The following is a 105,515-nucleotide window of genomic DNA, read 5'->3' as shown; positions in this document are numbered from 1 at the left end:
AATCTAGGTGCTCTGAGACTGACATATACGAGCGTCAATTTTGACATAAATTTGAGTCATAACAGACGTGAAATATAGCTCAATCAAACGTACTTTTCGTCGAGCAACGAACTTTTTAGTCTCGGAGCATTTAATATTACATGACATGTTTGTTTACGTCTCATCTTTTATGTCAAAGAATCCGATCCGCACGTGTAAAATTAGTTATTTCTAAGTGTGTAGATTGAGTCCTGCAGGACATTTTGCTATGATAAGTGCTCCATTGGGTCAGTACAACCGCCCCCTAAAATTCCTCACAGGATGGTATCCCATCTAAATTTTGAGAAAATTTTTGAGGAAGTACCGTTTACTGAAGGTAAAAGGCAGGATTTGATTTCAGCCCTTTCAGTCAGACGTTTGGTGTAGTTTTTGTCACTTTCGTTTCAAGTTGACCAAACGATCTTTGAGTGAGTCACTTCTATTTCGCCTCGACTACTGACTTATTTGACCTAACGAATATACGTTGTATCTGGGGGAACATGAACTCGTCGAATTTTGCAGTTCAAATGCTATTTTAAATTAGACGAAGTATATTTGTAACCGGAGCCCGCGGGCATAACGTTTATTCGTTATAAGTCAGGTAACACAGCAAACTTGTTGAAAGACGTCGGTCGGTTAGGACGTGAGTTTTCAGAGCGCTGTGAAGATATTCTAGGCCGTGATCTGGTTCAATCACATTTCTGTTCTTGATTCGTGTCGAGCTGGTGTTGCTTTTCATCTTATCAGATTGGTCATCCGTTGTGAAATGTGATTAATCTTGCTTCAATTGTGTGAGCATTTCATGAACCATCGATTTATTTATCGAAGATCTATTTTAATAATGAAACAACTTACTGTTTCTTTTTTCTCAAGATATTTTTCCAGGTCCATACCGAGATCAATGCACAGTCCAGCGGTGAATTGTGAGTAATCCTGAGAAGAAAAAAATCCTCAATAGATCTTTATATATATACTTGAACTTTATAATTACAAAACCTAAAAAACTATTGTGATAAAGGGTGATACGGTTAAAATTTGGTCAATATCAACTTGACGTATTTCTTTCAATTTTGCATTTAAAAAACCTGAACACCCCTCATTTTGAAGGTGTGTGTGTGTAGAATGTTGCTCCTATTTTGATTTTGGAATTCACTCTTCAGTTGTCAAAATGCCGTCCAAGCAAGAAGAGCAGCGTATCAAAATTTTGCTCGCGCATCGCGAAAATCCGAGCTACTCGCACGCAAAGTTGGCAAAATCGCTAAAAGTTGCCAAATCAACCGTTACAAATGTAATTAAAGTGTTTGGGGAACGTTTGTCGACAGCCAGGAAGTCTGGATCGGGGGGAAATCGAAAACCGGAAGCCGCTGAGACGACAAAGAGAGTTGCCGGTAGTTTCAAGCGAAACCCTAACCTCTCTCTCCGAGATGCCGCAAATAAGCTGGGTGTATCGTCTACAACCGTGCATCGAGCCAAAAAACGAACCGGACTATCGACTTACAAGAAGGTAGTGACTCCAAATCGCGATGATAAACAAAATACGATGGCCAAAGCGCGATCCCGGAGGCTGTACACGACGATGCTGACGAACTTTGACTGCGTGGTAATGGACGACGAAACCTACGTCAAAGCCGACTACAAGCAGCTTCCGGGACAGGAGTTTTATACGGCAAAAGGAAGGGGAAAGGTAGCAGATGTTTTCAAGCACATGAAACTGTCAAAGTTCGCAAAGAAATATCTGGTTTGGCAAGCCATCTGTACCTGTGGCTTGAAAAGCAGCATTTTCATAGCTTCCGGGACTGTCAACCAAGAAATTTACGGGAAAGAGTGTTTGAATAAACGTCTGCTGCCTTTCCTGAAGAAACACGGTTGTTCCGTACTGTTTTGGCCGGATTTGGCATCTTGCCATTACGGTAAAAAGGCCATGGAGTGGTACGCCGCCAACAACGTGCAGGTGGTTCCCAAGGACAAGAACCCTCCCAACACGCCAGAGCTCCGCCCAATTGAGAAATACTGGGCTATTGTCAAGCGGAACCTAAAGAAGACCAAAAAACTGCTAAGGGCGAGCAGCAGTTCAAGGCAAACTGGCTTTCTGCGGCGAAGAAGGTGGACAAGGTGGCTGTACAAAATCTGATGGCAGGGGTCAAGCGTAAGGCCCGGCAATTCGGATTTGGAAAAGCGGAAGCCTAACTGAATATTTTTCCTGAATTTTATACTAATTGAACTTGAAAAAGAAATTTAATTTGATTTTTTAAATAAACGATTTCACCGATTTACACGCGTTTTCCCTTGACCAAATTTTGACCGTATCACCCTTTATGCGCCTATCCTAAAATAAAAATTACTGGTTTTCAAATAAAATTGAAAAAACATGCTAAGGTTACGAATCGATTAATGTTGATATGGTAACGCCCTAGTAAAAATGTTATGGTTAATTTGCTTAACTACGTGTTCAAGGTATCATCCAAACAATTTGTGAAATAGTTCAATGATTTGTGTTATCGTTCGTTTATGGTAATTTTTATTAGGGCGTGACCAACCAAATTAATTAAAAATAGAAGAGCCCCTTTGTAGAATGTATTCCAATGCAGGCACCCGATGCTGGTTGTTGGTTTAATATGGTAGGATTGTATTCGAATACGATTTGCAACCATCGATCGAAGCATGCAGGGATTTAGTTGGTTTTATCATGTTTGCTCTACGATTTTTTTTTTATTTCAATGGTATTTCAATAATTTAGCACTTAAATATCTAATTCTACTACCAGAGAGATTCTATTTATGCCAGAGAAGAAAGGGTTTCCGTTCGGCTATATTCCTTCAGCTATAGGAAAGATGATGTTCCTGCGGATGGAACAATATATTGTTTTGATTGCTTCAATATGTAAAATTGTTCTAACAACTCACCTCAAACAGCAAAACTAATTGATTTAATTCAATCTCCGATGAAATGATCCTGCAGGCTTGCATTCTCAGTTTGAATCCTGTAAAAATATTGTTATCATTATTTGTTGATGTTTTGCTGAGAGCAACAAATTTTTCATTTCGAAGAAATCTCAATAATTTTGCATTTAAAAATTTAGGTCCACCAGCCGACATATAAAAGTTTTTGGAATATCATATGCTATAAAATCCAGGTATGAAAATTTCGAGCATTTGAACACCCCTCTTTTCGCGATTAGAGCCATATTTACGGAGATAAATCGATTTAAAGATTTGGAAGGTCCACCAGCCGAAAAATAAAAGTTTTTTGACCAGCCGACGAATAAAAGGTTTTGGGATATTATATACTGGAAAATCCAGGTATGAAAATTTCGAGCATCTGAACACCCCTCTTTTCGCGATTAGAGCCATATTTACGGAGATAAATCGATTTAAAGGATTGGAAGGTCCACCAGTCGACGAATAAAAGATTTTGGGATATTATATACTGAGGAATCCAGGTATGAAAATTTCGAGCATCTGAACACCCCTCTTTTCACGATTAGAGCCATATTAACGGAGATAAATCGATTTAAAGGTTTGGAAGGTCCACCAGCCGAAAAACAAAAGTTTTTGGAATATTATATACTGAGGAATCCAGGTATGAACATTTCGAGCATCTGAACACCCCTCTTTTCGCGATTAGAGCCATATTTATGGAGATAAATCGATTTAAAGGTTCGGAAGGTCCACCAGCCGACGAATAAAAGATTTTGGAATAATATATACTAGAAAATCTAGGTATGAAAATTTCGAGCATCTGAACACCCCTCTTTTCGCGATTAGAGCCATATTTATGTAGATAAATCGATTTAAAGGTTCAGAAAGTCCACCAGCCGACGAATAAAAGATTTTGGGATAATATATACTAAGGAATCCAGGTATGAAAATTTCGAGCATCTGAACACCCCTCTTTTCGCGATTAGAGCCATATTTACGGAGATAAATCGATTTAAAGGTTTGGAAGGTCCACCAGCCGACGAATAAAATATTTGGGATATTATATACTGAGGAATCCAGGTATGAAAATTTCGAGCATCTGAACACCCCTCTTTTCGCGATTAGAGCCATATTAACGGAGATAAATCGATTTAAAGGTTTGGAAGGTCCACCAGCCAAAAAATAAAAGGTTTTGGGATATTATATACTGGAAAATCCAGGTATGAAAATTTCGAGCATCTGAACACCCCTCTTTTCGCGATTAGAGCCATATTTATGTAGATAAATCGATTTGAAGGTTCAGAAGGTCCACCAGCCGACGAATAAAAGATTTTGGGATAATATATACTAAGGAATCCAGGTATGAAAATTTCGAGCATCTGAACACCCCTCTTTTTGCGATTAGAGCCATATTTACGGAGATAAATCGATTTAAAGGTTTGGAAGGTGCACCAGTCGACGAATAAAAGGTTTAGGGATATTTTGTACTGGAAAATCCAGGTGTGAAAATTTCGAGCATCTGAACACCCCTCTTTTCGCGATTAGAGCCATATTTACGGAGATAAATTGATTTAAAGGTTAGAAGGTCCACCAGCCTGAGGAATCCAGGTATGAAAATTTAGAGCATCTGAACACCCCTCTTTTCGCGATTAGAGCCATATTTATGGAGATAAATCGATTTAAAGGTTCGGAAGGTCCACCAGCCGACGAATAAAAGATTTTGGAATAATATATACTAGAAAATCTAGGTATGAAAATTTCGAGCATCTGAACACCCCTCTTTTCGCGATTAGAGCCATATTTACGGAGATAAATCAATTTAAAAGTTTGGAAGGTCCACCAGCCGACAAATAAAAGGTTTTGGAATAATATATACTAGAAAATCTAAGTATGAAAATTTCGAGCATCTGAACACCACTCTTTTCACGATTAGAGCCATATTAACGGAGATAAATCGATTTAAAGGTTTGGAAGGTCCACCAGCCGAAAAATATAAGTTTTTGGAATATTATATACTGAGGAATCCAGGTATGAACATTTCGAGCATCTGAACACCCCTCTTTTCGCGATTAGAGCCATATTTACGGAGATTAATCGATTTAAAGGTTTGGAAGGTCCACCAGCCGACGAATAAAAGGTTTTGGGATATTATATACTGAGGAATCCAGGTATGAAAATTTCGAGCATCTGAACACCCCTCTTTTCGCGATTAGAGCCATATTTACGGAGATAAATCGATTTAAAGGTTCGGAAGGTCCACCAGCCGAAAAACAAAAGTTTTTGGAATATTATATACTGAGGAATCCAGGTATGAAAATTTCGAGCATCTGAACACCCCTCTTTTCGCGATTAGAGCCATATTTACGGAGATAAATCGATTTAATGGTTTGGAATGTCCACCAGCCGACGAATAAAAGGTTTTGGGATATTATATACTGAGAAATCCAGGTATGAAAATTTCGAGCATCTGAACACCCCTCTTTTCGAGATTAGAGCCATATTTACGGAGATAAATCGATTTAAAGGTTTGGAAGGTCCACCAGCCGATCAATTAAAGTTTTTGGGATATTATATACTGAGAAATACAGGTATGAAAATTTCGAGCATCTGAACACCCCTCTTTTCACGATTAGAGCCATATTTACGGAGATAAATCGATTTAAAGGTTTGGAAGGTCCACCAGCCGACGAATAAAAGATTTTGGGATATTATATACTGAGGAATCCAGGTATGAAAATTTCGAGCATCTGAACACCCCTCTTTTCACGATTAGAGCCATATTTACGGAGATAAATCGATTTAAAGGTTTGGAAGGTCCACCAGCCGACGAATAAAAGATTTTGGGATATTATATACTGAGGAATCCAGGTATGAAAATTTCGAGCATCTGAACACCCCTCTTTTCACGATTAGAGCCATATTTACGGAGATAAATCGATTTAAAGGTTTTGAAGGTCCACCAGCCGACGAATAAAAGATTTTGGGATATTATATACTGAGGAATCCAGGTATGAAAATTTCGAGCATCTGAACACCCCTCTTTTCGCGATTAGAGCCATATTTACGGAGATAAATCGATTTAAAGGTTTGGAAGGTCCACCAGCCGACGAATAAAAGGTTTTGGGATATTATATACTGAGGAATCCAGGTATGAAAATTTCGAGCATCTGAACACCCCTCTTTTCGCGATTAGAGCCATATTTACGGAGATAAATCGATTTAATGGTTTCTAAGGTCCACCAGCCGAAAAACAAAAGTTTTTGGAATATTATATACTGAGGAATCCAGGTATAAAAATTTCGAGCATCTGAACACCCCTCTTTTCGCGATGAGAGCCATATTTACGGAGATAAATCGATTTAAAGGTTTGGAAGGTCCACCAGCCGACGAATAAAAGATTTTGGGATAATATATACTAAGGAATCCAGGTATGAAAATTTCGAGCATCTGAACACCCCTCTTTTCACGATTAGAGCCATATTAACGGAGATAAATCGATTTAAAGGTTTGGAAGGTCCACCAGCCAAAAAATAAAAGGTTTTGGAAAATTATATTCTGAGGAATCCAGGTATGAAAATTTCTAGCATCTGAACACCCCTCTTTTCGCGATTAGAGCCATATTTATGTAGATAAATCGATTTAAAGGTTCAGAAGGTCCACCAGCCGACGAACAAAAGGTTTTGGGATATTATATACTGAGAAATCCAGCTATGAAAATTTCGAGCATCTGAACACCCTTCTTTTCGCGATTAGAGCCATATTTACGGAGATAAATCGATTTAAAGGTTTGGAAGGTCCACGGGTCGATCAATAAAAGGTTTTGGGATATTATATACTGAAAAATCCAGGTATGAAAATTTCGAGCATCTGAACACCCCTCTTTTCGCGATTAGAGCCATATTTACGGAGATAAATCGATTTAAAGGTTTGGAAGGTCCACGGGTCGATCAATAAAAGGTTTTGGGATATTGTATACTGAGAAATCCAGGTATGAAAATTTCGAGCATCTGAACACTCCTATTTTCGTGATTAGAGCCATATTTACAGAGATAAATCGATTTAAAGGTTTGGAAGGTCCACCAGCCGACGAATAAAAAGTTTTGGGATATTATATACTGAGGAATCCAGGTATGAAAATTTCGAGCATCTGAACACCCCTCTTTTCGCGATTAGAGCCATATTTACGGAGATAAATCGATTTAAAGGTTTGGAAGGTCCACCAGCCGACGAATAAAAGGTTTTGGGATATTGTATACTGAGAAATCCAGGTATGAAAATTTCGAGCATCTGAACACTCCTATTTTCGTGATTAGAGCCATATTTACAGAGATAAATCGATTTAAAGGTTTGGAAGGTCCACCAGCCGACGAATAAAAAGTTTTGGGATATTATATACTGAGGAATCCAGGTATGAAAATTTCGAGCATCTGAACACCCCTCTTTTCGCGATTAGAGCCATATTTACGGAGATAAATCGATTTAAAGGTTTGGAAGGTCCACCAGCCGACGAATTAAAGGTTTTGGGATATTATATACTGGAAAATGCAGGTATGAAAATTTCGAGCATCTGAACACCCCTCTTTTCACGATTAGAGCCATATTTACGGAGATAAATCGATTTAAAGGTTTGAAAGGTCCACCAGCCGACGAATAAAAGGTTTTGGGATATTATATACTGAGGAATCCAGGCATGAAAAAAACCGAGCATCTGAACACCCCTCTTTTCGCGATTAGAGCCATATTTACGGAGATAAATCGATTTAAAGGTTTGGAAGGTCCACCAGCCGACGAATAAAAGGTTTTGGGATATTGTATACTGAGAATGAAAATTTCGAGCATCTGAACACTCCTATTTTCGCGATTAGAGCCATATTTACAGAGATAAATCGATTTAAAGGTTTGGAAGGTCCACCAGCCGACGAATTAAAGGTTTTGGGATATTATATACTGAGGAATCCAGGCATGAAAAAAACCGAGCATCTGAACACCCCTCTTTTCGCGATTAGAGCCATATTTACGGAGATAAATCGATTTAAAGGTTTGGAAGGTCCACCAGCCGACGAATAAAAGGTTTTGGGATATTGTATACTGAGAATGAAAATTTCGAGCATCTGAACACTCCTATTTTCGCGATTAGAGCCATATTTACAGAGATAAATCGATTTAAAGGTTTGGAAGGTCCACCAGCCGACGAATTAAAGGTTTTGGGATATTATATACTAAGAAATCCAGGTATGAAAAAACCAAGCATCTGAACACCCCTCTTTTCGCGATTAGAGCCATATTTACGGAGATAAATCGATTTAAAGGTTTGAAAGGTCCACCAGCCGACGAATAAAAGGTTTTGGGATATTGTATACTGAGAATGAAAATTTCGAGCATCTGAACACCCCTCTTTTCGCGATTAGAGCCATATTTACGGAGATAAATCGATTTAAAGGTTTGGAAGGTCCACCAGCCGACGAATAAAAGGTTTTGGGATATTGTATACTGAGAAATCCAGGTATGAAAATTTCGAGCATCTGAACACTCCTATTTTCGTGATTAGAGCCATATTTACAGAGATAAATCGATTTAAAGGTTTGGAAGGTCCACCAGCCGACGAATAAAAAGTTTTGGGATATTATATACTGAGGAATCCAGGTATGAAAATTTCGAGCATCTGAACACCCCTCTTTTCGCGATTAGAGCCATATTTACGGAGATAAATCGATTTAAAGGTTTGGAAGGTCCACCAGCCGACGAATTAAAGGTTTTGGGATATTATATACTAAGAAATCCAGGTATGAAAAAACCAAGCATCTGAACACCCCTCTTTTCGCGATTAGAGCCATATTTACGGAGATAAATCGATTTAAAGGTTTGGAAGGTCCACCAGCCGACGAATAAAAGGTTTTGGGATATTATATACTGGAAAATGCAGGTATGAAAATTTCGAGCATCTGAACACCCCTCTTTTCACGATTAGAGCCATATTTACGGAGATAAATCGATTTAAAGGTTTGAAAGGTCCACCAGCCGACGAATAAAAGGTTTTGGGATATTATATACTGAGGAATCCAGGCATGAAAAAAACCGAGCATCTGAACACCCCTCTTTTCGCGATTAGAGCCATATTTACGGAGATAAATCGATTTAAAGGTTTGGAAGGTCCACCAGCCGACGAATAAAAGGTTTTGGGATATTAAATACTAAGGAATCCAGGTATGAAAATTTCGAGCATCTGAACACCCCTCTTTTCGCGATTAGAGCCATATTTACGGAGATAAATCGATTTAAAGGTTTGGAAGGTCCACCAGCCGACTAATAAAAGGTTTTGGGATATTATATACTAAGGAATCCAGGTATGAAAATTTCGAGCATCTGAACACCCCTCTTTTCGCGATTAGAGCCATATTTACGGAGATAAATCGATTTAAAGGTTTGGAAGGTCCACCAGCCGACGAATAAAAGGTTTTGGCATATTATATACTGAGGAATCCAGGTATGAAAATTTCGAGCATCTGAAAAATTATTAAAAAAAATTATCTAATGCAGTTAATTTTTACCTATACCGTAGAACCAACCGGTGGAAACTAACGATTTTTAATTGGTTCACAGTTGACTAGCCTATTGATCCCAAGTATATCGATAAACATACCCTATTGTAGTCGAAACTCCAGTACTACACTATGTTTGTTATTTTTATACGCTGTGAAAGTTTGACAGATAACATGAGGGGTTTGTAGATTTTCCTATGTTTCGAGGGGTGCATCGATTAGCTTGATACCGAAGAGAGTACCGGCTGTTGTTGAGCTGGTCTTATATTTACCTCTATGGTTCTACCACGACATCAGCGCTGTTATATATCTTTTCAGGTTCAAGAAGAACGATGTGCTACCAAGTGGTACTCGATTATGACGACTGGATTTGGGGAAAACGTTTATTTCATGAAAACTGCGATAAAATTATCATTTGTCCATTTTTCAAAAGTTTTTCTATGAAAAATTGGAAAAGTACTTATTTCAGCAGTAATATCAACAATCAATACGAAACTAACGATTTTAAATTGGCTTACCACTTGACTAGCCTATTGGTCCCAAGCAAACGATTAACGTATCCCATTCTAGTCAAAATTCTAGTACTACGCAATGTTTGTTTTGATTCGCTATGAAAGTTTGACAGATAAAATGAGGGGTTATTGGTTTTTCCTATGTTTCGAGGGGTGAATCGATTAGCTTGGGACCGAAGAGAGTACCAGAGCTGAGCCAAAAAGTTGAGCACGTTATTTCGGAACCTTCAAGTCTTAGAGTTACCTCTATGGTAATATCCTATCGATTGGCGTATTTTGATTTTAATTTCATCTATGAAAGACAAAGTTACAAGCGTTTAAAACCTAACACTATTTCAACACACTTTTTTTTTATTTGCACCCCAGTATAGTCGACAAAGACGTAGTTCTACGTCAAAAAATACTAAAACAATGACTCACATTCGTAAAACAAAATTCCGCAAATTCCGATTTCCGAACAGCATTTAGCAGCTTTTATCCTAGATAAATCTTGCCCTGCACAAGAGACGAACACTGTAAGGCTGTTGTGTTTCATAACCCACGCTCGCAACTCCATTATAGAGCAGTTCCACGCCACGCCAAATGATAAGTCAATCAGACACGACCTTCTGTGATGTGCTTGAAACTTTGCATTATTGTGTATTATAGGAAATCATTCTCATTTGAGCTAAAGTTCGTGCATTTTAAATCTTGCACAAAATTACTGGTGCAAACGATATTTATCAACAAACCATTGTACGGAACCATCACCTCTAATATAAATTACGTCAGAGACAAGGTTGTTGTAGAAAATAAAAACACATTTTAAATACACAACAAAAAGTTATTTTGAGTAAAAAATAAAAAAATAAATGTTTAAAATTTTAATAACAAAAAATGGTCCTCTTCAATATTATGACTTTTAAAGCCAAAAAATAGAATAATTTACTCAAATTATTCATCATCAATTTTAGCTGCTTAAAAACTCAATAAGCATCTTTTAGGTCAATGAGAATATGTTTGGAAGAATATGCTATTATTAAAAAAATTGATGGATAATGAATAGAAAATGATAATTTTCAAAACTGCAATTAGCGTAAAATCGAATATGATTCATGTATGGATATTTTTGTTAGGATCCTCTGTACAGACGTTGGCCGTTGGGCGAAGATACGATTTCAAATGCTTTATGATCCATTACTAGCATATCCACTAGAGTGATGCAAAATTTGAATTTGTTTGGTAAAAAACTGACTGTGCACAAACTAATTGAAGTTTGACTGAGAATTACTGTGGGAAATCCAAACTTTTTGTCAACGCTACCTACGGGAAAGAACGATTTCCAGCATAACGGTTTAACGGATTTCAACAAAATTTTAGGTACATTGCATTTCGGTACAAATGGCTGCTTAGGTACAATTGAATCTCACATATAAAGCCTTTGCTCGCACATTGAATTCACCACACATCGAATCCAGTTCAACGGACAACAGACGATCAGCAACTACTACTACCAAAATGGAACAGCTGGCATGCGGTGCTCGTGGATGTTTGCCGATATTGGTATCGACGACTACTGAACTATCAACAACAGCAGCAGCCTCGACGGAGGATCTGGTCGGAAAATTCATATCAGTTCAAACGGACGTCATAGACATTGTGGTGACCGTTGTGCTGATCGTGGAAATGCTCATCTTTATTGGATTGCTGATTTTGCTGAAGAGCCAGGAGAACAAAGCGGACGAAGGATACATGTCATCTTGGATGATGGGCATCAACGACATACTGGAGAAAGATTCCAAAAAACGGGCCGATGAAACTCTGGAGAAATTGGTACAGTGGGATGACGGTGACACTTGTAAGGCAAATGTGAACTATTTGACGTATGAAAATGAAAAGTAAATTGTAAATTGAAAGTAGCATTAGGAAAATGGTGTAGAAAAATCAATAAATAATTCTAAAACATAAAAGCTTTAAAGTTTTTTTTTATGGTACCTCCAGCTTCCGCTCCCAACGACACACTTTACCACGTGTAATGAAATTCAACTTTGGCGTTCCTCTTCTCACCCCCACCAAAGTCACATATCATCTTCTACCAACGCTTGAAACGACTTTGCAAAGAAATAAAAAAAGCAGTAAGGAAACTGAGGAGAACTACAATCTACACGACAACAACCGAACCGACAGCACAGCAACCGCCAAACAATGTTTTGCATATCGCACGCACGACTTCCCAAACCCTCCATCGGAAAACTTAATTCAAATACTGGCAACCGACGCGATACGCCACACGCTGAGGCATGATCAGCAACAGCATTTGCACTGTTCTTGGCAAGATGCATTCGTTAACTCTTTTGCTGTAGCTGCTACATGTGGCAAGGGAGGGGCACTATATAGGAAAAAGATATATGCATTATTATGCGAATACGTTTTTCCCACATCCACATGTATGAACGCTGGCTGCTGTATTCTGCTGTGTATCCCCATATCGAGCTCGTCAAGTTTTGTGCTTCCTTGCAGCGATTTTCCGAATCCATTGCAGAAAATTGCATTTTCCGGCTACCTACATTTCGCTTCCGTGCTGCTTGCAATGGGATAGGGTGTCCAGATTTGAAAGATGAAAAAAAGGATTAATCTACCTAATGGGAGATCCCAACATTGGGACAGTTGCACCACAGATAACCAGACATATCTCTTAGAAGAAAATTCTTCAAAATATTTCGTTAACCGTACTAGCACCCTCTATCATGCACATTCCGAAGCATTGTTTAGCAACCGGAGCATTCCTCGCCGGGTAAAGCAGGTGCATAAGAACGCCTATCAATGGTTGTTGGGTTCTGACCGGCGATTTGCGACCTCTGTGCACCTGAACTCCGATTCTTACCTCCACTTTGAGCAATCTTAAATAATGCGTTGAAAAAGCTGCTTTTGAATTTTTCGAAAATGCATCAAAGTAAATTGAACCTTAAAAGGACGTTAATAAATGGAAGCACAGAAGCGGAGCATCCCTCGTTCATGCAATTTTTTCACTAGTTTCTTTTCCCTCGTTCTGTCAACGCGTCAGCTGTGTTGAGTAAAAACAAAACAGATGGAAGTCAGTGATGTTGGTTCTACGAAATTTTCTGTAGATCTATAGAATTGATTGAATTTTACTGATATACGGATCCGTAGGTAAAATTCACAGAAGCTCCATCTTTTTTAGGAATTTGTTTTGATTGTAAAGTGTGATTTTTTAGGAGAATTTTTTTGCTGGAAACAAGTTTTTAAACGTGGTAATCCATCACTAATGAGTGCCCTTTCTACCACCTCTCATCACTGTTAATGTGTGTGTACAAAGCAAACAATATGTATCAATCAATGTTATTCATGATGTATTGAACACCAGTTACTAAAATAAGATACAATATTACACCCATTAAAATGATTTGTTAACAAATTCTGGGTACATCGTACAGCGTAATATTACACAACAAGCGGAGTGACCAATCGACTGTTTGGGTATAATATACAACATTTTTTTTCTGTATTCGTCAGATTAGTATGTGGTATCTTTAAAAAATTTCATAAAATCGTAATTCCAAATCATTCTCATGCATCTTAAAGATGGGTGTTTAAGGTATTCTTTGGTCCAATAAGACCACTGAAAAAGCGCATGGGTTACGTAGAATATTAGAAAAGATTTTCAAAAAAGGGGCTGGCGAAATTGGTTCATTGCTATATGTAAAGGGTGTCCACGATGAAATTGCCACACTATGAAATTGCTCTAACTTTTTAACCATTGGGTAGAATTTAATGAAAATTTGGGTGGATTTAGTTCATAGTGCATTATTTACATCCTGCAAGTTTTAAAGTCCTGTGATCAAAACTCGCGGAAATGGAGTCGAAAGAACAGCTCGTGCGTGATAAAATCTTGCGCATTCATCACGAGAACAAGGATCTTTCGCATCGTTCCATCGCTAAAACGTTGGGAATCGCGAATTCCACGGTGTCGCGAGTGATTAAGCGGTTCGAGGAACGGTTGACCACCGATCGGAAGCCCAAAAGTGAAGGAAAAAGTATTCCGTACAACACCAAAAATCACAACCGCGTAGTTGGGGCCTTCAACCGAAATCCGAACGCCTCCGTTAGGGATGTGGCTAAGAAGCTGCACCTAAGCCGAAGTTTTGTCCAGAAGGCCAAAACTAAGGCTGGGCTTCGAACGTTCAAGTTACAAAAGGCCCCTAATCACGACGAGAAGCAGAAAAAGTCCGCCAAAACCCGTGCCAGGAAGTTGTACCTCAACATGCTGACGAAAGTTGAATGCTGCATCATGGACGACGAAACATATGTGAAGGCCGACTTCAAACAGATCCCCGGCAACCTGTTTTTCATGGCCAAGGATAAGTTCAGCGTTCCGGAGCATGTCCGCACTCAGAAGATGTCCAAATTTGCGAAGAAATTCCTGGTTTGGCAAGCCATCTGCACGTGCGGGAAGCGGAGTGCACCTTTCGTGACCCAGGACACGATGAACGGACAGGTGTACATAAAAGAGTGCCTCCAGAAGCGGCTGCTTCCTCTCCTGAAGGCCCACAACGTCCCAACAATCTTCTGGCCGGATTTGGCCTCATGCCACTACTCCAAGGACGTGCTGAAGTGGTATGCGGACAATAAGGTCAATTTCGTGCCGAAAATGTTCAACCCTCCCAACACTCCGGAGCTCCGCCCCATCGAGAAGTACTGGGCGATTATGAAGCAGCACCTTCTTAAACGACCTAAGGTAGTGAAGACAGTCGAGGAACTGAAGAAAGTATGGGTTTACATGCAAAAAACGGTTGATTCACAGGTTGTGCAGAATCTTATGGCCGGGGTTAAGGCCAAGGTGCGGGCATTTGCGTATGGACTGTAAATAAAATACGAGTAAAATGGTAAAATGAAGTATAATAGTTATTTCTCAATCCCTGAAAATTTGATGGCAATCGGATGAAAACTCGAATTTTGCGAATCAATTTTGTGTGTGGCAATTTCATCGTGGACACCCTTTATATGTCTCCAGTGGGATCTTTTGGTCCCCTAATCATTATCAAGAGCTGCCATATACTAAATTGAGCTGAAAGAGAACTGATCACTTATCACTGATAAGCTAGAAATGCAATGGCTTGATTAACACTTCAGTGGCGCCACCATGACAAATGTAAGCACATGCCCAAAACAAGGGGTAACTCACTCTGCCACTTTGTGTTTAACACTCCAAAACACAGTTCGACATGTTTGTCGGTGCTTTAAACACACTTCCACCAAAATTTTGTAATAACCACTTTCATGACTGTTTAGGCGAGGAGGTCTCGGGGGGGGGGGGGGGAAAGTGCGGTTTTAGAGCAAATTGTAAACAAACTCGGTCGCTGTCCCATACAAAAATCCAACATGGCTGAATCATGAATTTGACACATTAGAACACCTATATGTAGTTACCTTGCATTGGATTTTTTGTTTCTAGCAGTAGTTTAGCGTCTACGACGAATGTGTTACTCTTTACTCTTATTGGCAAGTCATATAAGCAACTGATACGCGTAAATCATAATAGATTGTTCCTTACCTTTTCACTCTAGTGAAAAGACTATAAGCTATTTTTCTGCTCCAGACTCTGTGCATGAACATTTTAGCTTTCTTAATTTGCTATATAATTAAAAACCTACGGACTGAATTATTCTACACCAGCAGAACCTTGAATAGAACTAAACCCGTCCGTCTGCATCCGTCAATCCACCTTGATTTTTTTTTAATGGATGAGTTAAGCTTTGATTCAGGTATATTTTATACATATGTGAGGACCTGCGGAAAAGGACACGGTGTTTACTACGGTCGAAAATGTGGATCGTGCATTCAGCAGAGAAGAAGCCACGGAGCTAATGAATCACCACGTTCCTGACGGTACTCCTTGCACCTTCCGCCTACAACTAAATGGAACATTGCTTAATACCAGAAAATCATACATCCTCTGGTTGCTGTCATCGGGTCGACTAAAACGATCCTAAACGATCTAGTGATCGGCTAAAGCCAGCATCTTGGGAATTTTCGGTGCAGTGAAAGGATAGTATAAAGTACGCCATGTATCACGCACAGTCTGACGTTTGCTAATGGATTTTATCATTTGTGATGTCCGATTACTACTCGATTTATCGAGCTAATCGATTATCTGTTAAAATAATCGATTTATTTTTAATCGATCATTCAATGCCTCGATTATCTGCTAATCGATTAATTGGCTTCGATTATTGTACGATCATTTAAATTTTCATTGGAAAAGTTGAATTTATTTTAGTATGTATAGACCACCAAGCCGACAGAGCATCGATTAAACTGTGCTCCATCCCAACTCAGTGCTGGTAGCGAGTCACGTTTTAGTTACTTGGTCACTTTTTCAAACCAGTCTCTAAAAAGTCTATTTTTTAAGGCTAAGTCACTTTTTCTTGTAATAAGTCACTATTTTAAACGTGAATTTATTTCAAGATTGATCATTCTTCTGGATAGAATTTGTACTATTTTTTTTAACAATTCGGAGATACCTTGTAGGGAGTTTTTTTTAGGTTAATCGTTCTTCTTTATTTACCGGGTGTCCACTCATTTGGCTAAATAAAGTTTCCTGAGTTTTCCAGGTTTTTCAATAACTTTTTTAGGTTTATAATAAGAATGCTATTTATGAAATGCGTTAAAAATATGTTTTTAACGCAAACGTTTTTAAGACATGACAATCAGTTTTAAAGAAACAGCTTTACTACACGGCGAATGAGAACGACCCAAATTTGAGTTTAGTTCACTCATAATCGCCAAAAGTGCAGGAACTCAGCGATGAGTAAATTTGCCTCATGTTTTCCCAGGTTTTTCCAGGGAAAAATTCCCGAATTTGAGAAAAGTAAAGATTGGATTCACTCCGTCTATTGGTCCTACTCCGAGACTGAATAAAATTTTCTTCAATTTCCTCATATTCTGGCAGATTTTTTAGGTTTTCCACAGGAAACCATGAGACAAATTTTACTCATCGCTGCACTTTTGGGGATTATGAGTGAACTAAACTCAAATTTGGGTCGTTTTCATTCGCGGTGTATCAAATCCATTAAATGTTTTAGTCATCATATTTAATGTCTTCACGTTTCGTACTAACAAAAATGTGGAACTTTTAATTAAGTTCTATTGATCTCAGAAAAGCTAAATCTAGAGATCTTTGGGGAATTCCGGAGATCTTAAGGGGAAATCCCCCCGAGACTATTGAATTGCTTTAAAAATCTTTAACCGTAAGTAAAGACAAATTCAGGATAGTTCCATGATGTACTGAATTAAAATCGAGAACCCATAAGATGTTCCAAAAGATTCAGTACAGAGACCTTCAAAAAATTTATGAAAACTTCAGAAATATTTCAGGAACTTCACAGAAATCCAGTGAATTCCAGGAAGTTTAAAGGTGTTTACGAGAATTCCATTTATTTTAAAGCAGAACCTAGATCTTCATTAGAGTTGAGAATTTTAGGGAAGCTCCGAGAACATCAAGACAGATCAGAGAATTAAAGGGCAGTTCTAAAAATTTCAAGGAAATTGTAGAAACCGGAATTTCCGGAAACTTCGGTTTGCTCAGCGAAAATTTCTTGAACGCAATAAAAGTTATATTATCATCCGGAAAATGTGAGAGTATTTCGAGGAAATTTCATTTTCATTTTGCAGCGTTTGGTGGGGCAATGGGAGCGCAAGTCAATCCAAAGCCGAGGATAAAGGACGGGTAATGGCTGAATAGTCTATGCGGACCACTTGAACGCCATGGGAAAAGGAAGGGATTGAAGAGGCCGGTTATTGGGGGGTTTTGAGGAAATGACACATAGTGATGCTAAATGTAAAGAAACCGAAAATCTATCTCCCACTGATTCATCCTTTCACATATATACCAAATTGATATTTTAGAGGAATAATCACAATAGACAGACAATACATGAAAAGGCTAGTTGCCAGTTGCTTTAAAGGCTAGTTGCCTCCCTAAGCGGACCCTCCGCATCCTAACTCTTCTGTTAATCCACTTAATGCTACTAGGCTGTCTAAATTTTCTTATTTAAGTTCGTTTGATGATTATGATATCTCTAGTTTAATTTAATAAATAATTGAAATCTCTAATCTACCTACCATGCTTCATTAAGTGTTTCAAGTTGTTTTTGACTTTGACCTATATTTAATATATATTAGTTCGTCCCAGGTGACACCTTTGAGTGACTAAAATGCTTCACTTTGAAGTTAGTTTCCTAGCTGATTTTTAAATTACATAGGGTATATGCTTCAACTACGCTCACACGTTTCCACTATGTCGCACCACAAAAATACGTATGGTTATGTCACAATAGAAGCACGCCACAGTGGAAATCCCGAGCCATAGTTCAAACACTTATCCCAAATCAAAATGAAGCACATATAAGATTAGTTGCAATACCATGTACAAAAATGGTGTTTAACATTGTTCCCTGAGTAATACTTCAATGAAAACAAAAACGAAAGCTTGTCACGCAAGTAGAAGGAGCACTGTTGGGCTTCTGAAATTTTCAATAGTATAATTTCCTTGCAAACCCAAATAAATCTATCTGCGTAAAAATAAATAAAATAAGAGTGATTTGCGGCAAAACCCGCCAGTATCGCACCCAACGTCAGTGCCTATACGTAAGCGTACTACAACGCGGCTTTCAAATAAAGGAGTAACAGGTGTGATACTATCACTTCAGGCTAGAACTTTGGTTCTCTTATGCAATGGGTTCATCAGAGAGGGGAAGCTCAGTAATCCTCATCGCATGCTCATGACGCTATTCTGTCACGGCATGAGCCAGCGATGCCGGACCTAAACCAACCGTCTCCAACGCTCCACTATGAAGCATAAGATTAGGCCCGCCCACCAACGTGCAGGTTAAAAAACTAGCCAAGGGGAGGGAGAGTATTTCGAGGAAATTTCAAGATCAAAAAAATTCGATAATTTAGCTAAGTTGATTAGAGAACATCAACGAAGTTCCATCAGTAAAAAAAGGCGAGAACTTTTAGCAAGCACCGATATTTTCAAGAACTTCCAGAGAACTTCTAAGAAATTTGGATATTTTTAGATTGTTTCATTATATTCAGTGAAGTTCCGAGTAGTTCTAGGACGATCAGATAACATCAGAAAAATCACATTAACTTAAGGAAATTTGCAGTGACTCACAAGGAGTTCCTTAGAATAATGGGATATTCCGAGAATTCTATGATTGATCCGAAAACTTTAGAAGCTCCAGGGAATTATAAATATATATCAGAAAATTTGCCGGAACATTTGATGAATTTAGAGAAATTAAGTTAAGCATAGAAAACTTCTGGGATGTTCAGGCTTTCCAGGGAAAACTTGTGATTTAAGACAAAGTTCCGTCAATGTTTATACACTTTATAAAACTTAAGGAAAATTGTAGAACTTAAAGGCAATTGAATCATTCCCAGTAAAATGGTGGTTCTTTTTCAAAAATACTAAGATATTCAGGGCGGTCTAGAGAATTTTAAGGAAATTGAGAAATATTTTGGGCAGTTTTAAAAACATCAGGAAACTCTAGACTATTGAAGAAGTTATGAATTAGTTTCGATAATTTGAACTTCAGACAAATGTTGAGAACTTCAATGAAAATCGTAGAACTATATTAATTATTTCGCTGCGGAAGCTTAAACAAGTTGCTGAAATTTCAGAATAACTTCAAAACCTTCACAGAAGTACAGAGATCTTCAGAAACATTTCGAGAACTTCATAAAAGTTTATGGAGCTTAAAGAAAGATCCGAGAACTTCAGGAACTTTTCGGGAGCAACTCAAATAAGTTTAGTAAAGCTCCAAAAACAAAGAGAATTTCAGGGGAGTTCAGCTCCATTAGTTTCACTAAATTAGCGGGAAATTTTAAGAAGTCCCCAGATTTTCAGAGAACTTTAGAGATGTTAAGCAAATTATTGAGGTTTTAACATATGTAAGTTCTGAAGTTCACACAAGCTTAACAATTTTTAGAACAGTACAATTAAATTAACGGTAGTACAACAAGCTTCATGAGAACTGCAAACACTTAAGAGAACTTCGAGAAAGATATTGATCTAGCTAATAAAGCTCTAAACAAAAAAAAAAACTTCAAGTAAGAACAGATATCCTCAGAGCAGAGATATTCCAGAGCAGGGAAATTACATACATTTTAAAAAAGTTTCGGAAATTCAGTTAATTTTTAACACTTTAGAGAAGATTCATGATCGTTAGTAAAATTGTGGAAACTTTAGGAAGTCCGAAAAAGTTTAAAGAAGTATTGCGAGCATCAGGCTAGTTTCTCAAACTACAATAGAACTTCAAGGTAGTCTAATTAACTTCAGGAATATTTTGCAAACTTTCAAGTAGTTCTGAAGACCTCAGAATAGTCCATTCCACATAAAGAGAGAGAGAGAGAGAAAGATTAGTAATTTCCATTTAATTCCACTACCTTATTTGCTTATCCTTGTCAGATACGCGTATTTCGTCTACAATGTGCCGACTTCTTCAGTGTCTTGTACTAATACTCGACTACAAGACACTAAAGAAGTCTGCACATTGTAGACGAAATACGCGTATCTGACAAGGATAATCAAATAAGGTAGTGGAATTAAATGGAAATTACTAATCTTTTTCTCTCTATTTATACAGGTATTCCACCACTTACGCTTAGGCTTCACATGAATTCTAAAATCCCTCAGAACTACCATGAAAGCAGATTGCAGTTGATGTTTTTCTCATAGATTTTTTTCCCAGAACTCCCGTGGAATGAGGTCCTTAGAAATTATAATAAAATTCCATGAACCTTAAAACTGTGCAAGGAATTTGACACCAGTTTCTTGAAAATTTCATGAAGTATTGTAACTTTTCAGTTCAGAATTTATAAAATTTGTGGGAAATATGCATATTCTAGAACAAAAAAAAAATCATTTGAAGCCTCTGAATTTTAAAAATGTATCTTTTAATGAAGATTAATCCATTCTGGATCTATGTGTGAATGAAAATAATAGGAATAGGAATATTAAATGTTTTTATTTTAAAATGCATTCTTAGCAAGATAATTATTAAATATCCTGAATAATGATAAGATTACCTGAGACTTCTGGGTATTTTAAGGAAAAATAAAAATTCCCTGAGAATTCTCGGGTTTTCATGTTTTTCAAGGTAGTAGAAGCTTGGAGGGTTAGTCATAAACTTTCTATTCCTACGATGTTCCTATCGTACATATTTAAGTGGTAATGAGAATCTAATTGAATAAGTCTAAAACATCAAACATTTATTTGGTATGCCATCAGAACGACTAATTTTCTTCAGTTAGGTCACTTTTTAGTCACTTTTTTACAACTATAAGTCACTATCTGGTCACTTATTTCTACAATTTCTAGCAGGTCAGGCAATAACAAAGCTACTCAAATATGGACCAACAGGTCTGTGTCATAAAAAGGGAGAATAACAAAACCGAGAAACCGTTTGTCTGGCTCTCATCTTAACATGATACTATTGCTACAATCTGTTGGAGAAGTGTTTGGTTCGAGTAAATGTTTTTTGTTTTCAGGCAATGGAAATTGCAGTCCAAAGTCAAAATCAATTCGTCAGTTATTAAATTGTTATATCATGAAACAATAATTTACACATGATCCAAGGATGACTTTCGACCAATTTGGCACTAGTATTGATAAATTTTCTGTTGAAAATTGTCACTTGGCGCCTTGCTTGGCGCTACCAGCACTTAGTGTCTAGTGTAAATTGTGCAACGCCAGTGCCATCAGGTTTTCAAATAGGGTTTTTAAGTGGGGAATCGTAGTCGTACCCAAGCACAACCACCCTCGAAATTCGCCGGAGCTGCACCCACTTGAAAAATTTAGGGAAATCGTTAACTGGAACCTCAAGAAAACTCATAAACCGTTGGAAATGAGAAACAGTTCAAAGAAAATTGACGTTCAGCATCACATAAGGTTGATACAACAGCGGTACAAAATCTGATGGAAGGTGTGAAACGTAAAGCACTATAGTTTGCATTTGGAAAATCGGATGCCTAATCAAATAATTTTCCTGTATGTTATAGTCATTGGACTTCAAAAAGATACATAGCTGGATCATTTATTCAATAACATAATAAATGTGAATTTTATTATAATTGACCAATTTTTTACCGTTCCACCCTTTAGCATAGAGGTAACTCTAAAGGCCCACGCACATTAGATCCGGATCGGACGCGTTGCGGCAAAGTGACAGCTAAATCTATTGTCTAACTGTCAAATTTACGACAACGCAACGCAAACGGATCTAATGTGGGTGGCCCTTAAGACCGGAAGGTCCCGAAGAAAAGTTCTCAACTTTTTGGCTCAGCTCTGGTACTCTCTTCGGCCCAAGCTAATCGATGCACCCCTCGAAACATAGAAAAATCCACGAACCCCTCATTTTATCTGACAAATTTTCATAGCAAATCAAAACAAACATAGTGTAGTAGTAGAATTTCGACTAGAATGGGGTACGTTATACGATTTACTCGGAACCAAAAGGCTAGTCAAGTAGTGAGCCAATTTAAAATTGTTAGTTTCCACCGGTTGATACTAGTCACCCTATCGCATAACACCAGGCCGCCCCCGCAGGCCAAAAACCACATGCTGGTTGGGTGGTGCGAACGAAAGTTTTCGCTTCTTGGCTGTTCGAGGGCTCATCACCATCATCATCATCATCTTCTGCATTTCAGCGTTTTTTTATGCTTCTTTCGTTTCCTCCGAACAAAGTTGATAGCAGCAACAACAGAGCAGAAAGTTTTCCTTTGCATAAGAAAATGGGAGTGATTGCTCCTGGTCGGGCACACCATGCAGCGAAGAACGGTCGGTGCAGCGCAGCATACAATCATCTCACATATCATCATGTAATCAAAAAAAAAATTATGCGCGATATGCTGTTTCCTTCGCATTAGCTGCTATCCGTATTACTTACGTGTGCTTGCTTGCGACTTGCGACTTCAGAGAAAATCCGTAGCTATGTACTGTGAGATGTGTGTTTCTCAAGCTTGGAGAAAATTGCATCTTCATCTCTCAAACGGCAGCTTCTGTATCTTTGTTACAGTTTTGCTGTTTATGTTCACAACATTTGACTCGGTAACAAGAATTTGTTGGATTAAAAAATGCCGGGTCGACTTTGCTTTGTTTACAATACTCTATGTGTATGTAGGAACCTAAATACTAGGCATTGTTTTGCTTCAATTTATCGAAAACGACACCGCGAAAGCAAGAACAAAAGGAGGGGAGATAGTTGTGATCGGCGTGAATTGATTAACTAATCATTGCTACCTACGGGATTGATGTCACAAATTGTGACAGCTGTAAGACACTATAGTCTTATCGATAGTGCGCTCGTCAAGCATGTGAGGGGAAGTAGGTTCAACTCTCGTCGACATTGTTTTTTTTTCACATAATCAATTTTTTTTCATTTACTAGACAAATAAGTCGTGAATCAATAGTGCACCATGCTTGCATTGGAGTATGGTCGAGCTCTTGCTTCTAGGTTGTCAAATATTAGAGACGCTTTATTTCTAGCAACAAATTTAATAGAAATTACAGTGGTTGGTCTTTCCGGCGGTACTCGGCGGAAAAAGGACCTACCACTAAAAAACAAATCAATCAAATAAACAGTAAAGTATTGTGAAATATTGAATGAACAATACTAAAAATATACAAATCTTGAAATGCATCAACGGTTTAGTGTATTCTTACTACCATCCATCCATATTTTCGTAATACGAATTCAGCGTTAAAACGAACGATATGGAAGTTTGTTTTAATTTAAATCTATCTATATAGGGGAAATGGATGTAATATCAGCCTAAATGCCCTTAATTTGGGCCTATACATAAATTCAACAATCCACCAAATTTTAAATAGCGACCAAAAATATCCAATAGTACCGTACCAATGACGCGTTCATCTAGAAAAAATTGATAAATAGCAAATTTTTAGATATGGGCCCAATCTTAGATCCATAGGCCAACATTAGAGCCATTTCCCCTATTAACTGAATAAATAAATAATCTCTTTCTGTGTTTAATGTAAAAGTATTCTGGAACTCCTGGACCGTTTTCCACCAAACTTGGCCTTGCTATAAGGAGGGGGTAGCCCTTTAGATAAGAGCGGGGGTTGGAGGGGCTACGTACAATATATCATGCTTTTTTTAAACTCAAGCTAGTATTGAATCCCAAAGCAAGGCCGGGCACACTCAGCTAGTAACATATATTTTCAAATTCTATTTTCCTACTTTACGTGATTACATTACACATTTCACATTTGATACGTCAAACATTGGTCACACTTCAATAAAATGTCTCGTCCGATTGTACAATTTCGGCCCATTCCTCCTCCTCCGCCTCCTCTAGCACTGCCTCCACGTCGTCATTTTCGTCAATTCCCTTCAACCATCTTGCTTCTTCCGAGGCTTCTTCGACCGCAGATTCCTCCGACCATTTCATCAGTATCAGCATCGCAAGAACAATGAGCACTTCCACGATCACAACTATGATCATCAATGCGTCCACTATGTTCGCAGGAAAAGATTCTTGGTCCCCAGTCAGGTCCTCCGTTACTGTTGTTTCTGCTGCTGCTACGGTTGTTGTTGAGATCCCGGCGATCGGCCAGCATCCACGAACACCGCAAGCCAATTGTTCCATACTGGTTTTGCGTCACGATATCACAAGCACTTGCCGCCGTAAAAAAACGGCTCACGTCCGCGTCAAAATACTATACACGAATTAAAAATGTACTTAATTTATTATAAAATTGCGGCAAACAACACCAAACAAGCTATTGCAACAAGCTTTGATGATCGTGACTTTACGAGTGAATTGTAATTGTTATAATTGAAAGCTGATCGTAGATTGTCATGTGCATTGAGTGATCTAGATCATCATCAACTAGATGACAGGTCAAGCCAGTGGCGTCATAGGAATATGAACCCGTTATGGACAGTCGACTCATGGTTACTCCGGGGGTTACTCCAAGAGTAACCCGCTCTAAAAACCGGTTATTATTATTATTATACTATAATCAATATTTACTGGGAGCAAACATATCGATGTTGAGCCTGGTTCACCTTTTTTGCAATTCAAGTGAGTTGATCAAGTCAGTTGAATGGCATGGTTTAAACGTACAATTCGCGTTCAAGTCAGTTGAACTCAACAGGCTTGATCAATTGACTTGCTCTGTCTAAACCCAGCTTTATAAAAGTTACGAACCAAAATGCATAAAGCTGGGTTTAGACAGAGCAAGTCAACTGACTTGAACGCGAAATGAACGTGTAAACCATGCCATTCAACTGACTTAATCAACTCACTTGAATTGACAAAAGTTGAACCAGGCTCAACTTTTCAAGCCAATTGAATTCTACTGAGTTGATCATTTGACTTGCCTAATCTAAACTAAGCCCTGCTTCCAAGTTTGGTTACAAGATAACAACTCCGAAGAGCATTTTGTGTGGTCGTTGGGGGGCGTGTGGGTCTGAATATAAACAAACAGGCGCAAATAAATTCTATTCCAACTCTTTACTGTAATAAGCTTGTTGGCCCTGAAAAGGGCCGTTTTGTTGCCAAAGTTGGTGATTATTTAACCTCCGAAACCGTACAGAGTGTGTCTCTGTCGCTTCAAAGCGTAGATGACATCCATGGCCACTTAAGGCCGGCGCACAATGGATAAGTTTTCTGGTTTTTTGACAGTTAGCGCATGCATTATCTGTCAAAAAACCCGGAAACTTATGCATTCTGCGCCAGCCTTTACGCTTTGCGTGTTCAGAGTAGGTCACAGCATCACGGATCTCATTTTCCAGGAGATCTGTACACCTCGTAGATAAGACCGGAGATACGTTTGACACCGCCACGGCGAACCAGGCGATGGATGGCGCTCTAGGCGGGTAATACAAAGGTGACACAGTAGGAAGAAGTGTTAGTGTGTTTACTAAAATGAACTAGGGTTACGGTATGTAATGTGGGTCTAGTCCTTTCATTCGGCCTATCACGCAAATAAATAATTAATTAAGGAATATTACACAAAAAATAAGGAAAATATTGATCACTGATGATTGATAAATGTGTACCACACACAAATCAATTTATATCACAACATTTCAATACATTTTCAGCTCTCGTAAGTAATAAAACTGGTTGAGAATATCACTCTGTTCGGAGTTTTTAGCCGCCATGACTTCTAAGGTTAAGATGGGAAGGTTGCACTGACGATCATCAAATGGCCTGATTATGGCATTTATTGAATGGAATTACCTGATAATACACACTAGACGTAAAACTCACAGTTACTGTTTGAATATTTTATGTTTATTTTAATTGTTTAACAACGTTTTCACAAGTAAATCATGGACCCAACTTTAGGGACACATTTCTTTTCTATGTTCCTAACTTTGGCCCATGAAATTCATTTGACAGCATATAGCAATAAGAGTAACGTCAACAATGTGGTTTGCATTTGGATGATAAGGAACGAACAGGAAGGGAGATTTTTTCTGCCAAATCTGTATAATGAACATCACAATGTTTTGATTTAGATATTCTGCGGTCGAAAGACGATAAGCGAAATTTTTAATTTTTAATTTTTAACTTGAGTGATTTAATGTAGTTTTCGTAAAATTTTCTCTAAGAAATGTTTTGAGGAATGAAGAGTATTAAGTTAACAGTGATAGTGATAAAAAAAAATACATAAGAAAACGTTACCAAGAGCGTTTTTTTTGAGAATCAAACAGGATAGGACGAAGTTGCATCCATAAATAGACCCAATTTGGGGACAATAGACCGATATTACATACATTTCCCTGGTGAGTTTTTGTCTTAAAAAAAGTAAGTTTTTCAACTTTTTGCGGTTCCTGATAGCAAACGACATGATAAGCATATCTAAGCATACCATTTAGCAGTAGAATATCGTTTGCAGGTAAATTAATTGATGAGTTATGATTAAAAACGTAATCTATGGCTGCATATTAGACCGAGGTTAGGGACGTATACCCTATGTCCATTTTGTTATGGCAAGTTTTGCTATAAGAAATGCTCCTCGTGTTTATTAGCGAAATTCACATCAAATGTTGATTAATTGCGTAGGAAATCAGTTTGGCACGGCATTTGTGACCAGCATACACCTTCCGGTCGTATGAAGCAGGTCAAAAACTGTCCAAATCCGCCCATATTTTTGTTTTGTGTTGAATTTCTGTATGGCAAAATAGTGAACTTTTCGTGAACATTAACCGAAAACAACTCACCAACACTGGGAGACCGTGAGCTTCTGCCCACCTGTGATATTACCCGCCTTGGATGGGGCTTATTACGAAGAACCGTGCGATGACGCTTGGCGCCTTCTCTACCAAGACCATTTCCTCCTTTGTCACGACTATATATACTGTAGATTCCATAGATAAGCGGAGGCACAAAAAGTTGTATTGGCAACCATGAAAAATAAATGATCTTACGCATCCGGGAAAAAAGTTCGTGCCATCATAGAACTCTTTGTTGTGCAGTTTTGTTTTGTTTCGTGCGTAAAAGTTCAAAATAAAGTGCAAAGCAACCCTTCACGCTCTTTCAATGTTACTCAAAAGTGAGTAAAAATCTACTCTCTTTCCGTAAAAGTGGAACTACTCTAAAGTGAGTAAACCTATAGTTACTCACTTTTGAGTAATGCTAGCATTTGTCAAAATCAGAGTAACTTGTACTCAGTTCTGATTTGCGGTAAAAAAGCATATCTGAGTAAATGTTACTCAGTTCATATCAAATTGAGCGGTTTTCGAAATGAGTAATTAATTAATTTTATATTGAAAAAATATGAAAAATTAAAACGATAGAACAAACAATTTTATTAAAATATAAAAGAGGAGACGTACATTTATATTTAAAAAACAATGTTTTCGGTGTCTTATGAGGCTTCTCTAAATGCAACGACGAGGCTGGTGACCGACGCTCTTCAGCGATGTCTAAAAATGTTGTATGGCATTATCATGGCAATATGAGTGAACACAGGGATCCCAATGTCCTTCAGAAAACGCTGATGTTCCATCTGCATTTCTATGCTGTCCACTACGTCCGATGTAACATCCCACAACAACATTTCCTAGATAGGCCTATTGATTTTGTTCAATCTCAATCTTTCACTCAACTAAACATTGATGAACAAAATTTACCCTGAGAATTTAGTAAATATATTTTGTATTTATTGTTAATTTAGTTTTCTCTAGAATCAATTGCATGTATGATTTGTGCTTAATTGATAGCAGACTTAAGCAGTGCCGACGCGTAACTACTTTGAAGTACCTGTTCAACATGTTCAATAAAAAAGTTCTATTTCTAAAAACTTCAGATAAGGCCTTCGAACTTCATGCAAGTTCTACAAAATTCGGGAAAGTCTTACAAGTTTCAGCAAAATCCTGTGAACTACTGTGATGACCTACGACGGTCAGTTAATCTCTCCGAACCTTCAGAGAAGTTCTACAAATTTCAGAGAAGTCTTACGAACTTCAGGGAAGTCCTTTAATCTTTGGGGAACAACTACGAATTTTACAGAATTTTCTACAGATTAAATGTAACTTCTACGACATTTAGGCATTGCTTAAAACTTAAGGATAATTCTATGACACTTATGGATTTTTTCCGAGCTTCAGAGAAGTCTTCAATACTCTTGGGAAGTCCTCTGAACTTCACATAGTTCTCTAAGCTCAAAAAAGTTCCTAGATCTTCCAAGAAGTCGAAATTCATGGGAGCTCTCCAAACTTCAGGGAATTTCCAAGAAATTAAGGAAAGACCCGCAAACTTTTGGGAAACCCTTCGATATTTAAAGCCTTATGAACTTCATTTCTACGAACTTCGTGGTACTTCTACGATATTTAAGAAATTCCTATGATTTCAAAAAACTCCGAACTTCAGGGAAGTCCTTAGATCTTAAAAAAAAAGTCCTTCGAACTTCGGGAAAGTCCCATGAAATTCAGGCAATACAAACTTCAATTAACCCTTCAGGAAAGACCTTAACGCTTCAGGGAAGTTCTACGAACTTTAGGGAGTTTCTATGACCTTCAGCAGTCAGTCTTTTTAATAATAAGAGTTATTAAACCAGCGTTGTTTATGAAATATTTTAATCATATGATTTTTAAATCATGTTGTGATCAAAATTCCGCTAAATAAGATCCTTAATCGTTGACAATTTGCGGAAAATTGAAACAAACTGGAAATCCGTAAAATTGCTAGAAGCAAAGGTTTGTTTAAAGAGTCCTCATCTAGGTCCTCGTTATATAACAGTTCGCAATTTCACCTTGAGATAAACTAGCCCGTTCAATAATAAAGTTTAAAAAATCGCAGTTTCGAAAACAGAAATCTCAAAATTAAGGGGCTTATAGATCTCCAAATTTCAGACATTAGATAGGGCTCCACGCTAGTCCGTCGTATTTCAGCGTTTCTTCGTCATACACCCCTAAAATCGGTCATTTTACGGGTTATCGCAAATGTTTCAGTGTCAATCGTAATTAATCTTGCAAGCAAAGATGTTTTTGCAAAAACATGAGTGAAAACGCTTTGCTATTATATTTTAGCACATAGAACGGAAATAGGCGCCATGATACGACGAAGTAGCGCGACTCCCTACTAGCTTATTTACAGCAAATAATCAGATAAAGATTTCACGGGCATTCACAAGAACCTTAATACCTATTTTGGTTTGTGAAATTCCGCATTACGCAAAGAATGATGGTACAAGGATTCACTTAATTTTTTTTTATTAAAAATTGTTTTTTGAATAGGTACATGGTTTTTAAAACCAGGAAATTTTCAAATCATTGACCAGGAAAACCAGGAAAAAACCAGGAATTTCAAAATGGAAATTCACTTGCCACCCTGGTTGTGTTTGAATTGAAAAAAGTGATATCCTACTAGTATAACTTATCCTAACGTGCTAGATCACGTATGATCTGATGAGTTGATCTCAGACAGGTGTCTCTGGACCTAAACTCTCTGTTCTTCTAATGTCTGAATTCCTGAGGTGGATCGCAGAATTTCTAGTTCGCGGGGGACTGTTTAGGATCATCCTAAGGATCTTGTTTTGGATCCTTTGGAGTTTGAAGTGATGGCATTTGGCGAAACTCTCCCAGATTGGCATACCGTACTCGATTACGGGAAGGATGATTTGTTTGTAGACAGCAAGCTTATTTTTCAGGGACAGGGTAGACCTCCTGTTGATGAGTGGATACAGGGATCTTATCAGGATGTTACACTTGGTTTTCGTTTTATCAACGTGCTCTCTGTAAATCAGCTTGATGTCTAGTGCTAAGCCGAGGTAGACTTCCTCTTTCGACCATTCCACCACTGTGCCGTTCAGGCAGATCTTATTATTCTCCGACGGAACACGTCTGGAAGATTTAGAGTGTGGAAAGATGATGACCTGGGTCCTTGCCGCGTTGATACAGATCTTCCAGCTGTTGAAATATTCAGACAGGACATTCAGGCCATACCCTTGTAGACGATGGATGTGTCATCTGCAAACAGAGACTACGATCCACCATCAGGGAGAGCCGGCATATCGGAGGTAAACAGGTTGAATAGAATGGAGCCAAGGATGCTTCCTTGTGGAACCCCAGCACCGATGTTGAAAGCATCCGATGTGATGCCATTCAGAGAGACTCGGAACGTCCTGGAAAATTGGAAGACCGTGCTGCTGCAATTTGAACACCAACGCTTTTTCAACGTCCAACAACGCCATGGCAGATGTTTTCGACATAGACTTGTTCCATAGAGGTAACTCTAAGACTAGCAGCTCCCGAAGAAACGAGCTCTACTTTTTGGCTCAGCTTTGGTACTATCTTCGGTCCCAAGCTAATCGATTCACCCCTCGAAGTATAGGAATGTCCACTAACCTCTCATTTTATCCGTCAAACTTTCATAGCGAATCAAAACAAACATTGTGTAGAACTAGAATTTTGACTAGAATGGGGTACGTTAATCGATTTGCTTGGGACCAATAGGCTAGTCAAGTAGTGAGCCAATTTCAAATCAATAGTTTCGTATTGATTGTTGCTTGTTCCGGATGAGAATGTTTGTTACTCGAGTCAGCTGGTGGATGGCCGAACGACCTTTCCGAAAACCAAACTGTTCCTCGAGTAACAAGTTGTTTTCTTCGGCACATGTTAGGAGCCGGTGATAGTCTGCTCTTTCGAACAGTTTTGATAACCCTGAGAGAAGGCTGATTTGTCGATTACTTGAAGGAGAGGACGGATCCTTACCAGGTTTCCGGATGGCTTCCAACACGAGGGGAAGTAGCCAAGTCGGAGGCACAGGTTAAAAATCAGTGCCAGATGGTTGTAGAATGTGGAACTCAAGTGTTTGAGTTCCAGATTCAGGATGTTGTCGAAACCTGGGGCCTTCATGTTTTTAGATGATTGTCAGTTCGTCAGCCGTAATCTCGGATTCCTCGGGAAAAATATTAGGAATCTGATGGAGGTTGGTTGCGTTTTCAGCAACATCAGCTTCGTGAAGGCTGACGATGTTTTGTCCGAGATTATGGGAGCTGACGAAGTGTTGACCTATCGCGGCAGCCTTCTCTTCAGGAGTTAAAAGATGAACCACTGGGTCGCCGGGACTATCCAGTGGGGTCAGTGGTGGAATGGGTCTTGGTTTTTTTCCTTGGTTTGTTTTTCGTCGATCTTGTTTTCCAGGGAAGCAGCTCCCACACCTGGACCCTACCTATCGTCTCCGGAAGGACACCGTAGTCGACAGTAGAGTCGACACAGTGTTGGAACTGATCCCAGCTGACGCGATGGTAGTTGCGTCGGGAAGCTTGGAATCGGTTGACGGATGAGCCCACATCGGCCATCACCGGATAGTGGTCCGAACTCAGCTCCTGGTGGGTCACAGGTTGCGAGATGTTGTCCCGCATGTTGCTGACGAAGATGTCGATGGTGAAGTGTACGCCAGACCGGCTCAAGCGGGTAGGAGAGTCCGGCTCTATTATGGTGTAGTGAGCCTCTTGCAGGTTATCGTTCAGGATTGTGCCGTTTTGGTTGCGTCGACTGTTGCCCCAAGCCTGGTGTTTGGTGTTCAGATCGACAGCGATGATGTGCTTCTCACGGCGTCGAGTTAGTCTGATGATGTCTCTCCGCAGGTCTGCTGCCGACCCGTCCCTGATGGTGACTTGTTTGGGACAGTAGGCCGCAATGATGGTAATAGGGCCGACAGGAGTGGAGACTTCCACACTAGAGGTGGGCAAAATAGCTCATCTGGCTGAGTGGATAAAACCCATCCAGCTCACTAAAGAGAGTCGATTCTTTTGAACAGCTCTTCAGCTCACATTGAAATTATAGAAATTATGACACAAATTCAAAATCGGAAAATTAATTAATGGTTTTATTGCTCAAAACTGCATAAAATCGTAAAAGTTGCCTAAATCAATAAATCCGTACCTTACAACATGGCTTTACTTTTCAATGGAAAACGCTACTAACGCAACAATTGATCAACCATCGCGTAATCCAAAATGCGCGCAAAATGTGCCACTCGTTCTCCGCAGGAGCTGGTCCGGTCTAGCCTTACGAGCCGAAAATCAGGGAGGTGAACATTTATCTCCGGCTTCAGGTGTGTTTCGGTGATGACGGCGATGTCAATGCGAGGGGGGCGACTCTATCTACGATGCAGGAAAAATTGTGCTTTGCTGTCGTTAGCTGCACGCACGCTGAGTAGATAGAAAAAAGATTGATGACGATTCTGAAGATTTCCTGCAAAAAGATGATGCGCGATGCAAGTAGATGCGAGAAATGAAAGAAGATTTTTCGAAGATTGATTCGCTAGTGTGAGATTTGTTGAGCATCTAGACTTGAGATTTAAATTCATTGAGGAAATCAACGAACTCAATGAATTTGCTCTTGAGCGAGCAAGCGTTCCAGTTGACTATTTTGATGGCTTCATGGTCCATACTTTTGCACGAGGGTCATAACTGCACGAAGCTGTTCAGGTAGTGTCTTGGTGGTGATTATGATATGAAGATTATGATCATCTCAGTCAAGAGGATCACTAGTTCGTCGCTTGTGAGTGGAGAATTGTCTTCTGACCCACCTGACACAGCACAGGCGTACGATAATCCCGGGGCAGTAGAGCCATGGCGGTGGCTGGGACCCGCTTGATCTGATGTTGGATTCGCAACGGGGGGCACTGGATTAGTGGAAGCGGTGCAAGGTTCGGGACCATACGACAAGCCTGAAGTACTGGAAACGTGTTCATGTTGACAATAGGAGCACGATTATTGCGGTGTCGACCAGGTTGGTTCCTCGGGGAAGCCTGGTTGTCGGATCTGGATGAAGGCCGCTCGCTTGTAACATCTCCAATCGCTGCACAGATGGTTGGAATCACAGTTCACGCACTTAGGTTCAGCTTCTTCTTCCTTCTTGCAGGCGGTAGTAATGTGAGCCCCAGCACATTTGCCACAACGAGCCTTCATGTGACAATTCTTCGTACCGTGCCCAAATTCCAGACAATTAGTGCACTGTGTCACGTCAGTGGTGGAATCCTTATCGAAGTACAACCAACAATCAATACGAAACTAACGATTTTAAATTGGCTCACCACTTTAGTAGCCTATTGATCCCAAGCAAACGATTAACGTACCCTATTCTAGTTGAAATTCTATTACTACACTATGTTTATTTTGATTCGCTATGAAAGTTTGACAGATAACATCAGGGGTGTGTGGATTCATGCAGAACATGCAGGGTGAGTGAAATAGCTTGGGACTGCTTGGGACCGTTGTTCTGGTACTGAGTGAGCCAAAAATAATAATGATTTTCTTCGGGACCCAGTGGTCTTAGAGTTACCTCTATGGTACAACTGGTCCCGGAATGCACTGGTTTCATCACGTCTCGCAATCGAAAAAATGTTGAATGGTTGCAGATGAAGGTGCTCCAATTCCGCTTTAATTTCCGCAACAGGGAGATTTGGAAAATCACGGATCACCATTTTCAGTGGTTTGCTTCCAGGGACGTCGTGAGTGTAGAACTCAAACCGGTTCAGCTGAAGAAAAGTGTCAACAGTGTTGTAATCCGCCAGCGTCGAGCACAAGATTTTGATCCCCGTGCTGCACAGCGGATGGATTTGATTTTTAGCCAGCTTATTCCTGAGCAACGTGAGTTCCTTCGTCGAGGTGAACAATGGGGGCACTTTTTCCCGTTTCTCAACTAGATCTATATCTGCTTCTTCAGGGAGTGCCGAGAACGGATTACTCTGAAGCAACCTTTCCGTGTGGTTGCTGGTATCAGCTTTCTTGCGAGGCTTTTTCGGGGCATCTTGAATGGATGCGGTTGCATCCAAACTTTGGCGATGGGTCGACCCATCACCATTTGTTTCTTCATCGGATGAATGGAGGCATTCAATTGTTGCTCCACTACCACCGATTTAGCGACTGCCACAAGAGAGACGAGAACTGACGACACGTTGCTAGCCAAAGCGAAAACTCGCGACGGATACCACGACCAAAACACCGAACGACTCGAGAGAGCGAGCGAAAAGAAAATCGGACTGTACAGTTTGATGGTCAAGCAGAGAATGCCATGAGTTTCAACTAGACAGCAGCCCTCTTTTATATATTTTCAGGTTAAAGCAGAATGATGTGCAACCAAGTGGTACTCGATTATGACGACTGGGTTTGGGAAGAACGTTTATTTCATGAAAACAGTGATAAAATTATCACTTTTTATTTGTACACAGGACAATGCTTGACATTACCACGTTTCAATAGTTTCTTGTTGAAAATCAGTCGGAAGCATTGCTATTGATGCGTAGAAATATTTCTGATCGATTGGTGATAAAATAATTGAAATTGTTCCAGGGACAGCTGAGTTATTAACGTTCAAAATCTTTCATAATTTTGTTACCTGTTCCATTTTCGGTTTTCACAAAGTGTACCCCATATAGAAATCACAGAAGTAGTCCTACCATAGAGGTAACTCTAAGACCACTGGGTCCCGAAGAAAATCATTATTATTTTTGGCTCACTCAGTACCAGAACAACGGTCCCAAGCAGTCCCAAGCTATTTCACTCACCCCTGCATGTTCTGCATGAATCCACACACCCCTGATGTTATCTGTCAAACTTTCATAGCGAATCAAAACAAACATAGTGTAGTAAAAGAATTTCAACGAGAATAGGGTACGTTAATCGTTTGCTGGGGACCAATAGGCTACTAAAGTGGTGAGCCAATTTAAAATCGTTAGTTTCGTATTGATTGTTGGTCCTACGTAAAAAAGGTGGAATGAAAAAATATTCCGAAATCAAAACAAACGCAATATACAATTTGACCCCATCCCCCCTTCCCCCCCCCCCCCCTTAATGTACAAATATTTTTTGTTTTGGGCCGCCCTAGTGCATATGCGCTTAAATTTAGAAGGCTAAACGTTCTAGAAGTGCTTCAAATTTTATAGAAATTCAGCTAACTCTGTGAAAGCTCAGAAAACTTTGTAGCTTCAACTGTACTTCATAGAATTTCAGATAATTTTGTAGAACCTCAGCAAGTTTCGTAAAAGTTCAGAGAGCTTTGTAGACCTTCTTCAAACAATGTTGAATATAAGAAAACTTTAGAGAAATTTCGTTAGCCTTCAGAGTTATTCTTTCTTAAACGACATTAGATTTTTCAGGAACTATTTAGATAGTTAGAGGAAATCAAAGAAATTCATGGGTGCTATGTAAAAATTCCGGAAAATTATGTTGAACTGGGAATCTTATACAAGTTTGATAAACTTCGTTGAACTTTTGTTTATTCTAAAAAACTCAACAAAGTTCAGACACTCTTTAAAACTTAAAATAACTTCTTAAGACTTAAAATAGACCAGGGAATTCCGCAGAAATTCAGGAAACTTTGTATAACTTCAGGTAACTTCGCAGAAAATCAATGGAATTCAATAAACATTCAGGGAATTTGGTAGTAGGGCAGCAAACTTCATAGGTATTCCGAGAACTTTGAAGAAGTCAAGCGAATTACGTAGCAATTCGAGGAACTTCGTAAAATTTCATTTAAGTGCACCGACGGTGGGTTGATGGAGACGCATTATAATTCATAATTCCTCTCATGCTTGTGAGACGACTCCCTCTACGAAGACGTTCTTAATCCTAGCATAATCGCTATGGAAGGACATTTCTTTCCTGTAAATAGCTCCCCCCATTTCAGCTGCGATCGTTTTTACTTACAATCGTTTTTTTACTCTTCTTTGGTGATAGGTACCGAAACTCGAACAACATTCAAATACACTCACTTCTGCAGCATCGGTTCCTTCAGTGCTTCTTCTTCTTCTTCTTCTTCTTTGTGTTGCACCTTCCTGTCGTCACCGATCGAAGTTTTCGTAACAAACATCAAAAACCACAGTAAGGTCCACGAGGGCACAAACACCAGCGCCACCAGGTCGAACAACCAGTTCCCGTAGATCTGAATTGAAAGGAGAAAACTATTTACGTTGGAGTAGAGCAAATGCGCCAATGAACGTACCATCGAATCGACCACGGAATAGGTGATGCCATCCATCGTACCGGTGATGGCTTTCTTCATTTGATCCCTGACCGCCAGCTCCGGGAAAAGGTTGCATGTAACGCCAAACAGGACTAGATATACCACCCCCAGCGGATGAATGACTAAGCAGAGCATACGGGAAAATCTGAAACAAGATACTCAACCTTAGTTGACTTTCCACCAATCCAACAATCACGCAGCAAATTACCCCCTGGCGAATCCCCTCTTCAGTGGTTTCAATATCAGGACAACGGGTACAATCCCAACGGAGAGCAGCCATCCTAGGGAGAAATTGAGCATTCCGACTGTCAGCAGAGCGGTTCCCAGTTCCAGCAAAACAGCGATCTGCAGGATTTCCGCATTCAGCGCATCCAGTGTGATGAAACCCGGCAATATCAGCACCATAACCGATATGCAAGCCATGATGGCAAACAGACCGAACTGAGTCGAAAGATTCGCTTCGTGAAGGTAGTTGTTCAGCAGAGGGTTGAAGGGCAAAACCGTTGTTAGGGCTCCGATCCCGTGCGCTAGCAACAGGACAATTCCAACCGCAATGTAGGAATGTTTAGGCGTTTCGTTCGAATCATTATCGCCATCATCTCCCCTCTCCTGCTCCTGCTCGTCATCTTCCGAATAGTACAAGCCTAAGTAGTGAATAAACGACTTGATAAGCAAAGTCCCTGCCATCAGAGCCAAACTGGGCATATAGTCCCCAATGGACACGAACCGATCGTGCGTCACCAGCAAATAAAAGAAGTAACTCTGATGGAACCGTTCCAACAGATTGTTCAAACTTCGACTGATTCCTTCGATAATCTTCAGCAGTGCTCCCACGCCGACAGTGTTCCTTGAATTACCAGCTCGTTTCACACATTCCAGCGTCAAAGCTTCGATCCCGTAGCGATGGAACAGGCCATGATTACCATTTGGAACTCCCGAAGATTGACTCAGAACCATCGCCAGCAGATTCTGCAGCTTCTCGTGGTATGTAACCGGTTTCCTCTGATTCGTAGCCGACAGCCTATAGGCCGCAGGAATTCCATTTTTCTGCGAAAGCTTCTGTGCCAAATTGTGCAGATCCAAATTCGGTAGTTGACCATTCAATCCCTCCACCTTCAAGTTTATATGATCCACATCGAAGCTTTGCACTTCCAAATTGATCGCCGCCTGAATCGCTCCAGCTCTCCCATTCAAAGATCCCGCATTCAGCACCCGACTGTCCTCGGATCCATGATAAGCTTCCAACCAAGCTTGCATCCCGAGCTGTTCCTGTTCGGTTATCAGAAATATAATGTCCTTGGCCCAATACTTCTGCTTCCTAGCAAAATCAGCAAACGCCAAAATCAATGGCACTCCTGCCGACACGTCCATGTGCACCGACTCCGGGGGCCTGTATGGCACCGAAATGACAAACGCTTCCGTAGATCCAATTCTCGGTGCTCGCAAAATTCCATACACATTCTTCCCGGTGAAGGTCTTTCCCCCACCAAGCGGATAATTCAGTGTAAAATTGTGCGTATGAGTTTCCAGTCCAATCTTACGCATTTTGGCCAACAACCATGCGTACGGCATCCCGGTTCGATGATTCTCCCGCTCCCGATCCAACTCACCGGCATAGTTTTTCGCTAGACTTACGGTTTCCGTTTTCAGCTCCGAGTACACCAAGCCGGGAAGCAGCGCATTTTCGGAAAAGTACGTTCCGGAATTGAAGTTCGGATCCGGCAGCAGACCGAAATAGCCAACACCCAGCAGGTAGAACGAGAAGCAAATCAGCGTGTTGTGCCGGATCAGCGCTTTGCAGTATTTGGCTTTCTGCGAAATGGATGGGTTCGTGAGGAGGCCCATGTCGAACGGAACTCCGGGACTAGATTTTCACTTAAAAATCGATGGAAACATGAATATTTTCCGAATCACTGGAGCAAAATTCTCGAGTTTGTTTACAAATATGCGGAGAAACGTCAAACGAGGGGCGGTATGATTGTGAATTATTTTATTGAGCTCAATTTGGCTGCATGCTGATTACAGAACGGACATGGTTAATCCGAAAATGAAACAGTTTCAAAAGCCGCGCGTCCACAAACAACATTTCAGGCATCAGGCAAACAACATTTGATAACGGCACAAAAGCATTTGTAAACAAACTTTCTAAAGCCCTTTACACGCGAACCAAAGTACGCCCACGCAAACCAATACCACTTTCGGAACGGTGATAGTTGCCCCTAACCGATGATGTAGTTGGTTTGCGTGGGCGTACTTTGGTTCGCGTGTAAAGGGCCTTAGAAAGTTTGTTTACAAATGCTTTTGTGCCGTTATCAAATGTTATGCCTGATTTTACGAGACGTTACCTTTATAAAACATACCATGCCCGAACGATAAACCAAATGGTAGAACTATTTTACAAATGGTTTGGATGATACCCTGAACACGTCATTAAGGAAAATAACCATACACTAATAAAATTTCAAATATTGTTTTTATGTGTCCCACACATGAACTTTTACAATGTGATCAACAAAATGGTCTGATAGAAGGTCCCGAAAAACTCAACTTTTTGGTTCAGCTCTGGTACCATAGAGGTTACTCTAACACCAGAAGGTCTCGAAGAAACGAGCTCAACTTTTTGGCTCAGCTCTGGTACTCTCTTCGGTCCCAAGCTATTCGATGCACCCCTCGAAACATAGAAAAATTAGAAATACTCAGAGGGAGGGATGGGCGGAGCGAATGTTTTGAGCCAAAGGGCAAATGTCGCAAGCGTAAACAAACTGAGGTTAATACATCACGTTATTCTACTATTAAAATGCTACAAAACGATACTAAAAAAATTTGTACGAATAAATGAAAATTCTTTAAAAAACGCAAAAAACATAAGGGCGAAACCAACTTTTTTTTATTACAAATTGAGTTGGCTCTTACGACCGCTGGGGGAGGATACATAATAGGGCGAAACATACATATTTTCTCAATACAAGGCGAAAGATATAATATTTTGAATCTTTTCACTACTCCTTGCAATTAACGGTTGGTAATCAAAATAAAACATTGTTAATCTGATCGAAAGAAGCGAAAACACCCCAACACATGAATTTATCTAGAATTTAACAAACTGCAAAAGGTCGATAGTAACAAACCATCAGGAAAAAGAACGTAAACATTGAGGCGAAATAGACAATGTCAAAAACTAGCAGGCGAAACATAGGGGCGAAATCTGGGGGGGGGCGTGCTGTCAAATCAGCCTACTGATCATCTTGTATGAAACTGGTTCAAACGTAAACAAACGCTGTAGGTTTCTTATGGCTTGTTTACGTTTGGAACCAGTTATGCGAGGTAGGCGACGATTGTTCGTATTTGACAGCCACCTCCCCCCCTTGGGCGAAATAGCTTCTGTGAACGCAGCCGGGCGAATAACCTCAGGGCGATACAAGATACTATAAATCAAAAGGGCGCATGCAACATTTTCATTTTTTTTCAAGCTGTAAATAAAAATAATAATATTTTTATTTATCTCACCATAATGCTAACCAATAATGTAATAATTAGGAACAGTTCATTTCTAGGAATGGGCTTATAGTTTAAATTATATTTAATTATTTTTGTTCAAAACTTCAGATTCATTTTTCTCAGTTCAGTTGCGACATTGGCCCTAATTCCAGCTCTATCTAGAACTGTCAAAATCTGAGCCAATCGAACATTCAGAATTTGTCAGAGGATTTCTTATTCTTACTAGAATCAATTTGAGAGTATTTCAATCGAACAGAAATTCAATCACCTTTATGTTTTTTGTGCTTCACAAATTCAACTAGTTTTTGAAATCAGAAACAATATTCTAACTCTATTGATTAATTGATCTTCGTTGGTTAATGAATGGCACCAAGAAATGTGCAAAATATTGCGATGCAATCAATTATTATTTTGCACGTAAATCGAATCAAAAATACAAGTCATTTGAAATGCTAGCTTCTAGCAAGGGTTGCAAGATAATTTAGCAACAAATCCCTGCTGCCGAATTGTATTTTGTTTTCTCCGCCTATCTCTCCCTCTGAGTTTTTCTTAGAAAAATCAACGAACTCCTCATTTTATCAGTCAAACTTTCATAGCGAATCAAAACAAACATAGTGTAGTACTAGAATGTCATTTAGAATAGACAACAATCAATACGAAACTAACGATTTTAAATTGGCTCACTACTTGTCTACCCTATTGGTCCCAAGCAAACAATTAACGTACCCCATTCTAGTCGAAATTCTACTACTGCACAATGTTTGTTTTGATTCACTATGAAAATTTGACAGATAAAATGAGGGATTAGTGGATTTTCTTATGTTTCGAGGGGTGAATCGATGAACTTGGGACCGAAGAGAGTACCAGAGCTGAGCCAAAAAGTTGAGCACGTTATTTCAGGACCTTCTAGTCTTAGAGTTACCTCTATGGAATAGACCTCTTTGACGTTTAATCGTTTTTCTCTATCTAGCACACATGAATGAATGGACAGTTTGTTTTCCCACTAATCTGTTTCCCTCTTGCTCGCACTCGTTTGATTTAAATGGTGCAATAGTGTGCGCCGATTAAACGTCAAAAAGCTCTATGGAGTAAGTTAATCAATTTACTTGGGACCGATAAGCTAGTCTAGAGTGAGCTAATTTAAAATCGCTAGTTTCCGCCGGTTAATAAAACGGTTTGCTGGATCAAGATCAGCAACAAAAATGCTGTACTGAAAAACCGCAAAGGACTTGGTAAAGGATATTTTTACCGAAAAAATCAGCTAACATAACGGTTTGCTGTACACCCAGTAAAGAGCTGTCAAACTGTTAGCGTCACAGTCGCAAGTATTCCCATTCGTACACACGACTCGACCAGGAGGAGAAGGTAAGTAAAACTACAAATATATAAAATTATTTTGGTAAGAGCACTGGTTATATTAAATTTTAATAGATTATGCACGAACCCTGGCGATTTTGTCTTTATTATTTGTGTATTTGTATCAAAAATCTTTAACAGAAGCTGCCAGCGAGGCTGCCAGCCCAAAGTGAAAATAAATTCGATTTACTAAATTTATTCAGCAAAATGCTGTCAGAATTTTTTATTACTGAAAAATCAGTGAAAATTTTTGCTGAAATGATTGCTGATTATCAGTAAAATGTTTTCATTTCGACAGAAGTTGTAATTGCCTATAGCAGGGCTGATAGCGGGTCACTTTTTAGTGACTTTGTCACTTTTTTGAAGGTGGTCACTAAAAAGTCCCTATTTTCGACAAAAAGTCACTAAAGTCACTTTTTGCGCCATTCCCGCTTGAATTGCAATGTAAAATTCGTTAAAAAAAAATTAAAATTGTAACAGTGCTACACTGCTTAGTTCTTAGTTGGAAGTACGCAGAAGAAACCTGGACGATACATAATCAAAGCACACTTTTATTTGCGATTTCACACCTTTGAGGAATCCAGATTCAACTGCAAAATTAAATAATCAGGGTGACCGGGACTAGATTTTCAGGATACAGTTACTTTGAAGAACTATTAAAAGAACTTTTTCCAAGTAGGCCTGTGAACAATTTCTTGGGTACAAATTGGACTAGGAACTACTTGGAAAGCAGCTCCAGATAATTTTAAGGAGAAATCCATGTGAATTTTCAGTAGAACTTAGAGGAGAACTCCAAGACAATTCAGATTAAAAATTTATGAGAACTCAGAGGTGAACAGTATGGGAATTTCTAAGGGGGTGAATTTTTTAAAAAAGTTTATAATTCAAAGAGAATCTAAGGACGAATTTGATGATTGTTTTAGTGTTCTGCAGAGAATTTCTGCACTGTTATAAAAAAATTCAAGGCACTCCCAGAGATAAACTCGAATTTATTTTAGATGAACTCTATAAAAATAAATTCTTTTAAAGAAATACTTCAACTTAAATATAATCCTGTTAAGCTCTGTAAAGCTCTGGAACTTCAAATACGGCAAGTTGGAATTTAAATAACTGAACAGTCTCAAATACTCATGTTAAATATTTATTTCGTTACAATATATAAGAACCTTATGGTAACTAAAATCAAACACTTCATCAATAAGTAGCTTTTGGTTTTATATATAATTAATCTACTGATTGGTTTAAGCTTGGGTTTAAGTTAAATTTGAATCCATGTCTCTAAAATTTCACCTTTCACCAAGTTCATGTACCTGTTGAGTTTAAATTTTTATTCTTGTCAATGTGTATAAAATTTAACCCTTGGATCATTTTCAATGTCCTAGAACTCTAGTTTTGTAGGCAATTCCAAAGCAACATTGAATAGGATTCAATACAAATTTTAATGAAAATTCATAACAGCTTTTGACTCTTATTCTTAAGGAATTATGAGAAAATTTGAACGAGAAGGAGGATTACACCATGATCATTCTGAGGAGAACTTCAAAATAATACAAAAGAGGACATTCTGAGGATAATTTAAAGAAGATTCTGAGACAAAAGAATCCGAAGCATATTTCTATGTGAGTTTTTGGAGAAATCATAGGATTACAATTGAATATGAGTATAATTTCTATAGAACCTCAAATGAATTCGGTTAAAAATTTCAAGAGGGTTCTGACAAATTTTGTGGAGAAATTTAAGCAAAACTGAAAGTAATTGTACAGGTGAGAATTGCATAGTTCCTAGTAACAATTATTAATAATGTAATGAGCTTTGCAGAGTGAATTAAAATAGTTTTCTAAAGATGTTGTAATATTTTTTAAACTCATTTTTTTTTTCTTTACACTAGTCAATAATACCTATCAAATTTCTGGCTCCATTTAAAATGTTTCCATTATACATTTGGATTGTATTTTTGAAAAATGGGTGAAATTAGGATCATAGGTTAATGAAACTATGGTACTTTATGGTAGAAACATTCGGAAAAACCTGTCCCAAGACGACCTAATGACACATTCAGCCTTTGTTCGATCCAGTAGATGTTCGGCCCAGTAGAATGAATAGCAACTCCTGTTGTAGAAGAATTCTGCTTTTTTTCAGTAATTCAAAAACTAGATCTGGGTATCTATGTCATTTAATATTTTAAAACGCTATCTCGCTTCCTCATTTCCCTGTCTTCTTATTAGGTAACTAAGCAAACGCGGAGCACCTTCGTGAAGCAAATTCGCAGATCGCATAAAGATTATCATAGTTCATAACTAAAACGCGTAACGTGTTAGAGAATAGATTTATTCTAAACTTGAATTCAGGAGACCATAATAATTTCAAATATGGTAAAATATCTCTGTTATTGAAAGTCGTGTTACACGGTGTTGTTAGTTTTTAATCTAGTTGTGCAAGATCTTGCAATATAAACTTTTGACGAATGCGTACAGATAGGAAATCAATGTCTACCTTTTTTGGATGACTAACAAATCAATTTGCATGATTCTATTTCTGGAAGTTTTCTGATCATGTTTAAGTCACATTTTGGTAACTTTTTAAAATGATTTTGGTCACTTTTTAGTCACTTTTTTAAATGCTTTTAGTCACTAATTCACTATTTTTATTGCTTAACACTTCTATCAGCCCTGCTATAGGGAATTGCTGGAAAATTCAACAGCACTATTTTGCTGGAAAGTTCGCTGATCTTTCATCAAGTCTAAAATCGACAAAGTTCTGCTGAGTTTCAGCGATTTGAATTTGGTGTGTATACAGGCCTTACCTAATAAAAATACCATAAAGGAACGATGACCTAAATGTTTGAATTATTCCACAAATGGTTTGGATGATACTCCGAACACAACACGCAGAAAAAACTATCGTCGTAACAAAAATATTTGAGGTAATTTTAAACGTAAACTCAGTTTGTTCTGGCCACAAACATAAAATATATTGATTTCAAACGTATTCCATGTTTGAAGTCATGTGAAATCAACGTTTAAAATAAAAATTATGTTACGTTTATTTCAAAAATATTCGTGTTGAAAATAAACGTATTTATTTTTGTTTGGTTTGACAGCTATGCGAACAATAATAAATATGTGTATTTTAAACATGCTTCTCATGTTTAAAATAAACATACATATTTTGGAATTATTTGAGTAGTTGAGTGCAGGGTAAAGCAAAATAAAAGTTTCTTTCGCGTGTTCGATATCGGAGGAGGATCCGGAATGGATTCGGAATGGATGACCGTTTTCTGTTGAGGTTGAGCATAGCTGGGGCAACTCTTTCCGAATATAACAAGAAGGAAATAAAAAGACATGACACGCTAAAAACCGTTTACCCAAATCCTATATTGTTGAAATAAACATGTTTTTGAATTTAATTCAAACATAAATATTTTAGTTTTAAACATGCTTTCAATTTACTTTGAATAATTCATATGTTTAGAGTATAAACATTTATATTTTTGTTTTAAATGAACAAAATTCGTATCCGTGAACGATAAGCAAATTACCCATACAATTTTTACTAGGATTATCATGCAACGGTCAATAAATACCTACACTAAGAAAAATTTGAAGTTTATTTTTATGTGTTCCACACATAATGTTTTGCAATGTGATCAACAAATCATATCTACGTGTCAGACACATACTTTAATATATGTACTCATAAAAACCATATCTTACCACACATACTATTCATTTGACACATAAATGTCATGTGTAATTCTGAATGAATTCTGTTTGTGTGGCAACATGAAAATCATGTGAAATTTCACATGGAAATTCGTCAATAAAAATGTGTGTAATTTTTTGAGTGCACACAGCAAAAAAAATGTTATATCGATCAACTTAATTCAAGCTGATGTATGAAATAATGATGTAATAGCACAAAGCAGATACAATATTACATCAATGGCGTAATTTTGTTCGCAAAATCGATGTACATCGTACAATGTGATATTACACAACCGATGGATTGACCTGGTTGCAGCAGTTTGGATGTAATATTCAACAACTTTTTTGCGGTGTATAACGTATTATATTCGAAAAATAGTTCTGGCAACTCTGACCATGTGGAACGCAACCCAGCCCGGCAGCTGTCAAAAAACGCAAACCTTTCGCTTCAACTTCCGCCGATCTGTCGAGCCAGCACATCTGTCAAACTTTGCTCCTTTCTCGCTCTTTTTCCGGGCATCTTTGATGTGCGAGTGAACACATTTCACTGTGAACGTAAATTATTTTCGCTGTAAGTGGTGTTTTTTCAATAGAAATTGTGCTAAAATGTAGGGAATAGATTTGGGAACCGGCACCCGTTGGAATGGCGTCGAGAGATTGGATAGATTTCGAGAAATTTTCGTTGAAAATGGACCAAGTTTGAGCTGCCAAATCCCAGTGGTTGATGGGTTTAGTGTAGATGATGGCAGGGGAGGAAGTGTTGACGGCTCCGCTAACCTGACAAGGGTTTTGTGTACTGTGGAGGGAAAATGATTGCCGTTGTTCCCGAGGAATGGCCGTCCCGAATTTAGAATCCCGAAACTAGCAATTTACTCGAGTGATTGGGCGTTTGCACAATTGTTTACGTGGTTTGTTTCTTCCTGCAGATGGTTTTCGGATCAAAGGTGATCAAGGCCGGTGGTGCCGAGCCTGATGCGTTTGAGGGTCAGATCGGCCAGGCTATCCTGGAGCTGGAGATGAACTCGGACTTGAAGCCACAGCTGCGTGATCTGCACATCACCCGCGCTCGAGAGATCGAGTTCAACAGCAAGAAGGTAAACAACAGTCTTCGAGTTATGCTATTTTTAAATGCCGGAACATTTAACTGACTGTTGACTATCGTTGTAGGCTATCGTGATCTATGTCCCGGTGCCCAAGCAGAAGGCCTTCCAGAAGGTCCAGACCCGTCTGGTTCGTGAGCTGGAGAAGAAGTTCTCCGGCAAGCACGTCGTGTTCATCGGCGAGCGCCGTATCCTGCCCAAGCCTCAGCGTGGCCGTCGTGACCCCAACAAGCAGAAGCGCCCACGATCCCGTACCCTGACTGCCGTGTACGATGCCATCCTGGAGGATCTGGTCTTCCCGGCTGAGGTCGTCGGCAAGCGGATGCGCGTCAAGTTGGACGGCTCGCAGCTGATCAAGGTTCATCTGGACAAGAACCAGCAGACCACCATTGAACACAAGGTGAGTTCCAAGGATTGCTTAGTTCTGACTGATTGAAAGTTTAGCATCATCTACATTCGGAGTGACTCGTCTGTAATCTTGGAATCATTTCGTCTATACGATGCTTACAGCAAAACCCAGTATTTCTTAACCCGTTGCTCTACTGTATTGCAAAAGTTGAAGTGGCTGAAAGAGGAATGTACACTTTTTTTTGGCAGAAAAATTCAAGAAATTCAAAATTGTTCAAAGCTAATGCTAATTTTAATGCATTTCTTTCCCGCAGGTCGACACTTTCACGTCGGTGTACAAGAAGCTGACCGGACGTGACGTTACGTTCGAATTCCCGGAGCCCTACCTATAAACTATACAACCAATAGTTGCTAGAATTAAACAAAAAATCTAATAAGTGAGCGCGCGCGAAAGGAGTTGGTGAAGTCAGTGGAAAGACGGAATATTCGCCAATAAAGACCCTTACTGAAAGGAGAAGAACAGTTTACAGGTGTATGGAAATTTTGAACCGATGCAGTTTGCTGTTTCCGTGATTTGTGTGATTTGAGAAATGCCGTGCCTTTTTTTATGGTGAGGATCTCCTGTGGGTGTAGGTGTTCGATATGCGATGCTCTTCTGTTGACTTGTGAAACATTGACTGGCTTCCAGGAGTAAGTAGGATTTGTTAGTGAAGGATCTGCGTACCTTGTCATGAATGAGGACAAATTTCATCGAAAATGAACAACACGCTTAGTGTGAAAGCACCATAGGTTGGACAGTGCCTAATGTTGGATAGTTTAATGCTTTATGTGTATTGTCAGATAATACTGTATTTCTTTACTTATATGTATATTCTCCATAGTCTGATCTAGCAGATGGCTAATCATATTCCTGATCAAATGAGCAATTCGGATATATTTTTTTCCTTTTGTTTTCCGTACTGAATACCAATGTTACCGACGCCAGGGAGGCAGCTCCCACACCTATCGACCCATCAACTCATAGACCGGGGACGAACAGCGTTATTTCCCTTCCAAAGGAAGGCGTGATCAGAGATTTTATGTGTAAATCGGATGATAAGGCACGGTTCTACGATTCTCGTATGTGCTGAGCATCCGCATAACAGTCCCATTTGAATAGGAGATCAAGCAAAGATGTAACTGTTATGCTTTTATGTACAACGTGAAACATTTTAAAAATTATACAGGTATTCCACTAAGACACCGACATTCATCAGGATTTAGCTCAAATTTCCGTTGCGTTTAGGTCTGTCTCGACACTTATGTTCTGAAATGTCTGTTATTATCGGATTTTGATGCCATCCACGATGTAGCTCAGCATTCGAGATCGTTGTGAACCCTAGCACGAATTTTATACCACAGGCATCTGTTGATCGGCAGCGTTTATGTACTATCATCAGAACAGTATGTATCGCTATAGTTACAGAACAGATTTCACCTGTAATTTGAAAATTCAGATTTGTGTGATTTGACTGATCTTGTTTTCTCTATTTAATTTCATAAACTCGTTCCTTGATTCTCGTAGTCGAGTTGATCAAATGTTTTTTCATAGTCAATGAATACCGAATACAGGTATGCCTATGCTGCGCGGCGTGTGAAGTGAGGTGACAGTGTAATATAGGCTGTGTTGCAATGAGCACTCATACATCAAGTTTTCACTGGAAATCCTATGTAAGAGTGCTCATTGCAAGACAGCCTATATTATATGATATAAGCCATAGTCTGTACGGGGTATAAGACTAGAAGGTCCCGAAATAACGTGCTCTACTTTTTGGCTCAGCTCTGGTACTATCTTCGGTCCCAAGCTAATCGAGTCACCCCTCGAAACATAGGAAAATCCCCCTCATTTTATCTGTCCAACTTTCATAGCGAATCAAAACAAACATTGCGTAGTACTAGAATTTCGACTAGAATGGCGTACGTTAATAGCAACAATCAATACGAAACTAACGATTTTAAATTGGCTCACCACTTTAGTAGCCTATTGGTCCCAAGCAAACGATTAACGTACCCTATTCTAGTTGACATTCTATTACTACACTATGTTTGTTTTGATTCGCTATGAAAGTTTGACAGATAACATCAGGGGTGTGTGGATTCATGCAGAACATGCAGGGGTGAGTGAAATAGCTTATGACTGCTTGGGACCGTTGTTCTGGTACTGAGTGAGCCAAAAATAATAATGATTTTCTTCGGGACCCAGTGGTCTTAGAGTTACCTCTATGTTAATAGTTTGCTTGGGACCAATAGGCTAGTCAAGTAGTGAGCCAATTTAAAATCGTTACTTTCGTATTGATTGTTGGTATAAGTTCGAATTGACAATTGTCACTTTAGGGTCAATGGTCCATTCAAGATCTTCCAGGCACGGATGAATTCCAACATAGATGATTATTGCTTAGCGGTTTCAGATCATTGCTTCGACGTCATCGCTCTCACTGAGACTCGATACTCGCACATTGTCAAATCAACTGTTTGGTTTTGAATACGAGGTTTTTCGATGCGATCGGAATCCGCACAACAGCCGCAAATCAACTGGTGGAGGCGTTCTCATAGCGGTCGGCTCTGGATTGAAGGCAAAATTTATCGAAAACGATTCATGGAATTGCGTGGAACAAGTTTGGATTGCCATCAGTGAAGTGTCGGTTGCATTCGGGTGTAAAGCAAAAATCTTTAAACGCAATCTCACCACAGTTTGGTGAGTTTGTTTGCTTGATATTTCGAACTGCGATATCACAGCTTGCAAAATCAACCGCACATGTTTGCTTGTTGATTTTTGTCTACGAAAATCAAGCATGATCTTGAGCATTCGTGAGATTTGATTTTTTGATATTTCCGGAGTGATTTGAGATTTGGGCGTAATTGCATTTGTAAACAAACACGTCAATCACCGATTTCTCGCGTAAGCCTTTTGGATCATTACAGTATCGCCACTCTGAAGCAAATCAGCCACGTGGTTAATGAGAACAATCGTAGCTTAGACCTTTGCTTCGTCACCGCTCAGGATACTGCCATAGAGGTAACTCTAAGACTAGTAGGTCCCGAAGAAACGTGCTCAGCTTTTTGGCTCAGCTCTGGTACTATCATCGGTCCCAAGCTAATCGATGCACCCCTCGAAACATAGGAAAATCCACGAACCCCTCATTTTATTTGTCAATCTTTCATAGCGAATCAAAACAAACATTGTCTAGTACTAGAATTTTGACTCTCTGCCTTCTGTTCGAAATGTCCCTCACCAATGGGGTGTTTCCTTCCTGCTGGAAATCAGCTGAGATGTTTCCAGTGCATAAGAAGGAAGGCAAAAGAAACATCGACAACTATCGCGGCATCACATGTGTCATATCTAAACTGTTCAAGTTGGCCGTTATGGAACCATTAGTCTTTCACTTCAAGCAGCACTTGAGCGAAGACCAGCATGGGTTCATGGCAGGGCGGTCACAGGACTGACATCAAAAATATTTCCACTATGGGATTTCGCAAATTTGACAGTACCCTCTTAACTGGTCTATAAATTTATGGCCCATAACAAACTTGAACAACACATACGAACTTTGCGGCTGTATTGCATATTTTACAGCTGCCGCTTACATCGCATGTGTTTGTTTTGCGTTGGTTGTAAGTGTGTGAGTGAAAAATAGCAGACAACAGAAAAATGCTGGCTTAGCAGCCCCTTGATGGCGGTCAACTACTTCCAACCTTCTGTGTCTCACCTCGTACATCACGGAGAGTATGACAGACCATATGCAAACAGATGTCATGTACACTGACCTATCAGCCGCCTTCGACAAGTTGAACCATCCTATAGCGATCGCCAAACTGGATGGGCTCGGTATAAACGGCAGTCTCCTACGATGGTTCGCATCCTATCTATCTGATCGCCTGAACGTTTTATTACGATTTAACGTTTATAAAAAAAATTAAAAAATATAACGTTTGGAAAGTATCACCACAAAGATTCTGCACTCGGTCTAAAGCTTGTGGGCGGGAAGCGCTGTTTGAGTCACTTCTTAGAAATACGAAGCGAAAGACAAATCAAGAATTAAGCACAAGACCTTCAAGAAAACTAACAACACGAAGTCTGGAAATGGCAATGTTTCATTCAAAACGTCAAGTATTTCAAGAATATCGGGTGAGACCAATCTAATTGTAGGGTTTTTGATCTAATTTCCGTCGTACTAAGCACAACCCACGCTTTATCTCTCTTTTCTGAACGAGTTTAAATAAAAAGGGGAATATTTCTGTCAAATATGACTTCTAAATTTATTCACCTTTCCAGACGTACCATTGAATTTGATAAAGAGTCACAAGTTATTGAGATATTGCTTAAAATATAACACTGCTTCTTGATTCTAAATTTGTCCTACGAGTTTCAATTCCGTCCAAACGCATTGAAACGCCATTAGATTTACTTCGTCCTACGGATAAACGTAGAAAAAGGGGATTCGCAAGGAGCGCTCCTTTTGTTTTGAGAACAATGAGCGTAAATATTCATGCAATGCGCTGTAACAGGATTTATGTTGTAGCAAATGAACTAACGCATCGGAACAAACGTAATATTGCTTTGTGCACGGTGAAATCATTGATATTATTGATCTTTTCTGATCGATAGAACGGAAATGGGCGATTACGACGAAGTAGTGCTCTACCCTATCCAGCTTCGATGTGCGGTATAAGAGGTGAGGAGAAAGGAAACTAGTGGACTCTTTCATTCTGACGGTGTTCTTATGCAACAGCAGACGTGACGTCACGTCTGTTGCTGGCGTAAGAAGACGCGAGAACGAAAGAGTCCACTAGTTTCCTTTCTCCTCACCTCTTATACCGCACATCGATCCAGCTTTCCATGCTCGGTAATGGCGGCCTGTTTGTATGAATAAATGTATCCTTCACTGTGCTTTTTGACACTAACTGGAGGGCGTATGGAAGCTGGATATAATCTTATTTTTGTGTAGTAGGATATTCAATTGAACCGCTCCGGGATATTTAGGCCTATTCTGCGCGGCGTGTGAGGTGAGGTGACAGTGAAGTAATGGTGAAGTGACAATTGTCACCTCGGGTGAGGTGAGTCTCCGTGCAAATCAAATGGAGAGTCACCTCACACGAGGTGACGATTGTCACTTCAGAAGTGACAGCGTGTCACCTCACCTCACACGCCGCGCAGAATAGGCCTAATTATGATGCTGTATGATCTTTTAAGCTTTTTTCCTAATTTTTGGGATACAATTATTCTGTGTTGCCAAATCTTTACCTCTACCCTTGTGCTGTTGGACAGTGATGTTTTACTGGAGACCTGGCCCTATGACCCACTTCTGTACTTGAAAATGAAAATGGCATTAAATCTGGTTTTGAAAGTTGGTGCACAGGTAAAAAGTGAGGTTATGGGACGCCACTGGTTATATCCTAGAAGGCGTTGACGTACATCGTGTGAATCACATTAAGGATCTGGGAGTCATCTTAGAGCAACCGTACCAATGAGTAAATAAGGCACATTTACCAACCTCTACCATAACGCTACTTGCGTACCGGGGGTTGCTATTCAGGTTGAGAAAATAGCAATCCGCTCCTTAGGAAGGCAACTAGGCCTTAAATATGTAGAATAATTCTCCCCATTTTGTTTATTTGTAGTTATAGGCAATAGTGGAAGTTATTTCAAAGAATACAAATAGTCATCAGATGTCCGAATTAAGTGTTAACAAGTGAATTTTAGAGAAGAAAGAAAATTCAATAAGTAATTATACACGGCGAATGAGAACGACCAAAATTTGAGTTTAGTCAACTCAATCGCCAAAAGTGCAGGAACTCAGCGATGAGTAAATTTGCCTCATGTTTTCCCAGGGAAAAATTCCCGAATTTGAGAAAAGTAAAGATTGGATTCACTCAGTCTATTGGTACTACTCCGAGACTGAATAAAATTTTCGTCAATTTCCTCATTTTCCGGCAAATTTTTTAGGTTTTCCACCGGAAACCATGAGACAAATTTACTCATCACTGAGTTCCTGCACTTTTGGCGATTATGAGTGAACTAAACTCAAATTTGGGTCGTTCTCATTCGCCGTGTATCATTTTTTTTATTCGTAAGAAAAATACGATTCTAACGGAAACGATTATTTAAGACCGCATGCTTTCTTTCAATCCTTAACCTGTCGAAGAAGAATGTTTTGTTTTCCTTTTTTGAAGCATTTTATATTTTTTGAAACTTTTTAATATAAAAAGTTTATACCGACTGGACGCGAGCTGTTACGCGTTATGCCAATGCACAGAAGGAATGAAGACAGGTGTCGGCTCTTTCATTGAACAATGATTTTTGTTTTGATTTTCTGATGTTACTTATGCTCAGCAACGATTCTGTACTGCGGAATCCATCGAGTCCCATGATCAAGCCGCTTTCGCCGTCTTACCTCCCCCGCTTTTCGAACAGGTCGAATTGCTTAAGGGTCGGCGATGGTGACCTCAACCTCTACACCGGGTTCGATGTTGATCGAGGTGATCTGCTTGACGATCTCCGATGGCGAGTGCAGATCGATGATACGCTTGTGCAGGCGCATCTGGAAGGGAAGGGAAAATGGTATCGTTACAATTTGCATTTCAAAACATGTTAACTCAATTGGCTGTTGGTGGAGCAGTTGTCTGAACCATTAGAGACTTGAAAAGAATTCAAGGCATCAATCAAGCACTATGACGAGGAACAGTTTGCTGTCGGCGCGACTTTCATAAATGATATCAATGCAATTAGACGTTCACTTTGGTTTATAGTCTGCCTGAGTGTTTTTCCCTTATTGAACGATCAGTAGTGGAATAATTACCTGGAAGCGATCCCAAGTCTTGGAACCCTCACCGCAAGGGGTCTTACGGGTGGTGATACGCAGGATCTTGGTCGGCATACGGACTGGGCCCTGTGGAATGAAAAGATGTTATTAATCCAAATGTCTCACACCATGGTAACCGCAACGAATCGTGGCAATGAAAAATTTGTCAAATTCCCTCAATCTTACTGCGGCTGAGAAAAGGCCAGCAATAATTCAGTCAAAGAAATTTATTTTACTATTGCATCTACTTAACTAGGGCAATGAACAGTTGTATTTACATTCGAAGCCCCCCAGGTAAATGCAAATTATACGTTCCGGTTCTTGCTAAGCGGGTGACTCACCTTGACGCGCAGCTTCTGCTTCTTGGCTCCGCTGATCAGATCAGCGCAAACCTTCTCCAGGCTGCGGACATTGCGCGAGGTCAACGTGATGCGGATACGGTGCACGGTCGCGGCCTCGGCTACGGGCTTCTCGACATCCTTTCCAGTGGCGGCCTGCAATGCGGGAAAACGGGATAATTAGTATTGAGATTCCGATTCTATACACGTGTAAACATTGACGAAGGAACATAACCTAAAATTGTTAGGTCGCGACTTTCGAACAGGACAAAATCGATATAAGACCAACAAAATTAAACTTACGTTTTACGAACAATGAAAAGAACTTTATTATTTACCATTTTGGCGTATTCAAACGGTTGTAATTGTAATCCTGGTCGAGGTAATCAAGTATTCTTGACCAGCGCTGAACCAGTCAAAACCTTTCACTTGTGGAGCAGTAAACGAAATGGACGAGTCGAGAGTCGAAATGTCAAATAAAGAGCCGAGAAGAAACGCACACTTTACGAAGCAAGAGAGGAACGCAAATTTGTGTTTCTCTAGCGTTTTCTCTAGCACGGATTCTGTTCCGCACATTAGGGTGATTCCTTTGCAATCAACGGTAGTGAACGCAGCCATTTATTTAAAAAAAAACAGATTTTACTGAATTTTATTTACTTTAACTAATTATGCTTTTATTACTTCATACTTCATACTTAAAGTGAAATTTTTTTCGATAGATGAGGAGATGAAAGTATAGAATTGATAGTTCCGTTATAGTATTATCGTTTCAGTTGAAAACCGGAACATCCCACACGCGCCAATTGAATTTACTCTCGTTCTGTACGTTAAACATAACGTCGGACATAGTGCGCTGTATTCGCACAATGATGTGCTATTCAGCGCACTATGTCCGACGTTATGTTTAACGTACAGAACGAGTGTAAAATCGAATGTCGCGTGTGGGTTTTCCGTTGTCCAAGTTGAATGACAATACACTAATAAAATCCCAAAGATTGTTTTTTTTTGTCCCACACATGAATTTTTGCAATGTGATCAACAATTGATATCTGCACCGAGGAGAATTTCCGTGTACCTTTTATGTGTGAAACCACATATTTTTTTGCAATTAGCCTTCACAAAAAAAAATATGTTTGAGAACCTAAAAATTATTTGGTTTCCCGCAAATAAAATCAATGTTCTAAAATAAATGAATTTCATTTGTTTTGACTAATAAAATTTATGTGTGAGGTTTATACTAGGGGAGTCTCACTTTTAGAATGCCCATTAAATAAGCATTTAATTTAAATCAAATGCATTTAATTTTCATCGTTTGCATCAAATATTCAGTGGAATGTAAACATCAAAACAAAGCATGCGCTTTTTCGGTGACACCTATACGCCTATACATTTATATATGTATCGAGGCGAAGATAAACAAACACAACAGGAAAAGAAACTCCGAATTATTAAGGTGTATTCAGATCTGAGCGATATTTCACGCGCGGAGAAAGATTTTGCGAACGTACGAGAAGGAAAAAAGTACTAGTCGTCTCTTTCATTCCAACGCAAATCTGAATACACCTTTAGAGAATTCACGGAAATCTCCCTGCAACCTTCTCGGGCAGCATAGAAACTCTCCGACGAAATCGCCAACATCAAAATCACGCAAAACCTGCTCCACCGAGAATACGAATCAAGTCCGTTGAAATTCCGTAGAACCTCCGTTGGCAGTATCGAAAATCTCTACCGGTATCATGCGGAAGCTCCTCCACCCAAAACCCGAGAAAAAAAACCGTACAGATTTCCTGAAACTTCCGTTGGTAGCATCGAAAATTACCACCGTAAATACGAAAAAAAAACTCCGTCAAAACTGGAATCACCGCTGGCAGAATTAAAAAACCTTCACCAAAATTGTGCAGAACCTCGTCCGCTGAGAACGCGAGAAAACTCCGTTCAAATTCCCTGGAATCTCCAATGGCAGCAGCATAAATCCCCTCCGAAACCGTATGAAACCTCGTCCGCCATGATCGCAAGAAAACGCCATCGAAATTTCGCATTTTTTTATGTATAATTGTAATATATTTATTTGTCAACAACAACAGACTCAATGTGGCCCCAATGTATTTTAATTAGTCAAACCAAGTCAAACGTAATCCTGGTGGATGAACTCCTTATCAGAACAAGAAAAAGTTCGTAGAACCTTCGTTGGCAGCTGCTAGAATAGTCTTCGAAATCATGCAGAAATTAATTCGCCGAGAAGGCCAACAAAAAAAAAATCCGTTGAAACTTCCAGGAACTCTCGCTGGCAGCATCCAAAATCACCGAGATCACGCGGAACTTCGTCCACCGATAACGTGAGAAAATGCTTGGAGCTTTTGTCTGCAGCATCCAATCTATTCACTGGTATCGTGCAGAACCTCTTTCGCCGACAATGCGTGAAAACTTCGTCGAAAGTCTCTGGGCACCTCCGTTGGTAGCATCTGAATTTTCGAGGAGAGTTTGGACGGTGTTTTCAGATATTCACGGCGGAGAGGGTTCCGAAAGATTTCGGTGGAGATTTTCGGTGCTGCCAAAGGAGGTTCGAGTGAGGTTCGACGGAGTTTTCTCGCGTTTTCGGTGTATTTGAGCGAACCGAAGCGAAGAACAAAACAGGACAAACCCTTTCATGTATACATGCATGTATTGGTGGGAGGTGCCGATTAGAACTACACACAGCAAAAAATGCATTTAATTTTTATTGTTTATAATAAATGCACCTCAAGTGATCCTAGATTTTAGCTGTAATGAGCAATTGCAAGCCTGGTTGAAAATAAACATGAATTTTTTGATTGATTTGACAACTATCAAAAATAAATATGTTTATTTTAAACATGCTTTTCATGTTTAAAAAAAAACATAAATTGAAATTATTTTAGAATTTGGGATAGAACATAATAAAATGGATAGCAAATAAATGGAAATCTGCAGACAGTGCACCTAAATTCCTGTGATTAATGGTGGTCTATGCGGGTTCCAGTTCAGTAAAATGCTGTAAAATCAGCCTACTGATCATTCTTGTATGAAATTGGTTCTAAACGTAAACAAACCCTGTTTCTTATGGTTTGTTTATGTTTGGAACCAGTTATGCGAGGTAGGCGACGATTGTTCTTGATTTAATGAGCTAAATGACGTTCCGAAGGAAGACGTGATCAGAGATTTTTCGCCTCAGAAAAATCCCAGCGACTTCCCTAATAAAAAATAACCATAAACGAACAATACCCCAAATAATAGAACTGTTCCACAAATGGTTTGGATGATACCCGGAACACGTCGTTAAGCAAAATAACCATAACAATTTTATTAGGGTTCGGCTGGGATTGAACAGAGACACAATTAATCCTAAAACACTGTACAGACTGGAGAGTTATAACATGTTATTACGGTTGTCAAATAATTGCAACACAGAAACCACCATCAAGATAGCGCTATAACATGTTATAACCATAGAGGTAACTCTAAGACCACTGGGTCCCGAAGAAAATCATTATTATTTTTGGCTCACTCAGTACCAGAACAACGGTCCCAAGCAGTCCCAAGCTATTTCACTCACCCTGCATGTTCTGCATGAATCCACACACCCCTGATGTTATCTGTCAAACTTTCATAGCGAATCAAAATAAACATAGTGTAGTAATAGAATTTCAACTAGAATAGGGTACGTTAATCGTTTGCTTGGGATCAATAGGCTACTAAAGTGGTGAGCCAATTTAAAATCGTTACCCTAATAAAAAATAATAATAAACGAACGATAACCCAAATCATTGAACTATTCCACAAATGGTTTGGATGATACCCAGAACACGTCGTTAAGCAAATTAACCATACAATTTTTATTAGGGTAGTTTCGTATTGATTGTTGCTATAACTGTGACCCTGATAAGCAAATTGTTTTCATCAGGACGCAGCCGTTTCACCCAATGCCGAAGTAAAGCAATAAGGAATATTTTATTTCTGTGTAGTAAAAACAAACTTCTTCGTTTTTGTGCTCGGAGTTCGCACTGTGCCGCTAAAAAATCGTTTCCGGGCCGGAAACATTTCTAAATCCGATGTAAATTGACGCTTTTTTGCAACAAAAAGTGAGTCAAAATGCAAAAGTGCAAAGTTCTGTAGAATATCTTCCAAATGAGTGAAAATCAAGCTTTTCACGACTACCATGGTGGTAAGTTAGTGCGTATTTCTCAACCAACAATATAAAAGGGCCTATCAACTTTTGTAAACAGCTTAGTACACGCTCGTTCAAATTTACTCTAAAGTGAGTTAAATTCCACTCACTCGTTGAAAGTGGAACTACCCTAAAGTGAGTAACCCCAAAATCTTATTAGCACTTAAGGCCGGCGCACAATGGATAAGTTTTCAGGTTTTTTGACAGTCAGCCCATGCATTATCTGTCAAAAAACCCGGAAACTTATACATTGTGCGCCAGCATTTACTCAGTTTCGTTTTTCGCAATATTAGCACAACTGAGTAAAGGTTACTCAGTTTTTGTAAATATTATATTTAGACTGGAAATTATTTGATCGAAACTTTTTTGCAGCATTATAAAATCGATTTATTTTATCACAACATAATTATTCAAAAGATTAAATTTTATAAACTCCAATTAACATATTGATAATTAATCTGTTAAGCGATTTTACCGAAGGCCACTGCAGCTAGCATGTTAGCATCTCCAGGTGCTATTTTCATTCCGGGAAGTAAGGATGTAATATACATTGAACATCACTAAATGGACTGAGCTGCTTCCTGGCACAACTTACGGATCAGTTTCTCAGCATTTTGTTTTTCTGAAAATTAAATTCCTTTTGAATATATTGTTATTTTCCGATTTTCTCATAAGGGAACATGCATAAATGACGTAGCATTTGAGGGGGGAGGTGGGGGTTTCAGAATTTGTGACCGGCCATGTATTGGATATAGCCAAATACGCTACGAGGGGGGGAGGAGGGGTCTAAAATTGATCAAAAATATGCTACGTCATTTATGGATGCTCCCTAAAGTGTATACATGCAATTCTCTCATGGTGAACTTTCCTTTGAATCGAGCTTGAGATTCTGAAGTTCACAACCAAAAGTTGTTGCAGAAGTTCAGAAAAACGTGACCTGTGTAAATTTAGGCGAAAATCAAGTTTATCTCAGGAAAAACACCAACTGCTACTCACGCTAGTTACTTGTCCAGAAAAGTTGCACAGCACGCTGAAACTTTCACTCTTTTCACACTTAGTGGGAATTTCTCGGGGAATTTGCTTTCAACTCAGGACTTAAAAATTTTCGGACGTTTATTACATTTGATCTTACTCAAAACAGTTAAGATCCATATTTATTTAATTCGAGTAAATGTTACTTTGTTAAATTAATGTTACTCAGTTTTTGACATTTAGCATACACATACGAAACTGAGTATGAAGACCTTCACGGATAGAAATCTCCTTATACCTTTTGGCAAATTTCTATTGCTGATTATTCATAAAATGTATAAGTCAACTAATAAGCAGACGCCTTGCAAAAAGTTAATGAAGCTCATGTGTCAAATGAAATGTATAAGCGGTCACACATACCTTTTATGCATTATTATAGGACCTATGTGGTTTGTCTTATGGAATGTATAAGGCTGATGCTTTGGCAAAAATGTATGAGTGAAACACATGAATAAAATAATTGATTTTCGTTTCGTGTTCGAGTGTGTTGGTTTATTTCCTTTAAATTCCGTTATAATTGCTTATCTTTTGACAGATACGCGTATCTGTCAAAAGATAAGTAATTATAAGGGAATTAAAAGGAAATAAACCAACACACTCAAAGCTCTTCATAAAAGGATTCCGTTCGAGGTTCGACAAATTTTAAAGAAGAAGCTGAGTCAAAGTTATTCACTTTAGAGTAATATCAGATGAGCGTGTAGAGTTGTTGACGTTAATTGTTTTTTTTTTATATCAAAACAATCACCAAAAATCAGTGATGTCCCATTTTTTCTGTTGATTACTTTATTTTTTCAGACTCTATTGAATAAACTTTACAGAGCCAAATTATCATTTCCGTAATACATTATGTCCCATTTTTGAATTACTCGATTAGCAACTAATCGATTAGTTTTTGATCGCTGCACTGTAATTTTCCACCAATAAACGCATCCAGAACATGTTTAAACGATGGGTGATGATCCTCTGAAGAAGATAATGCTTACGCCATTTCAAATATAAGGGCCTTTCATAAACAATGAGACAATTTGGAGCTAATCATAAATTACGTCTCCACGGTAACTGAAAAAAAAAACACGAGTGCTGACTAAAGCCATACAGTGTAAAAGTATGAACGTCTGTCAAAAGTTGTTCCGATTGTCGGGATTTTTTGCGATAATCTTCTGTCAGTGTTTTGGCTGGTGGCGCTACGCCATCCGGAAGAATTTTTTTTATTTCCAAATGTATAGTCCAGTTCAGTTTTTACGTATTCAGTAATCGTGTTGTGCCAGTGTTAGTGATTTAGACCGTGAAATCAGCATGGAAAGAAAAGATTCCCATTGGTTAAACCCTGTTAAGCCGTGCCGTTCTTTTCTGGATACTAATTTGGTGAGCTCGTTCCTTAATTTTTGTGGTAATTCTATCGTAAATATTTTTTTTAAATCATTAAATACGCGTCAATCAAATTTTGCGCTACTGGTTTTATAGAAAGTTTCAGTACATTGGCCCTTACTACCGTGAGTGACAACTGGTCACTTTACTTCGTTTTCACCGTGAAGTGACACCCGTAATAAGGGCCATTATCAGCATCGATACTGTACCGGAGCGGGGCTTATTGTAAGCAAAATCTTCGGAAGCATGCGATCTTGAAATGGGTTAATGGGTATACGGTAGAGCTATCACCTTCGAACTCCAGAGTTCAAACTTTTTGCAGTCATAAAAAAATGGTTACAGGTAGATTTTATACATAATACCACTGCCAGACCACTGCAGGAGTGTGATTATAGATACATACGGTACATACAATAAATGAACGAATGAAAAATTGCATCAGTCAAATGTGTCAAAATTAGTCTGTTTTTTTTATAAAATCTTTATTCTGTCTTCCTAACATATAAACATGTCTTACAAGCTAAGCTATTCTAAACTAATTACAGGCATTTATTTCTAAGAAGAATTTGAAGCTAGGCAAGGAGATCATATGTCGTTCTGTTTCCAAAATATATTGACTAAACTGAACAAATTTTCTTAGAATCATAATTTTGTCATCCCTGCTAAACTCTTCTAAGGTTGGAGCTATCAAACTGGAAAAGGTTAAGAAGCGCATTAAACGAGGATCAAATCTGTTTAGTAAATGTCTAATAAAATAGTTCCATCACAGACAAACAGACGTAACTCTTCATTGTGTATCTTCGTTCATGCATTTAACGGTTGATTTGAATATAATCAGTTCCGCGAACTACTCGCCGCAGCGCTGGCATCGGATCACTTTGACGTTTCTATATATTCTATAGAACTTTTATGCAATATTGTTTACGAGTTAGCGAGCAAGCTTGTTTTCCGCGAGAAGCCAGAGAGATGTCGTTACTGAGGTTATATGTTTTGAGATACTATGTTTTCAAGAACAAGTTTTTCAAAGAGTTACGTCTGTTTGTCTGTGGTTCCATGACTGATTGACCGAAAAACGTTTACAAAATATATGCTCAAGATCTTCGAGGAATCCGCATGATAAGCAATTAGGGTTGTCAGCAAAACCTATGCGATACAAGTGTCGGTCGAATTAGGATTTATCCCAGGCTACTATTGTAGAAAAACGTAATTGATAGATATTGGGCGGAACGCGTCGGAATGTTTAGAAAAATAGGGCGCACGCTTGATCCGGTTTAAGATACATTGTTGACTGCTTTCGGGAACGTGATTTCATTTTAATAACTTGTTTACTTGTTTAACCATTGAACGTCGCGTGAAAGTGGAACTTAATGAAGGCATTAGTGCTTTTTCGTAACTTTTAGTTTTCGGATTAGAAAAATCATCGGTTGCAGGACAGTGTTACCGATTTATATTGGATAATCCAAAGCTATGTTGATCATTATAACATTAAATTTTGAATAACAAATGATAAGACAATACCTTTGACCAAGGAAAAATGATTTATATAGTTTTCATAAAAGTTGACGATACAAATACTAATGAGGAAAGGAATTCCGCATTTCCTTTTCCCAAGTCCTTTTCCTCTCCTTCCCTTCCCTTCTTCTCTTTTCAGAAAGCGAGTAATGGCGCTATAACCATATGCCATATAGGGCTAGGACAAGAGTTAGTGCTCAGGTCCCAACCGCTAGAAGAAAATGGTAGCGAGCAAGGGCGCTATAACCCAATGACGTTTATATAAGGTCTGGGCCAAAGGGCTTATTGGTGTTAGTGAAATGTGCAAATGGTTAGTGGTGTTCGTATTATATTGCAATGTTTATCTTTTTACACGAAACAGCTGTTGGCAGTGACGTATATCTATCTGTTCTCAGTATGTTGGCAGTGACGTATATCTATCTGTTCGCAGATGTTCAGCAATGTTTACAACATTTTTGCTTCTAACACCAGCAAGCTGCCTGTTGGCCCAGACCTTATATAAATGTCATTGGCTATAACCTAGGCGAATACAGCATTCCCTCCGTATAGGTTACGTCCGCACACCGCTCTCTGTTGTCCTTCGACTGAGGTCGGCGGGATTGATTGAGGGATGGCAATGGGTTGGCGGTGCCGTCCACGCTTGTACGGAGGGAGGACTGTACGCTCGAACACAAGGGGTAAATACCTGTGTTCCATCCCAGGAGATCGGACAACCAAGGAGTGTACATTAACTTTCTTAGCTCTGTCACTCCCAACGATTTATATAGCCTATTTTCAAATCCTGCATACGGAGCGGTTGGTACGGTATGTCCCCGCTCTTTGATTACCTGTGGATTAAATGTTAACCACTGTCTATACTTATTAAGTAGACATGGTAAACATTCACTTCCACAAAAATTAACTAAACGCTACACAGTAGGCCTGGCCGCTTTATTGTTTGTTTCACATCCTTGATGTGCAGCAGGCATTAATAATGACAAGAAAAATGATAGATGTATCATTTTCCAGGATTCTTTCAAGTACTGGCTGTGTATATGTGTAGACTATAGACTAGACTAGACTAGAACGTCTGTCAAAAGTTGTTCCAATCGAACCGTCAAAATGCACCGCGTTGCTCGATTGGAACAGCTTTTTGTCCTCGTTTTTTTCAGTTTTGTGGTGACAGTCGTCCATACTTTAACTAGAGGGCTTTAGTGCTGACCGGTTGGTTATACCGTGCTTTATGACTGAGATCCAAACATCTCTTCAATTTGAATATTCAAGAGACCATCGGCAGGTGAGATCATCGGTTTATAGACATAACATAGACAAACAGACGTAACACATTGAATATTTCTCATTGTAAAACATCGTCGCTAAAACATTACCGCCATCTGTTGAGTACACTGTGGTGGGTAGTACGCTTAACAGATGGCGGTAGTGTGTAAACGTCAAACGCAAGGGAATTGACTATGCGCGCCACATGTGGCAGTACTACCAACTGAGATACTTTTAAATTGACCGTTAAATGCTTGTGCGATGAACAACTTGTGAGTGTTATGTCTGTATGTCTGTGGACATAATATTATCGAATTAAAAAAAGTAAAGCCTGATAGGAACCCATTTGCAAACCACATCATTGTATCTCACATTACCATGTTTGTACTATGACTGTTTATATCGACCTGGCAAAATTTCGGGTTGTGAAGAGTTGATTTCATGTGAGGAGAAATTATAGGAAAGAAAGCAAACAACTTAACATTTGTGTATGTTTACCTCCAAAGCACAAATCCGGATTTCACTACTACGCTAAACTATGTTTTACGTGTGTTTTTTTTTTAAATATTTTGTCCACAATTAGGATGAGTAAAAAATTCAGTACCACCATATTTTTCTTTGATTTGGATATTTGCCTTAAATTTAGCTGCATGATCTAAAATACTGGCGAAAAAATATCGCATTAAATCAGAATCTAACCAAACTTACCTTTTCCTCCTTCAATTAATTATTCAACAACGGCCTTAAAAATTTGGTTTGTAAAAATCATTATATTTTCATTCAAGATAAAATGTAGGATCCTAATATCTAGTATTTGTTTAAATGTAGTTTCTGTTTTGTTTCTTCACAATTTGTTTCATCACAATAAACACATTTCTTCCCTCTTTCACATAGTTGCTTTGTTTTTGTTCCATCTAGAAATGTAGGTAATTAGGAAATGCATTATCCTCTTTCTTAGTTGATTTATGTTATAGTTTTGGTTTCTGTTCCATCTTATTCAAGAATCGAATACTATTAGTTTTTATTTCGTTTAATTAGTTTGTGTTTTACATAGGAATTCCGAAGAGAATGATAAATAGCGCGGTCGTAATCTGGCTTATGCGCTAAAAGCTTGTTTGAATTAATCTACCGGTTTCTATTGTGTTGTTTAATGCAGCTGACTTTTTTTTTGGGTTTAACATTTGTTTACAAGTAATGACTAAAACGAGGAGACCAGAAATCGTGGTTGATGCCAAGACGTGCCGGGTGGAATATTGCGCGATTTTGCCGTATGTAAAATAAATAACCTAATCTTTAGGTTTCATGGGGGATTTTACAAATTATAAAACAATAACAAAAACGGTGGGTCTTAAACTAAATTAAAACTGTTCGTCCTTTTACAACGGGCGACTAAGTCTAAGGAACATTGTCAATTTGGTATGGGTTAGTTTTCCACCCGCACTTTTCGGCATCAAGTACATCTATTAGTAGGTAATCACTAATGCTAATAATTGTTAAAAACACGTACATTTAATGTGTATGTGTGTGTGTGTGTGTGTATGGTCGTTATGGCAAAAACGAAGGAAGCTTGTTTCGTTCTTAAAAGAGATTTCAATGGTAAATCTTTCTAGCTGGTATTCCGGATACCCTCATTGAGGGTACCAATGCCCTGGCCTCGGCCTGGCTGACTGCGGACCACGGCCCCGACCCCATCGGCACTCAAATTCAGCGGAATCGCCTTGCAGCGTTTCGCATTCCGGTGCATCAGAAAGTAGGACTTGTGTTTGAACAGTTTGTAGCACACGTCACACTGGAACAGGTTGGACCGATTGTGCATGGCCTGATGTTTGTCGTAGTCGTACTTCAGTTTGAAGCTTAGATTGCACTCGGTACATTCGTACATCCGTGGCTTCCGGGGTATTTTGTGCGGTTCCGGCTCACGGAGGGTGGTGTTATTGTGATGACTTCGGATGTGCAGCCGAAGTGTGGACTTGAAGTTGAATACCTTGGAACAGATGACACATTTGAGATCCGAGCCATCGGATTCGTCCCGACCGAGCTCGGTAACTACGAACGTACCACAGGCGGCATCTAGCAGGGGGCTGCCCGGGGAGGAGTAGTCGGGATTTTCCGGGGCCGGCGGTAGCAGCCCTATGTGCACCGGAATGACGCCCAGGGCCTGCTGGTGCTGCGGCGGACTAGTTTCGCTGTACATTTGGCTAAGCATTTCGTAGTAGGCATCTTCGTCGAAGTCGTAGCCCAGTTTGGCACGGCAGCTACCGCAGAGGGGTTCGATTCTGCCGCTCGATGGGGTTATCTGGAAGTGGGGAGGGAGGGAATAGAGGGCGTTTCAGAAGTCTAATGTGTATTTTTCTTTTCTTTTTCAGATTTTCGGTAAGTAGTTTGCTCGGTAGCTGTAAGCCTCTTATACACTGAACCAAAACATCCGCAATACTTCGAATGATTATTGCTTTGCTCGAGCCCTTTAACAATATACATTCGAATTTCGGATGATTTTCTCATGGTTGAATTCGTCGTCAGATGATGAACATCCATATGACTGTCATCCAAATACAGGATGATTTTCGTTTGAAAATTAGCTATAAAACATACGGCACTCAGAGGACAAACATTTAAGAATAGTGTGACATGCAAGTGCTTTTAATTAGATTTATAATTTGATTATGTACAATTCCATACTGAATAGCCATAATAAGCCATTCCATCATGGATACAAAAAATTTTCGTGGTGGAGAAAACCTCCTCCACCACGAATTAGCCAAACATTGGTTTTCATCCTTTACCTTTGTTCGTAACAGCTCTGATAGCGATGCATATGCTTCCACCTCGTTTGTCAACTCAGATCAGCAAATGACGTTCGATAGAATTATTTACATCTTCGTTTTGAATGATTTGCGTTATGGGGCTGAACCAATACCATATGCATTTCCATTTAGTATGACAGTCATTCTGCAGAGAGCATTACGCATTTCAAGTGAAAGCCCTATCCTTCTCATAACAAGTTTCATCCAGTATTCGAGAGGAAAATCATCTGATTTCAAAACAACCGTCATCCGGTTGCAGCAATCATTCGAAAAAGCGATTTCGGTCTTTTGTTTTGAATGGTCTGAGGCTTCATTCGAACAGAGGATGATGTTTGTGTACAGTGTAGTTGCTATGCACTGTTTACTGTTTGTTTTGTACATTGAACCGTTTTTGGGTAATTAGCTGTAGCTCGATATGCTGCTCGTCAAAAGTATCCCGCCACATGTGTGTAGAACGTTGTAGAACGTCTGTGTATGTGGAGAAAGGAAGTGGCCAGCCTTCATATCCTTTCGGAGGAGTTTAAATTGACCACTTTGTCAAGCAGTTTTGGCGTGACTTTCTACCAGCGATTTCACAAAACTGGACCAAATAATTTATATTTTTTCATGAAACGCACAAATGTTGGCTACTTTTCTCGAGGTTCTAGAAGAAAAAAACTCAAAATAATGCTTTATTTCAAAGGTCGAGTGGTAGTAAACGTCATTTTAAGTGCTCGAATAAAGTGGTTAATTGATAACGTTTAATCGAGGTATGTTAAGCAAAACCCACACGTATCAATATATTGACGCGAAGGGGAACTATTGACAATAATATTGATAATGTGAATTCAGAAATATTGTCAATCTCGATATATTGACGTCAATATAGAATGTATTGACAATACGATTATTGTCAATAAAAGCAATCGTGTAGGGTCCACTTTAGAATGAAAATATGGACGACTGTCACCACAAAACTGAAAATAAGCTGTTCCAATCGAGCAAAGCGGTGCATTTTGACTGTTCGCTTCGAACAACTTTTGACAGACGTCCATACTTTTACTGTACTGCCTATAACCGCATATCAGTCCCATATGGATTTTTGTCAATTTTGAGATAACAACGCTATCCACTATCAATTGACATCAACTTTCATATTATGTGATAAAACTATGGACTTTGATCATGAAAAATATGAAAACAACATCAAGTCAGTTTGTCCCATCAAGCAAAGTAATCGCATATCAGTCCCATCCTGAAATTCAATCGTTCATAGTTCAAGTTAAAGTTCTGCTTTTGGAATTGCCATATTTTTCGCTGATATAACAGAACATGCAAGCTTCATTGTGATAGATTTTAGCTTGAAAAAAATATCAATAAATTTACTATGATTTTTCAAATATTTACATGAGAATTGCACTTCGTAACTTCGACTGCCATTTTCTCAATGCCTACTTTTTCCATATGGGACTGGTATGCGTTTATAGGCAGTGTAGGGCTTTACAACAAACAGAAGAGCGGTGGTTTGTCATCATCTTAAAAAACTTTCTCAGCAGAAAAAATGCGCATAACCGAGCCGCCGAAGGTGTTGTCGGGTTGATTTGAACTTGCCAACGCACGGCGGTTCGGTTAGGAGATCCTTTTCCTGCTGGGAAATCGTCGCTCAGATTTGTGACGAAGCTCGGTAGCTTAGTGGCTACCGCTTCTGCTTACTGAGCAGAGGGTCGCGAGTTCAATCCTAGGCCCGTCGTCTTCTTTGCAATTTTCACTATGCCTTATTCTATCCCCACTAGATTAAAAAAAAACATAGTCTGCTGCTTTTACTGATTGATCGCACCATTACTTAGGTACTTTTTTGAGCTTTTAGACCCCTCCCCTCTCTCGCCCACGTAGACAATCATCCATACATGTTTTTGGAAATTTGTATGGACCTCAGGCACCTTGTATTTTCGTATATTTACATTCAACCCATTCTCATTACACCACAGCTCGTTGATATCGTTCTGTAGGGCGAGGCAAACAACTGTTTGAACAAAGAAATACGAGGGCACAGATTCACGAAAAGAACAAACAGCATTGGACCGAGGACACTACCTTGTGGCACACCCCGCACACCTGATGTAATTGTGATGGCTCTCAAACGCGTGGAGTTAGTCGAAATCGGTCTATCAAGTACGAAATAATCCACTCAGTTAACCAAGTAGGGAGTCCCATGGTTTTTAGTTTCTCAGTTGCGTACAGATTTAGATGGAGTCAACCTGTTTCCGGGATTCAACCTCTCGAAACAGTGTATTAGTGTAGCACATTAGGTTTGTAGTTCCAGACGAATCCATGCTGGAATTCCAATATTACTGGATAAACCGCAGTATAGAGAACATTGTGGACTAATATCTCAAATATGTGCCTTGCTTATACAGCTGATAAGTGATATCCCACGGTAGTTCTCAACAAGGTTTCGATTACCTGCATTCTGAAATGGTACGATTGAAGCAATCTTCCAAGCACTAGGGAAAGATCGTTCACTCATTGAACGGTTGAACATACAGGAAATCGGAAAAGCAAGCGAGCGTGCACAGTATTTTAGGAGAGTAGGGGGAATTCCATCTACCCCGGAGCCTTTTGATGCATCGAGGGCGTCCAAGACTCTCTGAACGTCAACTCTTGAATTTGATTGAAACTGCTAGGAAGTAGGTGTAGATGTTCTGTAAACTGTTTGAAAAAAGATCGCGAACAAATTTGCTACATCGGCAGGAGAGCTAGCCGTGGTATCGTTTACTGAAACTGGGGTTGCTTTAGGTTCGATTGCGTTCGGTTAGCATATTCCTTATTGCTCGATTCTAGTAGTTAATTGTATCTGCTTTCGATCAGCCGAAGATTTTGTATGCTTATGGTTCAACTGTTGAAAAACGTTTACGAGCCTTACGCAGAACGTTTCGCAAATTACGTAGCTCAGTGGTCCACCAGGGTTGAACTGATGTAGGTCTCATTGAACGCCGTCTGAGAGGAACTCGCTTATAGAGAGTTTCGTATAGTTTGCTGTAGAAGACATCGACAGAATCACCTTCCAGAAGTTGTGCCCAGTTAATAGCAGTTGGTCAGCTACTTCGGGCGCTCTGCAGTGAGCGTCAACTTTTAAAATGAATGGACTATGATGATGGTCGATATCCAGTAACGGGACCGGGGGTTCCAACAGCTCGACAGTATCTTGTTCGCTGATGAAAGCTAAGTCTACCATTCAAATTAACGAATGAATTGACTAGGATTAGCCCGCTCGCTTGCATCGGTTCCGTTAGAGCCAACTTCTGCTCCGTGGAGGCATTAGATGGTAAATAGACAACCCCACGCTTACTCTCGACAACTGGCACCACAAGACTATGCGTTCATTATAGGTGGCTTAACAAGGCAATCGTTCGCGATCATTTTCCTCGTCGATTGATTGAGAACATCATATACACTTAATTTTTTTGCCTAGATTTCGAGTAGTCAAATAATTGCTAATACTCAGCTAACAAATTAGTTTTTTTTTTTTGAGATCTCAGCTAGCTAACCGATATTTTCCAGAGATCTCAGCAAAAGTAAATGCCAAGGTAATCTAGCTAGACTGACTGTGTAGACAACCTGCAAGAAGCAAGGGTGTTTTCCACTTTGGATTTGGAGATAACCACATTTTCCGAGAGTTGATCTGGAAGATGATGGTAGTAGACTATATCGACGATCTGGTAATTACGGCGAAGGACAAGCAAGCAGGATTGGGGAAGCTGATGATGGTTTATTGGTGTTGCAGAACGTCACGGCCTAAGGATCAAGTGGCAGATTGAATACTTAAGATACGAGGTGATCGAGTAACAAGACAACAGCCAGGAAGCACTTTCCGGACACTAAGAGTTTTAGGGAGATTCAAAGATTCCTAGGACTAGCTGGATACTTCCGAAAGTTTGTGGAGAACTGTTCAGCTATCGTGAAGCCACTCACGGACTTGGATGATGTAGTTTTTGTATTTGGAGCATAACGATGCAATCAAGCAGTTGATGCAAGCGTTGTGTTCTCGACCAGCTTTGGTACTCTACCACCCACAAGCTGCTACCGGGCTACACACGGATGCAAGGTGGGATACGACGGGATTCTGTTGCAGAAGACACCAGGGGATGATAAATCCCATCCGATCTACTAAATATTACAGCAGAAAGACAACTCCTGCGGAGGTAAATTATCCTGCGAAACCGAACTTTTTGTCAGTACGAACCTCAACCTGAGCTAGGTTTTAAAAACAAACGAGCAAACTGACGTTTGTCAGAAAACAAGCAGACCCAATCTTGATACCCGATCCAGGTTGGAACTGAATAATAAGGCCGTTCGCAATGCTGTTGTATTTTATAAGGACTGTTTCAATTTGAAACTAGAACAGAAACGCACCTCTCGCAATGCTGAGTTGCAGTTTCATTATTCGAGCACTATTTTGCACCAGATTTGCAACTGCTCGACTATTCTTTTTTTTTTTTTTTTTAAACGTCGGTCTCTGTTCCGCAATCTAGTGCCAATCACCGACGGACATCGATTGCCATCCAATGATGGCAATCGAATGTGCAAGGAAGGCAGCTTCCACACCTGCGTAGGATATCGCACCCATTCAATACACATGGGCCGGGACCAACGGCTTTACTTCCCTTCCGAAGGAAGACGTGACCAGAGATTTTTATGCCTCAGAAAAATCCCACCGACCTCGGCTGGGATTGAACCCAGACCCATCGGGGTGTTAGAAAGCAGTCACGCTTACCACTACACCACCGGCGCCGGCTACTCGACTATTCTGTTTTATTTCTGAGCGAGTTTGAAACACGAATAAAACTCTGTTTCAAATTTCTTTGGATGTGTTGAAGATGTTTCGAAGAGCTCCACAAAAAAAAAACGGAGAACTTCATAGAGAACAGTAAAGTTTATGGAACTTGATGATTACAAACATGTTTTAGAACTGTGCGTTGCGCTGATCGTGTTGCAGTTTTATTTTTGACAGTTTCAAATTATAGAATTGACGAGCAGTTGAAACAATTTTGAAACTCAGCATTGCGAACGGCCTAAACGAATTCGCTATTAGTTGAGCATCTAGAATTGAGATTTAGATGTGTCGCCTTCTTCCTTCGAAAAAAGAGGTTAAACCCAGGGGTATTCTACAGCTGTCAAACCTCCTACACGGCCAATGAGATTGACCCAAATTTGTTCCCGAATTTAAGAAAAGTAAAGATTGCATTCTCTCAACCTGTTAGTACTAATCCTAAACTGAGTAAAATTTACGTCAATTTTCCTCATTTTCCGGCAGATTTTTGAGGTTTTTCACAGGAAAATATGAGGCAAATTTACTCATCGCTAAGTTCCTGCTGGCAAATGACTGGGAAAATGCGTACCACCGGTACTTCGCGTACTTGAAGGTTATAAAATAGACCCGTCACTCAAGTGAAAGTGGTCCTTAGCCTCTTGCCCAGTAACTTCCTCCCCGCGGCGCCGGCTGGGGTACGAGTAACCTTAGGGAAGATCGGGTAACCAATCCCGGTGGGAACTTTGGTCGTATGCTGCATCCTTTTCAGAGGATGTGGCTTACAAAACCCGAGCATCTGTTCTCCATGTTAGGGCGGCTCAAATAGCGTCTGACTGGCATTCAGCGGCTGAATACGATATGCTTCTCCCCGAAAGCTATACCCAGGATGGCAGTCCCATCACGGCGGATAGGAGACCTTAGACCAACCACCTACTGTCTCCGAAACCTTCAAATTGTTACAGAAACCTATAGTGAAAGATTACGAACTGATTTTATGGCAACGACTTTTAGCGCTAAACAACGGACAAGAATTGGAACATGGAATGTACTGACGCTAGCTCAACACAACTTTGGAGAACACAAGCTGCCTTCGGGACAGGTACTTTTATATTATGGTATACGAGGTGAAAACGCCCCGCAACATCGTGGAGTTGGCTTTCTGCTTAGCGCCCAAGCACAGGCTGCGCTCATCAAGTGGGAACCTATCAATGAGAGAATAATCGTTACCAAATTCAGAACACGGGTCCGAAACCTTACCATAATCCAATGTTATGCGCCAACCGATGCTGCCGAATTGCAGGACAAAGAGAACTTTTACAGTCAACTGAATGCTATCGTGGATAAGACTCCAAGAGGTAATTGTGGCATACCGGCGCATTTATCACAGCGTCAAGCTGTCAAGTGACGCTGCGATGTTTTGTTTCCGCCCAACTGGCAGCACTGCTGGCAGCATAAAAAGATAAACAAAATATACGGAAGAGTTCAGTTGACTCGTGAGCTTAAAGCAAACTAGTCTATTTTCATTATACGGTCCGGTAGTTTCTCCTCTATTCCCAGTGAAATTAATACTTGCCATACGAACATAAAAGTGGCGACGGGTAGGAAACGATTCCCTTCACCTTTTTGTTTTCGCGTGCGATTTGGTGAAAAGTGAAACCGCAGTGCTATTCGTGCAGAAAAAAAAAAAAAAAAAAGTACGCCAGCAGCATCGAGTGTGTACAACATCGGCGGGTGCATACGGAGGCATAGTGGTCATCAAGCGGAGAGATATTTTCTTTCCCAGGAGGGACTAGTTTAGCCGAGGTAAAAGCCGCCGGTATTTTTCGGGTTTTAGCGGAGGCAAAAGAACCGTAAGTAGAGTGAAAAGTGGACAAACTGAAGTGTGAAAACCTTTTGTCAGCGGGAATCGCCATTGTTCACAGCGTGCCGGTGACTGCCGGGAGAGAGACAGGATTTGCTAGACGCGCTTTTGTTTAGGTGTTTTTCTTTATACGGTTTTATAAATAGGGTGACCAGAAGTGGTTTGGAAGAGTTTTTTTTTGTGTTGATCAAATTATAAGAGAGTTTTTTTTTCTTTCATTTGATAAAGGTTCGGCAGGTAAATTAAAACTGGATAGTGGCCGCTAAATCCATCCGGAGTGACCATATCACGAGACTTGCCGGAACGGAGGGTGAGTTTCCCTTACGGGGCCAGTGATAACACACTTCTCCAAGGCGGAAGAGGATTCTCAGCGTAGGCAAAGAACTGCATAGCCGGTGACTCTACTCCGGTGCCAGGATATCCGGCGCTTGTTTGAAAAGGTCGGCTGAAGGTCGGCAAAGACATTTTGTTTTCGGTCGGTGAGTGGAAAACCTTTTGTTTCTTTATCCTTTGTTGGAAGTACCTTTCAATTAGGTTCCATTTTTTTCTCCTTTCCTTTCTGGTATTGGGTAATGACCATATTGTGCTGACTGCAGTCATTTTCTTTTTAGCCATTTTATTGGGGAACGAATAGTGTGCTTTTAAAAACTTTCCTTACATATAAAAAAAAAAGAAAAAGAAAAATGAGTTCTTCTAACGTGGCCTTTACGATTGAACCATATCGTCGTGGAACCTCCTTCAACGATTGGTTTACTCGTTTGAAATATTTCTTCCGGGTAAACAAAGTGAAGGATGAAGACAGGATGGCCTATTTCGTTACGTTGAGCGGGCCAGTCATGTTCGAAGAAATCAAGCTTCTTTATCCGGCGGGAAATTTTGAACAGGCGGCTTTTGACGATTTGGTTGCCAAACTCAAAAGTCGTCTAGATAAAATAGATCCTGATTTAGTACAAAGGTATAAATTTAGCACCAGGGTTCAAAATCCAGACGAGACCACGGAAGATTTCGTTTTGTCCCTTAAATTGCAGGCCGAATTTTGCGGCTTTGAAAATTTTAAAAATGTCGCCATACTGGATCGCATTATAGCAGGGATAAAGGACAAAAGCCTTAGACAAAGGCTGTTAAGCGAGGAAAAATTATCCTTAGCAAATGCTGAAAAGTTAATAGCCACGTGGGAGGTGGCTAAGGCAAATGCCGGAACGGCGGATGGTCTTAAAAATGAGGGTTTGGTAGGAGCCATTGGCAAGGGATACGCGCAAAGGAAATGGGAAAGGACATACGAGTTAGCGCACCAGGAGGCAGGCAACAGCAGGGGGCCGGTAAGAAGCCGTTTGGGTTACACGCCTTACCATACGACGCCGCAAAGGAACGGAGGGAGAAATCCTACAACGAGTTCCGGTGAATTCAGATATGGGCAAAGGTTCAAGCAGGGGCATCGGCCGGATTATTCAGAGACGATATGCCATTTTTGTGGTATGAAAGGTCACATCAAGAAAAAGTGTTTCAAACTGAAAAACCTTCACAGAGATGCGGTGAATCTGGTCGATTCATATAGGCCGGGACCTTCAGCGGATAGGCACATCACAGAGCTGCTCGAACGGATGCGCACGGACGAGTCGGAGGAAGAGGAAAGCGATTCAGGTGATTTACAATGCTTGTTGGTTTCGTCCATTAATAAAATAAGTAATCCTTGTTTAGTACAAGTGAATGTGGAAGGTAAAGACCTGGAAATGGAAGTAGATTGTGGTTCTTCCGTTTCTGTTATTAGTAAGAGGAGATATTTGGCTAAATTTGACAATCCTTTGAGTGGATATGGGAAACAGCTTATTGTTGTAAACGGAGCTAAACTGAAAATCATGGGGGAAGCAATGGTCGAGGTAGAATTCAATGGAAAGAAGAAGTCTATGCCTTTGTTAGTGCTGGACTGTGAAAACGATTTTTTTCCGTTATTGGGTCGAACTTGGCTTGATGTTTTTTATCCCAATTGGAGGAATTTCTTCACTGAATCGTTGATAATCAACAATTTAAATCAGGAGTATGGTGGTAATGGTGTGACAGATTTAAGGAAACGTTTCTTTAATGTGTTTGAGAAAGATTTCTGTAAACCAATTAAGGGTTTTAAAGCAGAATTAGTGCTCAGGGATGAGGCACCCATTTTTAAAAAGGCTTATGAGGTGCCATATAGATTAAGGGACAGGGTGGATGAATATCTGGACAAATTAGAAAAAGAAAGGGTCATTACACCTATAGATACCAGTGATTGGGCATCACCCATTATTATTGTGATGAAGAAAAATAATGATATACGACTGGTTATTGATTGCAAAGTATCGATTAATAAGTCTATCGTACCGAACACTTATCCGTTACCAACAGCACAAGACATTTTTGCGAATTTGGCGGGATGCAATTTTTTCTGTGCACTTGATTTGGAAGGTGCTTATACTCAATTAGAACTGACAGAAAGATCCAAAAAGTTTGTGGTGATTAATACTATGAAAGGCTTGTATACTTACAATAGATTACCGCAAGGTGCGTCTTCCAGTGCGTCTATTTTTCAGCAGGTAATGGATAAAGTGTTGGAAGGGATTGCAAATGTGTAATGCTACCTAGATGATGTCTTGATTGCAGGAAAAACACTGGAGGAATGCAAGAGCAAGCTTATAATGGTTTTGGAGAGGTTAGCAAAAGCTAACATTAAGGTAAATTTTGAAAAATGCAAGTTTTTTGTGACAGAACTCACATATCTGGGGCACATCATAAGTGAGAGGGGGCTGATGCCCTGTCCAGACAAAATTTCCACCATTGAAAAAGCAAAGGCGCCGGGAAATGAATCTGAATTAAAATCTTTCCTGGGTTTAATTAATTATTATCATAAATTCATTCCACATTTATCATCTAAACTATACCATTTATACAATTTATTAAAGAGCAACGTGAAGTACATCTGGGATGACAACTGCCAAAGGGCATTTGAGGACGGTAAAGCGTCATTGTTGAAGGCAAACCTTTTAGAATTTTATGACCCAAAGAAACCAATAGTGGTTGTCACGGATGCGTCAAGCTATGGTCTAGGGGGGTTAATAGCTCACGTGGTGGATGAAATTGAGAAACCAATAAGTTTCACATCTTTTTCACTAAATCAGGCACAAAAGAAATATCCTATTTTGCATTTGGAGGCGTTAGCGCTAGTATGTACCATCAAAAAGTTTCATAAGTATCTTTATGGGCAACCTTTTACGGTTTACACAGATCATAAGCCATTGGTTGGAATTTTTGGCAAGGCGGGTAAAAACTCGATTTATGTTACCAGACTCCAGAGGTTTATTTTGGACTTAGCAATATATGATTTCAACATCATTTATAGACCTTCAAATAAGCTGGGAAATGCAGACTTTTGTTCAAGATTCCCCTTACAGCAGAATGTTCCTGAAGATTTGGATGCAGCTGCGATTAAAAGCATAAATTTTGGGAAGGATATACCCATGGATTCGAAAATGATAGCAGAAAGTACTAAGGATGACGAATTTTTGCAGAAAATTAAATGGTTTATGCTCAATGGTTGGCCTGATAGAGTGGACAAGCGTTTTGCGGATGTTTACGCAAATCAGCAGGACCTGGAATTAGTGGATGGATGCCTACTTTATGCAGATAGGGTGATTATACCGAAAGTGCATCAAAGGCAAATACTGGTACTTTTGCATAACAACCATGCTGGTATAGTGAAAATGAAACAGTTAGCGAGACGCATGGTCTATTGGTTCGGCATCAATAGCGACATTGAAAGATATGTGACAGGCTGTGATGCCTGCAATGGCATGGCTGCTTACAAGGAAACGAAGGATAAGTCTAAATGGACACCGACAACAAGGCCTTTCAGTAGAATCCATGTGGATTTCTTCTTTTTTGAGCATCGTACTTATCTGTTGATAGTTGACAGTTTTTCTAAGTGGATTGAAGTGGAGTGGATGAAGCAAGGAACAGATTGTAATAGGGTATTAAAAAAACTAGTGGCGTTTTTTGCGCGTTTCGGTTTACCTGATGTTTTAGTGTCGGACAACGGTCCTCCTTTCAATTCGCATGGTTTTATAAGTTTTCTTGAGAGGCAAGGTGTCAGGGTAATGAAAAGTCCCCCTTACCACCCTTCGAGCAATGGACAAGCTGAGAGATTAGTGAGAACAGTAAAGGAAGTACTTAAGACATTCCTATTGGAACCAAATATTGCACTATTAGATATGGAGGATCAGATAAACCTTTTTTTGTTTAACTTCAGAAATTACAACCTGACTAGCGACGGGCATTTTCCGTCTGAAAGAATATTTTCATATACGCCAAAGACTCTTTTGGACTTGGTAAACCCAAAAAAACATTACAAGAAGCAACTAGCTTTACCACAGCCTGCGGATGAAATCATCCAACAAGAGTTGGTCGGGACAATCCCGAGGCATTCACAGGATGCTATTGATAAACTGAAGGCTGGAGATGAAGTGTGGTATAAGAACCACAATCCTTCCCTTCATTCAAGATGGTTAAAAGCAATCTTTATTAAAAAGTACTCTCACAATGTATTCCAGGTACAAATTGGAAGCGTAGGCGCGATGGCGCATCGTTCACAAATTAGGCCTTACCGAGAGGTCGTCTGGGAGTACCCGAATATTATTGTCACTGTGAAAACGCCTAGGACAGTTACGAACTGCGAGCCGGACAGTACCACGAGGGTGGATGTTAGTGACAGTGGAGCAGACGACATCGGTAGTGAGGAGTTGAAGGCCCCGAGTGGGGAAAAAAAAAGGAAACATCAGGAAGTGACAGTGACAGAGGAACCCAGAAGGTCGAAGAGAAATAAGAAGGAGAAGAAACTTGAAGACTTCTGTTATGATTATTAATATGAGTATTTTGAATTGATTGTGGTTGACGAAGGTCAAATTTTGAATTGATAGCCTGTTTAAAAGGGGAAGAATTGTGGCATACCGGCGCATTTATCACAGCGTCAAGCTGTCAAGTGACGCTGCGATGTTTTGTTTCCGCCCAACTGGCAGCACTGCTGGCAGCATAAAAAGATAAACAAAATATACGGAAGAGTTCAGTTGACTCGTGAGCTTAAAGCAAACTAGTCTATTTTCATTATACGGTCCGGTAGTTTCTCCTCTATTCCCAGTGAAATTAATACTTGCCATACGAACATAAAAGTAATATCAAGATCTACACAGGCGACTTCAATGCGAAGATCGGCTCCGACAACTCGTACTATGACCGCATTATGGGACGGCATGGTCTCGGAGATAAGAGCGAGAACGGCGAGCTGCTTGCAGAGTTTTGTGGCAACAACGACATGGTGATCGGGGGTTTGCTCTTCTCCCAAAGTCACATGGGTCTCCCGTGATGGATATACAGAGAACCAAATCGACCACATCTGCAACAACCGAAAATGGAGACGGAGCCTTCTTGATGTTCGGAATAAACGCAGCACTGACATCGCGTCTGACCATCATCTCCTGGTCGGTGAGATCCGCCTACGCATTGCACAGGTTCAACGGCGGGAGGAAAGACTCGGGCGGCGATTCAACACACGCCGACTGGAAGACCCAGCAGTGAAGAGATCGTTCGTCGAAGAACTCGAGGCTCGCGCAGCTAATATTCCGGAAGGTGGCAGCGTAGAAGAACAGTGGACGAGCATCAAGAATGCCTTTATTGAATCAAGCGAGAACAACCTGGGTGAGCTGCGCACTCAGAGGAAGGAGTGGATCACTGATGAAACCTGGAGGAAGATCGAGCGAGCAAGGACCCGAGGAGCCAAGAACGAGGCCCGTCAGCGGTATTCGGCTCTAGAGAGGGAAGTTGAGCGCTCCTGTATACGGGACAAGCGAGCGTGGGTGGATTGGCTGATGAAGGAAATAAAGCCGCAGCAACTATCGATATCCGCCTCCTCTATGATGTTCCACGACGCCTGAGCGGGGCGAGGATGAACCCAAGGATGCCTGTGAAAGACGCGACTGCACAGTTGCTCATCGACCTCACTGACCGGTTGAAACGTTGGTTTGAGCACTTTGAACAACTTCTCGAAGTTTCAACGGTCAAACAACCATCAACATCTCGGCATGATCCGCCAAGGGTGAGGCGCGTTACTCGCGTCAACACTGAAGCTCCATCATTGCAGGAGATAGAAGCAGCCATCCGAAGTATGAAGTCCAACAAAGCCCCGGGGGTCGATCGCATATCAGCAGAGATGCTCAAAGCTGACCCCATGCTAGCCTCACAAATGTTGCATCAACTATTCGTCAATATCTGGGATACCGCGACTTTTCCGGCCGACTGGATGCAGGGCGTCTTGGTAAAAGTCCCCAAGATCCCCCATCCAACTGTATGCGACAACTGGCGAGGCATCATGTTACTGTGTATTGTTCTCGAAGTTCTGTGTAAAGTTATCCTCAATCGGATACAGGAGAAGATCGACGCGGCTAGAGATGAACTAGCCTAAGGCTAAAAATCTCTTTTATAAAGAATTAAAAAAAAAAAAAAAAGATCGACGCGGCTCTCAGACGACAGCAGGCAGGATTCCGTGCTGGAAGATCCTGTGTGGACTATATTGTCACGCTCCGCATCATCTTGGAGCTGATCAATGAGTTCCAAGAGTCCCTGTACTTGGTATTCATTGACTACGAAACAGCTTTCGACCGACTAAACCGCGAAAACTTGTGGGGCGCTCGCAAGGGAGTCCCTGATAAGATCGTCAACCTCATCGAAGCGCAGTACGAGGTTTTCTCATGCAGAGTGTTGCACAACGGAGCTTTGTCTAACCCGATTCGGGTAATCGCGGGTGTGAGGCAAGGATGTATATTATCACCGCTACTGTTCCTCATCGTAATCGACGAGATCATGGTTGAAGCCGTTGACCGTGTACCGAACCGTGGGTTGCTGTGGCAGCCTATTACCATGGAGCATCTCAACGATTTCGATTTGGCTGATGATGTTGCGTTATTAGCACAACGGTGCTCTGACATGCAGAGTAAGCTCGTCGATCTTGTGGAACGCTCCTCTGAAGCAGGTCTAACCATCAACGTCAACAAGACCAAATCGTTGGATGTCAACACGGAAAACCGTTCCAATTTCACGGTAGCTGGGCAGGCAGTGGAGAAAGTCGAAAGCTTCCAATATCTTGGCAGCCAGATAGCGTCGGACGGCGGCACCAAGAGCGACATAGGTGCACGGATTAAGAAGGCGAGGGCGAAACGTATGGAGAGCGAATCAGATCAGCCGACGCACCAAAATCCGAATTTTTAACTCGAACGTGAAGTCTGTGCTGTTATACGCCAGTGAAACAAGGTGTGTATCAGCATAGAACACTCAGAAGGTGCAGTTTGGGTCTCAAATTCCGAGCTTCATCGTTTGTGCCATCAGAAGCCGATAGAGACAGCAATTCGTGAACGGAAGTGGAGGTGGGTCGGCCACACACTACGACGGAGCGGAAACGAAATCTGCAAGCAAGCACTGGAGGACTGGAATCCAGCAGGACATCGCAGCAGAAGCAGACCCAGAGGCTCGTGGCGGCGAGTCTAAACAGTGAAATTAAGAACGTCGACCGAAATTTGACTTGGGCACAGGTCAAGGCCAAAGCTAGTAATCGCCCAGGATGGAAATCTTTCACAAAGGCCCTTTGCACCCCTAGAGGTGCGCAGGATCGTTAAGTATGTGAGTTCCTGCACTTTTTGCGATGTATGGTTAAACTGAACTTAAATTTGTGTTTCTCTCATTGGCCGTGTACATACAGTTTGAATATTTTGACAATAATGATAATGTGAATACAGAAATATTGTTAATATCGATGTATTTCCGTCAATATAGAATGTATTGACGATACGATTATTGTCAATAAAATCAATCGTGTAGGGTCCACTTATGTGGTCTGACATTTTTACGTACAGGTTCAGAGGCATATTATGATTAAATGGAAAAAATAACAGGTTGTTTAGATAGAAGTACTCTAAGATTATAGAAATAATCAACCACATCTCGACGCTATACATGACAACACCGTACTCACCTCGATCTTGGCAATCTTGTACGCGTTCTCCACGATCCGCTTCAGCTCTTCCGGTGATGCGGTTTCGATCGAGCCCAGCTCGTCGAACGGCAGCAAGCACATGATACACTTCCTCCGGACCGGTCCCAGCGATTTGCCCGCGCCATCGGTAGCGCTGGTGCTGCTGCTGCTGCTATCATCTTTCGCTGGTCGTTCCGTTGGTTGGGATGTAGTCCTAAAAACAGTCAGGAAAATCCACCCCCGCAAAAATAAACCGCATATTAGAATCACGTCGTCGATTCCATTCTTCTTTGTGTTCGCATACACTCTTGCCGAACCCCGCTTTCCAGTAGGAGTGAGCGAAACGGCGCGACCTACTGCTCGACAACAAGTGGAAGCGAAACAATACGCATTACTGGCGCGCACCGTCTTCTGTATACAACACACACACAGAACATATAGGCCCATTCGGGCGCGGAGAAGGTGGAGAGAAGGAAAGGAAAGAACCAAACCGAATGAGCAGCCCAAAGCGAGTGTGTGGAGAGAAAATTGATTTCGACATCTTTGTTCTCCCGACCCAGAAGAGGGGGTCGCTGGAAAATTTTGCCTTTCGCCCGAATTTTCCGACCTACCTGGACTGGTGCTGCTCCACATCCATCACCGGCAGGCTGGAGCGCGCCACGGCAACAATTCTACAATGAGTTTGACTAGTTCAGGACGCTGGGTGGTTGGTAAATAAACCACGAAGTCACACACACGGCACTTGCCCAGCTCAGCTCTGCTTGTATACTTCCACAGTGACACAGTCGCTTTTTTTGCACATAGGAAAAGAGTGTTTAAAAAAAACTTTCGCTTTTTTTCTTATTAGAAAAAAATGCGACGTTGTACGGTTTCGATGACAGATACTGCTCGGAAAAGTGACAAATTTGTATGGTTCTGCGCAGATCGAACGGTGGGTTCACGAGAAAAGATACACATAGCCAAATTCGTAGTAAAGAGAAACATTTTATTTCGCTAAGTGCCGACCTTCGGCTGCGATCTCTGCATCTGTTGCGCCTTCCATTCGGCGGGATGTTTCTTCTTTCGGTGCGAGCACAGGTTAGCTGAAGAATTGAAAGCCTTTCCGCAGTAATCGCATGAATACAGCAATTGCCCGGTGTGAATAGCCATGTGTTCCTTTAAAGCCAACGCTCGCTTGAAAGCCTTCTCGCAAACCGTACACTGATGTGTCCGTTCTAGCGTATGCTGATCTCGGACATGCTTCTTGAGAGCGTGATAGTTTGGCGACTGCTTGCCGCAAAATTCGCACTTGATCACTATCGATTCCTCCTGATGCCGAATCAGGTGCTTCCGCAACGTATCTTCGTTTTTCATCCACTTATCGCAGGTCGAACACTGTACCCTGGTCGTGTTGAAGTGCTCTGCACGGTGCACCTGAAAGGCACTCTTACTCTTCAGCATCTTGGAACAGATATCGCACATCATTTCGTTTACCCGGTCGTGTATACTTCGGATGTGAAACTGCAGTTTCCCATTGGTGGCGAACCGCTTCTGGCACTTGGAACACTGAAACTCTTTCCGTTCCTTGTGCTGTATCATGTGCGCGTTCAGCTGGTACTGTTTGGCGAATTTTTTCGAGCATGATTCACACTGAAAAGGCTTGACCTCATCGGATAGATGAACTGCCAACTGGTGCCGGGTTAGACTACGCTTGGAACCGAGATTTTTCTGACATTGTTCGCATCGAAAACTGGCCGGATTCATGTGAACTCGAATGTGCTCGCGAAGTCCTTTCAGCTCCTCGAACCGGCAGTTGCAACAAAAGGCGTAACCTTTTTCACCGTGAACTAGCTGGTAGTGGTCCTTGAGCATGGTGAAACTGTCGAATTGTTCCATGCAGGTGTGACACTTCATTTGGCAGTATAGGAGGATGTCCTCGTCGGTAACCGGCAGTAAGCGTTGGCTTGCGTTCGTTGGTTCCTTGGCTTCATCATCTTCCAAATCTTCCAAAACATCGTCCGGCTCTTGTCCGTTGTCGTGCTGAATTTCTTCAAGCTTGCAGCTTTCGTTATCTCCGTCGAAATCGTCTTCTAGAAGTACTTCCTCTTCAATCACGCTTTCGTGGGTTTCAGAGTTGGCATCATCGCTTCCATTCTCACTCGAAGCGAATTTAATTTCAGTTGGACCGTCGTCCAATTGAGAATCCGTAGCATAGAGTTTCTCAACTTGACTGTAGAATAGATGGAATTCCAGTAGCTTGTTCCGGCATGGGCAACAAATGTGGAAGGTTTGCAATTCTTCGGACTGAAAATGAAAAAAAAAATCTTGATAAGTAACGGTATTCTGAAATGTGATTGGTTGAATCTTACCGTGAACCAAAAGTGTTTCTCTACCATCGTCAGTATTGGAACGGACGGTTCTTCGAAGGAACTATTTTGCACAGGTACCGTGTCACGGTTGTCTGTTTCAGCACAGAAACTGCAACCATTTTCCATAGATGCCAATTTTGCCAGCTTGTTCTAGAACATACAATACTTCAAAATATGTACTGATTGAATTACAATTAAAAACATATGAGTATAGAGGAGCTAGTTGCTTGAATTTATTTTGTTTGTTTATGTTTTGATGGTTATGTGGGAAAATGACACATATTGCTTCATTTGTGTCAGTAAGGGTGCCAGTCAGAATGGAATGGTTTGGCATAGTGGGTTAGTTTAATTTGCAATAATTACAATTATTATTGTGCACCCCAGTTGCTTATGCAAGAAATGAGTTAGAAGGGGTGCATTAGTGTATATGTAATCGGTGAAAACTTGATGAGAGCATTCTATGTTGGTTCAAACATCCTGTTGTGGTTTTAGGTATTCAACCGTCAATAATTCTAGGTAGAGCTGGAATTAGGCGTAACAGCTTTTGTAAACAATGACTTCTCTAAATGATTTCTAGAAAGACAGTTCGCCCACGCAAATCAAGAAGACTTCTCCTACCCGGTGGGTATGTTGGTTTGCGTGAGCGTGCTTTAAATTAGAAATCATCGAAAGAAGTTATTGTTTACAAAATTTGTTACGCCCTTATTCCAGCACTATCTAGACGGAACACCTTGACAGCACCGAATCACGTTTACCGCGTACAACAACATTAAAGTTCCCCAGCACTTACTAAATTAAGCTTTAATACGTTTTTGTAAATTATAACCTAAATTATGGCTCCGCGAAACTGCTGCAATTGAGCTTTGAAAATTGAACGAATGTAAACTTTTTGATCGATTTTAATAAAATTTAAATTTATATTCGAACATTAGTGGTTCGTGTCATTATACTAGTCTACCATTCATCGTAAATTGCACAACAAAAACAAACCACAGCTTTACCAGTGTTACCAAGCTCAACTTATGTAAGTTCGGCACTGTTTAGCAAGAATCACGCATTAAGTAACTTCGTCGTAGTCAAAATTGTGTCGAAAATGTTGTTGAAATTCGCCAAAACCCTCACATCGCTACCACAAGCTCCCACATTTGCCAGAAGCACCATCCGATCTCTGTCAACCACGAAGCAATGCTTCGCTACGACGGACTCCACCGGTGGACAGGAACTACAGGTAACTCAACCATGTCCAAACTTCCAGATACAAGCAGTCCTAAACTCAATTACGTCCCGTTCCCCATAGCTCACCTACCTCACCGAAGATGATAAGCAAGGCATCGCCGTTCTGGGACTGAACCGTCCGAAGGCTCGAAACTCCTTCAGTCGATCGCTGGTGAAGAACCTGCTGGATTCGATCGAGGTGCTGGCCCACGACAAGAACGTTCGGGTGGTCATTTTGCGCAGTTTGGTGCCAGGAATCTTCTGCGCTGGAGCCGATCTGAAGGAACGGGCCACCATGTCCGTTCAGGATGTCGGTCGGTTCGTATCCAAGTTGCGACTGATGATGACCAACATCGAGCAGCTGCCAGCACCGGTTATTGCTGCCATTGACGGTCCCGCTCTAGGGGGAGGTTTAGAAATGGCATTGGCTTGCGATATGCGAGTTGTGACGAGCAATGTCATGCTGGGTTTGGTAGAGACCAAGCTGGGAATCATCCCCGGAGCTGGCGGAACTCAGCGTCTTCCGCGGATCCTGAATCCGGCGATTGCTAAGGAGCTGATCTTCACCGCCAGGCAGATTACGGGAGAGGAGGCAAAGAATTTGGGTATAGTTAACCACGCGGTGAAGTCCAACGAAGATGGAGATGCTGCCTTCCAGAAGGCCTTGCAGCTGGCTATGGAGATTGTTCCGAATGGGCCGATCGGAGTTCGGATGGCTAAGAAGGCCATTGATAAGGGCCTTCAGGTTGATCTGACAACGGGTTGTGCCATTGAGGAAGCATGCTACGCACAGGTTATTCCAACTAAGGACCGCCTGGAAGGGTTGAAGGCATTCATGGAGAAGCGGAAGCCAAAATTCATCGGGGAGTAATAGGAGATTATTATTTTCAGTTACATTGAAGAAACGGCTATGTGATACGAAAGTGCATTTATTTTTTTTATGAAACGCAGGTAGGCTGAAAGCTCAGGGAAACAATCTTTCAATGTTTTTAAAACGGAGGCCTGTATTTACAATAAATAATGATGGAATCATACGTTTGGCACTGCGGTAGCATTAGATTTTAAGTAATTCTTTCAATTGACGTTGGGTATCCTCGGGCGAGGACACTTTGTGTCCAATCGTTCTAGGGTCGCTGTAGATTTCGTAGTCGTTGCCACCTGGATCAGTCTTATCTCCAAAAAAGTGGATTTCCTTGAAGTTGGTGTCCTTGGTTGCATGTCTTAAGCAGTATGTCTTATCCCACCCGTTGGGATACACGTCGAAGCTGATCTGTCCTCCGATGCTGTAAGTCAAATCCACTCCACTGAACTCTTTCTTCAGCACATCGATCATCTGCTGTCTAATTTGATTTTTATTGTCATACTCGAAGAAGTCCTTTCTCTCCTGTGTCGAACAGTTCCTTCCAATAGGACTAACGTTTATCATTCCACTTCTGAACTCGATGAAAGTCCCTCTCTTAATTGGCAGCTCCAACTCCGACAGATACTTCAAAACAAAGTTTATAAAACTTTTCAACACATCTTCCCCTAAATGTTGCGCTATCGAAACTCGTCCGACCTCCACTCCTTTTGCGTACTGTACCAGTCCATTTTCCGGATAGACGAAGTCAAAATTTCCCATTATCTCCCGCCCATTCAGCTGTTCGTACATCTTATCCAGATCGGACCCCCCGACAAGTCCGATGGTGGCCTTTGGTTGAACTTCTTTGTACAAAAAATCCTTGAAGTCGTCGTCGATCGCCAGCCGAGGTTTCGTCAGGGTTCCATCGACGTCAAACAGCAGTAGCATTTCGTCCCGCTTAAGCTCCATTTTTCTGCGACACGTACTCGTCGTATACACTGCACAACCAGAAATGATGATACTGTTAAGCACGGATAAGTTGCGATTTTGGTTTCCGCTTAACAATCTGATACGGTTGCATATGTGTAGATGCATTAATACGCCGGGTAAACAAGTAAGCCCAGCTTAGGTCTTATCTCGCTCCCTCCCTCCTACATCAGCAGCGGTTGCTACCAAGCTTGTGTCAAACAGACGTGCATTCGTGGGCGTCGGTTACGTGTTCAGTTCTGACAGTTTGGTTTGTCGATGTTGGAAGAAAAAGCTTCAACGCTTTAACGTTGATCGAGGCAGAGTCGATGTTAATAAAGAGTCCCGCAAAGAGAAAAAATAACGTTGCTAACAAGCAGCATCGAGATTTATTAAAATTTTGCTAAAAATCACTCTAAAGTTTGATTTATTGATTTATAGTCGGAGAAATCCATTTTATCGGATTCATCCGATATAATCGTGCTTAAATCTGTAAAAACATCTAATATCGGTTTTTATCGGTCACATCTCTATAAGTATCATGACAGGTAACGATGACAGCTCTTTGTTTATAAGAAAGGAACGTCGTGAAATCTCAACCAACAATTCAAAAAGGTGGATTAGTTTTTGAAATCAAATCTTGCAATGCTCTTTTCTCAGAAGTCGAAGTTCACCTTGCCAAATCAACAACACCGTTGGGTAGGGAAAATTCTCTCCTATCCGATGGTGGAATTGGTTTGCGTAGGCGTGCTTCAGTTTGCATGAGGTCATTACATCCTTCACTATTGTTGGTTGATAAATCTGTAAAAAAAAATGCCTGATGATGGCTGAGATACTCTATCATTTCAAGTGTTCTAGAGCGGAGTTTCGGAAACAGTTGTGATATCACTCATGAAATTGGAACTCCCAAACAGGGAGCTGCATCAAATGTGAAGCTCCAGTTTCGTTGTTGTATATTTTGTGGCAGCTGTGCTTTTGAGGGGATAATATAGCGCATTACACAAATTGTAGGAAGTGCGGAAATGCATATGTCACGACTGGGAATTCTCGGATATCTACAAGGTCATTACTGATTTTCATCACTACCTCTTCCCCAATCTCAGGCATCCGGTGAAGATCAACATCGATGGGACCTATCGTTTGGTCTTGGGTTTGGTCCGAGGTCACGATTGACCATCAATTCTGTTGCCAAATCTCCGGGGAAATATCGTTGCTTTCAGAGTTTGAACATGCAACAATCACAAAAGCAGGTGCTCAAGAAAGTGACAGTTCACATCACAAAACACACTAAAAACAACATCAGCATAATGCTCGATAATTCGAAGCTTCTGGTTGATAATATCATCAATAGTACATGAAACAATTTCAACAAAATGGTTGCTGTAATTTATCAATGACATCAGTCATGATCTCGGAAAAAAATCACTAAACGAAGCGAAAATATGTGTTTTATTAAAATTCCATCGACTCTGGAAACAATACTGTTTATTTACTTTGCTCGTTTGGTACGCCATTTGACAGTTGGTACGCCATTTGATTGGTACTTCGGGCTTCACTCTTTATTGGACTCCTTTTTTTTATCTACACAGAAAAAAAAGTTGTTGAATATTACATCCAAACTGCTGCAACCAGGTCAATCCATCGGTTGTGTAATATAACGTTGTACGATGTACATCGATTTTGCGAACAAAATTACATCCATTGATGTAATATTGTATCTGCTTTTTGCTATTACATCATTATTTCATACATCAGCTTGAATTACATTGATCGAAATTACATTTTTTTTTTGCTGTGTAGTTCGTTTATTTGTAAGACTCAATCGCGTTAGCTTTACAGAGCCGATAATACATTGTTCTTTGTTTGTAACAAAGTTCACTTAATTCTATGTCTAGTAGGATTTGTCCATTCCGTTGGCATTTGGCACAAATATGAAGGAATCGTATGAAACATTGAGCAAAATATTGAAAGAAATCAAATTTGATCAACATAAATGGAAGATTTGCTGTAACCTGAAAGTTGTAAACTTATTGCAAAGGGCGGTTATCCTAAATTCGTTTGCTTTCTTTGTAATTGGGATTCGCGAAGCAAAATCGAGCATTATCATTAGTTGGATAAAAAAAACTACCGAAAACGAAAAGATTTTTTTTTAATAAACCTTTAATACAGAATATTCACAAGTGCAAGCTCGTACGTATATGCTGATGATCTAAAAATCTATGTGGTGGTATCATAGAGGTAACTCTAAGACCCGAAGAAACGTGCTCAACTTTTTGGATCAGCTCTGATACTTTCTTCGGTCCCAAGCTAATCGATGCACCCCTCGAATCATAGGAAAATCCACGAACCCCTCATTTTATCTGTCAAACTTTCATAGCGAATCAAAACAAACATTGCGTAGTACTAGAATTTCAACTAGAATGGGGTACTAGACTGATGCAAAATTTGACTTTTTTGCTCCACAGTGCTTAAATGGTTTCAAATCGGGTCGTGATTAGCCTCCAAAAGTTACAACTCATTTGGTTAGAAACAGACTTCGCACAAACCATTTGAAGTTTACATGTAAATTACTATGGGAAATCTCAACTTTTTGTTCATTACCTTCTAGTCTTTTTCCATATTGAGCAGCAAAACAGCTCGATAGCTATTCTTATAGAAAATTTTCTCAGCTACAACTTTGCTAAAGATCGTTTCTATGTTAAACAAGACAGGAAATAGTTATTAATTATTTAAGAGATTGGTAAACTTATGACATGATCAAGCAGCTGCTCTGTAGGCAACACTGTATTTTGCAGTGTGACATAGTAGCCATAATTTTTGTGTCCTATTCAACGCCCCAGAAACACCAATGTTGCCTGCTGAGCAGTTGATTGAGCATGATCATAAGACATCAGTGCATTGAACCATTAATAACTTTCGATCCTTGCATTCAATCAAAAAGTGGTCTTGAGCAAAGTTGTAGCTGAGAAAATTTCCTACAAGTAAAATTGAAAGCTTTTGAAGCAGACCGATATGGTGAATTATTAGATAGACATGAACAAAAATCTTGGTTTTACCATAGTAATTCCCATACAAACTTCAAATGGTTTGTGCCATCTCAGTTTCTCACCAAATGGGTTCAAATTTTGAGAGGTTAGTCAGGATCCGATTTGGAATCGTTTAAGTATTGTGGAGCGAAAATTTCAAATTTTGCATCACTCTAATGGGGTACGTTCATCGATGTACTTGGGACCAATAGGCTAGTCAAGTAGTGAGCCAATTTAAAATCGTTAGTTTCCACCGGTTGTTGGTACGCTGCATCGAGGACTGCTTTCTCCTGCAAAGGTTGCTTAACATGTTCGTTCGAACAAGCTTGTCATCAGCGTCGCGAAATTTCATCTGATTACCTTCTATCGGTCTAAAGACCCGATAATTTATGAATACCACATCAATGATACTGTTCTTAGCAGAGTGGATCAAGTGACGGATCTTGGTGTAGTATTGGACTCGAAGCTTTCCTTTCATTCCCATTATGCGTCGATTATTTCCAAGGCCAATCGTCAACTAGGCTTCATCTCTAAGATTGCCAAGGATTTCACGGATCCACACTGTCTAAAAGCATTGTATTGTTCACTCGTAAGGCCGATCCTAGCAAATGCTTCAGTTGTATGGGCTCCAAGCGACGTAACATGGAACCTAAGAATTGAGCGTGTGCAAAAAAGATTCATACGGCTTGCGCTCAGGAACCTACCGTGGTGTGGTCCTTTGAACCTTCCAGCGTATCCCGATAGATGCCGTCTGCTTGACCTTGAAATGCTTGATCAAAGACGTAAGCTACAACAGGCTTTATTTATAGCTAATTTACTCAACGGTGACATCGATTGCTCTCATCTTCTGTCACTGCTTGATTTCCGCGCTTCAGATAGGATGTTACGTCAGCAATCCCTGATGCAACCGAGCTTTCATCGCACTCTCTATGGCTACAACCAGCCTATTTGTGCAATGGTTCGTATGTTTGTACCCGTCGAGTCCGCACCTTCATTTGTGAATAGAGTAAAAAGACTGAACATTATTTAAGATAACGAATAGTTTATTCACAGACAAACAGACGTAACTCTTTGAAAAAGTTTTTCTTGAAAACATAGTATCTCAAAACATAGGACCTCAGTAGCGACATCTTTCAGGCTTCTTGCGGAAAACAAGCTTGCTTGCTAACTCGCAAACAATATTGCATAAAAGTTCTATAGAATGTATAGAAACGTCAACGTGATCCGATGCCAGCGCTGCAGCGAGTAGTTCGCGGCAATGTTGCAAAGACTCATTTCAGCTAAAACAATGTTTTTCTAAATTATTAAATAATTAGATGCCATGATCAAATTTTGAATAGGTAGGATACAAGAAGAGGTTGCAAAGAATGTGTTTGACATATTAAACCTGTTTATTTCACTTCATGAGAGTCACAATCAGCGATTTTTCACAAACTCACTCACTCACTCACTCACTCACTCAGCGATCAGCAAATCGCTGATTGTGACTCATAGAAAGCAAAATTTACAGGTTTTATGTTTCCAACGCATACTTTGTAACCTCTTCTTGTTAGTTACAAGTAAAACATGCCATCATACCATCTTTTGGTTTTATTATTTCAAAAAAACATTATTTTAGCTGAAATGAGTCTTTGCAACCTTGGTTCGCGGAACTGATAATATTCAAATCAACCGTTAAATGCGTGAACGAAGATACACAATGAAAAGTTATGTCTGTTTGTCTGTGGTTTATTCATTAAGACAACTTTGTCAGATGAATTATTAAATAAATAAATAAATACATTATTGTTATGCAAGCAGTTCAGGAAGTAGATACTTTGATAATGATAGACATGATGTTTGTATAAGCATGGGCGTATCCAAAGGGGGACAAGGAGGGTCAAATTCCTTCCCTCTAGCTCTAATTCAGTATCAAAATAAATTTTAAGAATTTTAAAATTTAAGAATCCTCAAAAAATCAGCGTCAATATTATTAGAATATAAATGCATTTAAGTTTCGCTTGCTCAATATTTTCCCAAACTCGATGATTTTCAAAGTCCCATCAATGTTGCAAGCAATCAGGGCCCCACAAAGTCATTTTCAATCGAAAATCGTCAAGCGACGAGGAAGCTGTCAATCATCACTTTCAATTGAAAGTCATTCTGTCTTTTTTCGAGCAGATCCCCGTCAACATCAAAAGAACCACTTTCGATCAGTTTTCATGCTGTTTGTTTTGGCTTGACTCGTGTTCCTTTCTTCTTTCATTGTCAAATGAATTTACTTTTGCATGCATTGAAGCGAACCTGTTCGATCCAAATTCGTGCAGTTTTTATGACTTTTGTGAGATCTGTGCACATGGATGTCAAATTAATCATTGTCGGGTGGTTTGTTTACCCATCAATACGGGTATTTTTTTTAATCGGAGTGACGCCTAGAGATCAAAAATTGAAATCCAAGATGGTGGCTTCCAGTTTAAGAAAAAGTGGGAATTGCTGTCAAATACTTATCAATAAAGGTATTTTGGGAATCGGGATGATCTCTAGAGGATGAAAATCGATATCCGACGACATTTTGAAATCAAAGATTCTGATTTACGAAAAAATAGATATACAGTCAAATACACATCAATATTAGTATTTTTGTAATCGGTATGAAGTCGGAAATCGATATGCGACACCATTTTTAAATCCAATATGGCGGCTTCCGGTTTGAGAAAAAGTTGTAAATTCTATCAAATACCCATACAAACGGTTTTTTTAGAATCAGGGTAACGTCTAGAAGCCGGAAATTGATATCCGACGCTATCTTGTAATCCAAAACGGCGGCTTCTCTTAAATAAAGAATTAAAAAAAAGACGATGGCTTCCGATTTGCGGAAAAGTGTCAAATATCCTAAAATATGGTTATTTTCATAATGGGGATGAGACGTAGATGCCGAAAAATGATGTCACGCCGTCTTTAAATCCAAGATGGCGGATTTGGTTCAGAAAAACTGTGAAATACTGTCAAATACCGATCAATGTGGATTTTTTGGAATCGGGCTGACATCTAGAAGAAAGAAATCGATGTCCGACGCCATCTTGAAATTCAAGATGGTGGCTTCTGATTTCAGAAGAAGTGTCAAATAGCCTACAAATGGCATCGAATATCGATTTTCAGTATCTACGCGTCGTCCTCGCTCCAAAATACTCAGATCTTAGGGTGTTTGACACTTTTTGTGAAACTTGATGACCACCATCTTGGATCCCAAATTGCCTTGAATATTGATTTTCGGCATCCCCGTTCCGAAAATACCCATATTGTAGGATAGTTGAAACTTTCTGAATCCTGATGGCCCATGTAGGATTCGAACATAGCGTCGGATATCGATTTTCGGCATCTTCGCGTCACAGACAAACAGACGTAACTCTTCATTGTGTATCTTCGTTCATGCATTTAACGGTTGATTTGAATATTATCAGTTCCGCGAATTACTCGCCGCAGCGCTGGCATCGGATCACTTTGACGTTTCTATATATTCTATAGAACTTTTATGCAATATTGTTTACGAGTTAGCGAGCAAGCTTGTTTTCCGCGAGAAGCCAGATAGATGTCGTTACTGTGGTTATATGTTTTGAGATACTATGTTTTCAAGAACAAGGTTTTCAAAGAGTTACGTCTGTTTGTCTGTGTTCGCGTTGTTACCGTTCCGAAAACAACCATATCTTAGGGTATTTGACACTTCATAACACCAATGGCCACCATCTTGAATTCCTAAATGGCGTCGGATATCGATTTTCAGCATCCACGCGGCATCCCCGTTCCGAAAATACCCAATTGTAGGGTATTTGACACTTTTTCTGAAACCCGATGGCCGCCATATTGGATTCCAAAATAACGTCGAATATCGATTTTCAGCAGCTTCGCGTCGTCCCCGTTCCGAAAATACTCGTATGGTAGGGTATTTGAGACTTTCCCTGACCCCGATGGCTGCCATCTTGGGCTCCGGAATGGCCTCGTCATTTTAATTTTCGTTTAATATAAAATAATATATTATTACTACATATAATCCGGATGCCATCCCTATCGGCAACCGATATTGTGTGGATATTATCCGGATACTATATTTTGATGCCTGCGTCGTCAGGTCGTGACAAGTCGAATAAGCACAAAATTGAAGTGAAAGTGGAAAAAACGAAGGAAGCAGTTTTCGAGTCATTCATTGCGTCAATTGAAACAAGTCTTTGCTTCACATGAAATGAACTTAAGCAATGGACGAACGAAACAAGTGATAGTCCAGTCATGTTTGAAAAGAGGAATGTTCATCGTGACTCGATAACAAGAAACACGATGACTTACACGAAAATGATATTGCTCGAAATGAAGCGATTCTGCGGAGAGTTCATTTTCTTTTCTTTTTTTCGAAAATGCATAACCCTGCAAGCAATACTCTCTCCCTAAAAGAAAAGGGTCTATCATTGTTGATCGATTCTCTTCATCGATTTTATCTTTCGCGAATAACCCGACTGCAAATGAATTTCCCATTCAGAGTGTTGTTTCAGGTGCAAGCTAACATCATCTTCTGTTGAACTGTGCTGCGAGCGGAGCGAGTTATGTTGCCGTGGTAAACCAAAGAGAAAGTCGATGAAGATAATCGATCGATAGGCCCTTTTCAAATGTTACGCGAGAAATATTATTTCCAATTGCATTTCAAAATCACAGCCAAATCGCTAAGCCAAATGTTATGTAACTCAATAACGTTGACTCCTGGTAACCCAACAAACAATTTTAGCTGCAAATCAGCTTATAAAGACAAAAATTAGCTGCATAAGGCAATTTTTTGCTGTATAAGCTAGTCTGCAGCTAAAATTGTTAGTTGGGAATCGACCGTTTTTAATCTGAACAATTTTTTATTCGAGCCCCGCTTATCCGCACGTCGTATAGATACTATAGATTCGATAGATAAGCGGAGGCGGAGTAGAATGTACGAACTGTCAGTTAGCGTAGCCAAACGAGCATGACGTCATCACGTTTTGTTTTTGCGGGGAAAGTATTGTCATATTATGAGCAAAATTATTATTTATTTCCATCTCATTATTTTTTTCTTGAGTAAAAATAAATCGGAAGTCAATGTTTTTCAACAATATATCACCATTATTTACTGGAAAACTTTTAATTCATTAAGGACACAGTAACCCATTGCTTTTTTCGCGGAAAACGGTAGAAGGAAATATTACGCAAACCACTTAATGCGAAAATACTAATCAAATGCGCACTCCTTTACCTAACTCACTTGGTGGGTGAGGGATTTTGAGTTATGTCCTCAAATCCACAGACAAAAGAGTACGCGTTTGACTTGCATATATACTGTCTGCGGCTGTGGAATAGTTCTAGCGACGTTTATCACTACCTAAAGCCTCACGTTGCTGACAGCATTTCCAATTTGTTTTGCATTTGTAATGGCGAATTCGTTTATTATTCAGTTCCAACCTGGATCGGGTATCAAGATTGGGTCTGCTTATTTTCTGACAAACGTCAGTTTGCTCGTTTGTTTTTAAAACCCAGCTCAGGTTGAGGTTCGCACTGACAAAAAGTTCGGTTTCGCACTGGGTTGGAACTGGTTCCAACCCCGATAATAAACGAATTCGCTATAAGATACAAAGAAGCGTACGTAAACGTACGCATCGAGTTCGAAAAGATTATAAAATATCTAGAGTAGTGGAGTGAAAGGGGAGGGGAAGAGAGGAAGGATAAGCAATTAACTGCCCCCATGAACCTTGAGGCAAATACAAAGTTTTCGTTTATACAAAATGCTAGTCTGGTTTTGATTTTTTCATACATTCAAACTGTCCCTAATTTGATGGAAATCATCTCTCCCTAATTAGCGGCGCCGGTGGTGTAGTGGTAAGCGTGATTACCTCTCACCTCAGCAGGCCTGGGTTCAATCCCAGTCGGCGCCGCCGGGATGTAGGGGAAGTAAAGCAGTTGGTCCCCGGTTCATGAGTTGATGGGTCGATAGCTAGGGTCCAGGTGTGGACAAGGAAACTGCCAAACTGACATGACACTAAATTCTGACTTATGCCCGAAAATCGTAAACGGCTGATTTAAATGTGCAGCGATCCGAACTGTTAAAACCATAGGATTTTTTTACCTAGATGAAAATAATTTGTCCAGAATATATCAGACACGAACCAATTCATAACTTTTCCATGCGGGTTCATGGCTTAGCTAATTTCCCGCGAACACGGAGCCAGATGTCGGTAGTGCGCTTTGGTCAGAAATTTTATTGTTTTTGCTATGGTCATTCATGTCGGTTTGTCGGTGATATTGGGCCCTTTGTTTACAAACCATAAAAACCATAAAAAAAAACAAAATACAATCAACGTTTTTCAATACACAATCCCAGTTTATTGTACTTTTCCTAAAAAGTATTTTTTAATTAACTTTCATTTGATATTTTGAATTCCACCGAGTGGTTCAAAAGTTATGAATAATGAATAAAGTCATTTTTAGAAAAAAAAAAACAATTTTTTTGACCACCTTAACATGAAAATGGTCACCGTAATGAAGAAAAAAAAAAATACGGGTTTAATATTTTGCGATAAGAAACACAACTACCCATTTTTAAGAAATTCTGAGAACCACTATATCGTTTTGCTATGTAATGGCTGTATATAAGTAATCATTATCAGTGACATCACAACATCAAATTTAGTTTTCAATTTGATCTCAGACTTTGCTCGGAATAGGGGCCTTAGATAGCCTAGCCGGTAAGGCCATTGTATTACTAAGCTGAGAGCGACGGGTTCGATTCCCAGTCCGGTCGAGGAAATCTTGCGGGTTGGAAATTTTCTCGACTTACCTGGGTATAGAGTTTCATTGATTGCCACACAATATACACATTCATGCATTAGTTGGCATTGAAAGCTCTTAATTAATAACTGGAAGTCCATCTAGAACACTAAGTTGAGAGCCGGAAAAACGCTTGCAAAAGAAGCGTAAAAGCCTAGAAGAAGAAGGAAGATTCTTACGATTCCTCCTGGAAGCTCCCTCCAACTTTCCTTAGAAGTGCTGCCGACTTGTGCCGGAAGTGTCTTCCGACTTTCTCGAAAACATTCTCTTGAAAGTTTCTTCCGGCTTGCTCCGGAAGCTCGTTCAGACTTCTCCCGGAAATTTCTTCCGACTTTTCCTGGATGTTTATTTCCCCACAGATTCTGTCTGCTTCTCCCGGAAATTTTTGCCGACTTCTCTGGAAGTTTTTTTCCATCCTCTCCAAACTATTTCCAACAGTAGAATAATTTTCCCGGGAATGGTCTCATTTTAAAGTATATTTAGCATGCCTTTTTTAACTGTTTCCCAGGAAATAAATTTTGAAACGTGATTTTTGACAATATTCGCGGTAATTGTTTCCCACGACGTAACTGGTAGGAAACACTAACAGTTATACAATTTTAAAATTTCAATAAAAAATAGATTTTTAATCATGATTCAAACCTTCTCCGTTCCAGACAGAAATAGTGACTGTGCCACGCGAAGCTATAAGCTACTTGTTGTATTAATTCGGAAGCCATTCTAAATCATTTAACAACAATCGGATTTTTGATCTTCGTACAAATGTGTATCTCTAAGTTGAAAAATGGTTGCGAACGTTGATGCAGAGCTTCTCCACTTCTTCTTCAAGTTACTAAGTTACACATCGGGTGGGTTTATCTACTGGATTGCTGTTCGTGGCATCGCTAAGCTGACCAACTTATTAATTGAGCATCTTCGATGAATGCCACTTACGCCCACTTTGATTCTACCTAAAATCGAAAATCACATTAAACAAAACTCAAGTTGATATAGGGTAAACGCACCAATAGGGGAGATACGTTAGTGCAATGTGTTCCTATAGTTGCTTATGGAGTCTTTATAAGCCACACTAGGAATGCTGTGCTCTAACGTACCTTCACTATTGATGCGTTAACCCTACCTGTTTTGCGAGAATTTTGACCGGAGCAGTCCTGCAGAAATTGTATCAGAAGCAGGCTAATAATTTAAGCTCACCATCCACAAACACCGAATGTGTTTTGCGTATCCGGATTTGCTCGAACCTGTGCGGTTGGGAACCAGTTTTAGTGCATTGACACTTGCTATTCTCCACCAAGTCGAGCTTGACCTTGAAACCTAAACCGATCACCAGTTTTCTGCACATCCCTCCTGGTGGACAGCACAGTCCTCCCTTTCTGGTGGAATCAAAATTCAACTGATGATCAAAGCTAAAACCCGATTTCAACTCAAGCGAGACTACTTTCAAAAATTTAAAACCACAATATAAGCGCGTTCTTCCTTACAATGAGTAGCAAATCTCCTTTTACACACGGAACAAACCTGTCCCATCCAGAAACTCGTTCATGTTAAGTACACCACTAACCAGTGCACGCATGCCAGCCATGTATGTACTACATGGTTGACCTTGATTTGTCAGAGTAGCTGGCGATGGCGCGCCTGCTATCCGGGGGAGGGGAACTTTCGATCCCTATCTCTAATCAATTATTTCGAACAAGTAGAGTGCTTCGACAACAATGACGCAATGTCGGGGGATTTAATGGATAGAAAATAGATTGTTCAAATGTTTCGATAAGTAGGTTTCTAATGATAAGGATTTTTTCTTTCTTCTGAAATGCTTGAGAATGAAATCGTCAATGATGCAAGTATCGCAAAGATCAAACAACCATAGACCAATCAAGAACCATCACGTTGAAGGAGGGGGGTTCGGAGAACCCTAAGATTGTTTCCTGGTTCACTCGCGGTTTCCGCCGCTGTGTAACTGAATTCTTCCTGGTGTGAAGACAGAACAATTCCTTTCACGCTCCATCGCGCGTTACGCCCATTCCTATGGCGACGCGCGACGGTGACGACATGTGTCGTGCACACCGGACTAGTTTTCACTTTTTCTTGGTGTCCTTGACATTTTTCCCCCTACTACAATCAACTGCTTGCTGGAGACGCCACTATCACACGATCCACTAGTTACTACCACAGCGAGGCGAGATGTCTGGGTATTTCAGGTTTCGCGGATCCCGTATTACACGGCCAATACGGCTGTCAGCTTCCAGCACCACCGGCTGAAGCTGAAGCCAAAGCAATCGACCTGATATAAAGAAAAATAATCAAACCAGTTGGGCGAATGTTAATTCCTTTTTTCTGCATATTTGATTTAGTTTAGATTAATGGCGACGATGATGGCGGAATCAAAAAATACATACAATAGCCAGGATTTTGGTGTTCAGCAGATCTATCGAACTATATAATCTAGACTGTAGGAGCGAACCTGTTCAACTCTCCAATTAAATTCCAATGGGAAATGATGTTTTGTTTTCAAACAACTTTTGGATCCGGGCCAATCAGGTTTGCTCTGAAAATGTTCTCGGCACGTAATCTTCCTATTAGCTAATACTTTCGATAAAAAAAATCAGGTTAGATGCGTTGGTGTCGTTAACCTTTTTAATAAGCCATTTCCGATCAATTACAAGATATGGAACTACACTGTTCATACTCATAAAAGCATCACCGTGTACTTTCAGACAGATAAGATAAACGGTTTCCTCTTTTGTTTTATTGATTGGAATATTCCTAGTAATAAACTGGGTAATTCGTATAATGTGCAATAATAAAATTATCTTTAAAATGAGTTAAAATGTAGCAATTTTTATGCTGTGGTTTGGTTTCACTTCCTATGTTATTTTATAAATAGGTGGGAGGTTTTGAACATTGAGTTTAGGAATGTAAGGAAGGATTTATTTAGCATGAACATAAGCATGAGCATGATTGACTGCCCGAGGATGCAACTCCGTTATTGCCAGATCAGCTGTAAGGGATGGTCCATTAATTATGTCACACAAATTTGGCCCATTTTCAACCCCCCCTCCCCCCTTTGTCACATTTTTTGTATGGACCTTATTTTTTTTGTATGGCTCGTCACAGTTTTCAAACCCCCCCCCCCCCCTAAATGTGTGACATAATTAATGGACGACCCCTAATAACACAGAGAACCAATAGACGTTGCCTGGGACTAGCAATCATCCTCAATGTGTAAACACTAGTGATCTAAAACTAGACAATACGGACTTCTGCTCAGTGAGCAAAACTGATCGCCACCAGGTCACCGAGCTCCTGATATCACAAAACAATTACGATAGTTACCATTCATAATACTAGGTTTCGATGCCGGTGGCGACCTCACCGACGAGGACAACAACTGCTCTTGAGAAGGATTGGATATGGATTTCCGATCAAAACGTCTTTTCTAAAACTCAAATATTACTTCTTTTACGTACCCGTCCCTTCAACCGAATATCATATTAAAGGGTGTTACTTACTTACTTAAGTGTCCTGAGCGCCATCCCTGGCGCAAAGGGCCAACGTGAAAGATCTCCATCCTGGGCGATTGTTTGCTTTCGCCTTGACCTGGGCCCAGGTCAAATTCCGGTCGACTTGCTTAATCTCCTTGTTTAGGCTTCGCCGCCATGAGCCCCTGGGTCTGCCTCTGCTGCGATGTCCGGCTGGATTCCAATCCAGTGCTTGTTTGCAGATTTCATTTCCGCTCTTCCGTAGAGTGTGGCCAACCCACCTCCACTTACGTTCCCGAATTTCTGTCGATATCGGCTTCTGGTGACACCGTCGATGGAGCTCGGCATTCGAAATCCAGTTGTGAGGCCACCAAGCACGAATTATATACCGCAGGCATCGGTTGATGAACACCTGCAGCTTCTGTGTGATCTCCGCTGATACGCACCATGTTTCGCTAGCGTACAGCAGTACAGATTTCACGTTAGAGTTGAAAATTCGGATCTTCGTGCGGAGACTAATCTGATTTGACTTCCAGATGTTTCGTAAACTCGCAAAAGCAGCCCTTGCCTTCTTGATCCGTGCACCTATGTCACTCTTGGTTCCGCCGTCCGACGCTATCTGGCTGCCAAGATATTGGAAACTTTCAACCTTCTCCACTTCCTGACCAGCTACCGTAAAATTGGATGGATTTCCCGTGTTGATATCCAACGATTTAGTCTTGCTGACGTTGATGTTGAGACCTGCCGCTGAGGAGCGTTCGGCGAGATCGTCGAGCTTACTCTGCATGTCAGAACGCCGTTGTGATACTAAAGCAACGTCATCCGCCAAATCTAGGTCGTTTAGATGCTCCATTGTAATAGGCTGCCAGAGCAACCCACGGTTCGGCACACGGTCGATCGCACCAACCATTATCTCGTCGATTACGATGAGGAACAGTAGCGGTGATAGAATACATCCTTGCCTCACTCCAGCGACTACCCGAATAGGGTCAGATAGGGCTCCGTTGTGCAGCACCCTGCACGTGAAAGCCTCATACTGAGCTTCGATGAGGTTGACGATTTTATCCGGAACTCCCTTGCGCCTTAGGGCGCCCCACAGGTTTTCGTGGTTGAGTCGGTCGAAAGCTTTTTCGTAGTCAATGAAAACCAAGTAAAGGGACTCTTGGAATTCGTTGACCTGCTCCAAGATTATGCGGAGCGAGACAATATGGTCCACACAGGATCTTCCAGCACGGAATCCCGCCTGCTGCCGTCGGAGAGTCGCGTCGATCTTCTCCTGTATCCGGTTGAGGATAACTTTGCATAGAACTTTGAGAACACAACACAGTAACATAATGCCACGCCAGTTATCGCATACAGTTGGGTCCCCCTTCTTTGGGACCTTCACTAAGACGCCCTGCATCCAGTCAGCCGGAAAAGTCGCGGTGTCCCAGATATTGCAGAATAGTTGATGCAACATTTGTGCAGATAGCATGGGGTCAGCTTTGAGCATCTCTGCTGATATGCGATCGACCCCGGGAGCCTTGTTGGATTTCATGGTTTGGATAGCAGCTTCGATCTCCGGTAGGGATGGCGCCTCAGAATTGACGCGAGTGATGCGTCGCACTCTTGGCGGTTCATGCCGAGATGTTGATGGCTGGTTGACCGACGAAACTTGTAGAAGCTGTTCGAAGTGTTCAAACCAGCGTTTCAGCTGATCAGTGGGGTCGGTGAGCAACTGACCAGTCGCGTCCTTCACTGGCATCCTAGGATTCATCCTTGCTCCACTCAGGCGTCGTGAGATATCGTAGAGGAGACGGATATCGCCTGTTGCTGCGGCTTTCTCACCTTCATCGGCTAGGGAGTCCACCCACGCTCGCTTATCCCGCCTACACGAGCGCTTCACTTCCTTCTCGAGAGCCGAATACAGTTGGCGGGCCTGGTTCTTCGCTCCTCTGGTTCTCGCCCGCTCTATCGCGGCTTTTGCATTTCTCCGCTCCTCTATCTTCCTCCAGGTGTCATCCGTGATCCACTCCTTTCTCTGAGCGCGCAGCTCGCCCAGGTTGTTTTCACTCGTTTCAGTAAAGGCATCCTTGATCGCCGTCCATTGCTCTTCTACGCTGCCACCATCAGGAATATCCGCAGCTCTGGTCTCCAGTTCCTCGACGAATGACCTTTTTACTGCTGGATCTTCCAATCGGCGTGTGTTGAATCGCCGTCCGAGCCGCTCCTCCCGCCGCTGGACCCGCGCGATACGAAGGCGGATCTCTCCAACGAGGAGATGGTGGTCAGACGCGATGTCGGCACTGCGTTTGTTCCGAACGTCAAGAAGGCTCCTTCTCCATTTTCGGCTGATGCAGATGTGGTCGATTTGATTTTCGGTATGTCCATCACGGGAAACCCACGTGACTTTGTGCACTGGTCGATGGGGGAAGAGCGAACCCCCGATCACCATGTCGTTATTGCCACAAAACTCTGCCAACAGCTCACCGTTTTCGCTCATTTCGCCAAGACCATGGCGCCCCATGACACGCTCATAATCCGTGTTGTCGGAGCCGATCTTCGCATTGAAGTCGCCGATGTAGATCTTGATGTCACCTCTCGGAATTTTATCCACGACTGCATTCAGTTGACTGTAAAAGTTCTCTTTGTCCTGTAACTCGGCAGCATCGGTTGGCGCATAACATTGGATTATGGTTAGGTTACGAACCCGCGTTCTGAATCTGGCAACGATTATCCTCTCATTGATAGGTTCCCACTTGATGAGCGCCGCATTTGCTTGGGCGCTAAGCAGGAAACCAACTCCACGGTGGCGGGGAGCGTTTTCACCTCGAATACCAGAATAGAGTAGTACCTGTCCCGACGGCAGCTTGTGTTCTCCAAAGTTTGGCCAACGGACTTCGCTTAGTCCCAGGATTTCGAGCTTCATGCGTCGAGCCTCGCTGGCGAGTTGTGCCAGCTTCCCCTGTTGGGCTAGCGTTAGTACATTCCATGTTCCAATTCTTGTCCGTTGTTTTGCGCTAAAAGTCGTTGCCGTAATATCAGTCCGTGATCTTTCTCTATTGGTTTCTGTAACAGTTGTAAAGTTTCGGGGACAGTAGGTAGTTAGCCTAAGGTCTCCTATCCGCCGTGATGGGGCTGCCATCTTGGGTATAGCTTTCGGGGATAAGCATTTCTTGTTTCAGCCGCTGGATGCCAGGCAGACGCTGTTTGAGCCGCACCTCCATGGTGGACAGACGCTCAGTTATTGTGTAGATGGGGCTGCCATCTTAGATTTAGCTGACACAATACAGCATTTCTTATTCAGCCGCTGGATGCCAGTCAGACGCTGTTTGAGCCGCACCTCCATGGTGAACAGACGCTCAGGCCGTGTAGGCCGAACCCGCTAGGGGCCCCCTTCCCTGTCAGCATATGACCAAAGCTCCCACCGGGGTTGGTTACCCGATCTTCGCTAAGGTTGCTCATATCCCAGGAGACACCACGAGGAGGTAGGGATAGGAGTTACTGGGTAAGAGGCTAATGGACCACTAATGGGGTCTATTTTATCCTTCAAGTACTCGCGGTACTGGTGGTACGCATTACCCAGTCGTTTGCCCCGCTGGCCAATAGCCAGCGGTGATGAAAAGAATATGATACTTTTACATCATCCCATTAAAGGGTGTCCACGATGAAATTGCCACACACAAAATTGATTCGCAAAATTCGAGTTTTCATCCGATTGCCATCAAATTTTCAGGGATTGAGAAATAACTATTAAACTTCATTTTACCATTTTACTCGTATTTTATTTACAGTCCATACGCAAATGCCCGCACCTTGGCCTTAACCCCGGCCATAAGATTCTGCACAATCTGTGAATCAACCGTTTTTTGCATGTAAACCCATACTTTCTTCAGTTCCTCGACTGTCTTTACTACCTTAGGTCGTTTAAGAAGGTGCTGCTTCATAATCGCCCAGTACTTCTCGATGGGGCGGAGCTCCAGAGTGTTGGGAGGGTTGAACATTTTCGGCACGAAATTGACCTTATTGTCCGCATACCACTTCAGCACGTCCTTGGAGTAGTGGCATGAGGCCAAATCCGGCCAGAAGATTGTTGGGACGTTGTGGGCCTTCAGGAGAGGAAGCAGCCGCTTCTGGAGGCACTCTTTTATGTACACCTGTCCGTTCATCGTGTCCTGGGTCACGAAAGGTGCACTCCGCTTCCCGCACGTGCAGATGGCTTGCCAAACCAGGAATTTCTTCGCAAATTTGGACATCTTCTGAGTGCGGACATGCTCCGGAACGCTGAACTTATCCTTGGCCGTGAAAAACAGGTTGCCGGGGATCTGTTTGAAGTCGGCCTTCACATATGTTTCGTCGTCCATGATGCAGCATTCAACTTTCGTCAGCATGTTGAGGTACAACTTCCTGGCACGGGTTTTGGCGGACTTGTTCTGCTTCTCGTCGCGATTAGGGGCCTTTTGTACCTTGAACGTTCGAAGCCCAGCCTTAGTTTTGGCCTTCTGGACAAAATTTCGGCTTAGGTGCAGCTTCTTAGCCACATCCCTAACGGAGGCGTTCGGATTTCGGTTGAAGGCCCCAACTACGCGGTTGTGATTTTTGGTGTTGTACGGAATACTTTTTCCTTCACTTCTGGGCTTCCGATCGGTGGTCAACCGTTCCTCGAACCGCTTAATCACTCGCGACACCGTGGAATTCGCGATTCCCAACGTTTTAGCGATGGAACGATGCGAGAGATCCTTGTTCTCGTGATGAATGCGCAAGATTTTATCACGCACGAGCTGTTCTTTCGACTCCATTTCCGCGAGTTTTGATCACAGGACTTTAAAACTTGCAGGATGTAAATAATGCACTATGAACTAAATCCACCCAAATTTTCATTAAATTCTACCCAACGGTTAAAAAGTTAGAGCAATTTCATAGTGTGGCAATTTCATCGTGGACACCCTTTATTAAAGAAAGCCGATTTAAAGTATAACTCTATAATGTGAAGGAGCTCAGTAAGCAAAATCGGTCGCCACAAGGTCACCGAGCTCTCATTTCACAAATAGTTACGACCAAGTTCCTGTTACTAGATTTCGATCTCGGCAGCGACCTCACTAACGACGATAACAACTACTCTTGAGAAGGATGTGTTATAAATTTCCGATCAACACGTCTTTTCTGAAACTCAAATATTATTTCTTTTGGGTACTCGTTCCTCCAATCGAATTTCGCTTTATCTCATATCAAGAACAAATCCGATTTAGTGTTAGCGTTAGCTTCTGTATTATTACGGTATACCTCTTAGATTGGATAACAGTGACACTCACGTCTCTTTTGAAATTCTCAGTTAGACTGCTTTCAGGAATAATACTGGAGAGTAAACATTGAGTCCAATTTAAACAAGGATTTCAATAGCATGACTGTCGCTATTCCCAGCCACGCCCATCTGTACCATAACTAAGGATAGGGAAGGAAATATTGATGTAGCATTTACTCAACGAGAGGCCACCAACTTAGGGACACACTCATAAGTGCTACGGAGTTGGAGAATTGGGTACGGTATCAGGTCAGAATTCGCTTCAAGCTGACGATACGACCAAAAGCAGATGTTTTTTATGTGTTGCTCATTTAATCTCACGATAGCCGACTATCGAAAGAATATATTAATTTTATTTAGTGTTTGTGCATTTTAAGGATCATGATTTCCGAGAGGTAAGGAATAGTTCCAATGCAATAATGATTTAAACATTACAACTTATGGTTATTACGGCGCTTTGTACTCTTTGGAGCTTGGGTAGCTTGGGATTAAACCCATGACTTTTTGCTCAGTAAGCAAAAACGATCGCTCTAAGGTCATCGAGCCTCTCAAAATCACTACGCTCTATATCAAATTTAGGAATTCTTTTACCTAGTGGTTCTCAAACCTTCGTTGATTGCGGTCCGCTTTGAAAACTTCCATAAACTCATGACTCACCAAAATTCAATTCAGATATTGTAAGGCCAACGATACCATTCCAAAATAGCTTTTTAATGCCAGCTTAACTGCCTGAAACCCTTGACGGCTTGATAGAATACCAAACATAAATACCCAAAAAGGAAGCTGAAGTAGCAACGAAAATATTACGTCAAAAAGTCATATTAGTCTATTAATGGCACTAACTCAGGGTGGCCAGAAAATAACCGAGAATTTGAAAAGTCTACGACGACGGGAGAACCGGGAAAAATCAATAAACTGTGATTCTTGGACCTTTCGAATTGTTTGAAGTAATTATAAACGTCAGTCTCGGCTTGCAATTGAAACTAGAATGAATTTATTTATGATTATATATAATC

General features: G+C 40.5%; 7 protein-coding genes across 7 annotated transcripts; 2 read left to right on the top strand and 5 right to left on the bottom strand.

Moving 5' to 3' along the window:
• Positions 1 to 36,195: 36,195 nt before the first annotated feature.
• On the bottom strand, positions 36,196 to 38,421 carry GAA1 (glycosylphosphatidylinositol anchor attachment 1). Its single transcript, XM_065222240.1, has 3 exons — positions 36,712 to 38,421; positions 36,483 to 36,648; positions 36,196 to 36,422 (listed from the first exon to the last, which is right to left on the bottom strand). The coding sequence occupies exons 1-3, from the start codon at positions 38,346 to 38,348 to the stop codon at positions 36,249 to 36,251; spliced, it is 1,977 nt and encodes a 658-aa protein (XP_065078312.1). The 5' UTR covers positions 38,349 to 38,421; the 3' UTR covers positions 36,196 to 36,248.
• Positions 38,422 to 45,513: 7,092 nt separating this feature from the next.
• Positions 45,514 to 46,968, top strand: LOC135701448 (small ribosomal subunit protein eS7). Its single transcript, XM_065222242.1, has 4 exons — positions 45,514 to 45,632; positions 45,988 to 46,155; positions 46,229 to 46,561; positions 46,824 to 46,968. The coding sequence occupies exons 2-4, from the start codon at positions 45,988 to 45,990 to the stop codon at positions 46,899 to 46,901; spliced, it is 579 nt and encodes a 192-aa protein (XP_065078314.1). The 5' UTR covers positions 45,514 to 45,632; the 3' UTR covers positions 46,902 to 46,968.
• Positions 46,969 to 52,936: 5,968 nt separating this feature from the next.
• RpS20 (ribosomal protein S20) lies at positions 52,937 to 54,179 on the bottom strand. Its single transcript, XM_065222239.1, has 4 exons — positions 54,025 to 54,179; positions 53,690 to 53,842; positions 53,346 to 53,435; positions 52,937 to 53,087 (listed from the first exon to the last, which is right to left on the bottom strand). The coding sequence occupies exons 1-4, from the start codon at positions 54,025 to 54,027 to the stop codon at positions 52,971 to 52,973; spliced, it is 363 nt and encodes a 120-aa protein (XP_065078311.1). The 5' UTR covers positions 54,028 to 54,179; the 3' UTR covers positions 52,937 to 52,970.
• A 9,615-nt stretch (positions 54,180 to 63,794) lies between these two features.
• Positions 63,795 to 81,321, bottom strand: LOC135701442 (zinc finger protein 805-like). The gene is made up of 3 exons (XM_065222238.1): positions 81,145 to 81,321; positions 80,534 to 80,747; positions 63,795 to 65,334 (listed from the first exon to the last, which is right to left on the bottom strand). Exons 1-3 carry the CDS (start codon positions 81,168 to 81,170, stop codon positions 64,645 to 64,647), a joined length of 930 nt encoding a protein of 309 aa, XP_065078310.1. The 5' UTR covers positions 81,171 to 81,321; the 3' UTR covers positions 63,795 to 64,644.
• A 205-nt stretch (positions 81,322 to 81,526) lies between these two features.
• LOC135701441 (transcription factor grauzone-like) lies at positions 81,527 to 83,108 on the bottom strand. The gene is made up of 2 exons (XM_065222237.1): positions 82,882 to 83,108; positions 81,527 to 82,816 (listed from the first exon to the last, which is right to left on the bottom strand). The coding sequence occupies exons 1-2, from the start codon at positions 83,005 to 83,007 to the stop codon at positions 81,527 to 81,529; spliced, it is 1,416 nt and encodes a 471-aa protein (XP_065078309.1). The 5' UTR covers positions 83,008 to 83,108.
• A 775-nt stretch (positions 83,109 to 83,883) lies between these two features.
• Positions 83,884 to 85,130, top strand: LOC135701439 (enoyl-CoA hydratase domain-containing protein 2, mitochondrial). Its single transcript, XM_065222235.1, has 2 exons — positions 83,884 to 84,109; positions 84,179 to 85,130. Exons 1-2 carry the CDS (start codon positions 83,975 to 83,977, stop codon positions 84,965 to 84,967), a joined length of 924 nt encoding a protein of 307 aa, XP_065078307.1. The 5' UTR covers positions 83,884 to 83,974; the 3' UTR covers positions 84,968 to 85,130.
• Positions 85,131 to 85,150: 20 nt separating this feature from the next.
• On the bottom strand, positions 85,151 to 86,028 carry Pmm2 (phosphomannomutase). Its single transcript, XM_065222236.1, has one exon. It carries the CDS (start codon positions 85,904 to 85,906, stop codon positions 85,151 to 85,153), a length of 756 nt encoding a protein of 251 aa, XP_065078308.1. The 5' UTR covers positions 85,907 to 86,028.
• Between the last annotated feature and the right edge of the window lie 19,487 nt (positions 86,029 to 105,515).

The sequence above is a fragment of the Ochlerotatus camptorhynchus genome, unplaced genomic scaffold, assembly GCF_037179485.1.
Source record: "Ochlerotatus camptorhynchus isolate MF236.1 unplaced genomic scaffold, CSIRO-AGI_Acam_v1.1 ptg000162l, whole genome shotgun sequence".
Taxonomy (NCBI): Eukaryota; Metazoa; Arthropoda; class Insecta; order Diptera; family Culicidae; genus Ochlerotatus; species Ochlerotatus camptorhynchus.
The sequence above is the reverse complement of the archived record's forward strand: the minus strand, read 5'-3'. Positions and strand labels throughout refer to the sequence as shown.

Bases quoted from the DNA above. Each gene is read 5' to 3' on its own strand.
- GAA1 (XM_065222240.1), bottom strand. From the start codon at position 38,348: ATGGGCCTCCTCACGAACCCATCCATTTCGCAGAAAGCCAAATACTGC. The intron at 36,649-36,711 runs GTAATTTGCTGC...ATCTTGTTTCAG, and splicing joins AAGAGGGGATTCGCCAGGGG to ATTTTCCCGTATGCTCTGCT. The intron at 36,423-36,482 runs GTACGTTCATTG...CTTTCAATTCAG, and splicing joins ATTCCGTGGTCGATTCGATG to ATCTACGGGAACTGGTTGTT.
- LOC135701448 (XM_065222242.1), top strand. From the start codon at position 45,988: ATGGTTTTCGGATCAAAGGTGATCAAGGCCGGTGGTGCCGAGCCTGAT. The intron at 46,156-46,228 runs GTAAACAACAGT...CTATCGTTGTAG, and splicing joins TCGAGTTCAACAGCAAGAAG to GCTATCGTGATCTATGTCCC. The intron at 46,562-46,823 runs GTGAGTTCCAAG...TCTTTCCCGCAG, and splicing joins AGACCACCATTGAACACAAG to GTCGACACTTTCACGTCGGT.
- RpS20 (XM_065222239.1), bottom strand. The intron at 53,436-53,689 runs GTGAGTCACCCG...TTCATTCCACAG, and splicing joins AGCAGAAGCTGCGCGTCAAG to GGCCCAGTCCGTATGCCGAC. The intron at 53,088-53,345 runs GTAATTATTCCA...CTTCCCTTCCAG, and splicing joins AGACTTGGGATCGCTTCCAG to ATGCGCCTGCACAAGCGTAT.
- LOC135701442 (XM_065222238.1), bottom strand. From the start codon at position 81,170: ATGGATGTGGAGCAGCACCAGTCCAG. The intron at 80,748-81,144 runs GTAGGTCGGAAA...GACTGTTTTTAG, and splicing joins GTGGAGCAGCACCAGTCCAG to GACTACATCCCAACCAACGG. The intron at 65,335-80,533 runs GTGAGTACGGTG...CCCCACTTCCAG, and splicing joins ACAAGATTGCCAAGATCGAG to ATAACCCCATCGAGCGGCAG.
- LOC135701441 (XM_065222237.1), bottom strand. From the start codon at position 83,007: ATGGAAAATGGTTGCAGTTTCTGTGCTGAAACAGACAACCGTGACACG. The intron at 82,817-82,881 runs GTAAGATTCAAC...TTTCATTTTCAG, and splicing joins AGAAACACTTTTGGTTCACG to TCCGAAGAATTGCAAACCTT.
- LOC135701439 (XM_065222235.1), top strand. From the start codon at position 83,975: ATGTTGTTGAAATTCGCCAAAACCCTCACATCGCTACCACAAGCTCCC. The intron at 84,110-84,178 runs GTAACTCAACCA...CGTTCCCCATAG, and splicing joins CCGGTGGACAGGAACTACAG to CTCACCTACCTCACCGAAGA.
- Pmm2 (XM_065222236.1), bottom strand. From the start codon at position 85,906: ATGGAGCTTAAGCGGGACGAAATGCTACTGCTGTTTGACGTCGATGGA.